The following is a 144179-nucleotide window of genomic DNA, read 5'->3' on the forward strand; positions in this document are numbered from 1 at the left end:
CTGACATCAGACTCGGACTTTTCTTTAACTGAATTTTAATGTACGTATAGTTATGCGTTTTCTTTCCTGCATTGGCTAGAGGTAAAGTGGGAGGGATGAGATCTCATTTACATATTTAACCTTGCCGCATTTTTGCGCCTGTCTCAAGTCAGGAGCCTCTGACCTTTACACACACAGAAACAAACAAGTATTAGACAAAATCTGGTGAGAATAACAAATATAACATCAAAACTAAATACATACAGAGAAACGAACTTGAATATAACAGTGACCATATTCATAACTTGGTACAAGACATTTTTTAAAAAGATCTTATTGATGATGTCAATCCTTTCATTTAAGTAACAGACTTTAGACTCTATCATAAATATATTTCCAGATATTTCAGTGTTTTTGTAGTACTAAAGACGTTTTGTTCTAACTATTGAATTCCTAATGTTTCATAAAGTCCATTTTCAATGTGTTAAGATTTTGTTTAGAAAATTGTCATACTCTAATATTCCTGTGAATAAACCTATCATAGATGCCAGGACTAAATTTAGTATATACGTCAAACGCGCGGTTCGTCTACAAAAGATTCATCAGTGACGCTCGAATCCCAAAAAGTTAAAAAGGCCAAATAAAGTAAGAATTTGAAATGCACTGAGAACCAAAATTCCTAAACGTTTTGCCAAATACAGCTAAGGTAATCTATGCCTGAGGTAGAACAGTCGTAGTAGTTCAAAAAATTCAAAATTTGTAAACAGTAAATTTATCAATGATTGTTCCTAAAAATGTTTCTTGTAGCTTTTTTTTAAAGATGTAAAACACCTTGAATAGTGTTTTGTTTCAGGATTTCTATATTGTTGTCAATTTGACGAATATGGAATTTTCCATTCGAAAGTTTCATTTTTTTGTAGTCACCATGACTCTATTGAAATTGTATTATTATTTTTTTATTCTCGTTTGTTTTAATCATTGTATTTTTTTCCCCTAAATATTTCCTCCCATTTAATTTGACATTTTGGAGACACATAACTTTTAAACAGGTCGGGTTCAATTACTTTTATTGGTATGCATAATTAAGCATAATTTTCAGGTATCTTGTAAAGGGTAAGCGAGTATCTTATATTTAGACAAAATGCATTCAAAAATGATTGTTTAAATGTGTTCTCTGTTGTCTCATTTACACTCATATCACATCTTTCTATATCTTTTAAATATCAGAATACGCTAATTGAACATTGTTTGATATAATATTCGGCATCAAAATGGATATAACTGTATTGTTTTTAAAACTTGGCTTTCGTAAAGCTTGAATTTACAGTCGATTTATTTTTACTGTTATACACGTTTTGTATATTATGACATTTGCCTTTTAATGAATATCTGGGTTAAATGAGCTAAGGCTCCGTGTTGAAGGCCGTACTTTAACCTATAATGGTTTACTTTTTAAATTGTTATTTGTATGGAGAGTTGTCTCATTGGCACTCACACCACATCTTCCTATATCTAAAACACTAAGCATGAAATAATCAGCGAAACTGTTACATTATTTTAGTTTAAACATCCTTTATTTATAGTGTATTGGAAAACAAGTTATTACAACCTAAAATAATCCCTTTCCACTCTGCGGATGCGACTGCTGCCATGTAGAGGCATTACCCTGCTCTACTTTAAATCTACAAGGGTATCTTTAACGTGCAAGAGATATTACTCTCTCTAAACACGGGTCAGCCATTTATCGTCCCCCTTCGTCGGACTATCATATTTCTCAAGACCATACTCGCGAAGGGTTTCATGAGAGAGCCGAAAATTAAGTTATTGGAATTTTCTACCTAAAACAGGCATTGAACCATGAACCTTTGTGTTTGTTGTCCGATGTTCTAACCACTTCACCACGACGCTCATCACTATACGCTTCTTAACAATATGACTTCTTATATACATACCCTGATGTCAAACATAAACACTTTAATACTTTTCAGAATGGTTTGAATATTGACAAAAAGTAGATTTTGAAGCTGACTTTCTTGGGGTTTTACAACATAGAAATGTCCTAAATAGTTTCGTATTTATAACATCACTTTTCTTTAAAAGTGTTTTAATGTGGTGAATGAAACCATACCAAGTGTTATGTTATCATAATGTGACCATTATAGATAACGACAAATCGTCTTTTCACTAAATAATCGGGTATTTTTATTTCAAAATTACATAGGGGTAATTCCATTGCCTGTATACAGTTAAATATACATATTAAGTGAAAGGTTGCAATCATGATCATCATGAGCATTTTACTAACATCAAAGTATTATGTTGCCTTATCTTGACGAAGGTAAGTTCAACCGACATACACATCGTTCGTGACGTAGAGTTGAAATCAGTCCATATCAAAGTACCTAAATATCATCCCCCGTTAATCATTAATTGGAGTGGGTGTCATTACATCAACCACGACTAACTCCGTACTTACTGCTTGACATGGATAAAGCGAGAAAAGCTGACATGAAATCATACGGTTCTATTTTTAATTCGGTAATGTATTTTCTTTAAACAAAAAAAACCCCAACCAAATAACTATTTCAGTTTGACCTGCTTTGATATTCTAACTGTCCTTGATGTTTTACTAAATAGCATTTTTGTTCGCTGTAGAGATTCCGCATATCTCCAACTTATCGAAATTCCCTTGGGGACTTACTGTGCACCACTTATTGCAGACCTATTTCTGTATTGTGATAACTCATCATGAGTAAATATAAATCAACATGCGAACATTTTTTACGTTCAGGTATTTCACATCAGATATTTTATTGTGATATCTTTACAAAGCACAAAAATGTCGGCATTCGCAATAAAAAGTAATCAAACCTTTAAACATACTTATTTGGAAAGGATTTAGTTACGATACTGTTGTTAAGTCATTACGGATTGCATATTTTGGCATAAATATTGATTCACTCATACGGTCTTTGCATCGGAAATGAACATATCAGATCTGTTCATTGTGTCTTTTTATGTCGGGATGTATAAGTACCCGGCCACGTCCACTTGTATATTTTGTCTATCTGATGAGTTAAGCCTTTTTCAACTGATTTTTATAGTTCGTTCTTATGTTGTACTGTAATAGCACTGTCCCAGGTTAGGGGGAGGGTTGGGATCCCGCGAACATGTTTAATCCCGCCACATTATTTATGTATGTGCCTGTCCCAAGTCAGGAGCCTGTAATTCAGTGGTTGTCGTTTTATTATGTGTTACATATTTGTTTTTCGTTCATTTTTTTTTTGTTTTTTTTTTGGTGTTTTTTTTTACTTAAATAAGGCCGTTAGTTTTCTCGGTTGAATTGTTTTACATTGTCTTATCGGGGCCTTTTATAGCTAACTATGCGGCATGGGCTTTGCTCATTGTTGAAGGCCATACGGTGACCTATAGTTGTTAATATTTGTGTCATTTTGGTCTTTTATGGATAATTGTCTCATTGGCAATCATACCACATCTTCTTTTTTATATTTACCGGTATTTCTCCGGGCTTTACGTAAGTGTAAGTGAAAATTTTACCATTTGCAGCATTACAAAGAAGGACTTGTAATGTCATTGTATACTTTTTTAGTCGAAATTTATTCGTCAAAGGCCACATATTGGTCATGCAATTAGACATGATTCAGTCACATATATCTTCTTGCATCAAACCATTCATTGTTGTTTGACCACCAGGTCATCTTCTTTATTTATTAGATACATTACCAATGGTGCTATAACTTTACTAACACACCTTGTTGGAGAATTTTTGAGACAAGGAGAGCATTGTCTAAGTTATTCATATTGTCAGCTTCAATATACATGTAGTAGTTACCAGTCATTGCTCTGCTTGGACCTGTATTAGATGTCTTTGTACCGCCCTATAAAACAAACACAGGCTTGTATCAATAAAATTGTAAAACAAATTAGTTTTAAACGGAACACGATTACCGATTTCACAGTCTTTCGAGAAAAGTAAAATTTTCAATAGCATTCAGTGACATATATGGAAACTTGTTATAGGACAACTGTTGGAGTTAAGCATGACACTGTTCTGTGTAAGATGCGGGAAAAAAGTCAATAGGAGATGCTCCATTTGTAAATAAACAGCTGCGCCATGAGCGCATGATACGCCCGACGTCTTGTGTGGAAGTTTTATGCAATAATCATAAATAGTTTCTGAGAAAGTTTTAAGCAATAACCATATATTGTTTTTGAGACACGGCGGGACACGTGAAACCCCCAACCCTGTTTTTTTTTTTACAAAAAACTAAATATCACTAAAATAAAATTTTGAATCAAAACCAAAAAGTATACATATCTTCAGATTAATATAACAAAGAAGTGTGTAAAGTTTTAAGCAATAATCATAAATTATTTTTGAGATACGGCGCGACATGTAAAAAAAACCTCCCCTGTTTAACAAAATACTCAATAACTCCAAAATAAAGTTTTAAATCATCACCAAAAAGTATACAGATCTTTAGATTAATATAACAAAGAAATGTGTAAAGTTTTAAGCAATAATCATAAATTGTTTTTGAGATACGGCACAACATGTAAAACCCCTCACCCCCTTTTTTACAAAATACTCAATAACTCAAAAATGAAATTTTGAATCATCACCAAAAAGTATACAGATCTTATCTTTATTTCAAATGAAATACAATTAATCAAGAATGTAGACGTGTTTGATGCATAACCTCACATATTTGTTTATTGCCGATTACGACAAACAACACTTTGTTTCTAAATACTACGTATTAATATAGAAAATGATTCAATTGATTATAAAATCTCCAATTTCCATCGCATTTTTTTCCCTCACTTTTCTTGTAATGACGACAACAATTTATCACTCCTATGGCCATTGAGGCGTTTGTGGAAAGGCTGCTTTGACTCACCAACATATTGGAGGCCACAAACCGAACATTCTAGTATGTAAACAACATTCATACTTTTGCAGGTAACATTGCAAAATATCTTATAGTTGTTTTCGGTTGCCTTACTGTGAAATGTTGATGAATGCTGCATCTGTAGGCAGCATTTGCAGCGTTTTTCTTCACACGAACGACATTCTCCAGAAGTACTTCTATTATCAGACACTTCAGCCCGCACCAGCAGGTTCCGCAGACTACTAGGTTGCCTAAAAGCTATCATTGGAGGCTCGGGAAAAATCTTGGATAGTTTGGAATTCTTTTCAACTGATTTCCAATGCTCACGAATGACACCAAAGCTGTTTTTGAGAGATGGGTGGAAAGTAAGAACACATGGAGTCCTTTTATTTTAATTTTTAACTTTGTATTCCAATAGTTCACTCCTTGGAATTGATTCCGCTTTCTGAAAGCTTTTTTTGATATTTCTGTGTTTGTAGCCCCTTTTCTTCAAGCGAGTTTCAAGTTGACGTAGTTGTCTTTTAGTTGTTTCTGTGTTGGAACATATTCGCTTGACTCTAAGTGCCTGACTGTATGGAATACTCTTGGTAAGATGAGCAGGATGGCAACTTTTAGGGGACAAATATTGATGAGTGTCAGTGGGTTTAGAATATAAATCTGTAGATATGATGCCCTCTGTGAGCGAACTTGAAGTATCGAGGAAGGCGATTTTGGATTTAGACTTCTCATGAGTAAATTTGATACTAGGATGTATGTTGTTGGCATGAGTGATAAAAGTATCTAAATCCTCGTCGCTTTTATTCCATTTCATATCCACATCATCTATAAATCTAAACCAGGAAAGCGGTTTTTCGATGGAAGTTTCAAGGAGTTGTTTCTCTAATTTGCCCATAAATATGTTGGCATATGACGGAGCCATTTTGGTGCCCATGGCAGTTCCATTTACTTGCAAATAATGATCTCCATCAAAAGTGAAGTTGTTTTTCTTAAGTACCAGCGTGAGCATTTTGACCAGGCATTCGGTAGGTGGATATTTCACTGGTCTGGAATCCCAAACTTCTTTACATGCATCGATGCCATCTGCATGTGGAATATTAGTGTAGAGGGAGGTGACATCCATGAAAACAAGAGTCGTGTCGTAGGGGAGTGGATTTAAGGCCTGCATTTTTCTTAGATAATCGGTTGTATCTTTGATGTGAGATGGTAAGTCTTCAACATGTTGACGAAGATGGAAGTCAACAAATTCCGATATTTTTTCCGTTGGATGACCGTTCGCTGAAACTATAGGTCTTCCTGGGTTATTGGCCTTATGAATTTTAGGTAAAAGATAAAATCTGCCCGGTTTTGGATTTTCTGGTTTCAAATATTCAAGAGTTTTGTCATCGATGAAACCATCGTCATGCATTTCTACCAAACTATCAGTAATTTCTCTGCTAAAAGATGTGGTAGGATCAGAGTCTAGTTTTTGGTAGAACCTTGCATCGCCAAGTTGTCGTTCAGCCTCTTGAATATAGGCAGATTTATCCATGACAACCACTGCACTGCCTTTGTCTGCAGGTTTAATGACGATATTGTTGTTAGATCGTAAGTTTTTTAGTGCAGTCACATCTCACATCAAAGATACAACCGATTATCTAAGAAAAATGCAGGCCTTAAATCCACTCCCCTCCGACACGACTCTTGTTTCCATGGATGTCACCTCCCTCTACACTAATATTCCACATGCAGATGGCATCGATGCATGTAAAGAAGTTTGGGATTCCAGACCAGTGAAATATCCACCTACCGAATGCCTGGTCAAAATGCTCACGCTGGTACTTAAGAAAAACAACTTCACTTTTGATGGAGATCATTATTTGCAAGTAAATGGAACTGCCATGGGCACCAAAATGGCTCCGTCATATGCCAACATATTTATGGGCAAATTAGAGAAACAACTCCTTGAAACTTCCATCGAAAAACCGCTTTCCTGGTTTAGATTTATAGATGATGTGGATATGAAATGGAATAAAAGCGACGAGGATTTAGATACTTTTATCACTCATGCCAACAACATACATCCTAGTATCAAATTTACTCATGAGAAGTCTAAATCCAAAATCGCCTTCCTCGATACTTCAAGTTCGCTCACAGAGGGCATCATATCTACAGATTTATATTCTAAACCCACTGACACTCATCAATATTTGTCCCCTAAAAGTTGCCATCCTGCTCATCTTACCAAGAGTATTCCATACAGTCAGGCACTTAGAGTCAAGCGAATATGTTCCAACACAGAAACAACTAAAAGACAACTACGTCAACTTGAAACTCGCTTGAAGAAAAGGGGCTACAAACACAGAAATATCAAAAAAAGCTTTCAGAAAGCGGAATCAATTCCAAGGAGTGAACTATTGGAATACAAAGTTAAAAATAAAAATAAAAGGACTCCATGTGTTCTTACTTACCACCCATCTCTCAAAAACAGCTTTGGTGTCATTCGTGAGCATTGGAAATCAGTTGAAAAGAATTCCAAACTATCCAAGATTTTTCCCGAGCCTCCAATGATAGCTTTTAGGCAACCTAGTAGTCTGCGGAACCTGCTGGTGCGGGCTGAAGTGTCTGATAATAGAAGTTCTTCTGGAGAATGTCGTTCGTGTGAAGAAAAACGCTGCAAATGCTGCCTACAGATGCAGCATTCATCAACATTTCACAGTAAGGCAACCGAAAACAACTATAAGATATTTTGCAATGTTACCTGCAAAAGTATGAATGTTGTTTACATACTAGAATGTTCGGTTTGTGGCCTCCAATATGTTGGTGAGTCAAAGCAGCCTTTCCACAAACGCCTCAATGGCCATAGGAGTGATATCTCTAAGAAGCCACTTCTCCCAGTTTCTCAGCACTTCAGACAGTCGGGTCACAAACCTGATGACTTTAACCGCATGAAAATTCTAGTGATTGAACAGAATATTCACTGGAGTGATGCCCAGCGACAGGCTCGGGAAAGCTTTTGGATAAAGGAACTTAATGTACATCATCCAAACGGCATCAATAAGAAATACTAGCGTTTTTGTTTTTTCACTCATTTTTATTGTTAATATACACAGTCACGTATATTGATTTATAGTGTTTTGTTTATATTATGATATTCAGGCTTTTGGATTAAAAATCAATCGACCAAAACTTACCTGTATTATTACTGATCTATTTTTACACCTTATACATTATGTATCAGTATTGTTAAAACTTGTGACACTTGAAGAAGGCCATTTGTTGAGCCGAAATATTTGTCAGCACGATTTAATAACAACATTTTCGTATTATAACATCTTATATCAGTACCGTTGTGCAAATCTTTAGACTGATATAATTTTTTCCTTATCTGCATAGTATCGCCTATTCTAGACGATCCGGTACATAGTAAATTTGCTGGTTGGTCGTTTTTATAGACTTTTATATATATATATATATATATATATATATATATATATATATATATATATATATATATATAACATCTTCATGCCTTATATATCATGTACTGTAGTACGCCGCTAGATTAAAACTGACGAGGAAAGGTAACACACGGCCAGCGAAAGCTCTTTTTTTGAGAGCCCAGGTGGTCGTGTGGTCTAGCGGGACGGCTGCAGTTCAGGCGATTTGGTGTCACGATATCACAGTAAAAACATAGTGTTATCTATTTAATTTAGTTTTACCCGCTTGGCTACTGTTCGTGACAGGAAATCAGCCAGAAAATACAGCGGACTAAAATAAGATGTGATTATATAACTCGCTGAGTTTTTAAATTTTATTATTCTAATCGAACACGGAAATTGTTGTTGTAATTCAGTGAATACTCGCAAATGAAAACTGTATGTTAATAATAAGGTACCTGGTCCATTATATTACTATGTTGTCATTACCCCTATCCGTTTACACGTATGTTCATATCACGTTACGTCATGACAAATATTTACATGGTTTGTAGAGAATAAACATCAGCGAAAATTCTGTTAATCGCTGAAAGGTAAACTTAACTTAGTCATCTTAATTCTTTGGCGCCTAGTGTTATTGACTACAAGCGGAACATTGGACATGATTCATGGCTGTAAGTCTTTCTCATGTTTATACATTAATTATTTTTCACAAATCCTATTCTTTATTTAACAGTCAGCTCAATGTTATCGAGATAGGTAAATCCCCGAGCTCATGCAGATGTCAATGTAGCCATTGCAGATCAGTTGAGTATACAACATAATAATTCCATCGATGGTGAACACAAGGGTGCACACGCTGAAATTTTGGCCTTCTTTATATACCATTGATATGATTTTGACAGTCCTAAATATAAAGCTTTTACTATAACTATCACACAAACATAACATGATCCAAGAAAATGGTGTAACGGTCAGATAAACAACACAGGAAATACATGTACACCTAACAATCATCCCATACACATAATATGGTAACCTATTGCTTATAGTTTCTGAGAAACAGACGTAACAGAGTAAACTTAACATTGACCAATGAACCATGAAAATGAGGTATAGGTCAGATGAAGCATGTCATGCAGACAAGAATACTTTACAATCCATTTATGCATGACATCTAGTTGCTTATAGTGTCTAAGAAAAAAACAAACTTAACTATGAAAACATAACATTGACCAACGAACCACCAAAATGAGGCCAGGGTCAGATGATACATGCCTGACAGACGAATACAGCTTATAATCCTTCCATACAAAAATATAGCTGATTTATTGCTTATAGCTGAAGAAAAACATACCAAAACACTAAAACTAAACATTGAGCAATGAACCGTGAAAATGAGGTTACGATTAAAAAAAAACCTGCGAGACTGACATGTATGTCATTAAATATTTCCATACACCAATTTAAGTTTGCCTATTGCATACAGTTTTTGATAAAAAAAAGAAGAGAAAAACGTAATAGCGTAATTTTGACCACTGAACCAGACCTAGACCTATCGCTTATATAATATGAGATATAGACTTGACCACCAAAACTTAACCTTGTTCACTGATCCATGAAATGAGGTCGAGGTCAAGTGAAAACTGTCTGACGGGCATGAGGACCTAGCAAGGTACGCACATACCAAATGTAGTTATCCTGTTACTCATAAAAAGAGAGAAACTAACATTATAAAAATAAATAGTCACTGAACCATTCAAATGAGGTCAAGGACAATGGACATGTGACTGGCGGAAACCTCGTAACATAAGGCATCTATATACCAGGTATGAAGCATCCAGGTCTTATACCTTCTAAGATATAAAGTTTTTACGAAGTTAGTAAACACCGCCGCCGCCGCCAGATCACTATCCCTATACATGTGGAGCCTTCTGTAATTATAGTCGCATGCTCGCCAAAAATTACTCACCAAGATTTATGTATTATATCGAAGTAGTATATTATGGTACGTTTGACTGATGATCCTAATATATCTTAAGGTACCAAAGGTTAACAACATTGCAATAGATACATCTGACCATAAGTTACATTTTCTTAACCAGATTTCACATATGATTCAAGTTAATTCAGTGTCCATAATGAAATTGTCTCTATAAAATAAAATCACCTATCAAACGGCAATAAAGAGTTAATGGTGGTTAGTGATGTCTTCAAGCTGAATCCATTAGATTTATGTCAGATGTATATGATTTTATTATTAGTTAGTATTGGCTTTGGACTGACTTCCAGTAAGTGCGAGTACATTAAGATCTGTACTTTGAGTCTTATATGGTTTTGATAGTTGTTTTCACTTTGCATCGTTCTGATGAGTTAAGCCATTTTCAACTGATGGTTATAGTTTGGCCTTATGACGGTGTTCTGCTACACCATTCACAGTCCGTGAGTATTGTCATTGAAGGGTTGTGATAACATTATATACGTGTCTGTTCCAAGTGAGGAACCTTGAATTGAGTTGAGTGGAATAAATGTTTTAAATATTTTTTTCCTATTTTTTTTCCTTTTGTTAATTTTTTTGTACAGTTTGTAAAGTGGAAAGGGATTCAGTTGTAAAACTTGTTTCCCAATCCACTAAAAATAAATTTGTTTAAACTAAATACAGTTTGTATGTGTGTTGTGTTGTTGTATCATTGTCTCAGGTTTAGGGGGAATATTACAAGTTGGCTAATATGTTTAACCCCGCCACATTCTGTATGTGTCGGTCAAAGTCAGGATATATATATATTATATAAGTAAGAAGATGTGGTATGAGTACCAATGAGACAACTTTCCGTCCAAGCTACAATGAGTAAAAGGTAAAAGTAATGCCTTCAACATTGAGCCCTGACTCACATCGAACAGAAAGCTATAAAGAGCCCCAAAATGACTAGACTAAGTGTAAAATAATTCAAACAGGAAACTAACGGAATAATCTTTGTAAAAAACCTAGAAACGCAAAACCCATCAAAAACGACAACCACTAAACAATAGATTCCCCACTTTTAACAAGTGCATACAAATGCAACGGGATCAAAGCTTTAAACTTGCGCCAACCTACACCCTAAACTGCAATAGTAGTATGTAATAGTAAAAGTTCAATGATAAGTTAATATTGATATTAAAAGACCTCCGAACAAAAAGGGGTGTTGAGATCCCCGAGCCCGAAGGGCGAGGTGATTTGAACAGCCTTTTTTGCGAGGAGGTCTTTTAATGTCAATATTAACTTAACTATTGAACTTTTACTGACTTACAAACCGTCAAAAATATAAAAAAAGTACATAAAAAGAATTTGCAGAAACCTAATTCCCCTGAACTGGACGAGTCTAAATATGTTCAACTTAAATGATAGTTAAACAGTACTCAGACTGATATATACAATTAACAGTTACCAAATTGAAATGATAACGGACCGATTTTATGGCATTACATCATATAATTATTTATTTATGATTAAAAAAAATGGCATCTTAATAACACCAAATGATAGTTTTACAAAATTAGGGGGAAAATTTATACTTTTTTAGCCAACTTTTCAAAATAACGATTTCTTATTTAATAAATCAGTCAATCAAAACCCCATACAAACCTCATTTATAACTGACCAATGAATAGTATGCCCAACAACTTTATGATATATATATATACTTGATGCTTTTGATCTGTCAGTAATCATGAAATAGATTCGTAAATATCAGATCTTAGAAAACAGTAAGTAAACTCATCCAACAATTAGATATAGCTTGTTTCAGAACTTCTAATCAGACAGACCTAGATGCATAATGTCCTTCACAATATTCATCCGGTAAATGTTCCTTTTGTTTCTGATTTGGTAATTTGGCAATTTGGTAAAATGCAAAATAATTAGTTTTGTCTATTCAGTCCAATTTAGTAATAGATCTTGCTTTATTTGTGTTCCTTTTAAATAAAAACTATGCATACAAACTGCAATGAATAAAACCGTATTAAACTAGGTTTCACTGGCCCGATCAAAACGTGTGAGGTGAGATAATCGCAAGTTCAATGCATTATATATGAAAACAAACTCTTTAATTTAGTCGTCCGTTATTCCCTTTCCATTTCTAAATTAGGCAAAAACACATGAAAAAACTTTAATTTTTCTTAGTTTTATCCTTGCCTGACAAAAACAATCATATGTTATAAATCGTATTAAAACAGCAGATAAGAACCATAGTAAAAAATATTTAAAACTTTTTAATAAGCAGTCAGTTATGTGATAAACGGAAGAGACCCCCCCCCCCCAAATAAAAAAAAACCACCATAAAAATATATATGGAAATAGTAAATTATAGCATTTTACAAGATCTTGTCTTTGTGTGCTAAGTTCTAGTACAGAGAAATCAATTAAGTTGATTAACGGAGCGACACAATTTTTGAAGTCGGGTAAAGTGAAAACAAAAAATGTTATGTTCCAAATTGGCTCAAATGATTTAGACACAAAAGAAGCAGAAGAAGTACTATTAGAAATAGAGAAATTGGTAGATGAAACTAAGAAAATATTACCGAAATCAACACTTGTGATAGGCGAATTGCTTCCAAGATACTATAAAGATCACAGACTATCACTAAAATATGAAAAAAAGAGAGCTGTTTATAAGAGTATTGTTAAAGAATTTTGTAATGAGAAATCTATTGAATTTGTTACATATGCTAATTTAAAGTTTATTGATTTCTATGATGGGGTACATGCTAGTGAGACTGGTGTTAAAATTATGGTATCAAACATGAAAAAGGTTCTTAATACCTTATTAGGTATAAAAATTGAAGGTGACGTTTCAGAGAATGACAATCATAGGGGTAAATATTATAGTAACCATGGCAATGGAAATAGAAATTTTAATAACAGGTTTATAGATAGGAGACAATATAAAGATAAAACTCAAGATGTAAGATATCAAAGGTATCCATACAATGATGACACACAGCTGTCATGGCAGGGTAGTCATTATAGTTACAACAATGAGACGTCACAAAACGTGAATAACAATTATAGATACAACAATCACACAACACAAGCTAACAGCAGGGATAACATGTTATCACTTATAGAATGTATGTTAAAAGAAATGAAAAACACATAGTTCTTTGTTTTGAACTACATGTAATTGAAAAAGCTAAATGATATTCTAAACAATTGATATATATATAGCAAAAAACAGGTGTTTATTGTTGTTATATTTTTTATTTTTGTTTTTGTTTTTGTTCAGTATTGTTTTTAATTGGGTGATTTTCAATATTACCCTCTATAAAAAATCTTTGAAATCAGGGATGTAAAATTTTGCATCAATGTTGGAAAGATATGTTTAATCTAATTGTTTTAAAGAAAAAATACAGTTCAGTATAGTTAATCATTTTTTAATTTTATTAGCTTAATGAAAAATATCTTGTATGATATATGAGAAATAAGAATTGGTCATTTTCTGATTCATAACAAAAATAAAATTAGCTTTAAAAGTTATTAGAAACAACCATAAGATACACACTTGTGTATCAATTATTTTTGTTATTTAATAAGAGACTTAAAAGATATTTATTTATTCAAACATTTCTATTATCTGTAAAAGAAATTAATATAAGATTTGATTATATTGTATGGAAGTGAAAGGCTTGCAAAAACTAAAATTTACAAAGAGTAAGTCTAGAGTTATCTTTCTTTGTATGCAATACATTTGTATCTTGCATTGCAATGTGAGTATAAATGTATATATATATATCATGTATATATAGGATATATACAATTTAAAAGTTTACAAGTGTAAATTACTTGAATTTTAAGTACTTATATGGTTTATTATAAGAATAATGAAAAATTTACAATATTATAATTTTTATCTCAAGATGAAGTTAGCTCAGACCAAAATAATGGAGTTTATATATATATAAAATTTATGGTATCTAGGAAAGAACAGCTTTCTATTTCATCATGGAATGTTCATGGCCTTGGGGACAAGATAGATGATCCATTCTTTTTAAATTATATTAAAAGTGATATTAATATTTTATTAGAAACCTGGAAAGGAAAATGTGAGGAATTCAAAGTAAAGGGATTTCACTTAATTTCAAAATGTCGTAAAAAGATAAAAGGGTCGAGACGATATAGTGGGGGTATAATAATTTACATTAGAAAAGAATATATGAAGGGAATTAGTTATTTAAAGGATGCTTCACTATCAGAAAATAGACTTTGGTTGAAGGTGGATAAATATTTTTTCGGTTTATCAGACGACATTTATATATGTGCTTCTTATATTCCTCCAGTTTCATCTACACATTTTGAAAATGACTTTATTATGCTTGACCATGAGTTAAGCACTCTATCTAGTAGAGGTAAGATATTGGTTATAGGAGATTTAAACTCCAGAACAGGAGAATTACCAGATTATATCAAAAATGATTCTTTACAGATAAATAATTTTGATGGTTCAGATTTACTACCACCAGACTATGCCATTGATATAGAAAACAAGAGAATTAACCAAGATAAAGTTTTAAATACACATGGTAAGAATCTTTTGGATCTCTGCTTGTCCTCAGGGCTACGTATAGTAAACGGAAGGTTATTAGGAGACTCGTTAGGTTATTATACTTATATGTCTAAAAATGGTTTTAGCACTGTTGATTATGCTTTAGTGAGTGAGAGTCTTCTGTCCTCAGTTCAATATTTTAAGACAAATGACTTTACATATCTCTCAGATCATGCTAAAATTGATTTATTTTTAAAATGTTCAATTAATGAGAACACTGAGTTTAAATTAGATAATTATAAATGGAAGAGTATTAATACTTATAAATGGACAGAACAATCAAAGAACTTGGTGATTAATGCTCTATCCACTGATTATATCAGAGAAGAAATTATTAGTCTGGAAATACTTGATATTAATAAAACTCAAGATGGTGTTGATGAAGCAGTTGAAAAGCTAACAGATATTTTGCAAAATATTTCTGAGATGGCATGTAAGAAATTTTTTGGAAGTAACAAAAAAAAGAAAAAGAAAAAAAGACACCTTGGTCAGATAATGTAATTTATGAAACAAAAAGAGAGATTAATTCCATTGGTAATACAATAAAAAATAACCCTATTAATAATCATTTAAAACAAAAATATTTTTTTCTTTGTAAAAATCTTTAAAAGATGGTAAAGCTAAAGAAAATAGAATATAAAGAAAAATTATTTGCTTCACTGTCGGGTAATAGTGGTAAAAGTCCAAAAGAATATTGGAACATTCTAAAATCATTTGTAAAAAAGAGAACAGATGAAAATGATGATATCCCTGAAATATTAAAAGAAGAAGACAAACTGATCAAACACTTTATAGATCAAGGAAATCCAACTTAAATTAATACTACCTTCCAAAGGGAAATAGAAAAAAAAACTTAAGAATATAGAAAATAATATTATAGAAAATTAAGAAACAGATAAACCATTCAGTTTCTCTGAAATAAAAAAAGTTATAAATGGACTAAAATTAGGGAAAGTTGCTGGCCCTGATAGAATTATAAATGAAGTTATAAAATACTCTAACCCATTTATGATTAAAAATTATGTAAAAATATTTAATCTTATTCTACTAACAGGGAAATACCCTAAAACATGGAGGAACTCATTTTTAGTGCCATTACATAAATCTGGAGATAAAAATGATCCCAATAACTACAGAGGAGTCTCTATGATTAATTGTCTTGCAAAAATATTTAATGCAACTCTAAACAATAGGCTTACTAAAATTATAGATGAACAATTGAGTAACAGTCAATTTGGTTTTAGAGAGAACCACAGAACTGCAGATAGCATTTTTATATTAAAATCTCTAATAAATAAGTATTTACATAAAAACAAAAAGAAATTTTATGCTTGTTTTGTAGATTTAAGAAAGGCATTTGACTCTGTATGGAGAGATGCTCTTTTGTACAAACTTTATAATATGGGGGTAGGAAAGAAACTTTTTAACATTATAAAACATCAATATGATGACACTGGGTCTTCAATTAAATACAAAAACATGGTTACTGATATGTTTAATATTACAAGAGGAGTAAAACAAGGTGATTCACTGAGTCCTACTTAATTTAATATATTCATTAATGACATCACAGAGGTCTTTGAAAATGACTTGTGTTATCCTCTAAAAATTATAGACTCAAAACTAAGTTGTCTGCTTTTTGCAGATGACTTGTTAATTTTTTCAGAAACTAAAACAGGGCTACAGAATAGTCTCAACAATTTAGCTCTATACTGTGATAAATGGCAGATAGAATTGAATATTAAAAAGACAAAATCTATGATATTTAATAGGACATGCTCTAAACTAGAAAAATCATTTTTAAATTTTAAAAACAGTAACATTGATAATGTATCAGAATACTCATTTTTAGGCTTATTAATTAAATGCAATGGCAACATGTCTCATAGTACTAAAGAACTTGTCAAAAAAGCCCAAAAAGCATTATTTGGGTTGAAAGCTTACACAAAGTCTTTGAAAAATTTACCAGTCAAAGTTGCATGCCACCTCTTTGATTCCCTCATAAAACCAATAATGATATACAACTCTGAAGTTACATATTTAGACACATATATATCTCTTTTTAGAGCAAAAAATAGAGCTTTAAATTCTGGAAAAGAAGTAGATATTTTAAGTTTTGCAGAAAAAAGTCCAATTGAAAAATTACACTTGCATTTTTGTAAATTTTTACTAGGAACTAGAAAGAATGCATCTAATCTTGCAACTAGAGCTGAATTGGGGAGACTTCCTATATAATTTAATATTAAAACACAAACTTTATTATATTTAAAGAGATTTGAATGCTGTAAGTTAAATCCTCTTTTGAAAGAAGCTTACACGCTTAGTAAAAACTTAGACTCAGAAGGAGTATACTCCTGGTTTACATATGTAAAAAATATTTTAAGTGAACTTAATTTAGATATAGCACAAATTCAACAAAATACTAGTACAGACAAAAAAATAAATAATTCATTTAAAGTTTATATAAAAACAAGCTCTAAAAACTACTTTGAAAATTTGATACATGATAAGATGCAAAACATTGATGAAAAAAGTAAACTTTATTTATATAAGAATCTTAAACAAAATTTACGTTTTGAAGACTATTTAAGAACATCAAACTTTACATATAAAAAATTAATAACAAAACTAAGAATTAGTGACCATAATTTAAATATAGAAAAAGGCAGACATACTAATATTCCTAGAGAGCAGAGATTATGCCTTAAATGTAAAACATTAGAAAACGAAAAACATTTTATATTAGATTGTAAATTAAATATGGAACTAAGAAATATCTTTTTTAACAATTTGGATTTTAATTTTTCTGTTAAAGATTTATCTGATGAAGAAAAGTTGATTTTTATACTCAATCCATCAACACCATCACAAGTAAATAAATTGGGGTCCTACATCAAAAGGTCATTAGAACTGAGGACAGGGGACACTGGAATATTTACTGTAAATGAATGATTGTGTATATATATATATGTGAAATATAGTTATATTGTTTATTATTTTGTATGTCACAAACTTAATGTTTAAAGTTTACATGGCAATAAATATTTTGAATTTGAAATATAAAAAAAAGACCGAATGTTAACTCTAAATATTTTTATTTATCTGTGTCTTTGGGTTGCTTTCGCATTAATGTATACCTTTATCTCCATTTATTTCAAACCAAATTATTCGCTTCGGTATAGAAGGATTGACATCTCTGGAGCTCCCCCGTCCGACGGTATACCCTTGCTAAATAGGTGCGTTCGTTTGGCTTATTGGATATATAAATACGCAGCTTTGTCCGATCAAAATATAATATGAATGCACATCCAATGCCTGGCGAAGTAAGAATTTCATGCTATCTATACCTTAAAAAAACTTAAGAGGGAAAGACGATCTACGCACGAGTTGAATGATTGAAATGTGTAAACAACAAGGTCAGCTAAATCTGTTTAAATAAGTCGCATGGCTGATTTTAAGAACATTTTTTGTGACTTTTGCTAGAAAGTCAATTTTATAAGATGAAAAAAAATATATAACAAAACCGACCAGCAAGACAATACAAAAAAAAAAAAAAAAATGAAACGCCCAAAATAAGTTGAATCTTTTTATAATTTGTTGTCAACCTTTTTTATCATTTTTTTTTTGCTTTTGTGACAACTATGATACCAGTCTGAGATACAAATAAACTTGAAAGAGAAAATTTTGTCACCTAGAGGAGACAGTCGTCAGTGTACGCTTCAATATATGAGTTATTGCCACTCAATGCAGATTGTTTTTCTGTTCTGGTCCCCTCCCCTATTAGTTTTCATGAATATTATACAATGTAATCCCTAATGTGTACTACGACAACGTTTTTTAATGTTAAAACAAATGCAAAGAGAAAAATGATGGAAGAAATGTTAAGATTTACGTATAAAAATTCAAATTTCAATAACAATGAAGTATATAAAAATTGGAAAACTGTTTGAGACTATAATCAATTGAGAACAAACGATTTCACATCACTAAATGAAGCTGATTAATTTATTGTTCCTTTGTGTCCAGTGGCAAATATGTCATGCATATGATAGATGCAAAGTTAATCAATATGAAGCAAATGCTTACAAATTTAGAGTGGCACTTTTTACAATAAGGCAATGCGTTCGCTAGAGGTAAAACGTATGCCGTACACGTGTAATAGAATATATTTGAACCACAATGATGGAACTCTGAAGTTAAGCTATTAGCCCTCCTTCCCTCTTTTTTCTCCACGATAGACGAATGCCATAAACAAAACGGCATGAATTTACAATCAATAACGGCCACTATAAGTAAATGCGATATGGACTTTTTTTTTTATAAATAAATTCCTATTGCAGCCAACATCTCCCGGTTCGGGACAGGTTATTTTTTCCACTTACAAACCTGCTCGTGCATTTTTCATTGTTATTCAACGCAAAAATGCACGACATTGCTTAGGTAGGGTATTTTATCATATGATTTGTTTCATATGCGTTCTTCTCTCTAACATGGAAGAGTGCACAGTGTGTATATCAACTGATTGTATTTCTTATATTTAATGCGTTTCCCTCGGTTTTAGTTTGTTACCCCGATTTTGTTTTTTGACCATGGATTTATGAGTTTTGAACAACGTTATACTACTGTTGCCTTTATTTATTGTACGCGTTTTTGACTTTGACACAACTTTTTCGAATTTTGGGTCCTAAATGCTCTTCAGCTTTGTACTTGTTTACCTATTTTGATCTGAGCGTCACTGATGAGTCTTATGTAGACGAAACATGCGTCTGGCGTATTAAATTATAATCCTGGTAAACTTTGATAACTATTTGGACAGTACACATTGACTAAATTAGTTACAGAACACTTGTTTGATCTAATAAAATTAACTCATAAAACATCGCATAACACACGACTATATCATGTATATACATTGTATTCTAATGCTGTCTTCGGATCTGCGTATTACTAACAAAGATATTTGCATTATGGTTATCTAAACGTTTTATTAACTTGAAAAATGAAATGAACGAAGTTGTTGTTTAATTTAGTTTGTTGTAATAAGAATGTTGTTTATTATTTTTATTCTTTCACTTATTTACTTTCGTAGACTTCGTCACCTTTGTTAACGTTTTGCTGTACAGAAACTATTTACAAAAAAATATTGTGTTTTTGAACATATATTCATAAATTACTGGTTGATTTATCTCAAACACAATGAACAAACAGAATTGAAAATATACATAAAAACAGAAAACTATTATTCAAAGCAGACAGTACATGTACATCTATCATTTAAGTATTAAAACGTGGGTGTTGTTCCATAACTTATTTATAAAACACAATTTAAATATCCAACATCCTATTTCTGTAAAGACAAAAAAAGTAGATATGAACAATAAACAGCTGAAAGATAGGTAATACAATATTATCAATGATTATTGTGGAAGAAATGCGCAACATCTGTAATTGTACCTTATCGTTGAAAGCGTCGGGCGAACAAGTTTAAAGTTACTCAGGAAATAACCGAGTCGACATGTTGGTCTCAGTTTGTCAAGATACACCATATTCCCACTACCATCAGGACCACTTGGTGTATTACTATCGTAACAATTCATCTTATGTTGTTGTGAAGACTCAGGGGTGCAGCACGAATATGTGTATCTGTATTTTCTGGGTAGCTGACGATTTAAGTGGAAGTGTTTAATGAATCCATTATGTGGACATGATACGAACTGACGATCTAGATAAACAACATTACCATTTCCATCGACGTCCCAAGGAGTGTTCAGTGTTTCCGAATTACATCTAAAATTCCGAGGAAGATTGCAACAGCTTACATCATATCTCACATGACTGCCTGCATCATTCCGAACCAAGTGGAATGACCTCATAGCTGTTAATCCACAATCGGGACTTTGACGATCGAGATAAACTGTGTTCCCGTTCCCATCTATAGTGTTCCATGTTTTGATATTGTGGCAACTCCCATAATAATTGCGCCTTTTCCGGTTTAAACTAGCAGAATTGTGATTGAATTTTACAAGAAATGCTGGTTTTGGTTTGTCGATCTTTTTGACGTTGTCCAATTGCGCATTTGCGCAAATGACTATGGCCCCAATCAACAGAATTCTGAGAGTGACCATTTTTGTTCTAGTAATTGCAGGCATGTATCTAAAAAAATAAAATGTATGGTTTAGTTCGTCGTGCCTAATTTGTACTTTGTTTGGTTTAAAAAGTTCGAAAAAAACAAAATGTAAAAAAATACCGCATAAAAAAGCTTTATTGGCCAGATAATACAAGCCAAACTCTTGTTCCTGAAGTTTGCCCAAAGGAGCTGCAATCTCAAGTATAATAAATTAATTTACGATAAAAATATGTAGCATATCGTTATACATGTACAAGGCCAATTTCAATTATGATATATTGCAAACTGTAATTTAAAACCAATTTTAATATTCAGAAAAGAAAAGTAAAATATTTGTGTCTTATATCTCTTTATGTTTAAGTGTTCTTGAAAGTAAATCGAGATATTCGCTTCGGAAACACTGAATTTATAAAGTATTGTCATGTAATGCTATTTGCCGTGTAGAAGTATACGGTATAGATTTGCTGTTAAATAATTTCATGGATTGATAGACTCGTGTTGTAAGAGCATTATATATTTTGTAGATGAAAACTGAAAATGAATTGCTACATGTCAATCGATTTTTGTAATACAATTACTTCGCATTCTGGTAATACAGATACACATATATTACCAATAAAGCAAAAAAGTTCACGGATCCATAACCAGCATGAATTAAAAATGATTAATCTGTAGATCAGAATAATCTTAACCTAGAGTAGCACATGAAGTCAACCCCGATTTGTAGAGGGGTTCATGTTGCTCTATAATTAGTTTTTTCTACATTTTAAACTGTTGTTTGTCTTTTCGGTGTTTTTTTAACACGGCGTTGTTAGTTTGTCTTCAATTTATGTGTTTGGTCTTTACTTTTTATCTTTAACATCTCTCAAACCTAATGGTAACAACTGACAAGTAAAATTTCACATACAAAGTTAATAGTATAAAAAGAATGATTTAATTTGACTAAACGTTACTTACCATTACATAGACGAAAATGAAATTCACACAAGGTTTTTTCTTGTTAGCTGATTTATATTGCAACTCAAGGACAAACATTTGCGCATCACCCTAGAAAAAAATCTACGTTTAAACGTTTACAACAAAAGCGTATTTAAAAAGAGTGTAATTTCCGTTCTTCAAATATCACATTTTCCGACACGAAATATATTGTTCGTTCTACATGTTTATGTGGCTTTATATAACGTTATTCGCAGATTTAAAAAAAATGACAAATTTCAAAACCATTGAATTTGGGAAATAATGCCGTATCATTTTTTTCTTTGTTTATTTTTTATTTCAAGACTTACGTAAGGCATGCGAAATCAAAACTCATACTATTTTAAAATGCATCGATCGGACTACAAAAATGAAGAGGAAAAGGGCTAAATTATATCGTGGAAACGTTCTATTTCCTATGAATAATAATAATAGTTCTATATGTATTTTGGGTTATCCCTACATTTCCCTTTATTCATATAATAAAAAGATATAAATTGAATAAGGAATGTTTTTGTAAGTTACGTTAAACGTCCAAAACTTACTGAACACGGAACATCAAAAAGTCAAGTTACTAAAAAGTCAAGTTACTTCAGGCCCAACCTTATTATAGACAATCAAATCCCATATCGACTGTTATCTATACAGGGTGCTGCCAGGAACAAAAGACAAACATCGTAAACGTCAAATTATGACCTGACTTGTGCGAATGTATGTTTGAATTACTCGATGATGGTTTATACGAAATACCTTTATTATTTTAGGCAAGCTCACAACAACGAGAACAACGAAACGATAACACAATTCAAAATATGTTGGTATACATGTATTATGTTATGTATTAGGGTTGAATTCTGTTCGAGGTCGGGGCTATTCCAGGTAAGGGTGTAAGGTCTGACCCGTAATGCTGTTTTTGATGTTTTTAGTATGAAAGTGCTTATGGAGAATAAAGACGTGTTTTTGTAATGATGTCTTGTCCAGTTATTTAGTCCCCGTAAAAGGCAAGAACATCTCATGGTGGAGGACTTCAAATGAATAAATTTGTTTTGTAAACCGCTTTTGACAATTTCTTTCAATTTTATACTGTGTAACTGAAATATTTTTGTGAATTACCACGAGGATTGATTTGCGTGCACTGAAGCGTGACACTACATGTAGGCGGCACGCACATGGTTTTTACACAGAGACAATTTTTATTTCCTTTGGTTGTTGAAACTTTTGTTCCCGAATGAGTCTTATTTCTAAGGCCGAGAAAAATCTCACCAACTTAAGTCCGAGGTAAGAAATTGTGGGAACTTTGAAAAATATACCTGTCGTTTTATCTGACAGTAAGGGAAGGTATTGAAAGGATCAGACTGTAGATAAACACCCTGAACGGAAAATTGTATGGTGGATACATCCCGGCACGACAGTACAACAGAATTTATAATGGTTGAAAGAAAAAGCTGTGAAGACATTTCAGGACTTAGGGCAGATACACATTACTCTTTTTATATGGTTGGGCACCTGTGACTTAACATTCAAGACTGGTAAATATATTTTTTTGAAATCATCTGATTTTCAGGTGGTAACAGATCTTTGCCAGGATTTACGGGATATCTACACCTTAATGCACAAGTTCCCAACAGTGCAACTTATTTTTCTTCAAGTTCCGTTTCATTCTATTTACTGCTGGAACAAGTTTCATAACCACCCTGATCCCGACCAGTTCTTAAAGAAGGACGATACTCTACATGAGCAGTTATTAGAAGTGAATAAGTACATCATCACTTTAAACGAATTTTTAGGACAAAACTCACCGGATTTCAATTTGGACATTTTGGCATCCAGAAAGTGGCACTACGATCTGCAAACGAGTTATAGTACATCGTTCGCTCTGTACTTGGATGGGATTCATCCGTCACCTACACTAGCGAAGCTTTGGCTTCTCATACTTTGTTTAAGGCTTAATAAAGATTGTAATTAAAACATTTACCTAACTGATTGGTATGTTTTTCACAGATTTTCAGTTTTGTATGTGAGAATTTATCTCGCTGCTCTTTGTATTGATACATGAACATGGTTGTATGTAATGTGGTTCAGTGTATTGGAAAATTAACTCGCTACACAAGGCATTAAACAAAGCGTAATACATTTAGACTGAAGTATACATATAAAAGCGTAATATCATTCTAGCTCGCTAGACCAACAACTGTTGATTTTTGCTCTTTATATTAAAATGGCATCTTATGAATGTGTATGTGGAATTTACTCGCTACATGTATAGGGTAATCCTGATCACTGGTAACATAATTTTGTAAATGACTTCAAATCAACTCTCGGCAATTTTTTCTGATGACGAGTACGACAGTGAGGTCGAATTTGGATTGATATCAATTAAGTCGCCTGAAACCCCACTACTGCCTTAACCCGTTTCTATATCACTATTGTCCTAGTACTCTGACGATTCCCTAGAATTTGAACTTGAACAACCAAACTCTGTTCTATCAGACGATTTTTTGTCGCTAAATCAGCTTCGGGAGCCAGATATTAATTATTTACTTACTCCGTCCCCAAAACTACCTTTGAACTTTTCAACATGTAATTCAAATCTTGCCATTTCAGACACGATGGAAAAACTAGCAAACTGTCGGAAATTTGGCGGCCATCCCCATGAAAATGCTGCATTATTTATTGCTGAGTTTGAATCATATGCAACCCTACATAACATTTCACCACTGGACGACAACCGCATAATAGCGGCGCTTCATTTACATTTGACTGGTCCAGCATTAACCTGGTTTAATTCACTATCGTCTGAAAATAAGGCATCATGGGAAGCTATAGTACATTTGTTCACAGATAAATATGTTGATTTAGACTGGCAAAATCCTACAGTTATGCTTGATAGTGAAATCTTTGAAAACATGTCTTTATCGTCAGGCCAGTCAATTGATGATTTTTATTGCCAACTTGTGGAAAAAGCAAATACATTGAAAAAACCTGATCACGAAATTTTAGTTAAATTCATTAAAGGGTTACCCGAACAACTAGCATTTTTTGTAAGAGCCGGTCATCAAAGAGACAGTCCATCGGCATTAGCAGCCGCTAAAATGGGCGAAGCTTATGGGTATAGGAAGGCTGAGCTACAAGTAGCTGCGGCAAGTAAACAGGCAAAACCTAGTGATAAACGTTACTCCGAGTGCGCCTCCTTACAGTCACAAATGGACACTCTCACTAAGGCAGTCCAAAATTTAACTGCATCTAAAACTGATGAAAGTACAAAACAAAACAGACGTACCGATCGATTTGCTTATAGTCGTCAGCAGGCAACTAACCCCCTCAGGCAACAAACAGTCGTCAGCAGGCAAGCAACCCCCCTCAGGCAACCAACAGTCGTCAGCAGGCAACCTACCTCCCTCAGGCATCAAACAATCTTTGTTTCAATTGTAATTCGCCAAATCATATTAAACGTTATTGCAACTGGAACGGACAAGGAGTTAGCAGTTCCGATATCACATGTCAGTTGTGTGACCAAAGTGGTCATTCAGCGGTTAATTGTAAGAGACTTTCGGGAAACTGAACAGTCCCGGGGGACACCAGGCACGGTCTTTCGGGAGGACTGATATAGGTGCCAGATGTCGTAGTCGTTCGCCTTCTAGGTCATTTATTAACAATGTTCAATCTGAACATTTTCAAACTTCCGATGATGAAATGCAGTGTTCTACATCAAATATGGAAAGCCGGAATAAGTTTATTTATTTGCCTGTACAGATTTTGAATTTGAAAATTGCAGCCCTAGTAGATACGGGAAGCTCAATAAATGTAATTTCACAACAATTAAATCAATACCTGAAACTCACAATTCATGAGTAAATTCAACTAGTGAGAAAATTGTTTTAGCTAATAACCAATCTGTTAACATTATTTGTGTTTCACGAATTAAAATACAAATTCCACAAGGAAAACATTGGATTTTAGTACATGTATTTTCACAAACATCACATCCGTTATTATTAGGCACAGACTATTTGGTCTCGAAGAAAATAATGCTAGATTTTTCAAAGTTGACCGTATGTTCCCGTTTCTGTAAAGTGAAAAATCAAAAGCGTTTGTCAGTTTTGCCAAATTCTGAGATGATAGTATGTGCAAAGTTCATAATGATATTTTACATGGTATGCAAGGAATATGCACGAACCATAATTATTTGTTTAAATTAGGTTTTGTGACAGCGAAATCGGTAGTTTCTGTAAATAAAGATAAACTGGTGCCTGTCAAACTGTTTAATTCTACAAATGAAATAGTTGATAGTCCAAGGGGTCAGATTGTTGCGAAATTTGAGATACTTGACAATGACTCTGATTTAATAGCTACATGTATAGGAAATAGAGAAAATCCAGAGGTTACTAATGTACAGTTTTCGACCGAAAAGTGTGAAGATGGGGAACTTAGTGGGACAAAATTTTTCTCCTATTTTGATATTCCAAAACATTTATATGAGTCTGAACGAGGACAATTGAAAGGGCTTTTAAAATCGCATGACAACATATTTGTAACAGACGAAAATCCTGCTTTAGGTTTCATGGACGTAGTGCAACACAAGATTATACTAAAACCGGATTTCAAGCCAAAATATCAGCGATCGTATCGCCTTACCCCAGATAAAAAACAAGTACTTCGGGATCATCTCGATCAATTGCTAAAACAAGGAATAATTTCCCCGGTTTGTGAAACCGAAGATATACCCATCACAAGTCCCATAGTGTTAGTCTCAAAAAGAGCCAAGGAGTCCCGAAATAGCCAAAATAGCGATTTCAATCAGTCTTCAAACAGTCTCTCTCAGTTCAAATTTTGTTGCGATTTCCGTTATTTAAATTCTCAGTTTCAGCAGTTTTTTATGGACTACCAGAATTACAGGATTTAACAGAGTCTTTCTCAAACAGGACCCCGAATTTCATAACTCATATCAATTTAAGTTCAGGATTTTTTCAGATGCCTATTTCTCCAGACATCCAACGATATACCGCATTCAACACTTGTTACGGTACATATACATTTCTCCGCCTACCAATGGGTTTAAGGTCATCGCCAGGATCATTTCAACTTTTAATGGACAAAGTGTTCCATGGGTTAACATTCAATTCTTGTCTGTTTTATTTAGATGACGTTTTAATAACATCAGAAACCTTTGAGCAACACCTTAGTGATTTACATGAGGTATTTAATCATTTACAAGCCGCTGGCCTAAAATTGGGCCCTACGAAATGTCATTTTGCACAGAAATCTTGTTTGTTTCTTGGCCACCTTATTTCTAAAGACGGTATACAACCACCGCCTGATCGAATTACAGCAGTTCAAGAATATCCGTCACCCCGATCAGTACGTGAACTAGGTCTGTTGAACTGGTTCAAGAAATTTATTCCAAATTTTAGCGCTGAAATAGAACCTTTAACCAAACTTCTTCGGAAAAACGCCAAATTTCGTTGGACATCAGAACAAGAAAATGCATTTACCAAGTTGAAATCTTTATTGACAAATTCTCCTATCTTAGCATTTCCAAATTTTCATACTGAGTTTTATTTAGCAGTGGATACCAGTTCTAAAGGTATAGGATACATGTTGTACCAGTATCAGGAGACAGCTAGCGATAGTAAGGAGGTCAGTGTAATTCGTTTTGGTTCTAAGTCATTAAGCAAATGGCAAAGATCGTACGGACCTACAAAATTAGAATTACTAGAGATGGTAACAGCTATTTTAGATTGTGCAATATATTTGAGGGGTCGTAAATTTATTGTCGAGTGCGACCACCAGGCCCTTCGGCCTATATTTCAAAAACAACTTAAAGGGGCCATATATGAACGCTGGGTAGCAATATAGCAACAGTTCAATTTTGAACTACGATATAAACCGGCAAAAGATATGCAGGTTGCAGACGCTTTATCTCGGTCATCTCGATTGACTAGTTGTGAAGGTATTGATAGTCCTGTTTAAGAGGACCAATTTTTTCTGTACGTTCCCGAACATGTTGGTGATATACAATTTGAAGGAAAGCGTGTTAAATTTCAGAATTTTATGGATTCTAAAAGTACTGATTTTCAAGAACACAATCTTCCGGAAGTTAACAACGTTATGCAAAGTCACGACTCCATTAGGAATTAAAACATTTTAAGCGCAGTAAACAATTTCAAAACAAACAATTAGATTTTGGATATGACGCTGATACAGAAGATTACGATGTAGCAGATCAAACAATTTACAAAATAAAAAGTCAATTACCAGATTACATAAAATATCAACAATTCACGGACAAATGTGACTATGAAGACCGTAATATAACAGCAGATACAGGACACCGTGATATACCGGAAAATATTGACACTAAAAATCAGTCAGAATCAGTCGATCACAAACAAGTGCTTAAAATCAGGATACAGAAATTTCTACGGACAAGAAAGATCATTCAAATTTTACAACGTTAAATACCGATGGTGACGAAACCCAAACTAATCTTAGTACAGAAACGGCTACAAGTGAGAACAATACGCAAGTTAAATTCACTGGTTCAATTGAAATTTTTAGACATGGTGATTTTAGTAAGGACACTTTTCAAAAACTGCAAGTGCGGGACCCATACTTTGGACCTTTTATATCATATTTTGAACAGAATAAATTACCCTCTTCACAGAAAGCTGCTAGAAAACTTCTACTCGAAACTCAAAACTATGACATGGTGGATGGATTGCTTTTTCATACTCGTACAGCAAAGTGTAAACGGACAAAACTTTTCACTTCGTATCAACTAGCGTTACCAGAGGTCGCTATTAAAACCGTTTTTCGATTGTACCATGACTCACCGTTAGGTGGACACGGTGGCATTCAACATACAGCGGACATGTTAAAAGAACATTATTATTTCCCGAAATTATTACAGAGTGTGACGGATTATGTTAGAAGTTGAACATGTTAAAACAAAAGCAAGTATCGTCGCTTTTAAGACACCTAAAGTGCCTTTTCAGGTTTGGCAAATGGACCTATACGGACCTGTACCAGTGTCAGCAAAAGGAAACTCTTATACATTTACAGCCGTCGATGCGTTCACAAAATTTTTAGTTGCAGAGCCTATACCGAACAAAGATGAGTTGACAGTTGCGGAAGTCTTGTTTAAACTTGTATCTCAATATGGAGTTTGCGATACTATGATCAGTGACCGTGGTTCGGAAGCCACCGCTCGTGCAATTAAGGAAGTGTGTCGATTACTGGAGATACATCAGCAATACACACCGAGTTTTACTCACCACTGTCTTGGTTTGTGTGAAAGAACGCATAGAACGTTTGCAGAACTCATGACGCCTTACATTCAACAGGGAAAACATTGGGAGGATATGGTACCATCTATTTTATTTTCATTAAATTCAACTGCCAATGACAGTGTAAAATAATCACCTTTTGAAATTCTTTACGGCAGTCGTCCTAAATTTCCTGTGTCGGGACACGTTCGTGATTTGAATTTAGCGTCAATCCCAAAAGATTATCATGACTATCTTAAACAATTTTCCGAAAGATTAGATATTATTCGGAATGAAGTAAAGGATCACGCACTAAAGTCGCAAACAGCAATGATGGAACGCGCTAATCAAAAAGTTCATAACTTAACATTAAGACTTGGCGACTGTGTATACATGAGTAAAGACCCGACAGGTCCAGGACATAAATTTAAATTCAAATTTGCAGGACCATATGTTGTTGAAAATTGTGAAAGTCCACACTTATATACAGTAAAAGACCAGACTACATCTAAAATTTTCCCGTCAATCCATATTAACAGACTAAAGCCGGCATATGTTCGCAAACCTAATCAGTGTAACTATTTCATAGATCCAGTTATTACAAATGTCAATCTGTTCACAGTAGAACACAATTTACTATCAGATGAACATTCGGAACACAGTGAGAACGATAGTCCATGCATTGATCTTGTTTCATCCGAAAATGAATTATCCAATGTCCCGTATGTAAGCACATCAGAAAATAATTTACCCGTGCGACGTTCTAAAAGGACACACAGAAAACCCATGCGTTTCCATAACACTAATTTTACGACACCTGAATCGTCCACAGATAGTCATATCAAAGACAATGTTTAAATCAAACGTATACTTGCTTGTAAAATAGTGAACGGAACACATAAATATTTAGTTCATCTTTGTGGCGAACCTGCACAGAACGCACGTTGGATGGATATTTCTGATCTCAACGTTAAAGCCAAAGAGATTATTAGTAAAAGGCCCCCGCCTATAATAAATTAAGTGTATTATAGCTTGGGCGTGTGGAAATTATTCCGCCGCTTACAATGAAATAAATGATCAAAGTAGCGTCTGCTCCTAACTGCATAAGCGTGTGGGATTTTCACCGCCGTTAATTCAGAAGTATCCAGAGATAAAGTTTGCTTAACAAAGTAATGTAAGAAAAAGAAAAGAAAAGAATCACCAGCATCATCTCTGTTGCACCTGATATTTGTGTGAGGTTTATCTCGCCGTCATTCGTATTCTTGTATAGATGTCCAACAATTTGATAAACTTTGAACTGTTAACTGAAGCACTTTATTAATGTTAATCGTTTGTTCAAATTTATTGCATTTCATTATATTTTTGGTTGACTTGGAATAGCCCATTTTTTTAATAAGTGTGCATAAATTCATGCAAGATTTGCATATCAGTTTTCACTATTTGCACATAACTGATTTTCATCAAATTTGTTCATGATAACGGAAATCATTTGATAGCGTGTACATTTGATACAGTAGAATGAATGTTCATGTGGAATATTGTCAGTAGCGGTGTGATAGATATCATAAATTACCGTTTCAAGAGGTGTTGCTTTTCTGAAACAAGTTTCATTAACTATAAATACGGATCCACGAGTATGTGAGAGAGAGAGTAGGGGGGAGGGGGTGGGGGTATGAGAGTGTGAGAGAAACAGTTATGGTGGATGAAACCTATTGTGGAAAGCTCATTTTCAATAAGAGGTAGCGGTCTCTGTTGGTTCCTTATTGATGTATAATAAACAGCTACAGTCATGACAACATTGTTTCACTCATATATATGCTATTTTACAAATAATTGTATTGTGATTTCATAACGTTATCAAATTTTACTAGAGCATATGAGTAAGATGTGAGATTGTAGAGCAAAGAGTTCAAACGTATTTCAATAAGATTTTTGCATATGGAGTCGTATTGTACTGGAGATTCTTTTTTTATTAATTGATATTGACATAGTATTATGGTTTGAACTGAATTCAACCTGTGGAAAAAAATTATCCAAATTTTTGCTAAGCGGGGGGATGTTATGTATTAGGGTTGAATTCTGTTCGAGGTCGGGGCTATTCCAGGTAAGGGTGTAAGGTCTGACCTGTAATGCTGTTTTTGATGTTTTTAGTATGAACGTGCTTATGGAGAATAAAGACGTGTTTTTGTAATGATGTCTTGTCCAGTTATTTAGTCCCCGTAAAAGGCAAGAACATCTCAATTAATCCCAACAGTCGATAACACACGAAGACAGTAACAGTAAATCCGATTTACCATCTTCATGTTGAAAAAACAAGACGTAGAATGATGACAGTATTATGAAGCTTTTATTGTTTAGTGAAACAAACTTGGGAATGTTCTTAAAACAATAGAGTTCCCTAGCAAATTGTGTCCTAGCTCGCTAAATTATATCACATAACATTAATTAAACGGTTTTTTCCCGAATTACCGAAAAATCCTTTCGCCCCTCTAGCATGTTTTCTTCAAGTTACGTTCCCGACTCTCTTTAAAAAAAATATAATACAAGCAAAAACAAGTATACACGCAAATTAACTTCGCGCCGATGAAATTATAGTCTAGCTATTAAAATAGTTATGAAGAACATCCAGTTTTTCAAGCGAGTTAAATTCGTTTGTTTGATAAAAAACTAAGATTACTTATAGTTATACATATTCATTTGCAATATTATTATGCACTTTTGTTGTTGTTGTTGTTTGTTTTTGATTTTTTCATTCTAATGTTCGTCCTTGACATCATAAACTACAATCTTATTTCCTGACCTGGACGTAGCTTATTTTCCGATTAGTAAGCCGATATGATCCGTTCGTACTAATTTTCCGATTAGGAAGCCGATATGATCCGTTCGTACTAATTTTGACATTCATCATGTGATTTACCACAATATTAAATCTTATTTTTTCAACAATGCATTTTTTCAATGATTACAAATAATTTCATATTTCATATCACTTATAACAGAATTTCATCGACCGTGCAAAAAAATGATCTTAATACCTAATGGAAATAGTTATAGCACGTCGTCCTTCGGTTGATGTTTACATTTTGGATATTATACATATCAGCTGGCTAGTCTGTTATCGAGCAAACAAGTTTTTGTAAAACTCGAAATCAATCAGGCTTTACAAATTAAGACCGCACCAACCCCTCAACCCTTAATTAATATCCAACTTCGAGAAAATAGACGCACACTTAGTACATGTTGTATGCGTATGTTTCTGATATCGGATTTATTAAAAAAAAATATAATTAAAAGTATTAAATTTAATTCAAAAACCCAAGTACCTAAACATTACGAATTTGGAAATCGTACACTCAACAACAGTTTGAATCAACTTAGATGCTTAATTTCTTTAAAAAAAATATTGTATGATCTTAACAGAGTCAATATAATTTCACACTCATCTTGTAGCAGTGGTGCTAAGCGTGAACGTTCGGAGACGTAAAACTATACTGAATAGATGATATATATTAGAAAAGGATTATATGTTAAAATTCTTTAAGCAACGGTTCTATTGTTTTTTTTTATGTTTTTTTAAATCAATGTTACGTGATGGTTTTGTCGATTTTCTTAAAAATCCACCATTCTAAGGAAATATTGGGTAAATATGTCGTTTTTAATTGGTTTGATTGATTAATACATACATGTCAAATGTTTTCGCTGCCACATCTTGAAGCAGAAACTTTACATAGAAATATATATGTAGATCAACATTTACTTTCAGCAACTTCATATTATATCGATTGTCGAAACCACGCTTGAAGATCTCTCGAAAGTATATATAGGTTTACTAAAGAGTCCAACTGCCGCGTGCTTGATTCAGGTGATAATTAAATATCAAAATAAGGAAATTTATTCTGATTGCCAATGATACAACTATCAACAAGAGACTAAAGCGCGTGCAGCTATATACATGTCATCGTACGGTTTCAACAATCATAAGCAAACATTACACCATACAGTTAGCCGTACGAGGCCCTAGCAAGACAAATGTGAAACAATGTAAGACTAGTGTAAACTTCAAAAACAAATGTCCTGATTTATGAAAAAAGTATACATCCAAAGTTTTATTTGCCTAAATGGAGGTTCTAACAAAAACCTTTCACCATTTGAGGTGAGCTCGCGATGTCGAGAACACCGAAATGGTAAATATACAGTTTTAGAAATTTGCTCATATTTATTCACATTCAATAAATGTTGGTATATCTATACTAATTACAACCGGTCGATTCTACTGTGCTCACAAAACGTTACGGTTTGCATGTTGAAGCAACATCCAGGTATTTCTATCATATTCTTAATGGCAATAAAAGACATAATCACACCAATTACAAAGAATTTAATGAAGCATTTATTGTATTGTGTCTTATTATATGAAAGCAATTTTTCAAACATAAACATTTTTATCAGAAGTACTTCAATAATATAAGTAAATATAAGTAAGCATGCATAATAGGCATTTTGAATAGATTGAATCTTCATCTAGGTAAATATTTTATTATTATAAGTTCAAGGTTTAAATATTTTTCTTTAAAAGTATAATATTTTCACGGTAACCTTCATTTTAAAATAAAAAGGAAAATTGTTTTTTTTTTAATACCTCCCTAGCTTCCTAATCTGCTTTAAAAAGAATAACCCTATCAAATATAACACAGTATCAATATTCTAAATCAAGGAGTTATATTTTCAAAGTTCAGCAGCATCAGTATTTCACTTCGGGTTGTTAAGATCATAAGGTCTTGTGGATGCATGAGGATATCATTGGTTACGAATATACGCACAACATCTATAATTGTAGCTTATTATACGACGACCTCGACGGACAAGTCTAAAGCTATTCAGGAAGTATCCAAGGTGACATGTCACTTGGTGTCTATCAAGATATCTAAAATTTCCACCACCATCAGAATTAGATGGTGTACTGTGGAACGTGCATCTCATGTTTGCCCGCTCCGACCCATTTGGTGTACAGCACGAATATGTATACCTGTACATGTCGAGAAATCCATTGCGGTTCAGGTGGAACTGCTTTAAAAATCCGTTATAGGGACAGGCTACTTGATGACGATCCAAATATATCACGTTGCCTTTTCCATCCAAATTGAAATTGGTGTGTCGTGATGCGGTTGTACATCTGAGATCACGAGGTAGACTGCAACAACTTAAATCATATCTGACCTGGTTTCCGGCTCCGTTTCGTACCAAATGAAATGATCTCATAGCTGTTAGCCCACAGTTTGGGCTCTGACGGTCCAAATATACAGTATTGCCGCCTCCATCGACGGTAAATAGTGTGCTTACGGAAGTGCAGTGTCCGTAGTAGTCACGTTTACGGCGAAGAAGCCTATCTGAGCCTACAGACTTAGGATCAGAATTCGTTTCCGTTTGCTTGTGTATATGCACTTTTCTGTCATTTTCAGCGTGTATAACAAGAAAAGCTGAGACAAGCAACACCATCTTTAGAACAGCCATCTTCGATACCAATTGTCAAGTTTCTAAAATGAAAAATATATTCTGTTAAAACTAGAATCTTTCAATAACTGTTCATTAAATTTTTATAGGTGGTTTTATTATTTAGATTATGTTTTTACTAATATCACATAAAAAATCACAAAATATAAAATGATCATCTTCATGACATACGGTTTGGATATATATGTATAAGAACATCTTCACAAACATACCCTCGAATCAAACGTTTCAATCCCAAATTCACCCAAAAGGTCGTTCCGCACCTCGAGCATGTTTTTCTTTCAATATATGTCCCCGACGCTCATTCCAAAATATATCATACAAACAAGAATAAGTACACATGCAGTTAAAATTCACACCAAGGAAAATATAGTTTATTGAAATAGTTATGATAGAATGTAAAATGCAATAAATTCTAATTATACTTAATAAGCTATGTAAGATTACACACACACGTCCATTGTTCACACGTTTTCTATATTTGTGCTTGTTAAAATGAATAAGAAAAAAACATTATAGACTGTTTGCGTCTGAAGCGCTTTCCTTGACTAACATTTATCAAGAGTGAACTGGTCAATTGGAACTTTTAAAAATCAAGTACCAAAACAAAAGATGAGCTATAACAATATTGCTATTTCCAAGCAATTTTAAAAAGGACCATCAATTAATAGGAACTCTAATTATAACGCTGAATGAATCAATCATAAAAAAGGGAACTTACCATCAAAGCTGAAGATCTGACAATTTACAAAAAGTATTTACTAAGCAGACGAATTTATAGGACTGTTCAAGGACGTTATTACATATTTACATGTTTAAAATTGACCATTGACATATTTGAATATTCATGATTATTGATCAAATACAAAAAAATATTCATATGATTACTAGTAGGAATGCATATTCATTTGTAATATCCTTATGCACTTATACATTTTATTTTGGCTTTTGTCACTCTGAAGTTTACATTTGACATCAAGAAGTGAAGAAGTAAACAAAAATTAAAAAAACGCTCAATCTTCTTTCCCGACCGGAACGTAGCTGAATTTCCGTTTAGAAAGCCGTTATGATCCGTTTATACTAATTTTAGTACCAGGAATGTTATTTTCCACAATGGTAAATCTTAATTTGTTTACCAATGCATTTTTTTGGAATAATTTAAATTATTTTCATATATCATATCACTTAAAAGAATTTCATTGACCGCGAAAAAAGTCGGTAATAACTATAGCACGTCGTCCTTGTACGGGGAGCCAAATGGGACAAATTCAATTCTGTCATAACAAAATCATTTTTGTCTTACAAAACTAATTGATGCAGACTTGTTTTATGAGAACTTCAATATTATAATGTCAAAACTTATTTTTTTAGACAAAATTCATTTTTTGTAGACAAAATTCATTTTTTGTAGACAAAATTCATTTTATTAGACAATAGACAAAACTCATTTATTAGACAATAGACAAAATTCATTTTATTAGACAATAGACAAAATTCATTTTATTAGACAATAGACAAAATTCATTTTATTAGACAATAGACAAAACTCATTTATTAGACAATAGACAAAATTCATTTTATTAGACAATAGACAAAATTCATTTTATTAGACAATAGACAAAATTCATTTTATTAGACAATAGACAAAATTCATTTTAGTAGACAATAGACAAAATTCATGTTTTGTATACAAAATTTATTTTTGTAGACAAATAATCATTTTTTCATGCTCATTGTTGAAGGCCATATGGTGACCTATAATTGTTAGTTTCTGTGTCATGTGTTCCCTTGCGGAGAGTTGTCTCATTAGCAATCATACCACATCATCTTTTTTATAAACAATAAAAAAATATATAATCTGATCTCTCATCAAGTAAAATGAATATTCCGCCTGAAAAAAAATCCTACAGCGCTCCCCTCTCCTTCCCTTCTCGTCTTCACATAGAAAATCAAGTCCTACAGGGATACTCTCATTATACCCAAAGTGAAACCACTACATTGAGTGGCTAGCAGTTGGTATAAGTCTTTAGTTGTCTCTTTTAACTGTCCCTTTGGTATCTTTCGCCCCTCCTTTAACTCCTTTAAACTAACTCTGAAAAACTCTGAAATTAGAATAATTATTCTGAAAAAGGAAAGTCAAATGAGAAACAATTCATTGAAATGAGTTAGAGTGAACTCATTCTTTAAGGATTCTGTATTGTGACAAATTCAAAACAATTTGTATTGCATAATTAAAATAAACCGTCCAATGAATTACTAAAAGCATTGGAAGTACATATAAAGACCACACCAACTATTAACATCCAACTTCCAGAAAATAGACCTACACTTAGTACATGTTGTATGTGCATGTTTTTGTATTCGGTTTTGGAAAGTTTTATATCCAAATTAAGAATTAACTTGAATATAAAAGCCAAAGTAGCTAAACATCACGACTTTGGTAGTCGAAAATTCAACATCATTTTGACTTAAATGCTCAGCTTCTTCTTCTTCTTCTTTCTTTCTTTCTTTCTGTCTTTCTGTCTGTCTGTCTTTCATTCTTTTTTAAATAATTTGATCTTAATAGAGTCATTATCCGTTCAGACCCGTCATGAGATGTGGTGATAACAATGAAAATTTATATCACTTCTTTTTTGTATGTCCTATTTATGGGAATATAAGAATCAAACTAATAGTATCTAATAATCTAAAATGGTTACCAGAGAAGACGCCACATAATTTGAACACATTAACCTCCGGTGATTCGTCATTAATGATGCAAATGAAAGAAGTAAAAAAAAATATATGAATTTATTAAAGAATGAGAGAGATTACTAATTAAATAATATAGCACACTAAATATACTATTTTATATATACACATGGAAAAATATATTGCAACACAAAATTGAAATCTAAATTAAAACACACTCTTTATTTTTTGGTGATATAATTTGTTGAAGTAGAACTTAGTCTAGTAAAACATTATTAAACATCACCTGAGTTTATTCAACAAATATCGACTCGATAAGTTCTAATCTGCACATGCAGCTACTGTACTCGTACGCAGTAAAAAAGATATGTTTATCCTCATTGTTTTCAACACTTTAAATAACCAAGTTCATAAAGTTATGTGATTGACACCTTGTGATTGGTTATCCACAACTTATAACTGCAGCAAGATGGCAGATAATCAGCATGAGAGGAGCAGGTGACAATTGCATATATTGTTTGTCATCACCATTCCACTATAAGTCGTTTTGAGAATAAAAATCAGTCAACAAACGATGTAAAATACCTTCCGAGTACAAGAAGACCCCCTATAGTCCAGTCGATTTGTGTAAATTTTTGAAAAAAATTGCTCAGATTGCGGTAAAAGCATAGTAATAGCATATGTCATGGGCAACATTTTAATCTATGGACCCACTCTGAATGTCGAAAATGGCGGGAGAGGCGGCCATTTTAAAATGGCGGCCGTTTGATCTCTACAAATTTATAAAAAAAATCATGAAAATAATATTAGAGAAGATATTGATATGAAAAAATATAAAACAACACGTTTAATAATTTAATGCGTCCGAAGCGCTTTTCTGGATTTACCTTCATCAGGAACCTGGTGAATATAGTCCGGCGGCTACAAGCATATTTCAGACGAATTGTACACATCCTGCTACAAGCATGAAATTTGGCATAGACCTTCCTCAATTATTACTCTTTTATTTCAGATAGGGAGGCATTTGAAAAAAATGTCTCACTTCCGGTAAAATCCAAAATGGCGGAAATCATACTTAAATCAGCCCTATATTGAAGGCTAGTATGTGAAAAGGTGTTATTAATATGCTACTAACATAATATTTGGTACCAACCTTTGTTATATACTACTTTTGGATAATTTATATGATATAGATAAGATGTCTTTAAAAATCCTACTTCCTGTATAATCCAACATGGCGGATATAATACTAAAATAAGCTTATTTTTAGGGAGGGTAATTGAAATGTGTTTTAATGTATTGCTACTATCATTACATTGTGCAGCTACCTTTTTTTGTGCTTCTCATGGATACAATGTACAAGACATATCTCTTTGAAAACCTTACTTCCGGTATATCCAAAATGGCGGACATAAAAATATCAATTTTCCATTTTAATATTCAACTTTTTCAAAATGTGAAGAAAATGATTTTAATGTCTTATCATTAAACTATTGGTTTCAAGTTATCATCAAAACCATTAATTTTATTCTGTTGTAAATTTTTAAATAACATGCACTTCCGGTAAAAAAAGCCCAATATGTTGTAAAATTCAAAAATGAGTCCTCAATCCACATGATCCATATCTTTGATTTAGAGTTTTAGATGGATCGGTTAAAACAAAATAAAATTACTGAAGTACTAAAACATTTTTCAAAGTACTACTATTTTGCAAAAAATGCATGTTTATTCACAGTCACCACCACATGCAAACAACGCAGTGCACGAGAACATCAACAACGCCACATCCTCTGTATCTGTATCTGTATATGTATGAATACATTGCCGCTACCAATTCTGGCTTTAATATAACGGTTTGAGAGAGCGCCGCCGATTTATTGACGAGGCGTTAGAGCAGATTTGACGCTCTCTACGCTTGATGCGTGCACTACAGTGTCGTCTTGCTAATTCGACGCGATCACTGTCTTTACAAAAAACGAGTTTGAGTATTGTGGTGTTTTGCTCAGTGGAATGTCAAAACACTTAGAGTGATTCTTTACTTGCTTTTCCATAATATTTGTTGAGTGGTATTCTTCGAACTTATTGGCAGTTATGTTTCTCTTAGGACGTACTTTTTGAGAAATTCGTCTGATTCAATAGCGGGAATCAGCCCCTAAACCACTTTGTACATAAATATCAACTTCTAGCTTGTTCGTCTTGCAATTGTCTGGAGGTCTTGTAGCTCCAGTTGGGCAAGCATATTGGAGACACACCCTTCCTTTCTTGACTTGTAATCTATGGCGATGAATTATTTTTTTGCAATCTTGTGGGCAGTATTTCAAGTTTCTTCTTTGAAAGCCTAGTGTTGGATTTGCTTTCTTTGCCACGTTTAATAAGTAGGTGGGCCATTTAAGGTCTTCCGAAATTTGTAAGCCTGTGCACGGGTTTTGCTTGACTTGTTGTAGTATGTGTCCATTTAAACTGAATTCATGGTTTGGCTTCTGATGCTAAGGATGTAGCTTTTTTTGGCATTGAACCGCATTCCCCAGTACATCCACAATGTGCAAGCTACTGAAATGATGAGGCTTTAGAAAGAGTTATTTAAAAGTGATCCTCTTTGTCCCTTCGCCATCCATTAGCGCCTGAACTGGGTAGCATAAGAGCCAATTCCAAGCTCTTCCTCCTGAACACCTGCCTTAGTATATTGCACGTTTTACATGCTGGAAAAGACTAGACCAGGTTGAGGAAATACAAATGTACCCTCAATCAGTCTTCCCTTTTGCGCAAATAGTCATTTTCTTGATTCGTTAACCATGTTAACCCCATCTGAAAAGTTTGTGTGATCTTGCAGTTAAACCTCGGTGATTTAGGCTGATCAATCATCTCTTTTATGTTAAAGTCGCATCTTCAAATGCCATCAATGTCTCCTACGCAGTCTGTTTTTCCTTTTCGAGCAATTAGAGAACCATATCACAACTGGTAAAGACATGCATCACAATATATAACTGTGTGTAATCACTCATTGCCAGGTGCATTTGAAAGGTCATTGATATATTTTTCCAAAGCTTTTTGCCCTCCCAAACACAATCCATCGTTCGTCTACCCCTGTCCCGGAATAGCGAAACAGTAATGACAGCATCATCAGTAACGACTATTTGAGTTATGACTCGTGCAAGTTCGTGTTTCATTGCATCAGACTTATGCACCATGATTCTATTAATGTCAGCCTCTTAATGTAAACAGGGTGATAAACTTGAAATCCATCTCGAGTTAGATAAAATAGAATATCCTGATCATTTCTTATAAGAAGCAAGTGCTACATTTAGGCAAAAGGGAATACACAGACGAATCAAGAGTCAAAACAAGATGACAACAATAAGAAAGAACTTTTAAGTTTTCATTCGCAACAGCTTGCGCAATAGATTTTGAGGAAAAGGTAGTTGTAGCAACAATTGCTCGGGATCTTCTGTGTTATCCACCACATGATGATGTTTCATGCTTAGCATCATGTTCACATGAAGGGGCTGACACTTGAATCAAGATGCATGTGTCTGATGCAGTGAAACACATACTTAACTGAGTCATGACTCCAACAGTCGATACTGATGTTGCTGTCGTTGCTGTTTCGCTTTTCAGTGACATAGGAGTAGACAAACTTTGGCTTGCATTTGGAAATGGGAAAAGCTTAAGATATATTTCTACCCATGACCATTCAAATACACTAGGCATTGAGATATTACACGTTTGCTGGAAAGGGAACTGCGTTGGTGACATGGATGGTGTTTAAAGATGTCTCTATCATTTAGAATGATGATTGATCAGCGAAAATCACCAGCTATGGATTTAACAATGTCATTGAAAGAACGATACATGGTTTTGTTGTTATATCGAACAAACTTATCAGATGGGGTTAACGAAGCAAGAAAAAATGACTTTTGGAAGAGGAAATACTTGAGGCTATTCCCACGACTCGGCCTAGTCTTTTTCAGCAAGTAAAACGTGCAATATACCATGGCGGGTGCGAATGAGTAACAAGATTGGTATTGGTTCATATGCTAACTAGTCCATCGCTTATGAATGGCGAAGGGAAAAATATGATCTATGCGAACCCTTTTGGACAACTCTTTGTGAGGCCTCTTCACCTTATCAGAAGCTTGTACATTATAGATGTAAGAAACAATATCACGATCTTTGTAAATTTGAAAAATAATCTCTCCGATTGTGAATAAACATATATTTGCGGCCATAAATAAGTCATTCTAAAGATGTTTATGAACTTTAGTGATTTTATTTTGTTTTAATCTATCTATCCAAAACTCTACATCAAAGGAATGGATAGAGGACTCATCTTTGTAATTTACGCCATATTGGTTTTTTTACCGGAAGTGTTAACTTCATATTTAAACATATAAAGCTGAATATAATGAGTGGTTTTGAGGATGACTTAAAACCAAAAGTTTAATGACCAGGTAAAAAAACAACCTTTTATTTACATTTTGAAAAATGTTGAATATTAGAATGAAAAATATTTCTATGTCCGCCATATTGGATATCACCGGAAGTAAGGGTTTTAAAGACATATGTATCCATGAGAAGCACCAAAGAAAGGTTCCTGCAAAATATAATCATAGTAGCAATACTTTAAAATACATTTCAATTACCCTCCCTAAAAATAAGCTTATTTTAGTACAATGTCAGCCATGCTGGATTTTACCGGAAGTAGGGTTTTTGAAGACATTTAATCTATATCATATATCCGAAAGTAGTACAAACCTTTCAACTATTATGATAGCAGTATGTTAATAACACCTTTTCACATACTAGCCTTCGATATTGGGCTAATTTAAGTATGATGTCCGCCATTTTGGATTTTACCGGAAGTGAGACATTTTTTTCAAATGCCTCCCTATCTGAAATAAAAGATAAATAGTTGAGGAAGGTCTATGCCAAATTCCATGCTTGTAGCAGGATGTGCACAATTTTTCACAAAGCCGCCGTACCAATAGAATAACAGTGCTGATTCCAATTGTCTGGTTGAACAACATTTTTGGAAATATTACCCATATTGAAAGGTGGCCATCTTGAAAAATCTTGAAATTTTTACGCCAAAATAGGTAGCCATTATTCGATAAAAATAAAAAAAAAGCATTATATGTACGTTGACAAAAATATACAAATTTAATTGTTTAAGCTATTTAAACAGGAAAAAAAGCGAGCTTATCCCCCTCCCCCTCTCGAGTTTTTCTTCTGTTTTGCAGCGGGTACAATTAACTTTATATTTTCCGACAATGTTCTTTTATTGTTTTTATCCAAAAGTTCACACCCAACACTTGAAACTTGAGTTGTAAAAAAACTGAATCATGGTCTTTAATGCTTAAAAGTTATCGACATATACAGTTAAAACGCGGACCAAGAAAAGGATATCAAAATGATCTATTACGCTAAAAGCAATATTCATACTACCGCTTGTTCAACATAGAATAACAGGAGAAATTTATTTTACAAGTACACCTAAAGCAAGAAAAGATTTGTATACCTGTCATTTATAAAAGTTGGCTGATTATAGGATAATTTGTTTTGTTGATAATGGGGAAGATTGTACATTGTACGTATAAAGTACTTTTAAATGTCAATTGAATTTTTTGAATTCTGTCACGTTGTAATACTAGAAATATTTACATGTAATCAATAGAATTTTTAAATGTTCTGTAACATATATGTGAATAATTATGATAATTATTAACTTTCTTTTTATGCAAAATTTGTTGAAAAAGTACAATGCCTAGTGTTTATATGAAACAACTTTCAAAAACCTTAACTGCAGACATAATGAGTTTCATATCTGGAAGTATAATATAAGAACATCATCTACTCAAATGATCTCAATTGACGCTAAAAATATCTCACAATAAATGAAATGTGCATGTTTTGTCAAACCACAATCTGTCTATCATATTCTATCACAATGTCCTCCACATGTACACAGAGTAGAACAACTTAATACTGCCTTTACACATTTGCATTTCCTTGGTAACCATTTGAGCTGTCAATTACTCCTTTGATGCAAATAACGAAGATATTGGGTCATGAATTGGTTTTCCTTTCGCTCAATTTGAAACAGTTGAATGAAGGCTATGACACTGCAGAAGCATTCCAGAATCACAAGGCAATATGGCACAAATCCTGTCAAAAAAAAATTCAGACCTCAAAATATTTCATCAGTAAAAGTGAAAACATACAAATGATATTGAAGATAAGTTGTCAATTGAAAAAAACAATGAGAAACCAGACACTAGCTGTAAAGTGGTACTGAATCAACACAAAAACAATGACAGCAATGTATTTTTTTCTGTGGTGATGTATCTGAAGATCTCTATAATACATCAACATTTTCAAATCGGCAAAAATAAGGCATGACTGTGCATCTGTACTACAAGACATATTCTCTTATCAAAAGTAAGTGCTGAAGATTCAAATCACTAGTATCCTGCTTGATGATTGATAAAACTTGACAACATAGCAAATAGGCAGACACAGAAAGAAAGCCTGAAATCTTTTATCATTGGATTTGTGCTTCCAAAAAAATAAAATACATTTACGGCACACGGTCTGAAAGAGATATTGTACCAATCTCCAAGCTTGCAGATCACGCTAAATTCTACAGTAAACGCTTTGCACAATTTGCAGTTATCATGGAAGGAAAAACTGATACAATGCATCTAACAAACTTGAAATGTATCTGCCATGGGATATCTGCATGCCTACAAGCAAGGTAAATTAGTTCTCTTGATTTTCAACGAAGGTATTCGTGAAGCTCTGAAACGGACCTCATAATAAAAGGGTAAAATGAAGGCATCACCATAGTCATAGCAGGCAAAATATGTATTCTAGATACTTAGAAAAGCTTAACCGGGACACTCAATAATAGCTGTTAACACGAATTAGTTCCACAGACATAAGTTTTCTTAGTAAGAATGATTCAGGATGGCCAAACATCGAGACACAGTCCTGTAATATGCTTGAGTGACAAACAACACTTACCATCTCTCAGCAATAATAGTTCAATTGTGCTACTCGTCGTCGAAAGGATAAAACTGCAACTTATCAGTCCTCCGATAGAGAGTAAGATGTCTCAAATATTTTGAACTGATTCAATTTGAATGTTACATTGAATGTCCCTGCCTTTTTATAGTAGCAAGCATAGCGCTTAAAAAACGTTTCTAGTTACTTTGACTATGGAGAGGCCTTCACCATCACGACTATAAAACATGGCCTGTTTCAGAACTTCCCCAACATATTTGTTGAAAATCCGGAGAAAGACGCGACCTTTCATGTATGCTTGCATATTACCTATTGCAGCTAGTATTCAATTTTTCAAAAGTGTTGTATTAATTATTCCCCCAATGACAACTCATATTTACTAAGAACGTTTACTGTACAATCTACCGATATCAGCAATTTCAAATAATGAAAAATTATCTGTTCCAAACTGTGAGCTGTCACTATTTTCTTCATTTTGGCAAGCCCCATCCATATTCTTGACTTTCTTTCTGTGTCTCCAATTCTGTCTAATTGCTTTGTCATACAGTTTTTACAATCAGTTAGCATGGTATCTGCTCCTGAAATTTTAATCTCCAGCACTGAGTCTTGCTAAAAGAACAACAGTGGTTAGTAGTTCAAGTGACAGTCACATACTCTATTGTCGATCATAATTGTCAATGCTTCATGATGATGGTCAGATACCCCATCACAAAGAAAGAAAAAAAAAACCTGCAATCATTGTTCTTGTTGATTCATCACAATAGTTATCAAAGGTACCAGGATTATAATTTAGTACATCAGACGCGCGTTTCGTCTACATAAGACTCATCAGTGACGCTCATATCAAAATATTAATAAAGCCAAACAAGAACAAAGTTGAAGAGCATTGAGGATCCAAAATTCCAAAAAGTTGTGCCAAATACGGCTAAGGTAATCTATGCCTGGGATAAAAAAAAATCACAATTGTGACTGGTTCTGTTACTGGTATTTCAATCAGTGGCTCATCTTAGACTTTTTTCGTTCCTGAAAAAATATATTTTGATCTCTAGATATGCTTTGACAGGGTTTGCACCTTTTGCCTTGTGATTCTGGAGTGTTTCTCCCATTACATGTCCTTCATCAACATGGAACAATTGTATGCTTTCAAAAAATGACTGATTACCAGCGCAAATGTCCATGGCTGCTCTTTTTGTATTTGCTTTGCATAGCAAAATCATCACGTGTCCTCTCTTGGCGTTACAGAATTCTTTCCAGTCTATTTGCTTATTAGTTTTTTCAGCTCCGGTGATTTCAATACCTACGTATTTTTCATTTTCAACATAGAGTGGTCATAACTTATATTGTATATATACGCATTTTTTTGTGGAAAAAAGTAATTATGCCTTACATTCTAAACTGCAAGAACAAGAATTTACGTATTTCTTTAGATACACTTATTTTGTCGACATATGCATGCCTTATTTGAGAACTTGGTGAATATATTCTTTATGAATAGCAACAGTAAAAAAAAATGATTAGCAATACTAGTTGTAAATGTATAAAAATACTTGGTACAAATTCAAATAACAATTAAGGATAGCGAATAACGATATATAGGAAATTTACGTTTTCAAAATGGCCACCATTGAAGATGGCCACTAATACTTCAATAGTCCTCAGTTGATAGTCTTTATCATTAAAATATACAAAAGTTTAATAATTTTTATTAATTTTTTGGAAACAATTTCAACATAGCCGCCCAGAGCCGCCATTTTTATTTTCTGAATTGGGTCAATAGCTATAAATGTTAGTTATGACCTCAACTAACACTCTGCAAAGTTTGATGCTTTTACTAAAATCTGAACTATTGTTTCACAAATCGCCTGGACTAGTCAAGTCGATTTGTGCAGATTTTTGACAAAATTGCTCTGATTGTGGTAAAAGCATGAAATTTGGCATATAGTAATAATATATATCATGGACAACATTTTAAGCTATCGACCCACTCTGAAAGTCGAAAATGGCGGGAGAGGCGGCCATTTGATCTCTACAAAGTTATAAAAAAAATCATGAAAATGATATTAGAGAAGATATTGATATGAAACCTGGTTAATAGAATAACAGTGCTGATTCCAATTGTCTGGTTGAACAACATTTTTGAAAATACTACCCATATTGAAAGGTGGCCACCTTGAAAAATCTTGACATTTTTACGCCCAAATAGGTAGCCATTATTCGATAAAAAAAAATGCATTATATGTACATTGACAAAAATATACAAATTTAATTGTTTGAGCTATATAAACAGGACAAAAAGCTAGCCTATCTCCCTCCCCCTCTCGAGTTTTTCTTCTGTTTTGTAGCGGGTAAACATAACTTTATATTTTCCGACAATGTACTTGTATTGTTTTTATCCAAAAGTTCACACCCAACACTTGAAACTTGAGTTGTTAAAATCTGAATTATGGTCTTAAATACTTAAAAGTAATGGACATAGTTAAAACGCGGACCACGAAAAGGATATTAAAATGATCTATTACGCTAAAAGCAATATTCATACTACCGCTTGTTTTACATAGAATAACAGGAGTAATTTATTTTGCAAGTACACCTAAACCAAGAAAAGATTTTTATACCTGTCATTTATAAAAGTTGGCTGATTATAGGATAATTTGTTTTGTTGATAAAGGGGAAGGTGGTACATTGTACCTATAAAGTACTTTTAAATGTCAATTGAATTTTTTGAATTTTGTCACGTTGTACTACTAGAAATATTTACATGCATGTAATCAATAGAATTTTTAAATGTTCTGTAACATATGTGTGAATAATTATGATAATTATTAACTTCCTTTGTCTGCAAAATTTGTTTGAAAAGTGCAATGCCTAGTGTTCATATGAAACAACTTTCAAAAACCTTGACTGCAGACATAATGCAGGGCCGTAACTAGCCTCTTTAAATTGTGAGGCAAAATATATCGCCGAGCGGAGCGAGGCAAAAAAAAATTTGGCGAGGGCTCAAGGTCCCCAGAAGCTCTGAGAAAAATAACGCAAAATCGTGCATTCTGAGCGTTTCCCGCACTCTTTCTGACATTGAAACGCAATTAATTTTTTAGCTTTTTTTCAACAATATTCTGGTCTGAAAGCAAAAACATAGATTCATTGTAATTTAAGACTTTGAGGTTTTATGGACAACATTAAAAGACCGATATGTAGGACAAAGCAAAATTCGTAATTCTCAAAATCATTAATACCGGATCCGTCTGTCTGTTTTAGTCTTGTATTGTGCTTAGACTTTGGTGATATTTTTATGACTAGATTGAAATATAGTGACAGTACAGTATTATGCTTTAAATACTAGTACTGCTTAAGTCGACACTAGGGACCATCTTGACCCTGTTTTACGGTATTAATGATTCTTTTATTTTATGAAGACCCTCCAGCAACTTTGACCAATTGATTGATCATTAGTATTTTTTTATGCATTGACTTTGTGTGCGATTAGGTTTCGTGTATATTTACTCCATATTCCTTTGTTTTCTGTAAAAGGGTCTGAACATGACTTAATGCAAGTTTAACCCATCAGTGGAAATGGTCATATGGCAATACATTACTGCTTTTTTTCAAATAATATGATACCGGAAAATTGGTGACCTCACTTTAATTTAAACCATGTCAGATATCTATTTTTATCAACGAAAAGAAACCAGTTGTGAATTCTTTGATATCAAATTCAATTCTCCATGCAGAAACGACATTTTTTTTCTGTGTCTTGTATATTCTTAAAACATTTTCTCGCACAATATCTGGACATCGGTGGGCATGCAACATTGCAAAACCGCACGCTTACAAATGAAAATCAACACTCAGACTATTGTCATAAAGTAGGACAATAAATGAGCAAAAGACAAACCCGGGACACAGAAGTTCAAACAATAGACTGTCAACTATGAAAACTCAAAGTAAAAAAGAAACATGGATCACGAAAAACATGCAGGGGCGACACAGAGAGCGAAGAGAACTTGCTTCTTGTTAAACACTTTCTGTGAAAACAATTTGATATTAAGACAATCTTTTGTTTCATTTTTTTTTTTTTTTTTTTAATTTCTAACATGAGGCATTTGCCTCATTTGCCTCAATGTAGTTACGGCCCTGTAATGAGTTTCATATCTGGAAGTATTGTTATAAGAACATCAACTGCTTAAAGGATCTCAATTGACGCTAAAAATATCTCACAATAAATGAAATGTACATGTTTTGTCAAACCACAATTTGTCTATCATATTCTATCACAATGTCTTCCACATGTACACATAGTAGTACAACTTAATACTGCCTTTACACATTTGCATTTCCTTGGTAACCGTGTTCACTTTGAATAATTAGTTAAATGCTTGCTGCAGGAAGATATTATATAGTTATATGGTACATGCATTACAGATGACAAGGACTGTCATCCGAGGACTTCATATATTGATTGTTTGGAAGCCATCTTGAATGATGTCCGTTTTAAAAACATGAATTTCCAATATATCATTATTCGCTATTTCTATTAATTCACTGTTTGCACTCATACTATTTTCTTAACTTATATCGGATATTCACAAACTGAAAGTGGTCAGATAAGGCATGCACATTTTAACCAAATAAAGATATCAATATCAGAATTACTGTTACTTACACGTTTGCCTAAGTATAACAAAAATTACGTATATATGATATATTGTATGTGATATCTTATCAAGACAACATGCTGAGTTTGTAAAGTCGTAAATAATTTGATAACCCTAAGTAAACAATATTATAAATATATGACACTGTAGCATGCTAGGTTCCGCGGCATGAATACGAGTTGTATAAACCATGGAAGTATTATATTGACAGGGTCAATATAATACTTCCATGTATAAACTGACTTTATTTCCGAAAGACATACAATTCGATTTTACCGAATATCAAACCGTGCATACAAAATAAAAAGTCGAAAAAGGACAAATATGAGATCATGATTACCAAACATATATATATCTTTCGACGTAAACCCGAATATGAGACAGCGTAGAATTTGAATATACATACACAAACACAAACTCATTGCAACATTTTGCTTTTTCATTCCACATCTTCTATTTTTATATGTAGACCTAACGTATAAATTCTTTTACATGCATGTCAATTGAATTTTTCAACTGTTGAACTTGAATTGAACAGGAAATGTATGCATGACCTTACGTAGTTTTAAAACAGATGTTGTCTCCGGTTGTAGTAACTTGTAACTTCATGGTTTTTTTTTTTTGGTTTTTTTTTTATCATATTCTGTTAAAATAATATTGCATGTGATTAATGACCGTTTTTGTGTTGGTTTTTTTTTGTGTTTAAAAATGATTTGACCATTTGACATCTGATGATCTCAAGTACAATTATTAGTTATTTGATTTTTTGGCAGACAAAAATAAAAAATAAAAAACATAGATTGTAAAAGATCGAAAAAAATTCGGCATCATATAACTTTTTTTTTTTATATCAGAGAATAAAAGAAATATTTCAAAGAAGTCGGGTTTTTGTTTGGCTAGAGACTGTTTTCATTTACACAAAACCTACTCGATACTACATGTAGCAAAGCAATAAGAATTGAACTGCCTACAGAAAAAAAGGGGGGGGGTGTTGAGATATAAAAAAAAATGTTAACCCTGCCGCATTTTTTAGCATGACCCATCTCAGGAACCTCTGGCCTTTGTTACTCTTGTATGATTTTTAATTTTAGTTTCTTGTGTAAATTTCGGAGTTATAAAGTATGACGTCCATTATCACTGAACTAGTATAAAAATTGAGAATGGAAATGGGGAAATTTTGTGTCAACAACCTGACTAAATAAAAAACAACAGCAGAGGGTCACCAACAGGTCTTCAATGTAGCGAGAATATATACATTTTGTTTAGGGGCCAGATGAAGCACGCCTCCGGGTGCGGGAGTTTCTCACTGCATTGAAGACCCATTGGTGGCATTCAACTGTTGTCTGCTTCGGGTTGTTGTCTCTTTGACACATTCCCCATTCCCGTTCTCAATTCTATTTAACTCTAAACTTGAAAAGGTTTATTTGTTATAGACTTTAATAGACTATATCTTTTTTTGTTTAATTTACTACAAAAGTGGAACAATGTATTTCTCATTTTTCATCGACAAAATCAAGGAATAAACAACCACATGGTGTTATATATAATTCTAACATGACGTCCTTCAAACGCTTTGAGTACACACCCGTGGTAAAATATGAATATATTGCCAGTGCTGTTCCGATTGTACTCCCACGTCATACGCTTTTTTATGAATGAGATACCCGACGTCATAAAACAATGACGTTAGAATGTAAGCATTTTACGGGAAAATACACGCTTGTGAATCCGAAAATCATCACAAGGAAACATACACAAATGATGCTAAAATGTGGCAAAAGCCCTTTATTGTACATCATATAAGACATATAAATAAATTATCATTCAAATTCATCCAAAACTGTCTAAATACATTATTTTAAATAGTTTAAGCATGTCACTAATGCAGTTTGCTCCGTTCTTTTACGCTAGTTTATTAGTGCGTTTATTTATGGGAACGGCAAATATTTGCCTACACCTAGAGCGCTTCGATCCAAAAGAATTGCCGTATGTGTCCTATCAGAATCGAAATAATTCATGGGGGCTTGAATATATCTAGATTTTACCACGGGTTGTCCCTTTATGCCGATATTTTACCCCTCGCTATCGCTCAGGGGTAAAATATTTGTCATAAAGGGCCAACCCGTGGTAAAATCACGATATATTCAAGCCCCCATGAATTATTTCTTAAATATACATTATGTATCTTACCAGATGGTACTCCCTTAGCGGCGGTAAATACATTTAAAACCGTTCATAAACCAACAAACTAATTTACGTTTCTTTCCCTAGTACAGATTTACCCTTGTGACATGCTTTTTAGCCGGGAATGTTTCTTACGTAAAACATGTTTAAAATTACGTTGAAGAACTTATTAACTGTTGCCAAATCACAGGCCCCTCTTCATTTATCTAGCATTAGACTTATAAATTCTTGCCGTAGCTCTATTCATCTGAGATCTAATATACTTTGTGTGAATCTGTGTGCAAGGTCAAATGGACATAAACAGAATGTAAAATGTTATCTCATTCCGTTCCAGCCTTCAAGGTGCTTGAATAAAAAAGCTGGTCAAAACAAGCTTGACCAGGGTTCAAAGAAATATCTGTGGTATCTAGTTATAAGCACATTTGTTGTTGGAGCATGTATGCTGTCCACCGTTGGATATTCAAAGGTGAAGAGAAGACTTAAAGGAATAGAAAATGTTACAGATGAAAATACTAGGAAAATGAAACATTTTTTCCGATACAAAGGAGTTGTTCTGCCACAGTTTACTGAAAATATTGTACATAAATTTGAAAGTTTTGAAGTCCGACCTGATGATGTATGGGTTGTCTCATTTCCAAGATCAGGTACTATTAAAATTATTCAGTGTGGCTTTCTTTTGACTTTAACCCAGTCTTTTCATGACCCTCTGCAGAATAACTGTTTTAACTGAACTGGTCAATTTTGTCTGCAAAACAAAATCTTCATGACTCAATCATTCTTGAAACACAAGAAAACATCATTACATTCTAGCTGCAAAACTGTAGCTCTTCGGTCCTTATGGTTTGCAAAAAGTAAAAAAAATCTCCAAGGATCTAAGAGCTATTGTTCTGCATCTAACATTTTATATTTGAATTTCAACATGTTCGTTGAAACATACATTTGCTTTGTTAGTTTTACTATTCAATGCTTTTAGAATTATATACATGTATATTTGTATGCATGCACATTATAATGATTATGTGTTTAAACAAAATATACATGTAAGTTAAATAACTACAAATCATACCTGCCAACTTTTCAAAATGACCATGGGGGTTTTGCGTGCAAGATGGCTGTCATAGTCTTAACAATCCTTCAAGGGGGCCTGCAAATACATTTTAATGTTGTTTTTTGGCTTCTTCATACTTTTATAAGCCTAAAGTCATTGTAAAATTAATTGTTTTGTTTAAATGGTGGACAAAATTGCTCTTTCAAAATTTCAATTTGGGAGCCTCCATGGGAGAAATCCCCCGCAAATAGTGACAGTTGGCAGGTATGACAAATGTATAAATTCCATATTGACAAAATGACAAATGTGTCTAGAAAATTTCTGTGGAAGTGTTCAATTTTTGAAATTTGAGTTAAAAGAAATGAGAAGTTGAAAAGCAATGAGCATGATACATTGTAAGTACCGAAATGTAAATATGTAGTACACCATGTTAAACATGATCATGATGATGTACACACAAAGCGATTTCAGTCAACTATTATGATCTTGATTATCATGATTATTGTATTCATCCTTTAAATTTAAAATTTTACAAACTGAAGTGACCATTACATAATATTTTTCTTTCTCTAAGGAACGACATGGACACAAGAAATAGTATATTTGATAAATTCAAACATGGATATAGAAAAAGCCAAAACGGTTTCTATTGATGACAGATTTCCATATTTGGAATACCTCACACCAGGACTTGATGCTATATCTAGTTTACCATCACCAAGATTGATCAAGACACATTTACCATTGAAATTGTTACCTAAAGATATCAAAAAAGCTAAGGTAAATAAATGTACTTTAAAACCTGTCTCTAAACGTGCTAATGGATGTACAGTAGTTGTCGTTTGTTTATGTTATATATACGTGTTTCTCGTTTCTCGTTTTGTTTATATAGATTAGACCGTTGGTTTTCCCGTTTGAATGGTTTTACACTAGTAATTTTGGGGCCCTTTATAGCTTGTTGTTCGGTGTGAGCCAAGGCTCCGTGTTGAAGGCCGTACTTTAACCTATAATGGTTTAATTTTTAAATTGTTATTTGGATGGAGAGTTGTCTCATTGGCACTCACACCACATCTTCCTATATCTACTAACTAATGGATCTTTTTAAAGACTTCATGATTTTTATATGATTTGCATATAAGGTAATAAGTTGATATGATTGGTCGAGAGGACTTCTGGTAGTTGATCTTGACGATGTTTATTTCTCAATAGACAAGCTTGACCAAACTCCTTTTCGTTACCAATGTAAACAAGATGGCGGTGACAATAACACAGATGTTTACAACATTTATTTTCACCATGTTCACTGCACGTTTATCGTTAAATAAAAAACAACAACATGTGTATGATTACATGGATTACAGGAGTTTTTATAGTTTATTTTATATCAAAAAGCAAATTTCATGGAGTACATATTTTTGCCTTAACCAACAAACAAATCCATGCGCCAGGCCTATTAAATGACACAAGTATACAATTTACATATGATAGACATGATAGAGGCTATGAGTGAGGACAAATATATTCCTTATTTCCAATTTTAAAGAATTATAAGGATTAAACACATGGTCATGAATGGTCAATATGTCAAAATAGTAATAATACAATATTTAATATATATATATGGAAACCTTACCAAATAAACTAATGAAAACAAGAAACATGAAACCATATGTCATATTGTATGATGGCTGTTTTTTTAGGAGGTTTAATATGTGGTATTATTGACTTATGGAAAACTGATATTCAATTCATTGAGGCATTTAAAAGACGAAGTAAATCAGTTTAAAAAAAAATCAACTAACCATTAATTCTAAACTTAAAGACTTAGGGGAGTTACCTGGTATGAATATCTGCATCTAACTAACAAAGATGAACTATTACATTTAAGAGGACATACAAATTTATCTTACCTCCTATACATTTCTAGGAATGTGATTAGTAAAAAGCGACCTCGTGGATACCGTGTATATTTTATATTAGGTTAGTAGGGAGGCGGGGCTTATTTCATACACAGTTAGTAGTGGAGTTACGTTCCTTTATATTCCATATAAGGTAGTAGGGAGGCGGGGCTTATTTCATACACGGTTAGTAGTGGTGTTACGTCCCTTTAGATAAACAAAACAGTACTGAGAACAAATCTTAAAGGTTTCAACAGATGAAGAAATTGATGATTAAGATTGAAATAAATTCATAAAACACATTTAAATCTAACAAGTTGTCATTGTTGACATCTGTTTTTGTAGGATCAATGGAGTAATTTCTTAATCGTGTTAATGCTAACTGTATTGAAGACTTGCTCATTTTGATAGATCAGTGGTTTAAATTTTACACGTTAAGATAGTCGGTAAGATAAATTCGTTACATAGTGGGCTAGTGACGTAATACGGTATATATGGGGTCACTAGCACACTATGTAACTAATAGTATCTATAGTCAACACAGTTATTGTCTTATCCTTTATTATCGGTGAAAACAATGTTTTTGATTACAATCATTTATCAAAATCAATTGTGTATCAAATGTTTTACCACAACTGTACACTTTAAATTATATGACATTTACCAAGGTGAAAATGCTGTTTTATTAAGAATTCAATTCATATGAGATAATACCAATATGGAATAAATATGAATATGTATATCATGTATAAATGCAATGAATGTTTATAATTTGTAGGTGATATACGTAGCCAGAAATCCAAAAGATACAGCAGTATCATACTACCACTTCTGTAAGCTACTGAAGACATTCACAGGAGAATTTGATTTCTTCCTCAAGTTATTTGTCAATCATAAAGGTATGATCTATAATCAGTGATTTCCCTAGTTATAAGGGGAATGGGCCCAGGGCCCATGCAATTCGGAATTAAAGTTTGTGAAATGTTGAATTTTGGGAAAATACTAGTTCATTTATACAGATGACATACATGACATACAACACCATCTATAATATCATGAATATATATACATCATTACAAAAAAAAAAAAAATTCTGTGCAAGCTTTTATTTATTGTATTTGCTGTCATTGCAAAAACAGTAAACAAAATATTCTTCGAACACTTTTGACAAGCACTTGTAAATTGATTGTAAAGTTTCTTCATAGTAAATGAAAAAAGTACTACCATGACTACACAATATACCATGTATACCATTATAAACAAGTGTAGTGTCTTGGCTTTAGGTATACACAACATTGTATCATCATATCCATCTTCATTACTTGAACAAAGATCAGTATGAATAAGTTGTTCAATAATATTTTGATTTTAATAAAATGTTTTAAATTGAATCATACTTACACAGTTTCCTAAGGGACATAACTCTTGCATATTTTGAACTATGCTTTTCTTCATTGCAGTGGGATATGCTCCATGGTGGCAGCATGTGCTAGATTTTTGGAATATCAAAGATGATCCAAATGTTTTGTTTATAACCTATGAAGACATGTGTGAGGTAAGGTGAAAGTTGGTGCAAATGTTTTGTTTATGATCCAGAGATTACTTTTCATGATTTTTATTTCCTATAAACATGATAAAAGCCTGGTCGTCAGAATTTTTACAGACACAATATGATTTCTTGTATTCTCAGCACACGAATGATTTTATTTTATAATAGTTATCATGTGAGAAGTAGAAATGCATTTATGAAGATACAGAGCTTCTGTACAAGACTCATTCCTATGTGCATCATTACCAGCAATCACCACTTAATTGTGGTGCTCCTTAACCATTGCATTTTAAGCACTACCATTGGATTGAGAGCAGCAAATTTTGAGTTCTTACGAAAAAAAGTTTGGACAGTATTTATAATTTTTCTTAATCAGTAAATTTTTTATACTATTTTACACATATCCCTAGTACTGCAGAACGTCGATATAGTGACGACCTGTTTAACTTTACTCTACTGGCGGTCGTCGATATATTGATAACTTCCCGTAGTCTCATTCATTGCCGGTGGTCGCTATATTGACTTTCTATACAAAGTAAAGGTTTCAAGTTCTAGCCAATCAAATCATGCAGCTATTCTTATTTTTAGTCAATATTACGTCAGAAGAAGGATTTCCCCGTAGAAAGATGTTTTCATTGGTTGCTTCCAGCATTCCATTCTAAAATTATTTTGATGACAAAATTGACCAAGTAGTTTGTTTACATTTGAGTTTGAAACAATGGAAGTCGTTAAAGAAGTAGCGGACAGAATAGTCCGAGATAACTCTGACGTCCGACGGCTGTTTTGCCAGACAAGCCATCGGACGTCAGAGTAATCTAGGACTACGGACAGAGATGCGTTTTATAGCAAGTAGACCCTAAAAATGGTGATTGTGTTGAAGAAATAATTCTAAATGATGATTGTAATAAAGGATTTTTATGTTTTGATGAGGATGATCTAGAAAATGATGAAAAAATAGCGACGTTTAACATGTGGAAACCTGGATATACGTCGTCTCGCTTTTGAAGCTGTAAAGAAGTTAAAACTCTGCCGTTGGACAAAATCCAGTGATGATTGATTTCTTTAGTTTGATTATTGATTAAAATTTCATAAATAAATTAGATGAAGAAACAAACGGATACACTATAAACTTTTTTTTCGTCGGAAAGGACAATTACATTGAAACCACACTTGTGGTTCATATTCAAATTACCAGGGTTGACACGAAGTCATGTTTCACGAAATAATGAAAATATAATATTGAAACAGCTATTTGACTTTTAATTGCTAATTAAGATTAAAGATAAACAAATATGTTTAATTATCAAATAAATAAAAACATAATTTTTCTACTTTTATTTGATTAATCTAAATAATTTCATAATCCACTGTCACTTATTTTACACTATGAAATTCTGCATTCAATTCTGAAAAACAAATACGTTCAATGTTATTTTCTAAAATGTTAAGAAATTAAAAAAATTAACAAAACAATAACATGGTGTAAAACTGATAAATTTCTGGAAAACAACTCAGCGCAGTGAGATGCAGAGGCTAATTAGCATCATGGCACTGGAGTGAACTGATAAACTATTTATAGCTAACAGTAATAGGGTTAATTGTTGTGCTCTTTCAACATTTCAATTTTAGCACCACCCTTGAATTTCAAGCAGAACACAAGCAAATAGAGAATGTATGTTGTGCATCAATATGAAATGTCTGTTTGGTTTTTATGCTCCATTTATGGGCATTATGTTTTCTGGTCTGTGCATCTGTCCCACTTCAGATTAAAGTTTTTGGTCGAGGTTGTTTTTGATGGAGTTCAGTTGAAGTCCAATCAACTTGTAAACTTAGTACAAATGATCCTTATGATATGATCTTTCTAATTTTAATGTCAAATGAGAGATTCCCCCCCCCCCCCCCATTTTCACAGTCCACTGAACATAAAAAATGATAGTGCGGATGCAGCATCCGTGTACTGGGGACACATTCTTGTTTCATTATCAGATATAGAAGGCATTGTTTACAAGATGATAATTTGACAAATAAACATAGAAAAATTAAGAGTCCACTTTATAATTTACATTTGTTTTATATTTTTAGGATATGGAAGGCAACATTAGAAAGATTGCTGATTTTTTGGGCAAGACCCTCTCAGACAAAGATGTCAAGTATATAGAACATCATTGTAGCTTTGATAACATGAAGAATAATGCACAAGTCAACTATGAATGGATGAGACATCTAGGTGTATGGGATAACAAGGATAAGGATAATTCACATATCAGAAAAGGTAAGGAATATTTGTTATTTTTTCTAAATACTAAGGATTTTCTTGTGCCAGGCATAGATTACCTTAGCCATATTTGACACAACAATTTGGAATTTTGGGTTCTCAATGCTTTTCAACTTTGTTCAGGTTTTGGTTTACCAACTATTTTGATCTGAGCATCACTGATGAGTTTTTTGTAGATGAAGCGCAAGTCTGGCAATTCAAATTTACCTTTGATAACTATTTACTCTAGGTTATGATACATTTCCTTGCTTACATTGCAATTATTGGGTTATTTTGGTTGTAGTTTAATTTTGGTTTATTTGGTGCCTCCAATGAAAGTGCCAAATTTAAACACACGAAAATAAAGCAAACACTAAAAATTAAAACGCCAAAATCGCGTACATGTATGACAATGTTGTAATGTAAGCTGTTGGGGAAAATATTTTTTATGTTATTCAACCTTCCATATATTTCCTACAATTTTATACATAGCCATATCTGCAAATAAATATCGGGTATAATTTGACAACAACACTATATAATTTTTATACGTCCGTCAAAATTTTGACGGGACGTATTATGGTATACACATGACTGGTGTCTGTCCGTCCGTCTGTCTGTCTGTCCGTCTGTCTGTCCATCTGTCTGTCTGTCTGTCTGTCCGGCCTAAACATGTCGCACCGTAACTTGAAGACGACTTATCCAAATTTCATGAAACTTAATATAGTTGTTTCTTATGATGGTCAAATGATCTGTATACTTTTTGGTGAAAATTAGATTTAAACTTTTTGATTTACGGCAAAAATTTAATAATTGGGGTTCTTTGATATGCCGAATCTAACTGTGTATGTAGATTCTTAATTTTTGGTCCTGTTTTCAAGTTAGTCTACATTAAGGTCCAAAGGGTCCAAAATTAAACTTAGTTTGATTTTGACAGAAATTGAATCGGTTGGGTTCTTTGATATGCTGAATCTAAAAATGTACTTAGATTTTTTATTTTTGGCCCAGTTTTCAAGTTGGTCCAAATTGGGGTCCAAAATCAAACTTTGTTTGATTTCATCAAAAATTGGATAAATGGGGTTTTTTGATAGGCCAAATCTAACTGTGTATGAAGAATCTTAATTTTTGGTCCTGTTTTCAAATTGGTCTACATTAAAGTCCAAAGGGTCCAAAATTAAACTTAGTTTGATTTTAACAAAAATTGAATTCTTGGAGTTCTTTGAAATGCTGAATCCAAATATGTACTTAGATTTTTGATTATGAGCCCAGTTTTCAAGTTGGTCCAAGTCAGGATTCAAAATTATTATATTAAGTATTGTGCAATAGCAAGAAATTTTCAATTGCACAGTATTCAGCAATAGCAAGAAATCTTCAATTGTACAGTATTGTGCAATAGCAAGAAATTTTCAGTTGCGCAGTATTGTTCAATATAAGAAATCTTCAATTAACAGTATTGCACAATAGCAAGAAATATCTAATTGCAAAATATTGTGCAATAGCAAGAAATCTATTAGAGTTATCTTTCTTTGTCCAGAATATATTTTTGTGCAATAGCAAGATATTTTCAATATTTTTTGAAAATTTGAGTTATCTTTCTTTGCCCAGTATAGGAGTTGAATCAACTTGAATCATTGTTTTATACAATATACAATGTATTTTCACTTTTACTACCAACTGATAAATTAAAACAATCTTTACCATTCAGTGATAACAAGCACTGTTTTTTACATTTTAATATTTTATGATGTAATTAAATGAGCAGTTATTGTTGCAAACTCCATTAGAAATTTGAATTGAGATCAGTTTTGGAATAAGGGAAAAGGGGATGTGAAAACAAAATTGGTGGGGGGGGGGGGGGGGGGGTCAACTTTTCTCATTTCAGATTTTATAAATAAAAAGAAAATTTCTTCAATTTTTTTTTGAGAGGATTAATATTCAACAGCATAGTGAATTGCTCAAAGGCAAACATGTTTTTTTAAGTTCATTAGACCACATTCATTCTGTGTCAGAAACCTATGCTGTGTCAACTATTTAATTACAATCCAAATTCTAAGCTGAAAGCTGAATCCAGCTTGAATGTTGTGTCCATACTTTCCCCAATCATTCAGGGTTCAACCTCTGCGGTCGTATGAAGCTGCGCATCTGGTTTCACATGTCACACTGTATCTCAAAAACGATTCTTGATTATGGCTTAAAACTTTAAACACTTCTTAGTTATATTCATCTTAATATCTGTATACTTTTTGGTGATGATTCAAATTTTTTGGAGTTAATGAGTATTTTGTAAAAAAGGCGGAGTTTTTTTTTACATGTCACACCATATCTCAAAATTGATTTATGATTGTTGCTACAAACTCTACACATGTATTTGTTATATTAATCTTTTTGAGTGATTGAGTATTTTGTAAAAAAGGGGGAGTTTTTTTTTTACATGTTGTGCCGTATCTCTATTACAATTTATGATTATTGCTTACAACTTTACATACTTTGTTATATTGATCTAAAGATCTGTATATTTTTTGGTGATGATTCAAAATTTTATTTTTGAGTTATTGAGTATTTTGTTTAACAGGGGAGTTATTTTTTGCATGTCGCGCCGTATCTCAAAATAATTTATGATTATTGCTTAAAACTTTACACACCTCTTTGTTATATTAATCTAAAGATCTGTATATTTTTTGGTTTTGATTCAAAATTTTATTTAAGTGATATTTAGTTTTTTGTAAAAAAAAAACCCAGGGTGGGGGGTTTCCTGCCGTGTCTCAAAAACTATATATGGTTATTGCTTAAAACTTTCTCAGAAACTATTGATGATTATTGCATATAACTTCCACATAAGACGTCAAACTATTTATGATTATTGCATATAACTTCCACATAAGATGTCGGGCGTATCATGCGCTCATGGCGCAGCTGTTTATTTACTTATTTGTCAATTTTCTGAAATTATTAAGAAAACTCAACATGAACTTTTATTCACACATGTCATAAATATGCCAGGCTATTGCTGATTAGACGCCCTTATTGTCAATTAGAATACCAAACCTTCTTGTAATCCTTTATATTTAATTAATTAAAATGTCCAAGGCATAAGGATTAAAATTTAAATCTTTGATCGTCAGTAGATTATTGAAATTAATTTCATATGATATTTGTTAAAAATAAAAATAAAAGTGATTTGAATGTTTAAGATCTTATTTCAAATTTTTTTTTACAGCTTTGAACCACAATATAGGGAATTATTTGCTATTGCATCCATATTCGATTCCTTTATCAAGTTAACTTTGTCGTGTTTCTAGTTTCAGAAATGCAATGATATTTTTTCCCTATAAACTGCTGAATAAATGCAAACATGAATGAGCTTACTCACTACTGTTGTTCCAAAATTAATCATATCAATTGGACGAAGCACCAAAATTACACACACCAAAATAAAACACATGCCTTTTGACAGAAAAATGCCAAATTATTCCGACGCCAAAATTTTGCAATTTACAGTAATAGGTGCATATCTTATTGTCAACCAGTCTGAATGTGAAATAGTTCTTATTGCACCACAGGTAAAATATCACGTTGTGATTGGTTTAACGCCTTCACATGGTGACCCCCTATTAGACCGTAGGGGTTAGTAAATTTCATAGGGGTTCATGAAGCGTTAATCATGTTAAGGGTTACATCATCTATTAATGTTGTTCTGTTTCATCATTTTTTTTTCAACAAAAAGCAGCACAAAAGTCCAGCGTGTGATAAAAATTGTTATATGGTTAACTACTAACCCCCTACAGATTTTACTTACCCTCTATGGATCCCTAGGGGGTCAGTAGTGAACCATATCGTCGCTGTTATGCAGAAACCACGTATCTAAGGTTTTGATAATTTTTCACCAGGCATTAAAAACTGAAATCTTTTAATCGATTATTTAGAATTAAATATGTATGTTCAACTGTATGCCAAAATATCTTATCTTCTAACCAATCAATTACCAAGACGAGCAAATATTTCTGAACCTATATTGTTTTGTCAAAGCTTTTCATTATTTTAAAGCTATATTAGCTTTGAAAACCTGAAATTGATAAAACTGTACCTGTTATAATATAATCTGCCGTGCCATGTGTTTTCTTTTGAGATACGATATTTTCGCACCAAAAAATGTCTCACCAATCCGACTACACTTTTTCGTCTCGTGTCAGAATTCGAGTTAATGATTGGTTAGAAGATCAGATATTTTCGCATACAGTGGATCATACCTATCTAATCTTAAATAATCGATAAAAAGATTTCCGCAAAAAATTGAGATACGAGGTTTTTGCATAACAGCGACGATATAATTTATAATATATAATCAGTGAGTTTCATGTAGTGACATCATTATTTTTACTGAACCAGATGTACTTTTATACAATAAAAAATAAAAGTAGGTATTGAAACTTCAAGAATACAAGAAGATGATCATGATGATGTGGTAAACATTGCTTATTACTAAGGTACGTGGTTGAATCTTTTTGATACTTGAAATATCTAAATTATTTTTTTTCATTTCAGGAAAGATTGGTGAATGGAGGCTTTACTTTAATAAAGAAACAAACTATCAGATCAACAGAATGGTGGCTCATAAACTGAATGCTAGTGGACTCACCTTCAAATATGACAAAGATGGAGCAGAATCGACTGATCAGGGAGATGAGAAACAAACTGCTAAAGATTCAACTTGACATCAGGGTCAGCATAGATAAATTGTTGTCAATCATTTAGACATTCTGGTCCCGCCGAGAAGTGTTGAACATGTGTTTGGTGAAGTGGAGTTAAGAAAAGTCAGACGAAAGGGCCATTTCCAGCAACTTTTATAGAATAAATTATTTGTTTTAATTTTTTTGTGTATTTTTTTGTGTATTTGCCATAATAAGTATAGCTTTATCTGAATTTTTCTATTGCTAAATAGCTGAAATTTAGGTACTGGATGCAATTTGGGTGTACCATTAATAAGTCCATTATATGTTACCACCTATTCTATGTTTTTGTCACCATGAATCATACAAAAGTAATTTACTTTGTGGTATGAAAACATTTATTCAACATTCGTAATCACGATCTAAATGATTCAAAGTCTTGAAAAGGAGGAGTAAAATGTTATGGGGCAATCAATACTATGGCAAATCATACATAAGTCACTTTGTTTGTTTGAACATTTTGAATGGATTTACATTTGTCATTTCGGGCATTTTATAGCTGACAATGCAGTATGAGTTTTGGTCATTACAGTGACCTATTTATTATTGCAAACTTAAATGTCATTTAGTCTCCGGTGGAGAGTTGTCATCAGTAATCATACTACATATTTTAATTTTTTATAAAAAAAAGACAAAAAGACATATAATACCATTACCAAAAGAGAAAACATAAACAATACTGTGGATTCATTTATTTTCGTGGGTATTAATTTTCATGGATTTCAGAAAACTTGCCTATTCGTGGATATGTGATTTCGTGGTGTGACAAATTCTGCAAGCAACCTGATAGAAACTGTGTAATTCGTTTAATTTTTAAATTCGTGGTTCATCTGTAGCCACGATAACCACAGACATTGGTATCGAACAAATACTAATGAATCCACAGTAGTCCACAAAACAATGGACTAAAAACTGAAAATTGAGCAAGGCAACCGATTATTCCTTGTTATTTGGGATCTGAAATTAAAATGGTGGAAAGAAATATACAGACCATTCTTGCATTAATTTGACTGTTTTCATAACCTGATACAGGTATTAGGATATTGAGAAATAAGGCATATTTCAAAAACTATAGCTAGGAAGTCCATATTAACATGATCATGATTACGACATATACCCCAAGCTCGTTTTACAGCAAAGAAACTTTGCACTGGTTTGGAAATTCATATGACCATATCCAACAAGTATGAGGTTGCAGTCTGTTCACGTTTTTTGGTACTCAGATTTGGAAATCAGCCAATCAAAGTACATTTGTACTGGATGTAGGTGTTTAGAGCAAGCAATTTGAGTAAAGTTTTTTTGGCCAAAATGCCTAGTTTCATTGGTACTTCGTTAAGTTGTTCAAAAAAATATCTTTTAAAAATAGACCCCTATGCATTCTTCTAAAGCCAGATTGGATTTTTCTTCAGAACCAATATGCAATAAGTATGTATTAAGTAAATAAACACTGCAGATAAGGTAAAAAAAAGGAATGAAAATGATTAAATAAAAAATCATCATGTAAGGACACTTACCCCTATAAGTAGTCTGACAAGTTGTGTTGTATCGGCAAGTAGATCTAAAACAAAATAGAGGGGGCGAAAGATACCACAGTGATATTCAAACTCATAGATAGAAAATAACTGACAAGCAATGGCTAAAAAAAACAACAGAAACAGAAGTCCGGGTCCAATGTCAGAATAGGTAACAAAAGGAACTATATGAGAAGATAATAACCCGTATCATGCCAACAACTAGTTTTATAATGAATGTGTTTTTTCCAATGCAAATACCCAATGACTGAATGAATATTAAGAATAAAAAAAAATTCCGGAGTTGGGTAAAAATGCTTTTCATTAACGCCAAGACGTGTACTCATACGAATGGGTTTACTTCTAGATTCGTAGGCATAACCCGTTCAATTCGTCAAGGATGCCCAATAGCCCCGATGTTATATATCCTGCAAGCAGAACCACTTGCAGCTTCAATTAGAAACAATCCTAATATAGAAGGAATAAAACTTCCTACTAGAACGGGGGACTATATTGAAACAAAGCTAAATATGTTTGCTGACGATACTCAACTCTTTAATAAAAGTGAGAAGTCTATCGAAGAAACATTTAACACTTTAAAACTGTACGAAAATGCTTCGGGGGCTAAAATGAATATGGATAAGACTGTTGGCATGTATTTAGGCAAGTGGCGAAATAAAAAACCAAAATTTAACAAAATTAAATGGTCTAAGCGTCCTGTGAAAGCATTAGGGGTACAACATGGATACGGGATAGACTTAGATCAAATTTGGTTAGAAAAAATAAATAAGATAAAAAGCTGTATGGAAGTTTGGAAATCAAGAGATCTCACATTTACGGGAAAAGTTTTAATTATTAAATCCTTTGTACTGTCTGTCATTGGATACGAAATTGAAATTAGAGGTATCCCGGAGATATACGAAAAACAAATAAATAATATTATATGGTCCTTTATATGGGATGGGAAAACAAACCAAATCGCTAGAACAGTGTGCTGTTTACCGAAAGAAAAAGGGGGGATAGGAATGATAAACTTAAGGGACTTTATTAAATCAAAACAGGTGAAAAGTATGTACAGTATTGTCAACTCAAAAACACAAAAATGGAATGCAATAGGAAAATACTGGTTAACGTCACTAGACAAAAAATATGATACAGATTTTTTTATATGTTCTTGTTCGGACACTACTTGTTTTAGGCAAATACAAATGTCCAAATATTATAAAGAACTTTTAATTTCCTGGTCTGACTTACAGAAAATCCAAACATCGGTCACGAAAGAGGACCTTTTAAAAGAAAATATATTCGGCAATTTTAAATTTAAGTTCAAGGGACATGCATTATATTATGCAAATTTTGCCTCCAGTGGAAAAAATAAAAATAAAAGATATATGGGACTTAAACAATAAATCCTTTAAAACTTCTTTTGATATTTTTAACCGTCTTAAAGATAGAAGGAATTGGATTGCACAATATAGCCGCATCAAATCTTCGTTAACACATCTACAAATTGACGTTTTAAAAACAGACTCTAGCATGCAAAGTCACTCTGATAGACCTATAAAAATAATAAATTCTTGTCAATTTATAAAAAATGGAGTTGTCGTTGATGCCAAAAAATTATGCCTTAAAGATATTAGATACTTCTATGAGAATAAAACAGCTCCAAAAAGCCAGTTTAAGTGGAATTTACATTTTGGGAATGAGCTACCATGGGAATACATTTGGGAAACCTTGAATAAGAATTTAGCTAACAGGAAAACTAAACAACTTCAATGGAAGTTACTACATAATATAATTTACACTGAAGAAAAATTACAAAAAATGAATCGCTCAAACGGGAAGTGTCACTTTTGCAATGATAAAGAATCACTTTTTCATCTTTTTATTTATTGTAAACTGGTGGAAGACGTTTGGCGGGAAATTTTTGAGAAAATATGGGAATTTTGTTCACAATTAAATATTGAAAAATTACAAAAATCGGAAACAAGTATAATATTTGGGGTCATTAATGCAGATGCATCTTATACCCAAATTTTAGATACGGTACTTCTAATCACGAAATGGGATATCTGGAAAACTAGAAATATCGCAAAATATCAAAATAAAGGGATAAGTAAAGCGTTGATTTTAAATATGATAAAACAAGAAATGCAATTTTTGCTCAATTATTTTAAACCGAATACGAAAAACGAAGCCTTTTCTATTATGTGTGACATTTTTTGTATATAAATATATATTTTGTGTGGTCAGGTCAGTGCAATGACCTCTTTGATACTGATTGAATAATAATATGTATACTGCTCTCAACTCCCTACATGTAATTTCTATTGTGTATGTAATTCAGGTTTATCATCTAATTGTAACAAGACATGTTGTATCAACAGGTTCATTTTATAAACAAATATTTACTCACCATATCTTTGAAACAAAACCTTTTTGGAAATCAAATATCATTACATAATCCATTTTTTTATGAATGAACTACTGTAACACATCCCTTTAACAAATCGCACGTGGTAAATGATCACATGACCAGAATTTAAATGTAATTGAAATTAACATAACAAAAGACCTGATGTACGGTAACTTTGAAACTGCTTAATAAATACAGGTAGCTTTTGTGAGAAATAAATAAAGATACAAATAAAATTGAGAATGGAAATGGGGAATGTAACATACTTTATTTAAAAAAATTATATATGGTGAGAGGTAAAGATTATATAGATCGATAATGATTGCAGGTACATGTACATTTGTACAATGACAGATAATATTTTTAAAGGTTGATGTTAAAGTCATATGAAACGAGTGAGTGGTGAAAAATAATGTTTTTCCAATTCTTGAACCAATGCATGTATATATCACAAACTAAGTCCTCTGTGCACGATTTTATCATTATTTACGCAAATATATCGTATAATCGTCAATTTTTTTTCTCTCTGTCTGTTATGATTTAACAAATATGGCTTATCATTAAATGCCGTGTTTTGAAGCCGAAGTTTACCGATTGTCACCTTATAGTAAATAAATAACAAAAAGCATGGGTATTGAGCACGTGTTTAACATGTAAAATCAGATAATTGTTTATTTTAATGACAGATTCATGCGTATTGCGATCACCGGATTTTTACGAGGAGGGTTACGCTCAGGTCACTATGCATACGGAAAATATGTCGGCGAATTGCTTCCTGGAAGCAAGCAATTAAAAATAAGTAAACTTCTTCTAAATGTGGACAAATTAAAGAATTTTCCTCAGAAAAAAGTATATGTACAAAAGTTTTATAATGAAAACTATCCATTTAGTTATAAAAAACAGATGCATATTTTTTTTTTAATTTGAGGTTTCATATGACTTTAATAATTTATAGTGGGAGTTTTTTTTTCTCATTTGCTTTTTCCCCGACAAATGAGACTGTAACAATTCGGGCCCCCTTAGTTGCTCCCCTGGGCAACTGAGGGTTGATGTAACAGGCGATTGTTAATAAAATATGTTTTATATTAGAAAAATAAAAAAATAAAAAATAATAAAAAAAAAATAATATGCAATCTTTAATGATCCGACAACGTTAACAGTGTCGTAACTATATCTTTTCCTAATAAGTCTCTTCTAAGGGTTGGTAGCTTTTAAGGTGAATGCCGACATTGTTGTGTTTTGTAAAGAATATTACCATAAAATAGTGGATGTGAAATACCTGTACTTATAAGATGTCTGCATGCTGATATATTTACGAAGGATGTCCTTTTACAGATGATAAAACTTAGTTAAAGAGGGAAGCTACAAAAGGGACAGTCAAACTCATAAATCGAAATTAAACTGACAACGCCATGGCTTAAAATGAAAAAGACAAACAGACAAACAATAGTACACATGACACAACATAGAACACTAAAGAATAAACAACACGAACCCCACCAAAAAACTAGGGGTGATCTCAGGTGCTCCGGAAGGGTAAGCAGATCCTGCTCCACATTTAATGTTTTAACTAGTTTATTATATCGAAAACACTGGTGTAATAATTTTTAAGTGATACAGACATTTCTTTCGTTGAAATCAAATACGTTGTAACATACACGAGTGAATCGAACAAGTTGAGATATATGAACACCCATAAGATGGCGACAAGAAAACATCACAATCTTAACATGGATAATTAACAACTCCTTTAGCCATGCTTATAATTTTTTTTATGCTATCAAATACATGTATTGAAATTTTATTACATTCAACTCGAGAAACATTTGATCTCTAACCAATTGCAAGCAGCTGGATGAAGATGTGAAGTTGTCGAAACAAGTATAATGACAAAAAAAACCTTACTCCAAAGAAAATCAAAACTGAAAGTTCTTTATCATGATGAAAGTCAAAGTTAAAGGGAATACAAAGGGTGTAGGAAATAGTTTTGAGACCTCTATAAGTCACATTTTGTTGTCTTCGCTTATAATCTTTACGTACACACTATTTTCACCTTTCAATTGTAGATTTCTATCCGTAAAATGCAATCGATATTTCTTAATAGATTGTAACATATAAACATTATACATAAATATGACAATGATAAACCAATATAGGAGATTTTCTTGACTTGTCTTCAGTATGGACGAAGGACTAAAAGTGCCAGTTCGACATTCAAAGGATACTTCAAACGAATCCGCATAAATGACAATGATACCATGATCTTTCAATGTCAATGGCATTTGACTGACGATTAGATCAGGTATAGATACAATTGTTTTCATATAACTAACACGACGGGTGCCACATGTGGAGCAGGATCTGCTTACCCTGCCGGAGCACCTGAGATCACCACCAGTTTTTGTTGGGGTTCGTGTTGCTAAGTCTCTAGTTTTTTATGTTGTGTCTTCTGTACTATTATTTTTCTGTTTCTGTTTTTTTTTTAGCCATGGTGTTGTCAGTTTGTTTCAATCTATGAGTTTGACTGTCACTCTGGTATCCTTCGTCTTTTCTAGCCATAATTCATCGCTGAAGATTGACAAAAGATAGAGTCGTGTTTTATGCCAGGGATTATATTAAAGAAAACGAAAATTACAATAGCATGTAAGAGTCAAATAGATTTCTATTTAATTTTCTTTACATTTATTTTTTGAACATTTTTAGTATTAAATTCTTTTACACCTTCATTTAATATTATTTTTCATTGTGAAATTTTCAGTATCGAGCCGGCTAGCCTACTGGTGGCCGGTTGAATATTAGATATCGAATACCGTTTCGGTTGCAAACCTCGTATACATGTCTTGTAAATCTGACTTTGTGTCCTACATTCGTTTTTAATGCTTTTGGTGCATAAGTAGGTCTAAACGAATTGTATAAATGAGAATACATGTCAAATGGTACTTGAATTCTTTTTACCATTTATTTGACATCGTTTCTTACATTGAGAATGCCCAGTGGGATTCTTGTTGCTTAGTCTTTAGTTTTCTATGTTGTGTCTTGATTACTATTATATTTCTGTTTGTCTTATCGTTTTAGCCATTGCGGTGTCAGTTAATTTTCGATGTATGAGTTTTACTGTCCCTATGGCATCTTTGCCCCTCTTTCGAGTGAACTACAGATTTTCAGTTATTTTAACATTTTCATTCATATACAGCTCTCGCTGTGTTTACTGTTTTTGTTATTTAAAGGATAACAGAAGTGCTACAAAACCAGGTTCAACACACCACTTTTATTCCCCTTTAAAAGTGTCCTGTACCAAGTCAGGAAGATGGCAATTGTTATATTATTGTTCGTTTCTGTGTGTTGTATTTTAACGTTGAGTCGTTTGTGTTTTCTCTTATTTTTGAGATATTTAGATTAGACGTGGCACGGTACTTGTCTATCCCCAATTCATGTATTTGGTTTTGGTGTTATATTTGTTATTTTCGTGGTGTTTTGTCTGATGCTTGGTCCGTTTCTCTGTGTGTTGCGTTTCGGTGTTCTGTCGTTGTTCTCCTCTTATATTTGATGCGTTTCCCTCGGTTTTGGTTTGTTACCCCGATTTTGTTTTTTGTCCATGGATTAATGAGTTTTGAACAGCGGTATACTACTGTTGCCTTTATTTACTAGTCATAATTCTTATACTAGTATGATTTGCATATCTGAAAATACTTGCGTTATTTAGAATGTTTTCCCACTTTCCCTTAAAAAATCTTTAATGAGATTGGCGCATTATCCTCAGTGGAAAACTTGACGTCATACTTCGAAGACTTTTATTCAGTTTGTTGAGTTAATCGCTTCAGTTTACACATCAATAACCATAAGAAAGAATGTATTTAAATTGATAATTATGTTATGTTTAAATGTATAACCAGCCAGGTATATCAACCCATAAATAATATTTATGTATATGTGTATTTGTAATCGAGGTGAAATGTGAGGGTGAATGTCAACTCCATTCAGGATAATTATTTAACCAGGTTGCAAAGGTACGTACGTAACCCAAATATTTTCACTTGATGAAATTCTTTTATGGATAATGGTTTTATTACGAGAGGTGGTTTCACAAATACGACCTCATCGAAGGAGAGACATCTTCTAGTTTGAAAGACCCTTTATGATCTGTTATTGTGCCAATGATTTTGCTGATGTTTACATTGACAACGCCACGTTTACCCTTAGCTTCTGACGACAATTTTCAATCTGAAGCGAGTAGCATGACATGAAAAGGAAATAATTCCAATATGGTGTTATTCACCTGCTCTGAGGTCACAACCGTGGTAAAATATGAATATATTGATACGTCAGCTGATCGTCAATGTCATTTATTGTTTGGGCTGTTCCAAACGCACTGCAACGTCGTTTGCTTGATATTGATGAGTTATCCTAGAATCACATGGTGTGATAGACGTCATTGAACGATGTTATAAGAATAAAAGCATTTACCAAAAAAGCAAGAACTTGAAACTGAAAGTCGTAAAAACCTTGAAATATAAATGAACGATGATCAGAATTTGCTGAAAGCCCATGTTCTTGAATAAAGTAAGATCATCATCAACTTAGTCCAAAACTGTCTGAGTATGTCACCACTAATCATTTAAGCAGGTTACCCATTCAGTTTTCGTCGTATTTTACGTCAATACTAATTGTGTATTAAATTATGGGAACTGCAAACATTTACCTTCACCAAAATAGACATAATTCACAGGGACCTGCATTTTTACTGATTTTGCCTCGAGTTTACCCTTTATGTTCTTTTATTGAAATAGAGACACAGTAAGTCACATTAAATTATTAATAATGTTGTGTTTTTTTTTTATATATATAGCGCGTTTTCATGACATTCAGTTCAAAACAGTATTTTTTTCACTTGTTGATAATAATAAAAACAAATAACATACTTCATTTAGTGCTATGGAATTATTGACCTCATCAGATTACTCCAATCATGTTTCTTGCTAATTGTACAACCAATCACAACAACCAATAGGTAGCCAAAACCACCAGCTGCATTAAGATAGATCTTTAACTCTTCTACAGTATACAATTATTGTCTGTAGTCAATATCAAGTAAAAAAACAATATATTCAAAAACTTCAAAAATAATACATGGCTATAAATTGAATTAAAAAATTTCCTGTCCATTTCTTGCTTTTTTGTTTGCAATTTCATGAATACCATTCAAAGAAATAAAGGAATTTATATATGTCTCACTGATATGGTCATAAATATAAATTGCATATTATATATAATTATTCACAAACAATTATTTTTTTTCCGAAATACTTGCGGATTAATTTTTTTAAGCCTGTATCTGTTATGAGTTCATTTACAACCTTGCTGGGTCGACACCACTGCTGATAGAAGTTTTCTCCCCGAAGGAATCACAAGCCCAGTAGTAAACTCTTCTGTGGTGACTTAAATTTTCGCAGATATGGTCAATAATCTATAATACTAAAATCACGAGGTCCAACTTGTCAGCCGTCATCGGGTAAAAAAGGCAAATCAAAGAATTCAACTTTATATAAAGCTAATATAGGACAATGGTGTAGATTAAAAATTACACCACTCCAGACCCTTTTGTTTCCACATAATAAATATTGCCAATAATTAAGAAGTTCCGGGTCGAATCCGACACCGATACCAATATTATATTCACCTGCTACCTATTACCTTATTTGTACGTTCCGCATTTGACAGGCGCACCACCAAATGGTGTAATTAGGATTTTACTATATACACGGGTCATAAGCACAAGGTTGACACTACTATATTCAACCATTGTCAAATTGTTCCTTATTGTAGTATTTAAAAAGTAAGACTTTCTAAGATAACAATAGGAATACTAAAAATCTGGATTTAAAATAAGGCATATAGGTATAGTTTTCCATTTGTTAGCGGGCATGACGTAAAACAGCGAATCAAAGAATTGAACTGTATTAAATATAGGACAATGCTGTTGATTAAAAAATACTCCATTTCAGGACCTTTTGTTTTCTAAATAATTAATATAACCAATAATTGATAAGTTCCAGATCGACGGGTTCAAACAGAAAGATTTGAAAGCAGAGAAAACTGTATATCTTATAATCAGCATGACTTTATCAGATGACAATACCAATACTAAAATAAGGCTTACGTATTGTTATATACTTTAATTCAGTCTCGGACCCGCGAAATCACGGGTGTATTCTAGTATATATTAAATATATAAACTAACTGTTTACAAACCATTGCAACTTACAAAATGCTTCACATTAAAAAAAATAGACAACCTTACATGTATTGGACAAAACCTTTCAATATTGGAGGAATTCCATGCGCTCCAACTGCTTTAATTGGACATTCTGAATTATATCGACATGTTTTAATTGTATCTATTATAAGGAGTTTATTACGTATCTTATATAGACTAACTCCGACAGGCGTTTGGCGTACAGCATTTAAAGAGTGGTATCTATGAGGAATTTATTTACACGAACTATTTTTTTTTACTTTTTACTTCAACAATGTCGATGTCAAGTTTCATTCCTAGGAACTTTACTGCTGGTGGATAATTTGGTAGTATAATACATGATAAATAAAAAATAGATACAAAGAACAAACCGACAAGGACGTTTACCTGTATCTTATTGGCAACATTGAGCATGTTGAGCATATTGTTGAATTTAGAGGTAGATTGTTTTGAGCAAATTGTCAACAATCCTATGGGAATAAATTGTGCGCCTTTCCTCGCCGACCTCTCATTGTTTTCATTTGAGTCAAAGTTCCTTCAGACACTTGCCTCAAACAAGCAGGCCAAAGAAAACAGATAATTCAATTTCACATTCTAATAGATTGATGATGTTCTTTCTATTTGCAGTCTAAACTTTTCTCATTCTTATCATTCAAATATCCGGTAGTGCTGTAGGATTTAATAATGTCCCCAATGAAAAAGTGTCCACCGGACATTATTTCCTATTAAATACGGTCTCGGGACACGATTTACTTATTTATATGTGTCCTGGACACATTTATGTCCATGAAAGTGGACATAATTAAATACAGTGATAAGATGTTCACCTGGACATTTTTTCACAAGACATCTTTGTCCTCCTGGACTTTTTTTATTTATATCTGTATATATTTAATAATGTCCACCATGAAATAATGTCCTCTATTTCATAATATTCTGTAGTCAAGTGGACACTATTTCATTGATATTGCTATGACAATCTGTCCACTTAGGGGACAATAATCCATGGCAGTGGACATTATTGAATACTTAAATTCTAGGAAATAGTGTCCATGTGGACACAATATCCCAGGACACTATTTTGCCTTACAGTGCAAAGTGTATTATTAACCGAGAATTACCTCCTAAACATGTCTACCACTTTTGACTCCGAAAAAAACATATTTTTACTGTGAATACCTTGTTTATTCCATAAGCACTGTTATTTTTCCTTTTTCCAAATGTGGTAAATTATTCTATCTTGATACAATGTATTTACTGCAACCGATGTGTTACTAGTATTCCAATATTTAAAAAAAACTATTCCTATTTGCAGAAGGTGGTATTGCAACTGCAAAATATTCTTCAGAGAACTGAATCCTGACCAAAATAATATTAATTGCAGAAAAAATAAAATACTTTTATCTCGAACCATAAATTAGTTTTATTTCTGACATCAGACTCAGACATACTTTGGACTGAGTTTTACTGTGCCTATTGCTACGTGTTTCTTTATCGTACATTAGCTAGAGGTATAGGATCCAGAGGAGAGTTGAGATCTCTCAAAACATGTTTATCCCCAGTGCAATTTTGCATGTGTCACACTTAAGGAGCGTCTGGCCTTGTTATTCTTGTTTTTTTAAATTTTATTTCATTGATATGTTTTGGAGATTAGTGTTACGTCAATTTTCACTGAACTAGTAGACAATTTGTTTTAGGTGCCAGCTAAGGACCACCTTCGGTTGCGGGATTTTCTCGCTGCGTTGAAGATCCGTCAGTTGCCTTCGGCTGCTGTTTGTTGTGTGTTAGGGTTGTCTGTTTGACTTATTCTCTATTATATAAATATTTATGCCGAAAGTTTTGCTTTCATCATTGTTGAAGTTTTTTTCTGTAAAGGTGTAATACCACCAAATCATGGTATGTCACATCCGGTTGAATACGAAAGTAGGTCGAAAAAAATATTCCCTTGAATTTGACCTTTGTAGGTAATTAATCCTATATTTTATTGCAGTAAAACTATTTCTGTGTCATAAACATATATCTTGGGTATTTCAAAACACCATTTTTTTTATTTGTGATTTCTATAGAATTTTTTTTAAGGTTACATGGTGACTAAACCTTGTGCACAGATAGAATAAGGGGAGAAATTTGATTGGTTAACTTCCAATGATGGTTATTTTTTTTATATGCAATGAAAAGTTATGTGAAAATTTTTCTATAGAACTGGACAGGATAAAACTTTACTCATGCCAAGTATTTCTTTATTTGAAACAAAGATAAATTCTGCACCATTTTTTGAAAAGTGCAAATTTAACAAAGACTAATAGGGGAAAATCAATGGTGGTATTACACCTAGATATTGCACAATTAAGTTTTTAATGAGCATTTGATATCGAATGATGACATTCTGTTCTATTATGTTCGTATGCTTATAAAAAAAACCCACATCATACACCGGGCAAAACAGAGAGTACATACTGTAAAAAGATTTCGAATAATATATAATAGCCGTTTGTTAAGTGGTGCATTTATGTTGTTAACAGTTGTTTTTTTAAATATTACTCGCCTAGTGTATTTGGAACATTTAACATAAAATCGTTTTGATACATGCAGTTTGGCTATAATGTTTAAAAAAAAGGATATGGTAACATATACCTTTTTATCATGATCTTATTATTGCTTTATTGTTAGTTATTTTTTACAATGCTCAAACTACTAGCATTTACAAGCCATCTCTAGACCTTACAAATTAGGGAGATTTACATGTCGCTGTTGATTGCATTTACAGTCGTAACAATTATTTTATTATCTTTAAATCAAAGTAAAACAGGAACTAAAAAAACATTATCTGAAAACACTTAAATGCTTTATAACCAAAATAAGTAATTGCCTTCTTAATGTACTTTCACTTTTCACTTGATTATATAGTTTATATCATCAAATACAGATTATGATTTTTGCTAGCACTTGCACGAACACTAGTTTCTTTACAAAGTTTTTATACAAGTCACGAAAGAAATTTTGTGGAATTATTCATTTTAAAGTAGATCCGAATATTGAAGAAAAGATATATATCATATTCTCAAACTAACAAACTAACACATAATTTCTTTTTAGCTCACCTGGCCAAAAGGGCCAAGTGAGTTTTTCTCATCACGTTGCGTCCGTCGTCCGTCCGTCGTCGTCGTCGTCGTCTGTTAACTTTTACAAACATCTTCTCCTCTGAAACAAATGGGCCAAATTAAACCAAACTTGGCTACAACCATCATTAGGGTATCTAGTTTAAACCAACTAGATGACCGCCATGGCTGTAAATAGAACATAGGGGTAAAATGCAGTTTTTGGATTATAATTAAAAAAATCAAAGCATAAAGAGCAAATCCGACAGGAATAAAATTGTTTATCAGGTCAAGATCTATCTGCCCTAAAATTTTCAGATGAATCGGACAGCCCGTTGTTGGGTTGCTGCCCTTAAATTGGTAATTTTAATGAAATTTTACTGTTTCTGGTTATTATATTGAATATTACTATAAATAGAGATAAAGTGTAAACAGCAATAATTTTCAGCAAAGTAAGATGTACAAATAAGTCAACATGACCAAAATGGTCAGTTGACCCCTTAAGGAATTATTGTCCTTTATGGTAAATTTTTAACCATTTTTCGTAAATCTTAGTAATCTGTTACACAAATCTTCTCCTCTGAAACTACTAGGCCAAATTAATCCAAACTTGACCATAATCATCTTTGGGGTATTTTGTTTAAAAAATGTGTCCGGTGACTGGGCCATTGAACCAAGTTGGCTGCCATGGCTAAAAATAGAACATAGGAATAAAATGCAGTTTTTGGCTTATAACTAAAAAATCAAAGCATTTAGAAAAAATTTGACATTGTAAAAATTGTTGATCAGGTCAAGATCTATCTGCCCTGATATTTTCAGATGAATCGGACAACCCTTTGTTGGATTGCTCCCCCTGAATTGTTTTTTTTAAGGAAATTTTGGTTATCTTGAATATTATTATAGACAAAGATAAACGATAATCAGCAATAATATTCAGAAAAGTAAGATTTACAAATAAGTCAGCATAAACGAACTTGTCAATTGACCCCCTTAGGAGTTATTGTTCTTTCTAGTCAATTTTTAACAATTTTCATATAATTTATAATTTTTTACTACCATTTTCCACTGAAACTACTGGGCCAAGTTCATTATAGATAGAGATAAATGTAAGCAGCAGGAATGTTCAGTAAAGTAGGATGTACAAACACATCACCATCACAAAAACACAATTTTATCATGAATCCATCTGCTTCCTTTGTTTAATATTCATATAGACCAAGGTGAGCGACACAGGCTCTTTAGAGCCTCTAGTTTTTATTTGCAATATACACCAGCTCTACCTTTTTATAGTAAAATGATTATATGGAATTTTCCATATTTTATAGACTTTAGATTGCTATAGCTACATTTACAAGAAAGCAGTTATTTACACAACATATAATGACTTGATTTTGATAAGAACTTTGCAAAATCTTTGCAAATCTTCACATAAACATAAAAAAATAAAAAGTGAATTGATAGTTTGCCATCATTTCGGCACAGAACCAGGAATGGCATGATGACATCTGCGTTTTCTATATGAAAATACGGAGATAAGATCTGTATAGCATTACCAGTCAGACAACTATATACCACATACCAAAGATATCGACCGCGACCAAATAATACAGGTCAATCGATAAGTAAACTGATAACAATATAAAGGGCAATATGATCAAACTAACAGTAAAGATGACAGTTATTGAAATAGCCCAAGTCCAGTATTAGTTCAGTATTTGAACACAATCTTAATCAATGGCCCTTTTATTATACCCCACGCAACGGGTTGCGGAGGGTATAATGTTTTTGACCCGTCCGTCTGTCCGTCAGTCCGTAAGTCCGTCCATCAGTTCAGTTTTTTTGTCATCGCAACTCCTCTCAAACCACACAACAGAATTTCTAGAAACATTTTTAGATAATAAGGACATAATATGTAGATGTGCATATCGACAGAAAATTACGATTCATTTTTTTCTAGGAGTTGCGCCCCTTTGAACTTATTTGCTTAAAAGTACTACTGCAACAGTTCGTCATCGCAACTTCTCTAAACAATACAACAGAATTTCATGAAATTTTTTGATAATAAGGACATACTATGTAGATGTGCATATCGAAAGGAAATTTTGAATTAATTTTTTTCTAGGAGATATGCTCTTTTGAACTTTTGTGCTCCAATGTACTTTTGCAACAGTTTGTCATCGCAACTCCTCTGAAACCACACAACAGAATTTTATGAAACTTTGTAGATTATAAGGACATTCTATGTAGATGTGCATATTGACAGGAAATTATGATTTTTTTTCTTATACAATTTTCTTTTCTTATAATTATTGTATTTCTCCAATGACAATTGTGGGGACTTGGGGTATGTGATCATGAGCGTGCTCACTAAGGTTCTTTAAATATAGTTATTGACTAGTATATATTCATCTTCTTTTCTTATTCTTATAATAACTTAAAATAAGAAATAAAAAAGAATGTATATTTTTCAGAATCAGTCTTCTAATTGAATAATGGAAAACAAAAAGACTAGTCAGAGTAGTAATGAAAATAATAGGAGAACCATATCTGAAGAAGAAGAAAATTATGTCAGGATGTGTTTGTTGCTGACTGGAATCTCCCCTCGTGCAGTACGAGTTTTGTTTGACAGTGAATTCCATCCGTCCTGCTTAAGTGCATCTATAAAGAAAGATTACAACACATTAAAAGACTTAAACAAGAAGAGAATAATTAACCAATCACAATGGAACCTTCTGTTTCCACGAAATGGTAAGTGTACAATTAAACAGCGTCAATGCAAAAATGTCTTAGTTCAATAAGATAATGCAAGGTCGGAACAAAGATAGTTGTTAAAGGACATCATCACATCCTAAATATCTTTAGTAAATAAAGGAAACAGAGGTATAAAGCTGTTCAAAAAAAACATAAATGAATCGAGAGAAAACAAATACAGGTAACAAATTTAAACCATGGGAAACTAAAACATGTCAGCTTTCATTAATAAAAAAGACAATTAAACAAATTATAAAGTGACTTAAACTTGTTTCACAATATTATCAGAAAAACCAAAGATAACAAATAATGAATCTTGTCAGGTTGAAACTTAAATGTAAACTGTTCCATTATTCTGCATTGATTTGTTAATGCATGTTATTCGCAGTGAATTGGATCTTATATTTTGTTTTAATCGAAAATCATTTTAAAACATATTTTTATATACTTTGAAACCCTTCGAAAGATGTATACTGTTATATATTTCAAAAGTGTAGGATTTTCGGAGACAATGTGTTATGAGCACAATCGTGTTGCAAACAGTATAAATTGAAAATTTCATGACATATTACAGATAACTCAATTAGAAATGTCAGTTTTCTTGTGCCAATATCTAAACAGCCATAATTTCAGCAAAGACATTTATATGGTTATTTCTGTTTTAGTGTTCAACCAAATATATGTTGTGGACTCTGCAACATTATACGATAAAAGCACAATCTGAAACTAAATTTATTAATACTAGAACACACTCGTGATATCGCCGGTCCGTGATTGAATTAAAGTATATAACTATGCGTAAGCCTTATTTTAGTATTGGTATTATCATCTGATCAAGTCATGCCGATTATAAGATACACAGTTTTCTCCGCTTTCAAATCTTTCTGTTTTAACCTGGCGACCTGGAACTTATCAATTATTGGTAATATTAATTATTTGGAAAACCAAAGGTCCTGGAATAGAGTTTTTGTTAATTAACAGCATTTTCCTATATAGGTTATAAAGTTGAATTCTTTGATGCGCACTTTTACATCATGCCCGCTAACAAATGGAAAACTGTACCTATACGCCTTATTCAAAGTCAAATTTTTAGTATTCGTATTGTTATCTTAGAAAGTCTTACTGATAAAAATACTACAAAAGGGAACAATTTGACAATGATTGCATTTAGTAGTGTCAACCCTGTGATTATGACCCGTGTATAAAGCTAAATCCTAAATACACCGATTGGTGGTGCGCCTGTCAGATATTAAAGATTCAATTAAGGTTATAGGTAACAGGTGAATATACTATTGGTATCGGTATCGGATTCGACCCGGAACTTATTAAGTATTAGCAATTTTAATTATGTGGAAACAAAAGGGTCTGGATTGGTTTAATTATAATCTACACTATTGTCCTATATTAGCTATATATAAAGTTGAATTCTTTGATTTGTCGTTTTTACCCGATGACAGCTGACAAATTGGACCTCGTTTTGTGAGTATTACAGTCGGAAACCAGGTTGAAATAGAACAAAAGAATCGAAGCTCTTTGTTAGAGAAGGCGATAAATGTTTACTGTATTGTTTACTATAGAAACAAAAGTTTTAAAAGTTAATAGAAACAAACAAAATTGTAATTTTCTTCTCAATTACGAGGTGTTTTATTTTAAAAACACAATTTGTATAAGTTTTCAATTGATCTAGAACATAGTTAAGTAGAACAATTAGATATCAAGTCGACGACATGGGTATCTTTCAAGTTGGATGACGAAAATGCATAACCTGCGATTTTTTTGAAAAAATTACCATGGACGGAAAACATATCAATATATTAGTTCAGTAATTTTCGTGTCTGCCCTTCCATTATGTGACTGAAGAAAAAAATCCAAAAAATGGGTAACAATTGTATCAAAAAGAGAAAATCGAGTGCACCTTTTTATGTAAGGACATGTTTGAGTTGAGTATTTTGTCTTGATATCGTACAAAGTAAGAATATTTCATTCATCGTCTCGCTTCAGATTTTATCATTTTTATATATTAAAGCTACAGGTTGACTTTATAACAAAAAAAAACAGTACTAAAAGATGAAATATATGGGTCAAGTAAAAGACCAATCTAATGAGTCACAAAAACAGAGAAGGTGTGTTCGAATAGCTTTTTTTTTTTAATGAAAGTACTTGACGACAGTCTTTCAAGTTTGATGATGAAAATGCATATCTTCGAAAAATTCTATTTTTTTGTGTGTGATAACTAAGGTTTATGGTCTTCATACACTAAAAAAATCTAGTCTGCCCTTCCACGAAATATTTAATTAGAATTTTTTCAAATGTTAATGAATTTTCGAAAATTCCACCTGACAACCGATCAGACAAAAGTTTTAAGTTGAATTAAAACAGACAAGATTATTAACTGATGCCCATTAGCTAGTTGATACATTTGTCTTTTTAAATACAACTGACATATAAGGATCGTAATGGTGCAATGTGGATAAAGTTATCGGTTTTCAAGAGCAAAATTGGTAGCACATCATCCCTACAATGGCTTCCATTTCTACGATTGTGAAAATGAACTGGCGTAATAAGGAGATAATTTTGACGAAGTAGAATCTGACTGTATTATAGATGCATAATTTGCATCTTCATAATTCTAAAAAGGGCACCAAATTATGCATTTAAAAGATAAAATGATAACAAAAATGCAAATCTGTTGAATTTCTATGTCTGCATTAAGACAAAGCAGTATCAGTTCTACTGTCTATTATATGTTTTATATTTGTTTAGCAAATTTATCATTACTAACTTTATCTATTTAAAAATATTGTCACTATATGCATTATTTCTCACTCATGACTATACGTTGATTATTCAATCCTATTTCCTGACAAAAACATAGTGATACACTTTTTGTGACGTTTAACAACAGCTGTGTAATTCCTTCATTCTAACATTAAAAAAATATTTTATGCGCATGTTGGCCTCAAATTTGCTACCTTTGTTTTTATAGCTAAATCAACATAAAGCCATTGTTTTAAATTCATCACTTTAGATTATATAATTATTTGAGTTCGTTTATGAGACTTACCTGTACCAGGTATTAACATTTATTAGTGAATTTATAAAATTACCAGTTTGTCTCCAAACTCCGCTTATAATTGCATTGAATAAGGTAAAACTTAATGCGCATTGCAATAATGCTGTGAAAGATTGAATTGTTTGTATGCCCCTCCAACTACTTTCCGGTACGTTTTTCCATCGTTCCATTAGTCGAGTAGTTTGTTTGTACAGTTTCATAATTTAGTGTTCGATTAAAGAATTTTACCATAAAGGTGTGGTCACATCAAAACAAAACTTGGTAGAAATTATCATTATGATGTGAAACTTTAAAAACATATGTCAAATTAAGGTCCCAGCTTTACTGTTCACAGATAAACATAGAGTGCAAGAGGGACATTGTATCCATGTATAATGCTTATTAGTTATCGTTCTGTTATCTATTTTGGTCAAGTTGAACCAGTTATTTATCTATCTGTTTGTCTATCAGCTATGAAGATGTTTATGTTGTTCGCAAATTAATTACCAGGCACGACATCTCGGTATATACAGGTTACAATTCTGTAAATAGTTATCAAAGGTACCAGGATTATAATTTGGTACGCCAGACTCGCGTTTCGTCTACATATAAGACTCGTAAATATAGACAATACAATTTATCATAGGAACAACCATTGCGGCTAAAACACTGACACTTTTACTATGAAGTTTCGTAAAAATTATATCCCAGAAAAGAAAGTTCATATGCACTACTATTTTAAATGCCCCGATCTTGTTATACTAAAATTTTGTACTACCCCAACCTTTACTCTTTGCCTGCCTCGGAATTCATTTTCACCGCCAAGCTGTGTTTTAATATTGGTAACAGTCCCAAGTAATGTATCTATGGAATGAAACATATAGATCATATCTGGGAACCAGTTTGTCAACAAATCAAATTATTAATGAATATTATATACCTTCCCAAGAGGTGTGGTTTGAGAAATAGATGAACTTACAAAGTACAACCTACAGTTTGAATTGTGTAGTATTTGCACATTGTTATTTGAATGTTCTTTTTAATTGATGTTCACAGGTGATCCAGATTCAAACATGTTTGATGTAACTTTGATGATCACATTGCTAATAAATCTTACAAAATTAAACCATTACGATACGTTGCCAGTGATTACAGATACAACACGAGCAGCTGATTTGGGGAGGATAAAATACTATAGGAACCATATATCACATAATACAAATGGAAAGATAGATTGCTCTTTGTTTACAACTTCATGGGAGGATATCATGCAGGTATGAAAAAATTGGACCATTAAACACAGTTAAACAGTCAAGTTTAAATGTTTGTATTATTGAACATAACTTTTTATTAATTTTCCACGTTTCCCTATTCGTCAACTTTTATATTGAATAATAACTATTTGCTCTCAGCCTCAATATGCATGTCCGATTTTAGCCTATAACAAGCAGCAATTAATAAATCGAGATACTCAGTTTATATTTGAACTGCTGAACTGATAGTATTTGGGTAACAAGGAAAAAAAATAATCGAACAAATACAATTACAAAAAAAGAAGGACGAAATACCAACGGGACAGTCAAACTCATAAATCTAAACAAACTGACAACGCTATGGCTAAAAATGAAAAAGACAAACAGAAAAACAATACTAGTAGTACACATGACACAACATAGAAAACTAAAGAATAAACAACACGAACCAAGCAGATCCTGCTCCACATGTGGCACCCGTCGTGTTGCTTATGTGATTACAAATAATTGATTCGTACTTTCCTGTTTGCATTTACGCGATTATAAATGATTGTTGCACGTTTAAAATCCTATGAGTCGCATATGATCTGAAGAAGAAAAAATCCCCACAAGATTTTTTAATGTTTAAAGTCATAAGAAACCTCAAATAAAAAAAATTAATGCAAATGTTTTTAATAACTCAATGGATAGTTTTCATTATAAAACTTATGTACATATACTTTTTTCTGAAGAAAATTCTTTAATTTATTCATATTTAGAAGAAGTGTACTTTATTTTAATTGCTTCCTTCCAGCAAGCAATTCCCCCGACATATTTTCCGTATGCAAAGTGACCTCAGTGTGACCCATCTCGTAAAAATCCGGTGGTCACAATACGCATGAATGTCCTTAAAATAAACTATTATCTGAATTTACATGTTAAACACGTGCTCTCTTTCCATGCTTTTTTGTTTATTTTTTGTCGATTGTTGACAAACAGGTGACCAACATTAAACCTCGGCTTTAAAACACGAACTTTAATTACCTGCCATATTTTCACAACAACACTGACCGATTAAAAAATAAAAATTGACGATTATACGAAATATACACGAAAAATGATAAATTACGTGCACAGAAGACTAAGTTTATGATGTTTGTACTCCTCATACTAACTCCATTGATTATTTTATATTAAAAAAATATCAGTAACATAGAGACCTAATGAGTAACTTTTTGATTATTGGTTAAAAATTATGATATTTATAGTCAGAGTTCGTATATGTCATACATTAACATACTTGAAGAAAAAAAATATATATAAGTAAAAAGGATTTTTTAAGAATTATTTTCTTAAGATTTATAGAAGTCAAACTGACTATAGTAGGCGATGTCATAGAGTAACTACTTTACATGATCGTAAACATTTCTATGTAATACCCCTTGAAATATTTTCAAAATATGTGATTGAAATGTCCGCGATTGTTTGAAATGACAAATTTTGAGAAACGATCTTTCAGTGATTCAATATAGATTATGAACGGCTTTTTAATACGTTTCTAATTAATTCTGATAGTCAATACGTTTTTACCAAATCAAAAAAAGTAAGACGAACATCCGTTTCGTGCTAGGATTTCAGCAAAAATCAAAATTATTCTGTAGATTAAACAAAGCTAAGTCATATTGTCTGCAGATACAATACAAAATGTTATAATGTTTTCTTTAAAACACAATAGATGCCAAATAAGATGTATACTTAAACATAATTGAGAACTACGAAAGTTACCAAGAACATAATACATATTGTCGTGAATTCTCATAAGGTTAACAAATCTATTTTGTATTCTTCACTGGACTTTATTCAATTTATTATCGAATGAACCTATTAAAATCCCGTAAAAGGAATATGAAACTTCAAACTAAATCAAAGTACACGGATGCCCCACTTGCGTTATCATTTTCCATGTTCATTGGACCGTGAAATTGGGTAAAAAATCTAATTTGGCCTTAAAAGTAAAAAAACTCAACCAAAAGGAAACATGTGTACTAAGTTTCAAGTTGATTGGACTTTCACTTCATCGAAAACTACCGTGACCAAAAACTTAAACCTGAAACTTACACTTTTAATGTCTATGTTCAGTCGACCATGAAAATGGGGTCAGAAGTTTAATTTTGTTTTAAAATAAGAAAGATCATATCATAAGGAACATGTATACTAAATATCAAGTTGATTGGACTTCAGCTTCATCAAAAACTACCTTGACCAAAACCTTTAACCTGAAGAGGGACAAACTTACGGACAGACGAACGAACGAACAGACGGACGAATAGACGGAAGGACACACAGACCAGAAAACATAATACCCCTCTACTATTGTAGGTGGTGCATACAAATATTTGATGCATATGTTGTTTTTTTTATAACGAAATGACTAGTTGTGATTATAAAACTTATGTTCATATACTTTTTCTGAGAGAAATTCTTAAATGCGTAATTTTTTTTTAGAAATTTTATTTCTTTTAATTGTTTGCTTCGAGCTACAAAGCAAACTATTCGCCGACATATTTTCCGTAAGCTTCCCTCGGCGTGACCTTTCTCGTAACTATACGGTGATCGCAATACGCAAATGCGAAGGGGAAAACCAAACGTAATCATTGCTCTGTCATCAAAATAAACTATATCTAATTGTACATGTATGTTTTACACGTGCTTACCTGAATATCCATGCTTTTATCTTGATTGTTGACAAAGGGGACAATCGGTAAACTTCGGATTCAAAATACGACCTTTTATTAGAAGTTAAATTTTCACAACAACACTGACCGATTTAAATATTTTTTTAGGATTATACGATATGGATGCGTTACAAATGATGAAATTGTGCACAGAAGATTGAGTTTATGACATATGTTACATTGGTTCAAGAATTGAATTTACATTTTTTTTTCACCTGTCACTCATTTTATATGAATTAAGGTAGCAATCCACAGTTAGGTGTGTAGTTTCGCATTTTGGCCCCTGTGAATTTTTCAAATATAAGAGTGTGCAATAAAATTCATTTTTGGATAGTTGAGTATTAAAATAGCCTTCGTATTGTGTTTGTATGAACATCAAGATCATATAATGTATATAATATAGGCTGTTTTCTGTATGACAGTCCGTATTTGTATGTCCATACCATACGTTGGTCCGACAATTATTGTAATGTTTTTTTCCAACTTTTTGTGGCACGAACTTTGTGATTAGATTTTACGAAAAAATGAGGCGAAAGCACCCATTTTTATTTGATCATTAGGACGATTTATGAAAACAGTTTCTGAAAAGGTATCACTCAAAGGCATTGATAATCTAGTTTGGTCCATATTTTGGGGGATATGTGACGTTTACCCCCTTTTGCAATATTTTATAGTAAATAAATGCAGATTGTTGCCATGGATACACAGAAAATGAATTATTTTTCACCCTTTAAGTTTTGAAAATTAAATCTATTGAAGATACTGATTACATACATATGCACATGTTCAACACAAACAGTTAGGTTAGTGTATTAGAAATCCAGGAATAGAAGATGATAAAACATTTTGTGGCTCATTTTTAATTCTATTTTCAAACTGTGGAGTGCTACCTTAAGACTTCAACGTCTATACTTGATCACTCAGACAGATTACAAATATGTAACGTGTTGTGGGGGTATGTCCATTAGAAACAATTAAACAATAACAGACAGTTTAAAACTAAATTTAAACAAACTGATTAGCAATTGCAGTAAATAACCCTGGTTTCATTTCTGTCCTGACATGAATTATCATTGATATGGTCAAACTGTTTGAATTTTTGATGAAATACTGAGGCTACTTCAGAAAAAGATTACCTTGCTGTATTTTTGGCAAAACTTTTATAGGAGTTTTTGGCCTCAATGCTCTTCGACATCGTACTCTATTTAGCCTTTATAACTTTTTGGGATTTGAGTGTAACTTATGTGTCCTTTGAAGACGAAACGCGGGTGTGGCGGAAATACAAAATATAATCCTGTCATCTATGATGAGTTTATTTTCGTAGTTCTGTTTGATTTCGTAATTGTAGATACAACATATAAATAATGTATATCATTTTGCTCATAACTTGTATAATACTGATTTATATGCAGGTCGAATCAAGGCATTTTTTTGGTGATTATGCGGTATGGAGTTGGCTCATTGTTGAAGGCCGTACGGTCACCTATAGCTGTTAATTTCTATGTGATTTTGTCTCATGTGGAGAGTTGTTGCACTGGCAACTATTCCACGGCGTCTTTTTTATATAGTACATTAGCAACCCAACTACACAACAACAAAAGTTAAATTATGATCACATAATCATGTAAAAATGTTATTTCATTTAAAACGTTAGAAGTATTGATACTAAACGTTTTACATAGTTTTATGGAATAAATAACAATTTTGATTAAAAAAAAGAAAGTTGATTTTACGGCCGATACTTTAATACCCCCAGCTACCATACCGTATTTTAACATTATTACTGTTAATGTACGTATCTTACGATTATTAGGATAACGTCATGATTTTCAAGAATTATTTTGTCCTTGTTTTTGCCATTTTTTCTTTTTCATATTTTTTCTATATGATTCGTGTACAATTCAACTATGAAAACTAGGAACATACACCTTAAATATGAACGTTACCAGGAAGGTGTGGTCACCTTACAACTGAGTACAAACTTTTTTTGACTTGTAAAATGAAGGTTTTAAATCAGATTTCAATGTTCACTTCACAAAGCCAAAACAAGTTTAGAAGTCCTTTGGATTAAAGTACCATGTAATAATATTCAGAAATAGCTCATTTTTCTGAACTTTTGATTATTACAGGCTGTAGGAAGACTAGGTGGCAGAAATATGTTTGAAGAATGCAAAGAGTTAAAGACAAAAACATTGGAGCAGTCAACTGTTCCTTGGAACATTAGAGGTAAGAATAAAAAGAAAATAGGTAACAAGATGAACTTATAACAATGTTAGCCCTTTCAATCGTACCTTAGACACAACAAATCAACTTACGGTATGACTTGAGACAAATGAAACAAAACAGCTTATTTAGACCAAACATCAATATATTTGAGTATATATTGTAATGAATCTCTAGACTACACATAGGTTTGTTTATCTTTCACAAAAATGTTTGTAAACCGTCATTAATAGGTCAGATATTGGTCATGTTCTATGGTTTGGCAATGAGGGTGAGTTAACAAGTGTTATTTTGTAACATTTTCTCAGCATGTAATAAAGAAGTACTTAGTAGTTTAATAAACTATTCCAATACACAACAAACCAGCCAATTTCAAAACTGGCATACTATTGTACTCGATTGTACTGATATGTCTTTGTATGTTGGAATATCTTCGTGTTCGTTAAAACCAGGTTTAATCCGCCATTCTCTACATAAGAAAAAAGTAAGAAATATGACAGTTGTTTGATGCGTTTGAGCTTTTAATTTGGGATTTGCTTAGGGACGTTTTGTTCAGATGTTTCCTCAGATGTTCAGTATTTTTGTTATTATACTTTTTACTCTTAATTCTTTTACAAAACACAATGAACAAACAAAAACAGTATTAGTTGAAACTTAACAAAATAAAAAAGTTTTTTTTCAACTATTTGATAACTGAAAGCCTTATTAAACCTATTCTGACAAAGTGTGAAGTCCAACTACTCTTGATTAGCGCATGCTTCTGCTTACGTCTCGAAGAAATTCATAATTATTTTGAAGGTATGTTTCAAACAGTTGATCGACACTAAAAAATAGATTAATTCATAAAAAATATAAAGGCAATTACTAAAATAGTACAATATGAATTTAGTGCCACATCTTAAGGATGAATTTAAAAGAAAGTCGAAAGACATCTAATGGTCATTCAAAGCCATAAGTCGTTAATAAACTGTCAACACCTTGGTTAAGAAAGACACAAATAAAAAAAAGTACACAAAACACATCAAAAACCCTGACTGACTACCACGAAACCCTACAAAATCTAGGAAGATCTCATTTGCTCCGCAAGGCTAACCTAATCTTACTTCACATGTATGTGGCACCCAACGAATTGCTCATGCAAGATCAAACTCGGTGACAAAACTTATTTGATACGTTACATTCATGGTAAATGGAACGACATCTGTGACATTAAATGGGAAAAGTTTCAATTTTGTTTCTTGACATTCTTTTTGTTGTTTTATTTCTCTCTAGTTGACGTATTCACATCATCTACTATGATCATGATTATTTATATAGAAAGGAAGGCATATATTTAAACATAGAACATCCTCAAGGGTATTGGGTTGTTTGCTCTCATGTAAATTCCGTCCTTTTTTCTTTTTAATATTTTTGTATACTTAGTATGCTTCTATTTCATATGCATATTCGTATGTTTTTTAGATTGTTTTGTTATGATGTTCCTCGAAAACAAAAACGAACATTTTTTTTTTAAAGTTTAGAAACACTTTAATTATTTGAGTACAAAAGACAGGCGAAAGATACCAAGAGGACATTCAAACTCATAGTTCGAAATTATCCTGACAGCGCAGAAGTACAATAGTACATAAAACACAACATAGAAAACAAAAGAAACGAAATCCTACCAAAAACTGAGGGATGATCGCCGGTGCTTCTGGATGTGATATTCGTCGTGTTCCTCGTGGAAAGGCAAACTCGGTAGGAATGACTACAACACTTAGAGCTCTTTGTTTAATACTTCCTTGTGAGTAGCGCCACCATCTATCATGGAAATCATAATATGAAATACAAGCCCTGGAATATCGTATCAACAGATACATAAAATATGTTCTTCTCTGCAAATCGACCTAGTTTAACGATTGTCATTCTCAATCGGAACAAAGAAGAACAACTCTAATAAACGTTTTCTGTTTGTGGAAACCTCGACGGCATAATACTGCTACGCTTTCATGTTTGCATAAGCAACAGAGGAATGTTCCTTTAGTTATGAAAAGTCAGTAGTAATCACCACAATACAAACTTTATTTAAAGCTTGTTTAATTAATTACTTTTGAGAGTCGAGTACCTGCAGTACATACATCATATTTCTGGTAATTAATATTATAGAATAGAGGTTATATCTTTATATTTCAGTTCAAATAAGTCAGATATTGGAAGCATGGAGGACGGATAATTCAAACTTTGTTCAAACCAGAGCTGCAAGACATGTTTTTGAATGCATAAAGGAAAACAGTTGTGTGACAATTACTGCTAGTTCTGGTGTTGGGAAGACAGCAACTCTACGACATGTGGCTTTACAAATGGCAGATGATGGGTATAATGTATTGCTTGTAACCAGTCCACATGATATTATAAAATTTCACAATCCAAAGGAAAAAACACTCTTTGTTCTTGATGACTTTTGTGGAACTTATTCCATAAATCAATCTGACCTTGACAATTTGGAATCAATCATTGGGCGTATTGAAGAATTGATTTCAAACAAAATGACAAAAATCATTGTGGCATGTCGGCTACAAATATATCAGGATGCAAAATTTGAATTTTTGCCTATTTTCAAGACTTGTGTGTGTAACTTGCTATCAGAGGATTTCTGTTTATCACACATAGAAAAACGATTATTGGCAGAATTCTATCTTGAATCAAAAGCTTCAGAGGTTATTCAGTACTCGGATTTATATGATTGTTTTCCCCTTCTCTGTAAATTATATAACGATAAACCTGATCTCAGTATTACAGAATTCTTCAGGAATCCATTTTCAGTTTATAAAGAAGAGATTGACAAGTTACAAAAAAACGGACACGGGAAATATTGTGCTTTGGCCTTGTGTGTCATTTTCAATAACAGACTAGAGGAGGAATGGTTTACAGATGAGATAAATAAAGAAAAAAGAAAAACGATAAAGAACACATGTGAGGCATGTAAACTGGACAGAGGTACTTCTCGAATTATCTTACTAGATGAAATAAAGCATCTTGAACATACGTTTATGAAGAAAGATAAAAATGTATATAAAACTAAACATGATAAAATATTTGACTTCCTGGCATATTATTTTGGACAAACTATTATTCATTGTTTGATCAAGAATGCAGACAGTCTGGTTATTAGGGAAAGATTTGTATTAGAAAGAAGAGATAACACGGACCAGTTTGTCACTATTGTACCACCTAAATACCACCAAATATTCATACAGAGAATAATAGATGATTTGGCCAAAGGAAAAGTACGGCATGTGTTACTGAACATCAATTTCGAGATACCAGAGTTTAGACAGAGATTCCTGTGTCATTTGAATACACTTGATACTGCATTCCAGAGACAATTAGCACTGACCTGTGATAATTTTTACAAAGATACTACACTTTTACAATGTTGTCAATATAATGATATTCCTTTAATACAGTGGTGTATGTATCATGGTGTTGATGTTAACCAATGTAACAGTGCTGGCGGGAGTCCCTTGTTTGTATCATCAATAACAGGTCATTCAGAAATAGTAAATATATTACTGAAAAATGGTGCAGATATTAATACATGTACTGGTAAAGGAATATCTTCTTTGTATATTGGTTGTCAGAAAAATCATATAGAGGTAGTAGAGATGTTACTGGAAAACAAGGCAGACATTAATAAGTGTATGGATAACGGAGCAACTCCTGTGTTTACTGCTTGTGAAAATAATCATATACAAATAGTTTAATTGTTACTGGATAGCAAGGCAGACTGTACTAAGTGTATTTCTGACGGAACATCTCCTTTACTTAAAGTTTGTGAAAATAATTATATAGAGATAGCAAAGTTATTACTAGAAAACAAGGCATGCATTAATAAGTGTGCGGATGACGGCAGATCTGCTTTGTATGTTGCTTGTAAACAAAGTCATATTGATATGTTAAAGGTATTAATCGATAAAAAGGCAGACATTAATAAGTGTGCGAATGATGGATCATCACCTTTGTTTGTTGCTTGTGCAAATAATCATATAGAGATAGTAAAGGTATTACTGGACAACAAGGCAGACATTAATAATAGCAGGTTTGATGGAACATCTCCTTTATATATTGCTTGTCAAGAGAATCATTTAGAGATAGTCAGGGTATTACTTGAAAGCAAAATAGACTTGATTTCAGTTCTATTTAATAAGGCAGACGTTAATCTGTGTATGCATGATGGGAGTTCTCCTTTGTTTATTGCTTGTCAATATAATCATATAGAGACAGTACAGGTTTTACTGGACAACAAAGCAGACATTGATAAGTGTATGATTAGCGGAGCAACACCTTTGTGTATTGCTTGTCAACATAATCATATAGAGATAGTAAAGTTATTACTAGACAACAAAGCAGACATTGGTAAGAGTATGGAAGACGGTAGATCGCCTTTGTGGATTGCATGTCAAAATGATCGTATAGAGATAGTAAAGTTATTACTGGACAACAACGCAGACATTGATAACACTACGGTTGATGGAGCAACTCCTTTGTTTATTGCTTGTCAAGTGAGTTTTTTAGATACAGTAAAGGTATTACTGGATAACAATGTAGACATTGATAATTGTATGAATGACGAACCATCTTATTCTTATATTGTTTGTACAAAAACTCTTATAGAGATTGTAAAGTTATTACTTAAATACAAGGCAGACATTAATAAGTGTCTGATAGATGGAACAACTCCTTTGTTTATTGCTTGCAACGAAAATCACATAGAGATAGTAAAGGTATTACTGGACAACAATGCAGACATTAATAAAAGCAGGTTTGATGGAGAATCTCCTTTATATATTGCTTGTCAAGAGAATCGTTTAGAGATAGTCAGGTTATTACTTGACACCAAAATAGACCGGAATACAGTTGTGTATGCCAGATGCGCAGACGTTAATCTGTGTGTGAATAATGGATCATCTCCTTTGTATATTGCCTGTCAGAATAATAATACAGAGATTGTTAAAGTTTTACTGGATAATAAGGCAGACATAAATAAGTGTTTGCATGATGGGAGATCTCCTTTGTACATTGCTTGTCAATATGATAATATAGAGACAGTACAGGTTTTACTGGACAACAAAGCAGACATTGATAAGTGTAGGAATAGCGGAGCAACACCTTTGTGTATTGCTTGTCAACATAATCATATAGAGACAGTACATGTTTTACTAGACAACAAAGCAGACATTGATAAGAGTATGAAAGACGGTAGATCGCCTTTGTGTATTGCATGTCAAAATGATCGTATAGATATAGTGCATGTATTACTAGAAAACAAAGCAGACATTGATAAGAGTATGAATGACGGTAGATCGCCTTTGTGTATTGCATGTCAAAATGATCGTATAGATATAGTGCATGTATTACTAGAAAACAAAGCAGACATTGATAAGAGTATGAATGACGGTAGATCGCCTTTGTGTATTGCATGTCAAAATGATCGTATAGATATAGTGCATGTATTACTAGAAAACAAAGCAGACATTGATAAGAGTATGAAAGACGGTAGATCGCCTTTGTGTATTGCATGTCAAAATGATCGTATAGATATAGTGCATGTATTACTAGAAAACAAAGCAGACATTGATAAGAGTATGAATGACGGTAGATCGCCTTTATGTATTGCAAGTCAACATAATCATATAGAGATAGTAAAGTTATTACTGGATTACAAGGCAGACATTAATAAGTGTACACGTAAGGGATTATCGCCTTTAAGTATTGCTTGTCAAAAGAATCATTTAGGGATAGTCAGGGTATTACTAGACAAAACATCAGAAAGGGTTACAATTTTGTACGCCAGACGCGCTTTTAACCAGGCAGACATTGACCAGTGTACGGATAATGGATCATCTCCTTTGTTTATTGCCTGTGGAATGAATCATATAGAAATAGTAAAGATATTACTGGACAACAAGGCAGATATTAATAAGTGTAAAGATGATGGAAAATCCCCTTTGTATATTGCCTGTAAGAATAATAATACAGAGATTGTTAAAGTTTTACTGGATAACAAGGCAGACATAAATAAGTGTATGAATGTTGGGAATTCTCCTTTGTTTATTGCGTGTTCAAAAAATCATATAGATATAGTAAAGGTATTATTGGATAACAAGGCGGACATCAATAAGAGTACAAAGTATGGGTTAACTCCTGCGTGTATTGCCAGTTGCCAGAATCATATAGAGATAGTAAGAATGCTGTTAAAGACTGGAGAAAATCATTCCACTTTTGTGCCATTAAATGTATATATGGATGAGCCTCTAGATTAAAACAATCAGACTAAGCTACTGTATCATTGTTCAATTTTCAGTTTTCCTACAAGAAGTTAAAAAATGTAGAATCATACACATTTTATTCATTGTAGGTATAATTTACGTTACTAGATGGTGAACGCGTTGATTTTCCACAATACTTAAAATGATAATCTACATTTGCAATAACGATATTGAATCATAGTATTGATTTTTCACGGACAGCACAGTGAAACTCTGCCTTAATGGTAGAGTAAAAACAACGTAGGAATCATAGTTTTGGATGAACAAAGGGAATAATTTGAATATTGTCATTGAGACATTAACACAACGACACTAATATCAAGGAATCAATGGATTTTAGCCCATATGATACGCTTGTAGAAATAAACTGCACGACGTATATATGTTACGTTTTCTGATTGATTGATGACAATTTGTTTTGTAGTCTTGCTAGGAGCAAGTTGTAATATATGACGAAAGCAGCTTTTTCACACCGGTTATCTAATTTGTGAAGTACAATAAGCATACGGATGGGTATGCAGTCGCGAATACTAACAGTGCAATAATTTATTCAATAATGCTTTTTTAAAATTTGATTACGTTTTTGATGACAAAATATAGGTCAAATTGAGTATTCATTATTATCACTTTTACCATTCAGGAGTGTGTGACCTAGATATATTAGAAAATGCGTTAAATGTAGTTTCTGTGCAATAACTTATCAACCTGATTTATCAGTCCATTGGTTTACTTTTTTCACTTGTTTTTACAGAAACTAGATAGAGAAAATTTGTTATAACATAAATGTTCTAGATAATAAGATATATGAATAAGTCAATGTAGATTACACATTCAATATAACTCTTATAGGATTTATTGCCATTTAAAGATGATTTTACCCATCAAAGCAAAAACCTTGGTAGACAGAAATTGTAAGTAGCACAATTTTCAGCAAAGTATGATCTACAAATAAATCAACATAGCCAAAATCATATGTGGTTCTTATTTATGTCATTGCCATTGAAAGATGGTTTGAACTCATTTTTGCGTTTTTGGTAGAAACCATAATTATAAATAAATTTAATTGTGAGCAATTGTAATTGGCAAATATATTAGTCACAATAAGTCAAAACGCCTGAAATTGCATCTTAATTGAGTTATTGCCCCTTAATAACATATACCGGTACCACATATTTGTTATGGATTTTAAGCAGAACTATCATAATAATAGAGTTACATTATGAGTTAAAAAATGTTCAAGAACATATGATCTTCAAATAAGTCAAACAACCTGGTTGATATCGTTAATTTAGACATAAGATGAGTTATTGTCCTTTATCCATTTTTGCGTAATTTGCATACAAAACAGTTAAAGAAGAACAGTTAAAAGCAGAAATGGCTAACAAAATAACATCTACAGGTAGGGCCAAAATTACAATCGACTCCTTAAGTGATTTATTTCTCCTCAATGAAGATTTTTGTCTCACCAACAATTAAAGTCGCTGAATGCGAGGTACTGGAAAAACAACCCGGCGGGGAAAACAACCCAGCGGCAGCGACGTACAATATTTGTATAAAGCTCAATATTACAGAAGTTAAAAAAAAAAACAACAGGATGCTTCATACCTTGTTTGTAAATACCTGATATTACGAAGTTTCAAAACAGAGAGTCCCTAATCAAATGGCGAAATCAAAAGGTCAATTACATCAAACGAATGGATAACAACTCTCATATTCCTGTCATATTCCTGACTTGGTATAAGGCATTTTCTTATGTCGAAAATGTTTGATTAAACATGGTTTTACAGCGCTAAGCCTCTCACTTGTATCAGAGTTGCATCAAATTCCATTATATTGACAACGATGTGTGAACAAATTACACATACAAAATAGTTAAAAATATCAAAATTAGGGGTACAGCAGTCAACATTGTGTAATAATCCTAATCACTATAAAAACAAACGAATATGTAACAAAAGAAACACAAAAAAGGGATATAGACATAGTAAATAAGCAAAAATTAAAGACAAGAATACATAAATTTACCATAGCACAATAATACATTGACGGGATACTTAAGTAGAGAGGCACGTCATATATATCAAAGAAAGACAAAAAGGCATATATATAGACAAAGCACACTAGAAAAAAAAGAAAGACAATAGCACATTAACGGGATATCCATTATATAAGCACAGAGATACGTCATGTGTATCAAAGAAACCCCGAAATGCATAAAGACAAAGCACATTGGCAAAAATGAAAGACAAGAATACAAAAACTAGTATAGAACAATAACACAATGACGGGATGTATAAGTACAGAGTCACGTCAAATGAGTATCACAATAAATAGACTAGACAGTAAAAGTAATAGTCATAAAGACAAATAGAAGAATATATAACATATTATTAAGACGTAGTCAAGTCCGTTTTTCAGAAGCTATTATCAATAGATCAACTAGATTTGGATATAAAATGTTTATAAGGTATACATGTCCCATAATCTGACCGTGGTCGCAGTTTTATGCATCATCTGACAATGTTAAGTGTTTGTGTTTTGGTCTATTTCTCAGATACTATAAGCAATAGTGTCACTATATATTTGATGTATGGAATGATTGTAAAGAGTATATGTCAGACTTGAAGGTTTTATCTTGTCTCGACCTCGTTTTCATGGTTCATTGGACAATTTTTATATTTTTTGTTTTTTCTCTCAGATACTGAAAGCAACACTATCACATGTATATTGAATAATTGTAAGATTTACATGTGTGTCTGGTAGCGGTCTATATGACCATGACCCGATTTTCATGGTTCATTGGTCAATGTTAAGTTTTCATGATTTTGCAGGTATATCGGATACTATAAGCAACATGTCTATAGATATAGAAAGATGAAGTGTGAGTGCCAGTGAGACAACTCTCCATCCAAATAATTTATAAAAGTAAACCATTATAGGTCAATGTACGGCCATCAACACGGAGCCTTGGCTCACACCGAATAACAAGCTTTAAAGGGCCCCAAATTTACTAGTGCAAAACCATTCAAACGGGAAAACCAACGGTCTAATCTATATAAAACTAGAGGCTCTAAAGAGCCTGTGTCGCTCACCTTGGTCTATGTGAATACTTAACAAAGGATACAGATGGATTCATAACAAAATTGTGTTTTTGTGATGGTGGTATGTTTGTAGATCTTACTTTACTGAACATTCTTGCTGCTTGCAATTATCTCTATAATGAACTTGGCCCAGTAGTTACAGTAGATAATGTAAGTGAAAATTTTACAAATTTCAAATTGTTAAAAAAACCATTTAACTTCATATCAGATTGCTCTAAATGCTTTGGTTTTTGAGTTATAAGCCAAAAACTGATTTTACCCCTATGTTCTATTTTTAGCCATGGTGGCCATCTTGGTTGGTTGTCCGGGTCACCGGACACAATTTTTAAACTAGATACCGCAATGATAATTGTGATTAAGTTTGGAATAATAGTTTCAGAGGAGAAGATTTTTGTTAAAGATAACTAAGATTTACGGAAAATGGTTAAAAAATTGAATATATAAAGGGCAATAACTCCTAATGTGGACAACTGACCATTTCGAGAAACGAGAAACACGTATAAATTACATAAACAAACGACAATTACTGTACATCAGATTTCTGACATAGGACAGGTGCAAACATTTGCAGCGGGATTAAACGTTTAAATGGTTTCAAACCTTCTCCCTTTTTGTCTGAAACAATAGCATAACATCACAACACACTATACTTATATTTGAATTGTGGCGGCCACTATGGATATTTTTAAATGGTTCCATATCCAAAAATGTTTATCATCATTATTACTCACAATCTATAATGTTTCATGCTTTGACCATAAAGTGATCAATTGTGTCAAAATATTGAACTAAGCCGCCGGACTATTATTGTATTGAATGATTGTAATGTCTACTTGCACACGATTACTACACGTTCACCACAATCTAATATAAATTCAGATCGTGGTGAGATCGCTGTATGAGCGGCATGAAAATGTATTTTTTTGTTCTTTTCACTATGCTACTACTTCCTCATTACGCTTCTACGACGTTCCTTCTACAATTACACCACGTTCTCACCACGCTTATTCTGTAACCTCTATACGACTATCACGATCTAACTACGCTCATCAGGTTCCTACGAATTATATATAAAAAGCGCCCCCCCCCTTTTAGGTCAGTCAGTGCCCCCCTCCCCCCTTAGGAAAAGTTCTGGATCCGCCACTGAAAGCCTTAGTATTTCAAAAAAAGTTTTGTAAGCAGTTACTATAAATATGACCATAACGATGATAATTCATGTCAGTTGACTAGCTACTGGGCTGGTGATACGTACCCTCGGGAAATTTAAACTTCACCAGCAGTGAAATAGGTTGTAAATAAACTCATCATAGATACCAAGATTATATTTCATAGGCGGATCCAGGGGGGCCCGGGGGGCCCGCCCCCCCCCCTTTTCGTGGGAAAAAATGGTTACTTGTATAGGGAATCACTGAAGCATGACTGGAGCGGCCCCCCTTAGGAAAAGTTCTGGATCCGCCGCTGTATTTTTGTAATGAAGGCATTGATATCCTCTAACAGAAGATAAACGGTTAATGCATGATCCATTGATGACATTTATTAAATATTTCAACCTCCTTGACTGAATTGCAATATATTGATATATTTGACATTTCAAAAAGAGTATCCTCATAATGTCAGTTCCCGTCTATGTATATATACCTTTTTCTCTCCAGGGAATTGATTAATGATAGTCTGTATAATGGCGGTGCGCCTTACAGATGGAGCATTTACAGGATACACGAACAGTTCTAAATATGTTCATGTCAATCCCCATTCCTGTCAGGTTCCTTACAATCTGGGTTTGTTCTTCCAAATCAAATATGATTGAAAATTCGTTAAAAACTGTTTTAAGACTGAATATTAAGCATCCTGTGTTTATGTTACATATAAGATTGACACATTCTAGGCGAACTTTCATTCATCACAAGTTTTGTTTGTTTAAATTTAAGTCACAGACGGGAAGTGTTACTAGTGTAAGGACCTGCAGCAGTAATCCTTCCCATGGACGATTTATGAGGGTTCTAAAGGCTTTTGTTGGTACATTTTGTCTTGGCACTGTTATAGTGGGACTATTAGCGTCTTCCAAAATTAAGAGACGTCTTGCGGGTATTGAGAACGTTGAAGATAGTGCTTGGAATCCTATCAAACACTACATACAGTTTAAAGGAGTTGTTCTTCCACAGTTTACTGAAAACAATGCTCACAAATTTGAGAATTTTGAAGTTAGACCAGATGATGTTTGGGTTATTTCATTTCCAAGATCAGGTACTGTGAATAGAGTGTAATTTTCAGGTAAACATGGCTTTGTATGTATACATGAGGGCAAAAATGGGGTACCTTCATGACGTTTTAAAACGGTACAAATTCTTGCCGAATGACATTAACGGTAATTTTTAGTGCATGACAATAAAATGTCAATGTACACTTTCTTAGATGTTATCATGGTTATCATGGTTATAAAATTAAAATCAGCTGAAATTTACGAAGTATGCTATTTTTCCCAAAAATAAAAGTAACGATAATTATTTGAGACACCTGACAAATCACAAGAAGGATATTTTGATGAATCACAGTAAAAATATAACGATTTGTCGATAACGGTAGCCAAAAAATTACTGTTTGACGCCTGACGTTAAAGGGCATTTCCACCCTCATACATCATGGTAAACTTTGACATCACAATAGTGATTGGATAGGGGCAGATTTTCATAATGGAGGAAAAAATGGTGTGAAAATTACAGGAAAACATAATTAAAACAGAGCAGTTGCTTGGAAACATGCATAGGATTTCCCATACTTTCATACTATTTCAACCTCATTCCAAAATGCCACTTATCCAATATGGCCAAACTTACAGTGAAGAGCCCTATTAAAAAAAATGACTTCACAATTAAAAAGTGATTGTTGTTTGATGGCATACAGTTATTTGGAGCAGTTCTTAGGTCATTCAGAGACAAAATTCAACTAAATACCAAAAGTGTAAATATGTTTATCATCTGTTTATTACATCCCATTACTTGCAGCATGAAAATGTGACCATTTAGCACATTTATATATAAACTATATGATTTTGCAGGAGTGGTGAATGACCTGGAAAATTGAAGCTTCATTCGAACAACCTTATATTTAAAATATTCCCAAGTGAATAACCCTTGTTGTACATTGTTGTAGCTCAATGATCGCAATTACTTGTAACTCCCTGTCAATTAATGTTAGATAAACAAATACATATTGCAACTGCCAGGATAGAAGCCAATCAAGTCATGCAAGTGAAGACAAAACAAGATCAAACAAGGCATGGAAATTCATCTAGTGTCTGATATCTCTGACATGTTAATTTGACAGAACATGCAAAAATGATAGACAAAAAATTTGGAAATAGTTTTCTAATGTAAGTCATTATAAGTGTTTTAACAAACATGACAAAGTTTGTATTTTGTTTGTTTTGTACAAATGTATGTAAACTTAATGGTGTCATGTTTTTTTCTTCTGTAGTTTCACATTTAAAGTCTGACTGCCTGTCATTCAGCATGCTAAAATACAGTGTGTACAGTAGATGAGACAATTTTATTTACAAAATTAAACATACATGTTTATATGAACAAACTGAGCCTACTCACTCACTCACTCTCTGAAGGTATATGTACATCTAAATGAAGGTATATAATGTACATCTAACTGCTAAAAAATGAAAAGAGTCCCATAGAAATCGACCTTAATATGCTAGTGCATGTAAATGGTTTTTTTCAACTGAAATACAATCATGACGACAATTTCCATGATTGTATTTCAGTTGAAAAAAATCCATTTACGTCACAATGTAGGTAAATAGATGTATTAATATAATTTATCATGTTTATTTGTATCAGACACAGATCATATTATTATAAATAATTGAGATCAAGTTATTAATTTTACATTTTGCAGAAACAGAATGGATACAGGAAATAGTATTTTTGATAAATTCAAACATGGATTTAGAAAAAGCTAAAACTGTTTCTATTGATGACAGATTTCCGTACCTTGAATATCCCACCCCAGGACTTGATGCTATAACTACTATTCCATCCCCCAGAATGATCAAGACACACTTACCATTAAAACTATTACCAGAGGAAATTAGGAAATCAAAGGTTAACATATTTACATATGTACTATTTTTTTTTAATTTTTTAATATGACGATGTTTAAACTGAAAGTACAGGAGTCTATTTCCCAAAATTTCTTAAGACTAAGCTAAATTAAGATTGATCATAAGTCATGAACAATTCAGTATACTTACGATCAATCTTTGTCGTAAGTTTTTTTGTGAAATGGACTCCTGAAGTACACATTGCTACATGTTTCTCTAATTCTTTTTTTTGGGCCCATTGTTTAAAGGAATTTGATTGCATGGGTAAGATATTAGGATTTATCTAAATGTGCCAATAGGTGTTAGAGAAATTGACAATTCAACATCTGTATAACTCGACTAATAAAGAAGAAATGTGGAAAGCATGCACTCAAAAGGGATTTTCCTTGATCAAAATGAAAATTTATTGGATAATCATTAGTGAAACAAATTCTTACAAAGTTGTTCATGGATTATCAGATTTATACAATCTTGATAGTTGAATTATTGAATTTTAACTATCTCAATAAAACCTAGATTCCACTAGTACTAAATTGTTATGTATACGTAAGAATCTATATTTAAATGTTTCTTCATTGTTTTGTACATTATGCTTGCTTACATGTAGTTTGCATGTAGGGACTCCTAATTAAATCTTTGAATAAATTTTGATGGCATAGAACAATGTAGAAGGCAAAATGGTTATCTTCACATATTTTACAGTGTCAAGGTTATCCTGATTTTTACACCATGTTTAAAAATAACATCGAAAGTTCATTGTCTTCAGAACTACAATATGCATCCTGTTTACCTCTGCTGTCTGTTCACTATATATTATTATGAATTGAAAATGCTGAAAATTTTTATATTTTTTTTTTATTTCAATTTTAGGTGATATATGTTGCCAGGAATCCTAAAGACACTGTGGTTTCTAATTATCATTTCTGTAAGCAGCTGAAGACCTTTGACAAGAACTTTAACTCATTTGTGAAAGCTTTTATCAGGAATAAAGGTATGGTCAGTTAAACTTAAAAAAATAGATTTCACTAAACATGTTTTAAAGAGGGGGATAGGACCTTTATCTGGACTCCTGGATAGTGTGTTTTTTATTCAGGATTTTGGGATTGACCCTTTCGGGATCCAGGAATACTTTTTTTTCGATTTTCAGGATTTTATTTTTTTTTAAATTCAGGACCTCAGGATTACATGTTTTTAAGCCCAGGATTTCCGGATCAGGACCCTCCTACCCTCTCCCTTGAAAGAAGTACATACATCATGTACATAAATAAAACCACTAATTCCTAGCCTGCAATATATGTTTTTTACTTTAACTTATCGACTTGTTGGAGTCAATATTTGCAACTTTTTAATTTAGGTCAAATATTTCTTGTCTAACACTAATTGACTTATTGAAGTCATAAATGGGCCTAAATTAAAGGGAGAAAAATCTTTGAATCTACAAATTAATAAGACCTCTATGAGCATGATGAGTCAAAAGCAGATTTAGAATTATCATGATTATTTATGTTTGAGCTCTGACTGTTATTCTGATCTTTGCTGAAACTCTAGCATATATTCCATTGCATATTAGAGCTCTCTGGAACACAGAAACTTTGTTGTAAAAAAACAGGTACTTCCAATTTGAGCAACCAAACAAATATGCTCTCAGGTTTTTTTCCCCATAATTTTTAGGCATCAACTATTCATCCTTTACAATATGAGATATGTGTAACTCTTGTATAAGCTTTCCCTAATCCTAAAATTGTAAGACCACAACCCTACCAGTCTATCACACTCAATCATCCATTCAAAATATTTCCAGGAAAACACTGATCTGTTAAAATTATTTTATACTCCTATCATATTTATCAGTAAAACAATTTTATAATTTTACTCAAAAGATGAATAAATTTTTATATTAAATATTTTGTATTTATTTTGTATTTATTAAGAGAAAAAAATATATCGTATTAATGTTGGTTTTTTTTCCATTTAAGTTGGATATGCCCCATGGTGGCAGCATGTACTGGAATTCTGGAAAATTAGAGATGATCCAAATATTCTGTTTATAACCTATGAAGACTTATGTGAGGTAATTATGTATAAGGGCACAGATACACCAAATGGTATGTTTATAAAATGAAATGTGTAAGCTAAGGGGAGTGAACAAATTAAAGTACTTTTACATTGAACCTATGACATCAAGCATATATTTATTCCAAATGTAATATCTATACATGTAGGTAACAAATACTTTTATCAACAATTCATACTCAATGCCATAATAAAAAAACACACAATAATCAATCAATATTCCTAATTATATTGAGCAGACTGACATCTTTGCTGTCTACCCTAAAGTTAACATAGAATAGAAATCAATTGAAAGTTGCCCCATACAAGCCCAGCAACTTTATCATATGTTAAATTATGTTTGACCTATAATGGTTTACTATTATAAATTGTTACTTGGATGGAGAGTTGTGTCATTGGCACTCATACCACATCTTACTATGTCTATTTTAAGAAAAACACAAATACAGGTATTATTGGTTTTTCTTTTTTCAGGACATGGAAGGCAGTATAAGGAAGATAGCACAGTTCCTTAACAAAGAATTGACAAATAATGATCTTAACACTTTATTAAGTCATTGTAGTCCAGAAAACATGAAAAACAATAAACAAGTCAGCTATAAATGGCATCTTGGAGAAGAAGATAATGAACAATCTGATATCATGAAAGGTAAACATTTGTTTATACAGCAAGATTGGGATTTATTATGAATTCTAATATGACGTCCTTATAACGCTTTGATAACAAAGCCGTGTTCTAATGAGCACAAAAAATATGTTTGACACATGCGCACAGACTTACTGTTTATATTAACGTTATTTCCATCGTTTCCTTTTAAATATTTACATTTAAGCAGCTAACATAAACTTTTATTATATATTTTTATCAAACAACATATATATTTGCCCTGCTCATAGTTTTTAAACTTATCAAATATGAAATGTAATATACAGACTCCTCAGGGAGGACACTGGAACAGCCAAACATTCTTACGGTATTTTCGTACGCTTCGACCTATAAATGTATTGTATTTGTCATATTAGAATCGAAATAATTCCTTCATGTCATGCTCTATGCTCATTTTAACATGGGTAGGCATATTTGACCACATTTTAACGCTCAGTGTAAAATATCGACAAATATAATGCCTACCCATGTTAAAATGAGCATAGAGCATGACATAAAGGAATTATTTCTTAAATATATTTTTGTCAACTTTTGATATTCCTTGAATGATAGTTGTCAGCTTGATCTTAGTTATTCAGTGACAGATCCAGAAAAAGATCAATGCATTTGAATGGGGACATTTATTTAGAACCGGGTCCCTTTCTCCTGGATTAAAACCCTCTTTAAAAGTCTGCACCTGTTATTGAAATTTATCACACTGGCTACAATGAATTGCTGTGATTTCAATGTGAAATAAACTCGATATTTCACTCAGGGACTCTGATGTCATACAATTGCATCAAATTTAACTAACTCATGCGCTACCTACATTTGTGATTTCATGTGTTGTTTGGTCAACTTTCATTCGTTAAATATTTTTCTGTATTTGAATTCTTTGATTAGTAATTCTATAACTAAGTGAGTCTTAAATAATGTCATAGTTACAGGGGAACCTACTGAAATCAATTGTTGAAATGTTTATACTCATTTGTGCACCATACATGTATCCTGAAAAGTGATATTTCTAAAAGTTTACACAGCCAAAAATATAATACGGTTGAGAGTATATATAAACAAACAGGCTTTTTTGAACACTCAAAAAGGTCAAAGATTAATTTTTTCTTGACTAAGACGTATAACCTTAGTACTTACGGTGGTACCTAACATCTTGATTAAAATTAATTTGGCTTGTTCAATTTTCATAAAATTTGACAAAATATTTACTTTGACCCTTTGAAAAAAATAAAAAAATGAACCAATCACTTTCTCAGAAAAAAATGGTTGGATATATAGCAGTTTTAACAAACACTAACTTTGATCAGTGAGAAGCTTAATATTTTCTTTGCAATACAACGTGATTGAAATGTTTTATTGAAACGTTTAGCTGATTTTTCAGAGTTATCTCCCTGTCATCAGTGTCATGCCTGTAGTGTTAGGTACCACCTTTACAAATAGATTTGAACAGAAAGTAAAACTGTACTTGTGAAAGTTATATACAAAAAAGTTTGATAATGTTATAGATCATACTCTGTCTTGAGAACTTTTTCGTGTAGAAAACATGACTACCGGTAATTATTATATCAGCCAATGAACTTTCAGCCTTCAAATTTTAAAAGGTGTGTATCATTACAATAAACCATAAAGATACCGAAAGGTATATTTGCTTTAACAAAAGTAGAAAGTATTGTCCGATAATTGTAAGTACAAAAGCATGGACACAGGTCTGGATATGTGTTTCAATTGAATTAGAAATGATTAGTTTTTTGATAGTATAATTACTCTTTCATGTTGGTTTTTGTTTTATTCCAGATGGAGTTGGTGACTGGAGAAAATATTTTGATGATGAACCAAACTATCAAATAAATAAACTTGTTGCACATAAACTTGCTAATAGTGGACTTTCCTTTAAATATGACAAGAAAGATAAAAAGGACAGATGAAGTAATTATGTAATAAATGGTTAGAGATCAGAGATGCTGGGAATGCTACATCAACAGATAGATGATCCTATAGAAAGGGTCCAATAGAATTATCCAGGATTGAAATTGCGTGCTGTGTGATCAAATTATGATATGATTAAGAAGACGGAAGTTCCACCAAGTTTGTGGTTTTCAGAAATAAATTGTGCTATAAATCAGTTTTGTATTATTTGGTAGTGTTTGTTTTGGGTATTCTTAAGAATTTCATGTTGTATGTAATTTTTTCCCCTTTTTAGCTCACCTGGCCCAAAGGACCAAGTGAGCTTTTCTCATCACTTGGCGTCCGTCGTTCGTCGTTGTTGTTAACTTTTTACATTTTGAACTTCTTCTAGAGAACCACTGAATGAAATGAAATCAAACATGGCATGAATGTTCCCTATGAGGTGCTGACCAAGTGTTGTTACTTTGTAGCCTATCCATCATCCAAGATGGCCGCCAGCGGGGGACTTAGTTTAACATAGGACCCTAAGGGAAATGCATACAAATGACTTCTTTTAGAGAACCACTAAATGGAATGAAACCAAACATGGCATGAATGTTCCTTATGAGGTGCTGACCAAGTGTTGTTACTTTGTAGCCGATCCAACATCCAAGATGGCCGCCAGCATAGGGACGTAGTTTAACATAGGACCCTATGAGAAATGCATACAAATGACTTCTTTTAGAGAACCACTGAATGGAATAAAACAAAACATAGCATGAATGTTCCTTATGAGGTGCTGACCAAGTGTTTTTACTTTGTAACCGATCCATTATCCAAGATAGCTGCCAGCGGGGGACTTAGTTTAACATAGGACCCTACGGGAAATACTTACAAATGTCTTCTTTTAGTGAAACACTGAATGGAATGAAACCAAACATAGCATGAATGTTCTTAATGAGATACTGACCAAGTGTTGTTACTTTGTCGCCATTGCAACATCCAAGATGGCCGCCAGTGGGGGGACTTAGTTTAACATAGGACACTATGGGAAATGCATACAGAAGTCTTCTTCGAAAGAACCACTGAATTGAATGAAATCAAACATAGCATGAATGTTCCTTTCCTTATGAGGTGCTGGCCAAGTGTTGTTACTTTTAGCCAAATTTTATATTTTTTTATATGATTTCAAAAACCCAAGTAGAATCAAGTGAGCGATACAGGCTCTTGAGAGCCTCTAGTTTATAGATATTTTCAATATAGAAATAATATAACGAGATGTGGTCTGACTGCTGATAAGACGACTTTCCACCAGAGAATATATAACATAGAAATTAGCAACTAAAGGTTGTTCTCCTACCTTCAACAATGAGCAAAGCACATACAGCATAGCAAGCTATAAAGGCCGGAAATGACAACGTAAAATAAAGCTGATGAGAAAACTAAAGGTCACTTTTTTAGTTATGAACTTTTATGAATATAAATAAAACCAGATGTGGTATGATTGCCAATAAGATAACTATCTACCAGAGACCAAATGACATTAATGTAGTTCACTGTACGACCTTGTTTGGTTGTTTGTGCTTTTCTGTTGACGTTATAAAAGGAACAGCAAACACAGTGCTGTTTATCTGCTTTTAAATGTGTCAAGTGAATTGAAAGATTTCCTATCCTGAATATAAACACAATATTTTACTTTTATTACATCATTCTCTAAATAAATTATCCAAAATGTAAATCACCTTTATATGTATACAAAACTTAAAGTCTTTTTGCCCTTTTTGCTCTTGTTAATTTAAAGGTTTTATACCCTATTTTGAAAAATGTGGATCATAACACTTGCATCCTTCTAACCAAGATGAGAATATTGTTTGTCCAAGTTACCTCAAAAAGCATACGTGCCAACCTTTCAAAATGCCCATGGGGGTTTTAAAAGTGCAAGATGGCTGTGATAGTCCTACAAAACCTGAAAAAGGGCCTCACGTTAATTTTAAGGATGTTTATTTGCTTCTTAATACTTTAATAATCCTATAACCATGGTAAAATTTATTGTTTTGTATTAAATTGCCGACAAAATTGATCTTTCAAAATTTAAATTTTGGAGCATCCATGGGGGAAACCCCACAAATAGTGACAGTTGGCAGGTATGAAAAAGTGTCTGTGTAGCGGTGATATGAAGAAATCGACTACTGCTGCATCTTAATAAACATGATGATGACAGAATAGTGTTAAATGTACAGTGGCAAATATTTAATGCATATCAGACGAGAAGTTTGATAATGTGATTCGAGTATGAACTCTGCCTTGTACTAGAAACATGTAAAATAGCAAAAATATAAGGAATATTCAAAACTGAAAGTCCCTTATCATACACAACAAACAAATGGCAAACAACTATCATATTCCTGACTTGGTACATGTACAGGACTTTCCTTTGGTAAAAGGTACTGGATTAAGCCAGGTTTTATAGCTAGCTAAACCGCACACTTGTATGACAGTCGCAAAAATTCCACTATATTTACAACAAAACAAACAGACATTATAGGTAAAAATGTAAAAAAAAAATTGTACAGCAGTCCCCAATGTGTGGTTAGAGTGTAACATACAATGTATGAGTCAAATTTTTAATGTGCTATAAATTCACCACTAAAAAAGTTTGTAGGAAGAGCTATCACTATTTCCGGAAATGGCATTCTGGCTCTGAACCGAGATCTTACTGCTTTTAGTCCTAAGCGGAGAAGCAACACGTACCAATTTGCAAGTCTTTTGTTTGATCGTGTTTCAACCAACTGTTGATGTAAAAGAATGAACAACAGCTTTTATATCATAAAGATAGAGAGTAACCTCCCTTTGTATAGGTCTGAAGTGTTTTACCAGTTTCTTTAGAAAATTTTGTTGTTCTTTTTTTTATTTCTCCTATCATCTTAAACTATACTGAACCAAAATCCTAATAAAATGAAAATTAAATTTGAGTGAACTTGTATATCATGACCAAGTTACAAAACCATCGTTTGATGTGTTTTTTCATTTGATTTTGCCATTTGATTAGGGATTTAATTTCCGTTTTGAATTTTCCTCCAAGTTCAGTATTTTTGTGATTTTACTTTAAAAATAGTTTTACTTTTAAATTTATGTCAACGTTTTCGTCTTTCAAAATTGTATTTTTTGCTTCTGGCAGACATTTTTCTATCCTTAATTACTGAGATATCATTTATCAAAAGCATATGTCATATTTTTCAAGTACATAAAATAGACTGAAATGACCTGCCTACGGACTATGTCTGTCGATCTGTAATTAAAATAGCATTCTAGGACAAGGTTTCAAATGTAGCTTTTGCAAATATATAATCTGTGATCTTTTAGTTTTCTTTTTATAATTAAAGAGGCCTCTTATGGGGTATCCAAGTAATCACATAATCATATTTTTTTTGCCAATATCATCACATAATCATTAATTACTTTTTATAAACAAGTTAATCTAAAATACAGTCCTACAAGTATCAAATAAGATCAAATAATAATGAAATATTTGATTTGTTCATCAAATAATTACTAAAAAACGGAAAGGTAATCAATTAATCTAAAACCCCACAAGGAGGCTCATTAAATCTAAATAAATAGGTGAAGATTTTCTCTAGTTATGCTCCCTTTTTATAAAAGGCATCGTGAGAACAAAAAAGTGAGACAGATTTAACGCAAAAGGCAGGAACTTGCGTAGAAATATGTTGTCAATCAATGAATGAAGAAACAAAATTACTTCAATGAATTAAGACGACTGATTTATGACATACTGAAATTTAAGAGGGCGCGCCATAATTAGGGAAGATAATTCGGTTTAGGAAACTGTGGTTAGACACACTATGACGGAATTAATTGGTCGTCTGTATAATAGTTCCAAATTAAATCCCGTGTATGATGATAATAAATGTATTCTGATAGCTTATTTTGCTATGGGGCTGTCATATTAATTTCCGACTCTTATTTCAACATATGATATACTAAAATAAAGAATCAGTAATGGTCTTCCGTATAGCCGGAAACAAGTCTTGTTTACTTTAACAAAGAAAACAGACAGAAAGGTTATAAAAATTGCAATTTATTTTGAGTAGTTTCTACAGAAGTCTAATAGAATGGTTACCTTATCCTCAATTCGATTTCATGGTTGTTTATTTTCTTCTGTTGTTCTTGATTGTTGTTAATAACATCGACTAAAAGCCTCCGCCAGAAAGTAGTTACAGCAAATTGCTTCTGCCTCGCAGTCAGCGTATTAGTTAACTAGGATGCGCTAGACGAATTATACAATGTTTTTCTTAAGTCAATGAGAAACAAGAGACGTTGTCTATACGTCAATGAGAGAACAACACAACACAAATTTCCCAGAAAACACTGAAACATCTAGAGGTAAGCAGAGTACACGGTCCTCTTAATTTTTATTGATTGTCGAATTGTATTTAGAACTGCTTGATATTGTTTGAATGCTCTGAGCTGCATTAACTTTTTCTGTTGTTTTTCTTGGTTGTGAATACAAAATGCACATCTATAGTTAGTTATAAAAGACACATACAATCCCTAACATATAAAGACTTCTGTATTTTGGAAGAGAGATCGACAATGGTAGTAAAAAGATCAACTGTATTGCCTTATAAAAGATCGACAATTGAAGCAAGCACTTCAACTATAGTAAAAGATCGACATTTAAAAAAAAAAAACAGGTCGGAAACTGTAGTACAAAAGATCGGCGATTGCACATAGTAAAAAAAGGTCGACAAATGTATATAGTAAACAATGTCAGCTATTAATTTTTGTAGTAAAATGATCAACAATTGTAGTACAAAGATCAGCAATTAGGTTTGTAAAAAAGATCGGCAACCGGACAATATCTTCGACTGTTATGATAGGCAAATTGATTTTCAAGTACTAATTGTGCTTTTTATTGATTTTGAATTCAATCTTATCTTGTATTCTGTATCACCTTAAGTGCGGGGCTAAATTCTTTAATCTTCTTTAAATATGTTTCTACCCGTTTTTCTGTTAACCCAATCCAGGCCATATTATGCGGACCTAAGCTGATATAACGCGTCTTTCCATTAATTTCAGAAGTAAAAACTTCAAGATTTTTGGAGATAAAATGATTATTTCTGTCATTAAAGTACACAAAAAAGGCCAAAATGAAACCTGGAAAACAAAAGTAAGTATCGATAGGTATCTTACAATTGTTTAATATTTAATAGGTGTTGGAATGTTATTTTCTGTCACGTTTTAATGTTAAGGGAACGACCATTTAACTTCCAAAAGGGAGGGGGAGATGTTTTGGGTTTTATTTCTAAAAAAAATTATTCTGGTCAAGCAGATGAAATAAAAATTATTCTGAATGCAAATTCCCCCATTATGCATACCTTAGTTATACATGTAGTGTAACATTTTGAAAACAATCATCTGGTTGATCGCGTTAAAAACTAAATAAATTTGTTCGCGAAAAAAAAATCAGACTAAGAAAAAACTATCCCCCTTCCCACTTGCTCTCTTGGTAAAATTAATTAAGTTAAATTGAGCTTTACGTTTTAAATATTGAAACTTTCTAAGCCTATCACTTTTCATTTCAAATATTGTTTACTTGAAACCATTACGACAATTTCAAGGTTTTTTATACACCTTCTCAAGTATAAAACGAATTAAATATTTGATTCAAATTGAAAGAAACATCAATCATACGGAATCAACTGATAGTTACATGGATTAAACGACCATTTGAAATAAGGCGAACTCGATCATGTAATCATTGGATTTTAAAGTAATAAACAAGTTAGCGTCTTGCTTGAAAACAAATCATCAAAAGAACAATATCATAAAAGACAATCTTCATGAAAAAACTCATAAATCATCTTGGTATAACGTTGTTTCTGACTTATCTAAACCACTGTTTAAATAAGATGTCAATAAAATTTCTAAAATAATATGTAGTAGACCGCTAGGTGCATGCCAAAATATTCTTCACGAAGTTTAATCTTTCATTCCGACACCTAATTTGAGAGACGTAAGTCGCAAAAGAAAATGTGTTTTCTTGTGACCTCGTGATCTCAAAATAGATTAAAAATAATGTGAACATAGAACTAATAACCCACTTTGGAGAAATAGACCACTTTCGAGTTCATCCGTCACCGTCAAAAACTCGTCAATTATGCGCGCCTTTATGACGTGAATCGCCTGTATCCCTGCACTATTTACGTTCATCAAGCGTCTTAGTGATCATCATTGTGCAGGATAAACTACAAATAATGGTTGTTCTGTAGGTACTTAATGACAATTCCCTAATGACAGCAGTGCTGATTGTCAATTTTGAGAATTTAACTTGCTGTATAATTCGTTCAATATAGAATTATAGTTTTCAAACCACTCGATCAACATTGAAACGGAAGTGACGACGCCCCTAAACGCACAAATGACGTTCACTAAAACCAGAGTTTTTGACGGAAATGCATCGAACTCGGAAGTTGTCTATTGTGTTCGCGCAGGGTAACACCAAAAGTATTCTGATAAAAAATATATTTAAAGTCGATGCATTGGCGGTTACTTGTATAATCGCTTAAGAATCGGGTCTACTGAATTAACTCTCGCATTGCTTATTGGAAATATGAACATTAAAGTTAAAGTGACTTAAACTTGATGATCACAAGGTTCCGGTGTTATCTAATATAAGTTCTCTGGTGGGGGTTAGAACTGATATCGTCTGTAAGAGTGATATATTATAATGTTAATATTATAAAATTGAGAATGGAAATGGGGAATGTGCCAAAGAGACAACAACCCGATCATAGAGCAGACAACAACAGAAGGTCACCAACAGGTCTTCAATGCAACGAGAAATTCCCGCACCCGGAGGCGTCCTTCAGCTGGCCCCTAAACAAATATATACTACTAGTAGTTCAGTGATAATGAACGCCATACTAAACTCCAAATTGTACATAAGAAACTCAAAGTTAAAATAATACAAGACTAACTAAGGCCAGAGCCTCCTGACTTAGGACAGGCGCAAAAATGCGGCGGGGTTAAACATGTTTGTGAGATCTTACCCCCACTATACCTCTAGCAAATGCAGAAAAGTAGACGCATAACAATACGCATATTAAAATTCAGTTCAAGAGAAGTCCGAGTCTGATGTCAGAAGATGTAACCAAAGAAAATAAACAAAATGACAATAATACATAAATAACATCAGACTACTAGCAGTTAACAGACATGCCAGCTCCAGGCTTCAATTAAACTGATTGAAACATCATGTCTTCATCATATGAATAGAGGCACAATCCTTACCGTGAGGGGTTTAGTATCATACCATCATAACATATATGAGAGGAACATAACCCGTGTCATGCCAACAACTGGTTTATTAATAATAAACTGTGTTTAGTTCCGATGCAAAGACCCTTTAAGTGAATCAATATTAACGACCAAAATATGCAATCTTTAATGACCTGACAACAGTATCGTAACTATATCCCTTCTTAATAAGTCTATTTAAAGGTTTTGTTAGCTTCTGAGGTGAATACTGACATGTTTGTGCTTTATAAAGAATATTTCTATAATTATAATGGATGTGAAATACCTGAACGAATAAGAAGTCTGTATGTCGAGCTATATTTACGAATGATGTCCTTATACCGATGATAAAATTTAGTAAATGTTTTACTAGTTTGTGATATCGAAAACCCTGGTGTAATAATTTTTCAGTAATACATTAATTTCTCGTTAAAATCTAAAACATTGTTACATACACGAGCGAATCGTACAGGTTGAGATATATAAACACCGTAAGATGGTGAAAAGGGAACGTCACCATCCAAAAATGGATAATTAATGATAGGAAATTAGAAATTATCTCTTTTATCATTAATTTTAGTATCAAGCTTTCCGTTAATGATATAGATATCAAGATCGAGGAAAGGGCAGTGGTAATTGTTAGTATTAGCTTTATTAAAGAAAGTTCAACAGAATAGATTTATTTAGTATACATACTGAAGTCGTAATTATTGAGAGCCAAAATATCATCCAAATATCTAAAAGTATTATTAAACTTGTGTATCAGATGTTGTTTCGATGGGTCTTTGGTGATTTTTGTCATAAATTGTAACTCATAGCAATACAAAAACACATATGTCACTTAAATATGTATTCTACATATGTCACTTAAATAAATGATCTACTTAATATTTAGTTACTTACTCATTTATCTGTTAATAGAAATAGCATTTGAAATGATCTTTTTCTACTATTTTAGTAACGATTTTGTCACAAAGATATATTGAAAGTTTATTTAACTGCATGGAGGCTAGAATATCTATAAGAATGCAATATGTCCTTCAAAGACATTTTTTTTATAATTATCTGACTTTCTTTTATATATCCTGGTCAATAGAAGCTTATTAAAAAAAATAATGCTGCTGGCCAGTATAAAGTTCACTAATATTTCTTAAATAAATCAAATCATTCTGGTTTTTTTTATTTTTATTTCTTAACATTTGCTGATTTTTTTTAGTATGTGTTTATATGAGAATAATAGACATAAATTATATATATTATACTTGGTCGTGAAAGGAATCTATATTCAATAGAAGATGCATGGTTTAATTAAATTCCGGGTTCGAACACCTATTATTCTACATCTGGAAATCTTTAAGGCATCTTGTTGACAAACCACCATATTTCAAAGTATGTCTCGACATTAAGTTCATTCATAATTTAATTCGTTTTTGGCATGTTTTTTCTTCAATTTCAATTTCAATTTCAAATTAACAAAACAAAATCGTTTCTCTTTTAATATCTCTGCCAAATATCAATAGTACACAAATATACTATAATTCACCTCTACATTTTTTTTCTTTTATGTTTTATTCTTTTAAGATGTCTGAAAAGGCCAATATTCGGATATTTTGAATAACACGAGGTTTGAGGTTATTTTAATGATACAGCAACCCTACTATATAAACCGCCACAAAAAACACACAGACGAATTCACAGGTTTGACCTTAAAAGAGTAGATGTACCACATAACATATACAGCACTCAATCTGCACATTCACCCTATGCATTCTGGTTAATATCTTCAAAAGCGTACAACAAAACGTTGTACGTCGCAAACAAGGTGCCAAACAATTGGACTTCAACCAATGACATGATGCTATTTTTATTTTTGCATACGAACAATGAAATTATACAAAAAATAAGATAAAAAAAAAGAAATTCTACTGTTTTTTGTACTTTACATTTTGGTTAAAACTGTATAATTTATTTACATGTTCAGATGCTTATTGAGAACAGCTATAGGAATCTGTTCTCGGATACTTTCAAGAGTAGTACATTGAACTGCAGCTACTGGAATAATGTTCCATTGTAAGATTGTTCTTGGGTACAATGAGTACTTGCATGAGTCTTTGGTTTGTATGGGTCTAAAAGAATACATATGTAAATGTTGTCGTGTTCTAGTATCGAATTGTATGAGTAGATCTGTCGGGTATATGGCTTCACGATGGTGTATGATTTTGTAGGAGAAGATGGTTCGTGTTCATATTCGCCTTTTCTCAAGAGTTGTCTAATTTAACATTTGCAGCATTTCAGTGACTGAGCTAGCGTTGCGTGTGTACCTTGCTGCTCTGCGCTGGACCATCTCAAGTTGGTGTGTTTGTGATTTGGTAATGGGGTCCACAGACGCAGATGCTGTATTCTAGATTTGGTCTGACTAGTGCTATGTATGCTTTTTCTTTAACTGTTTTTGAATTTACCTTTAAATGTCTTTTAATGAAGTTTATTTAAGAATTGAATGCTCTTTTTTGTAAATTTATTGGGGTGTAAAAGCGTTGACCGAAGTACATATGTATGAAGCGCGGAAGCGCTTCATACTTAAAATGTGCGCACGGTCAACGCTTTTACAACCCTATAAAGTTACAAAAAAAGCATTCAATACTTATAATTACATTTTTACCTATAGGATCATGAAAACACGCCTTTTATCAAGTTTTTATTTTATTTACCTTTGCACTTTATTGTGGAACCTCGTGTCATCATGAATGAGAAGTTTTATTGAGTGATACAACTGCTTAAGGAATAACACATGATGTGCAGTTAGCCAATCAGAATATCGTATTGTAATGAAACATACATCTAATGTAATTGTTTAGCTGTTTTGTGGCTGCAGATGTTTTTAACATGTTTGTTCTATTTTAGGTCAGTTTTTATAGTTATGCTCAGATATTTTGTGGATGTTTCTTTTTGCAGTACATGTTGGTGGAGAGTAAAGTCAAATTTTAATGGATTTTTCTTGATTATTATCTAAAGGACTGAACACTTGTCTGGATGGAATGACATGAGCCAGTCTTTCTCCCATTTTGCTGCTGATGTTAGGTCGTCTTGCAGTTTTTGTGTGTCTTCTTTGTTTCGTATTTTTTTTTTATAAATTATACTGTCATCTGCAAGTAATCTTAGGGTACTGTGTTTGATGTATTAATTAAAGTCATTTATATACACAAGGAACAGGATAGAACTTGAAACTGTTCGTTAGGAACACCAGATGTAAATTTAGTTTGTCGGATTCAACACCATCAAAAATGACTGTTTGTGTGCGAGATGTGAGGAAATCTTGTACCCATTTTAACGTTTTGTCTTTTGTGGGGAACTTTGTCAATTGATTTGGCTACGTCCATCATAATTATGTCAGTTTGAATGTGATTGTTGTTGGGTTTCACATGATCTGGATGCTCGAAATCCGTGTTGAAGGTCGTACAAGATTTTGTTATTCTCTAGGTGGTCCATCATACTACTGGTTATAATGTGTTCCGTGATCTTGAATGCATGTGAGTGATATGGGTCTATAGTTTTTTGCGTTGTTTTTATCACCTTTTTTAAATACAGGACAGACATTTGTGTGTTTCCATTCTTTTGGGATTTTTCATGTGTCTAGTGATTTTTGATAGATGTAGGTGATTGCAGTTGAAATGTCACTACTAAGTTCTTTAAGTAATGTTCCGCAAATTTGATCTGGACCAGTTGCTTCATTATGATTTATCATGTCTAGTAATTCTATTCCACCCTTCTTGAAAATGGTGGTGTTGTTATTTGATTTTGCCATTTGATTAGGGATTTTCCTATTGAATTTTCCACGGAGTTCAGTATTTTTGTGATTTTACATTTTTACCAGTAAGTTTACCATTTTTTCTAATTGCAGCAAGGCCTATATTTTTCATTTTTCATACTGTTGATATATGTGAACAAGTTCTTAGGTTGTCATATGGTTCTTCTACTGGTACATGTAGGTCAAATATCTTGTTTTCGATGTAATTCCAGTCAGCATTACGCATTTCTTTTTGTAATGTTCTCTTTTAAGTATTTGTATTTTGTCATTTGACCTGGACTGTTTTTTCTCTTTTTATGTAGTTTTTTTAACTTTGTTTATCATGATTTTTAAGTTGTTATCAACCCAGGGTAGATTTTTCTTGTTTGTGATTGTTTTATGGAGGTGTTTTATCTTTGTTAAATTGGTGCTGTAGTGTATCAAAGGTGTGAGTTCGAATCCCGCTGAGGGACGAACAAAAAATTGTCAGTAGAAAATCTAACTCTAACACTGTTTGGAGTAATTTTCAGACTTATATAAATATTTGTATTAGCCATGTATCTCTATCACTCTGAGATCCAGTGGGCATATATATTGCATGGTTTGTCACTTGTTTAGACTTGTTTGTATGATATACTATTTCTAGTGACTGTATAATGAAATGCATCATGATCCCATATTATATATAAAAATTGTTGAGTTAGATTACTGACAAATGAAAAATACATGGTGTATAAAAATAATAATATAACATCTACACACGCTTAAAAAAACACGTGTCTCATGTCTATCTCTAGATTAGCTTTCCGTGACAAGGTAACACTACGACTATTGAAGTTATATTTTTAATATAGCGGATGTGGTCGAGTGGTCTAGAGCGCTGGACATGAGGCTAAGCGATTGGTGCTGTAGTGTATCAAAGGTGTGAGTTCGAATCCCGCTGAGGGACGAACAAAAAATTGTCAGTAGAAAATCTAACTCTAACACTGTTTGGAGTAATTTTCAGACTTATATAAATATTTGTATTAGCCATGTATCTCTATCACTCTAAGATCCAGTGGGCATATATATTGCATGGTTTGTCACTTGTTTAGACTTGTTTGTATGATATACTTTTTTCTAGTGACTGTATAATGAAATGCATCATGATCCCATATTATATATAAAAATTGTTGAGTTAGATTACTGACAAATGAAAAATACATGGTGTATAAAAATAATAATATAACATCTACACACGCTTAAAAAACACGTGTCTCATGTCTATCTCTAGATTAGCTTTCCGTGACAAGGTAACACTACGACTATTGAAGTTATATTTTTAATATAGCGGATGTGGTCGAGTGGTCTAGAGCGCTGGACATGAGGCTAAGCGATTGGTGCTGTAGTGTATCAAAGGTGTGAGTTCGAATTCCGCTGAGGGACGAACAAAAAATTGTCAGTAGAAAATCTAACTCTAACACTGTTTGGAGTAATTTTCAGACTTATATATATATATATATATATATTCATAACATTGTTGGGTTGATGTTTAGACGAGTTGTATATATATATATATATATACATCACATATAGAGTGATCACGACCTTATTTAGAAAAACGCTGCGATTTGTGATATGACCGCGGTAAACATGGTAAATACGTCTGAGATCGGAAAAGAGCTGTCCTGTCGGCGATACTACGAAATGTCCACCTTAAATAAGCGCGGATCTACTTTTTTTTATCATATTCTAAAAAGATGCCCGAATATACATAAAACATATTATTTATTGACCCTTTTTGCGTTGATGTCTATGATTCATTTGGAATTTGTTCAAAGGTTTTGTGTTTTTATCATGGTTTGGCAAGTGATTTTGTAAGAAGAGGCTACTTTTGTGATCTTTCCGAGTCTCAGTTTCTTGTTTACAAATGTTTCTGTTCCAAGGTCGAATTAGAAAACTTAAAACCAGAATTAAACTTTCGATTCATGAGCAGCTGATCACAAATGAAAAAAGGAAATTAACTTTAAAGTACCGAGGATTTAAAAAAAATCATTCGAAGTTAGTCGGAATTGCATCACGTTATAAAAGAAATTATCTTAAGTAGTCTGGATTTAGAAACATTTAAAAGATCTTAAAACACTTTCGGAACTGCATCTTGTGATCAAAGATATTAAACTTCCTAATAAAACTAATAAAACAGTAGATGTCTTGGTAAAAACAAAATCTTTAAAGCGAAAAATCAACTTTCATTCCATATAACTCGTAAATCAACCGATTTTGATATTTGTCTAATACTGCAATATAAATACGTTGTCAATAATTTCGCTGTTTGTATGTTACTAGGCACTGCAGTGTTTTAGCCTATATTGGATTGGAATGCTATCAAAACACGTTTAAAGATGAAGAAGTATGGAAGACGTTTATCGGCTTATAGTAAAAGATGGTCTCGCGAGTCACGGGGAGTCTTGAGTTGTTTGTAACACGAGTTGATACGAAAAGATGGTATTAGTTTACTTAATTTGAACTTCAAATATAAAGCAACCGATGTTTATAACATTTAAAGTTTAGGGCAACAAAAATATAGCTTTTCCCATCTGTATTCTACAATTAACAGGAGAATCCAAAGCTGATAATTGATCGATAAATATTAACGTGAATTAAAAGTAACGACAAGGGCGAGGCAATATTTATACAAAAAAGAATAATGTGACGATGTACAAAAAATACACAAATATCTCCAGAAAATCAAACCCCAACTATAAAATCGGTACATATATAATATTCTATTACGGTTGCCACTAGAAGAGCTGAGATTGCTTATCCTTTTAGATTATTTAAGCCCTCTTTTTTAAAACTTTTTTGTAGGGCTCGTTTTGATAAATTTTTGGTTTTCCACTATCATGACGACAAAATTTGAAAAGCTAACCATGGTCACCAAATCATCTGTTTTAATTGACAAATATTCTATAGAAATCATTGTGTACTAAAGGGACGCTTTGATTCAAACCATACGGAAGCGCGACAAAGGGTGACGATGATAATTATGACGATGACGAAAACACGACGACAACGAAGATGATGGCGATGATGATGAGACGAAGACAACGATTGATGCTCAATTAACCAACACGCTGAGACAGATGGAATCATATTTATCGTGTTCGAAAACGAGGTAAACTTTTGTGCAGGATTAAGACATGCTATCGTGTAAACCGAACACATTATTCCGAGTCCGCGAGTCCGCGCCGACAACCCCCGCCCCTCCTAAATTATTGAACACTATCATTCTGCATTGATTTTGCCATTTGATTAGCGAAGGTACTTTCCATTTCAATTTACCGCGGAGTTCAGTATTTTTGTGATTTTACTTCCCCCTCCTGATATCCAATATTTTCATCGTCTACACCGTGTAGAACGCCACATGCGGGATGTCGGTTATGTTTGACACGGGGTGGCAATTTCGAAGCGAAGAAAAACTATCAAAGTAAGTTCAAGTATAAAAATTTCTTTTTTCAGAATTCTTAGTACCATATAATGTATTGCAAGGAAGAAACCAAAACATAATCTATTTCCTGCAAGCAGAAGCAAAATCACATGCATGAAATGTTTGCCAATTGACCTACAAAAATCAATATCATTCTTTTAAATAATCGCACTACATACAATTTAATGTGACAATGGCAATCAAATTTATTTTATTTTTTTTATTTTTATTTACAATATTTATATAGCGCATTATCTAATTAAAACTACTCTAAGCGCTTAACATAAAACCATCAATGCAGTTAAAAAAAAAGAAAAAAAAAGGTGTTAAACATTAAAACAATCAATGCAATAAGAATGAAATAAAATTTTGAAACACATAAAAAAAAAGAAAAAAAAAAAGGAACAGAAAAGTTAAAAAATAAATAATCATATTTAAACTTAGACCACATGAACATTCAATTTCTCGAGTCAATAATTTAGTGAAGACTTAGTCATTGCTCCCGAGAGACAAACTCCCACTTCCAGTAGATATAGAACAGTTTTTCACTTTTCCCAATCCTTTACGGTTATTTATTTGTGTTTTGTTTCAAAATAGACTCATTCTCGACATAAACAAAGAAGGATCTGAAACAAACAAACTGCAATTTTCTTCTCAATTACGAGGTGTTTTATTTCAAAAACACCATTTGCATAAGTTTTCAATTTATCTAGTACATAGTTAAGCAGAACAATTAGATATCAAGTCGACGACATGGGTATCTTTCAAGTTGGATGACAAAAATGCATAACCTCCGATTTTTTTGAAAAAATTACCACGGACGGAAAAGATTTCAATCTATTAGTTCAGTAATTTTCGTGTCTGCCCTTCCATTATGTGACTGAGAAAAATTCCAAAAAATAGGTAACAATTGTATCGAAAAGAGAAAATCGAGTGCACCTTTTTATGTTAGGGCGTGTTTGAGTTGAGTATTTAGTCTTGATATCGTTCAAAGTAAGAATATTTCATACATCGTCTCGCTTCAGATTCTATCATTTTTATATATTAAAGCTACAGGTTGACTTTATAACACAAAAAAATAACAGTACTAAAAGATGAAATATATGGGTCAAGTGAAATACCTATCTAATGAGTCACAAAAACAGGGAAGGTGTGTTCGAATAGCTATTTTTTTACTGAAAGTACTTGACGACAGTCTTACAAGTTGGATGATGAAAATGCATATCTTCGAAAAATTCTAATTTTTTGTGTGTGATAACTAGGGTTTATAGTCTTCAACCACTAAAAAAATCTAGTCTGCCCTTCCACGAAATATTTAATTAGATTTTTTTTAAATGTTTATGATTTTTCGAAAATTCCACCTAACAACCGATTAGACAATAGTTTTAAGTTGAATCAATGCAGACAAGATCATTAACTGATGCTCATTAGCTAGTTGATACATTTGTCTTTTAAAATATGACTGACATATAAGGATCGTATTGGTGCAATGTGGATAAATTTATCGGTTTCCAAGAGCAAAATTGGTAGCGCGTCATCGCTACAATGGCTTCCATTTTTACGATTGTGAAAATGAACTGGTGTAATGGGGAGATAAATTTGACGAAGTAGGATCCTGACTGTTAAATCAGCAAATTAAGTAATTTGAACTTGCTTTTAACCATTATCATGATTATGAACATACAATTTTTCAATTTTATTCAACACGATTACTTTGTCCCCGGTCCTATTTATTTTAAACATCTCCTTTAATATATCATAACATTACATGCATGTGTCATAACAATTTGTACTTTTGATTAGCTGGCAACCAGTTGTGCATTCCAGAGTCAACATGTCCAATAACACATAAAGAGATTGGCGGGACGGTTAATTTTGTCGCTTTGAACAAGACAGGTCAGTAAAATCGTTAATTCCTGACTAACACTGAGATATTGTTGAATGTTCATAACGTTATAACGCAAACCTTTGCGATATAACGCAAACCTAGGTTATATATAATGCAAATATCTTGATTTCAATTATTCATTAAGTTTTGTATATATGTCCGTCTGTCGTTCATTTCGAATGTGATTCACTAGTAGATAAAAAAAGAAACGTACATACAAGGCCAAGTCATTATAAAAAATATGCATAGGAATGATGGAATACTTGAAGTGAAATTATACATTAATTAAGACTGATTTGCGCATCAGAAAAGTATATAATTTAACAAGAAAATAGATATAGTTTAGTATATAGTCATAATTAAATTGAAAGATAAAAAATAATGTCATACAATTGTGAAACCTCCGAGTCAAATAGACAAAATGATCTTTCTGCTTTAAAATGAATTATTAATAAGCAAACATTTTTTTTAAATCTCAGAATATGATCAAGATTCTTTGATAGAAAGTCATTGAATTTTCATTTCAATCTAATGAAGTATTTCAAAGATGCTTGGATAGCAATTTGAACAGAGAGAACATAGTTTTGTTAATAAAACATCTTCATTCTATACATCTATTGCCAAAGGGTAGCTTGTTTGAATCTAACCTACTTTACACAGTTCTCAAACGAGTTCTTACTTTGGAAGTATATTTATATTCGTTTATAGCTATATTAGCATTGTTGATTTTTTTCTTCGGTATGACCTCAATTTACTCAATTTTCTTTGTAATATATATACTAGTAGTAACATGAATATCGTTTTTGGGGGCCTTTATAGTTTGTTGTTCAGTGTGAGCCAATGCTCCGTGTTGAAGACCGTACTATGGCCTGTGATGGTTTACTTTTACGAATAGTGACTTAGATGGAGAATTTTCTTATTGGCACTCATACCACATCATCTTATATTATTCTGCGCATTATTAGTCAATGATATGATCTAATTAATCAAGCATTTTACTTTGCAATGACTACAAAGGTGATAAATTTTAATATATACAGCTTCCTCCATTAATAACTAGTTTCCTTTGAATTTTAAATAAGAAATAAGATAAAAACAAATGTTTGCGTTATAACGCAAAGATAGGAAGAAAAATAAAAAAAAAAATGTGTGGCGCTGATACGCTTCCGTACCTTCGTCTGTTTTTTTTTCTTATAATTTTTCAAGGCGAAACGAATCAACGGAACTGTACATGGACTTTAAATATAAAGAATGGAGATTTGTCATGTTTATAAGTATAAGATGGTAAAGAATTAAAAAAACATTGCACACATAATTAAAGGATAATGGCCCATCTAGACCCTCATTTAATTATGTATACAAACGGTGTTCGGTATTTAATAGTGAAGATTATTAAAATCTAACACAGCTTAAGTGACGCCATTTTGCACCCGGCTGCTCAATTTTTATCCAAAATATTTATTGAATTATGTATTTTGTGTTTCAAATATTTTTTAACCATTGTTCTAGTGTTGTTGTTCACTGTTTTTAAATATATTATTTATTTACTTTGTACATGATCGTTCTCCATAACTGATAACAGTCTTATCCTTTAATTACCATTATTGAATATCTATATATAAATATATGATGTATTATAATTATATGACCGTCCTATGACAACGACCTTGGATCGTAAACAAATCATATCCTGACATCTACCCGACACTTACTTACAGTAATAGGAAGTAAAATTGTCAGACATATTGAATTTTATACCAGAATGGCGTTTTCGCTGTCTTTTAAACGAGGACAAGCTCCTGCTACATGTAATTTTTGTGAAAAAGAAACTAAAATTAAATGGAAATGCATTAATTGCGACGTTCTTATGTGCGCTAAATGCAAGGACAAAATTCATGCCAAATTAAAAAATAACAAAGAGCACAAAGTTATCGATATAAAAGAAGTCGGACTTAAACTTGAAACACCTGATTTTAGCGATTTGAAATGTGAAAGTCATCGCGATCAGTCTTGTGTTTTGTTTTGCACAACGTGCCAAATGTTAGTTTGTACATCATGCATTACAAAATTCCATAATGGCCATGGCTTTGTAGAAATTATCGAGGGCTATGAACTCAACATGGAAAAAATAAGAAATGAACACAAAAAAGCAATGGAAATAATCGATGAATTGACGAAAGGAAAGAGAGAAATGAGTCACATTCGCAAAGAAGACACCGAAAAATATAAAGAGCTTAAAAAGAAAATTGAGGCTCGGGAAATTTATTTGAAGAATGCCGTAGAAAAGTTTGTTAAAGAATTAAAAGAGGATTTAATTAGAAAATGGAGGGAATTTCAGAAGGATGAAATTAACCATATCGACAAAGTCGTAGATAACTTACAGGAACTCAGTTTAAAAGCGGAAGATATACTCCAGTCCAATGTCGCCGAAAAAGTATTCAATGAATCCGCAAAATTGGCTATAGCTGTAAGTAAATCTAAAATCAGACCCGGTACTATATCATTTCTCCCAGGGCAAATGTCCCCCTATAACGTGGGATCGTTGCAAGTTGTGTCTTATGCCATCGACGTACGTATTGTTAAACAATTCCAAACTGATATTTCTAGAGTGTTTCACCTATCGTCATGTCCTGGTAATTCTCTATGGATAAGTGATGACAAAGTGTTACAGAAAGTTAAACCAGTAGAATATAAACTGACAGTAGAATCAACATTTGACATTGATCTCTGTGGAATGTTTGGTACTCCGACTGGTGACCTTCTTGTGATCCCGATTAATAAATCAGTACTGAAACAAATCAGTGGAAAAACAGGAGAACTTACTGATTCTATTTATAATTTGTCTCCGTTATATCCTACTTCCGTACATGTGACTATAGATGGTAAGGTCGTAGTGGGAGTCAAAAGTGGAGGACCAGCATGGCCGGTAACAGGCAGACGAGCTATCATTGTGATGAACCAGAAAGGCGAACATGATATAAGTTATGAACATGACAAAAACAACATCCGTATATTTACATATGTTAGGAGTATAACAAGTACCGATAACGGGAATATCTGTGTAGTGGATAAGCTAGCTAAGGATGGGAGAGGTACAGTTGTGGTGCTAAATAGGGATGGAGATATCCTACAGATCTACACCGGTCATCATGAGGTCAATATTGAGGACAAACCGTTCCAACCAGTAAACATTGTTACAACACCGTCTGACAATATTATTGTAAAAGTATTGAGCAGTGATATCTTTCACATACTGAATAACTGTGGCCAACTGATAACGCATTATAACGTCGGTGACTTAGGAATAACAATGTCATATTCACTTTGCTTTACAAGGAACGTGGACCAATTGTATATTGGATGTTCCCAAACGAACGGTGGTTCCGGAAAGATACATGTATACGAAGTGAAAATTTCTGGGTGTTAGACAATCCGTGGAAAAGTATAAACAATTACTAGAATTAACTTCGAACATTTCTGAGAGCTTGCCAACTTGAATGTTATTTTTGTTCTTTTTCAATGTCTTTTATTGATAATTGTTTACATTTTGTATTTTAACAAACGGGATGATCTTCGGGAAACATTGTAAATATAAAAAATTGTTAGAACAATACTAGAAGAACAAAATTGTAGATAAAGAAATTTTATCAAGTATTTTTAATTTTTGCACTTTATCAACAGTAGTTACATGTGCAGTTTCTTTATTTTCATTTAAAACAAAACAAACGTAGTTGTGTTTACGATTAGACAGTATAGCAAAAACAATACAAACATAAATCTCAGTTGCGATCGATTTAAGCTACTACATATATTATTGTATTATAACAATAGTAGTCAAAATAATTTTAATTATAATAGTCGTTTTAATAAGATATGTTGTGTTGTTGTATACTTATACATGTACATTATATACAGAGATTGATCAAGTGGTTTTTTTTTTGCTTTAAGTGCGGTGGCAAATACTTCATGCAAATGCAGGATGACATTAAGTACTTGGAACAGTTCCTCTTTATATTGATTTGGATGTCAGATTAAACAATGGACTTTTATACACTTTGAAAGTATGTGTTAAGATAATTATTTGATGTTGCTGTAATTATATGATTTCTTTGTTCTGTACATCATTCTTTTCTGTAATCAGTACATTTGTCTATTATCTGTACATGTTTCATTTCTCCAATCTGTTATTCTCTATTTTGTATTTTTTGGCTTGTTTGTTTTTTATTGGAAAGAAAGGAGGGGTATTATTCTCTATTCTGTTAAGTCATAAAACACGTTTTTTGTCTCTGTTAGATATAACAGCCTGAAGTAATAAATAGTCGGCCGACTTATAGAATTTAATACTAAAAAAAATGTAATTTTTCCTATAACTATCATCGTAAGGCATATTTGGCGACATGAACTACCTATTTGTAAGTAAAGCATCATACGAATTATTTCATGTGACTGGTTTTCGTGCAGGGACATATATGATCGTCATGTCACAAGACAAAATGACCTTGAATTGTAACCAATATATGTCCTTACTGTTACGGCCAGAAATCGCCTTTAAATTGTAGCCAAAAAAAGACACAAATCAATAATAAAATTTAACAATATCTAATATACAAAAGATTACAAAAAGTTTTACACAAATATTACTGTCAACTTAACTGTCAAAATATGAGTCCAATCTGTATCCGGAAATCTTTCGGAATCCAATCTGAATATTACGTTCACTACTGAGGTCACAACCCAGTATGATGTTGTTTGTAGAATAAAAGTGTCAATTCAAATGTTGTGAATACTAATGTCTATCAATGTCTTTGTCCAAGTTTAATAATGAGAGTTTAACTTTAGTGTCTGTATATATAGTGTTGTCATGGAAAATTCTAGAACACTCTATAATGGAACATTGTGGAAAATCCTGGAAAGTTACAACGGAAGTTTCTGGAATAACGTAGAAGTTTAAATTACGCATCTTTTATCAGGATCATTCTAGAAAGTTCCAATCATTCTGTGATTGTTCCAGTGATTCATAAACTGCACAGTTATAAGATTATTTGGTAAACAACTATCAGGCCATACAACACAAATTAGGCCAACATAAATAAACATAATAATTACAATATCATAACACCTCCCCCCTTAAAAGAAGTTTTAGTGTAACAAAAACTTATCATGAACAATATGAACAAAAATACATAATATATACAAAGTGATTTAATAAGCTCTAGATAAAGCATCAGCTATTACATTATCTTTACCCTTAATATGTTTTACAATTACATCATATTCCTGTAACAATAAACTCCACCTAGTCAACCTCTGATTCTTGTTTCTCATTTTATGCATGAAGGTGAGAGGATTATGATCAGTATTAACAAGAATAGGATATACAGTGGGATTCAAATATACATCAAAATGTTGAAGTGCTGACAACATTGCAAAACACTCTTTTTCAATAGTTGAATAATTTTTCTGATGTTTATCTAATTTCTTAGAAAAATATGATATAGGTTTTTCAACATTATCATCTGTCTCTTGATATAAAACAGCTCCTATTCCTACATCGCTTGCATCAACGGCAAGTTTAAATTGTTTTTCAAAGTCTGGAGTAATCAGAACTGGACTATTAATTAAAAGTGATTTGCTATTTTCAAAAGCTTTTTGACAATTTTCACTCCAGATAAATTTAGAATCTTTCCGTAAAAGATGAGTCAATGGTTGAACAACAGTAGCAAAATTTGAACAAAATTTTCTGTAAAATCCAGTCATGCCTAAATATCTCATAAGTTGTTTTCTATTTGTAGGAGGTGGAAATTTGGAAATAGCTCCCACTTTAGCCATAATAGGTTTTACTTGACCTTGGCCAACTGTATGCCCTAAATAATCAACAGTGGCCTGACAAAATTCACTTTTACCAAGATTAACAGTCAAATTTGATTTTGACAATCTATCAAAAGTATCATACAAATGTTTTAAATGCTGTTCCCAGCTATCACTACATACAATAAGATCATCAATATAAGCATAACAACAGTCTAAATCTTTTATAACATTATTGATCATTCTTTGAAATGTAGCTGGTGCACTTTTCATGCCAAACGGCATTACAGTATATTGAAATAAGCCATCTGGTGTAACAAAAGCTGATATTTCACGAGCTCTCTGTGTCAATGGAACTTGCCAATAACCTTTCAATAAATCAAATTTACTCACAAATTTGGCTTGACCAATATTGTCAATACAATCGTCTATCCTTGGAATCGGATAGGAATCAGATTTTGAGACTGAATTTACTTTTCTGAAATCAGTCACGAAACGATAGGTTTTATCTGGTTTTGGCACAAGGAGACAAGGAGAGCTCCATTCACTGTTACTCGGCTCAATAATATCATTGTCAAACATATATTTAATTTCTTTTCTCATAACTTCAAGTTTGAGTGGATTGAGCCGGTAAGGATGTTGGTTAATTGGAGAAGCATCTCCTACATCAACATCATGACAAACAGAAGTGGTTTTGTTTGGCACATCTGGAAAAAGATTTTTAAAAGAAAATACCAAAGTTGTTATTTCTTCTCTACGATCAAAAGACAGATGTGCAACTTTTGAGTCTAAATTTGACAAAATTTCTGAATTTTTCAATCTAACTGTCTCTTCCATAGATTTAGAACTAAAAGGTTGTTCAATTACATCTGGTTTGTCATGATTGTTCTCAAATTGAACCATGCCTAAAGTGGCAACTGGTTTACTATCACATACATTAGTACGCTCAAAATATGGTTTTAACATATTAATATGACACACTCTATTTTGTTTGCGCCGACCTGGAGTTTTTACAATATAATTCAAATCATTAATTTTACTCTCTATTGTATAAGGACCACAATATTTAGCCTGTAAAGGATGTCCAGGGACTGGCAGAAATACAAGTACCTTATCACCAGGCTCAAAAATTCTGTCCCTGGCATCTTTATCATACCATATTTTCATCTTGTTCTGTACATTTTTTAAGTTTTTCTGAGCAATTTGACAAGCAGTAAACAATTTTTCTTTAAATCTAGATACATAGTCTAAAAGATTCAAGTCAGTATGTTCAGTAAGCCACTTTTCCTTAATCAATTTTAACGGTCCCCTTACAGTATGACCAAATACCAACTCAAAGGGACTAAATCCAAGGGATTCTTGAACAGCCTCTCGAACCGCAAAAAGTAGAAAGTGAACTCCATCATCCCAGTCTCTGTCAAATTGAAGACAAAAAGTTCTAATCATGTTCTTCAATGTTTGATGAAAACGTTCTAAGGCACCTTGAGATTCTGGATGATAAGCACTTGATCTGTACTGAGCAATCCCTAACTGGTATACGACTTGCTGAAATAAACCTGACATGAAATTTGATCCCTGGTCGGACTGTATAGACTTAGGAAGTCCTACTAATGTGAAAAATTTGATCAAAGCTTTGACGATAGTAGGTGTCTTGATATTTCTGAGCGGAATAGCTTCAGGAAAGCGGGTAGATGTACACATGATCGTCAATAAATACGCATTTCCAGTCTTGGTCTTTGGTAAAGGTCCAACGCAGTCAATTAGAACTCTGCTGAAAGGTTCGTCAAAGGCTGGAATAGGCAGAAGAGGTGCTGGTGGTATTTTCTGGTTAGGCTTACCAACAACCTGGCATATATGGCATGATTTGCAGTATTCTGCAACATCGTTTCTAAGTCTGGGCCAGTAGAAATGTTGCAATATTTTTAGGCAAGTCTTCCTTATACCTAAGTGTCCAGCCAAGGGGGTGTCATGGGCAAGACCAATAATTTCTTGCCTATAAACTTTAGGCACCACCACTTGGTACACCACTCTCCATTCCTCCTCTGGGGTAGCATCAGGAGGCCTCCACTTCCTCATTAAAATGCCGTCTTGATGGTAATAGCATTCGGCCACTTTGTCTGCTTCCTCCTGTGGTTGAGCTCTCTGGCTGAGCTGAAGAACCTCAGGGTCTTTATGTTGTTCTTCAAATAAATTCTTTCGGTCTAATGAATGGCTGGTAACGTCTGGCCATGGCATAATAACATTCTTGTTAACACTAGGTGGTTTTGTAATGGCCTTTTCTGAGCTACCAGGACCTTCAATGTCAGCTATAAAAGTGTCAGAAAGGTCCATGTAATCAAACTTGTCTTCTTGCAAAATCTCATTTTGTTGTTTTCTAGCCATCGCCCTAGTAACAACACAAGCTGGATACAATTCAGCATCATCTTCAGGTGATTTAAAATCCACCACCGGTTCACTGGTAACAATTGGTTCAGCAACCACTTTGTTCCTAGCTAGATCATTTCCTAGCAATAATGTAACACCCTCAACAGGGAGATTAGGACGAACACCCACAACAACTGGTCCAGTTATCAAATCTGACTTCAGATAAATTCGATGGAGAGGAACATCTATACAACCTAACTCTACACCTTGTAACAAAACGGAGGCACCAACAGAAGTCTTCTCAGACAAAGGCAACACACCTTCTAACAATAAAGACTGAGAAGCTCCAGTGTCCCGTAAAATCTTAATAGGCTGAAGAGTGGTATCATCAACAATAGAAACAAACCCATCAGACATAAAGGGTTTATATTCCTCCATGTAATCACAAAAACTGGACTTAAAAGCCTGACTCGCAGGACATTCCAATGTACTGGTAATATAAGGTGTCGTACACGCACTGGTCTTAGGCTTATTATCTCGTTCATTCTTCTTTTGGAGTCTAAAACAATCAGCCATCAGGTGACCATTCTTCTTACAATAAGCACAAATCAGTGACTTCTTCTCAAAAATATCAAATTTTGGACTAGACATATTATAACTGGACTGACTCTTATTCTGTGCAACAGGCTTACTATCAGTACGCTCAGTGCTTTGATTTTTGTAATTTCCACTGGAAGTATTAACATTTTGACCCTTGAAACTTCTTTTATGTGAAAGAGTATAATTATCTGATATAACAGCTGCATCATGTATTGACTCAATAGTTTTGTCGTCTAAATGTGTTTTTAATTCTGAATGAACACATTGTTTGAACTCTTCTAATAACATCAATTGTCTTAGGTTATCAAAATTGTTATCTGTTTTCTTTGAAGTAAGCCATTTATCAAATAGATCTTCTTTTTCCCGAGCAAATTCCACATAGGTTTGCGAATCAAACTTTTTATAGGATCTAAATTTCTGTCTATATGCTTCTGGTACTAGCTCATAGGCTTTCAAAACTTCCTGTTTCACCGTGTCATAATTAGAACTTTTTTCTGATGGAAGTGCAGCGTATATTTCAGCGGCCTTACCCTCAAAAACACTTTGCAGCATGGTAGTCCAATACGGCATTGGCCATTTCAAATTATTAGCAATTTTCTCAAACTGTGGAAAATATTTATCGACTGTTTTTTTCACAAAATTTTGGAACCAAACGTATATTTTTTGCTGCATCAAAATAATCTGATTTTGACTGGACTTTAGTGTTGCTTTCTTCTTTGACCATTTCAATTTTCAGTTTTTCCATCTCTAGCCTTTCCCTCATTTCAAGTTCTGCCTGTTTTAATTTAAGTTCATCTTGTTTTAATTTGAATTCATCTTCTTTTTCTTTTTCTTGTTTATCCATTTCCAATCTTTCCTTCATTTCCAGTTCTTTTAATCTATGTTCATGTTCTAATTCAAGCTGTTTTAATTTAAAGGCGTCAACATTTTCGACCTTAAGTTCAAGAGCCTCTTCACCTAAAATTTCTGCGTCAACTAGTTTGTCTATAACCAAATTTTTTATAATTTGTTTTCTCATAGATACTTTAAAAACTAATTTCAGTTGTTTAGCTAGCAACACTAATTCCTCTTTCTTTAAATTATCAAAACTCTCCAGGTCTGGCGTTTTCAAAAATTTACCAGCATCAAATGCCATTTTGTAGAATTTTGTTGGCTAGTTATAATAAAAATATTAAACAAATTTTGAATAGAATATGTTCAGTCTCCCGGACGAGCCCCCAATTTCTGTTACGGCCAGAAATCGCCTTTAAATTGTAGCCAACAAAAGACACAAATCAATAATAAAATTTAACAATATCTAATATACAAAAGATTACAAAAAGTTTTACACAAATATTACTGTCAACTTAACTGTCAAAATATGAGTCCAATCTGTATCCGGAAATCTTTCGGAATCCAATCTGAATATTACGTTCACTACTGAGGTCACAACCCAGTATGATGTTGTTTGTAGAATAAAAGTGTCAATTAAATGTTGTGAATACTAATGTCTATCAATGTCTATGTCCAAGTTTAATGATGAGAGTTTAACTTTAGTGTCTGTATATATAGTGTTGTCATGGAAAATTCTAGAACACTCTATAATGGAACATTGTGGAAAATCCTGGAAAGTTACAACGGAAGTTTCTGGAATAACGTAGAAGTTTAAATTACGCATCTTTTATCAGGATCATTCTAGAAAGTTCCAATCATTCTGTGATTGTTCCAGTGATTCATAAACTGCACAGTTATAAGATTATTTGGTAAACAACTATCAGGCCATACAACACAAATTAGGCCAACATAAATAAACATAATAATTACAATATCATAACATTACATCTACCCGACAATGTTAGTTGACACTTATAGGAACTGAAATAGGCAGGTACATTTTCTTGAATTTTATACCAGAATGGCGTTTTCTCAGTCCATTAAACGATGACAGGCTCCTGCTACATGTTATTTTTGTGAAGAAGAAACTAAAATTAAATGGAAATGCATAATTTGTGACGTTCTTATGTGCTCTAAATTTAACGACAACATTCATGCTAAATTAAAAAATAGTAAAGAGCACAAAGTCATCGATATAAAGGAAGTCGGAATTTACCGTGAATAACCCGATTTTAGCGATCTGAAATGTGAAAGTCATCCCGATCAGTCTTCCGTTTTGTTTTGTAAAACGTGCCAGAGGTTAGTCTGTACATCATGCATAACAAAATTCCATAATGGCCATGCGTTTGTAGAAATTAGTGAGGGTTATGAACTCAAATTGACAAAATTAAGAAATGAACTCAAATAGTAAAGGAAATAATCGATGAATTGACAAAGGGAGAGAGAGAAATGAGTCACATTCACATCGAAGACAACAAAACATACAAAGAGCTTGTAACGAAAATTGAGGCTCGAGAAATATATTTAAAGAATGCCGTTGAAAAGTTTGTAGAAGAATTAAAAGGGGAATTAATTAGAAAATGGAGCGAATTCCAGGAGGAAGAAAATAGCCATTTCGAGAAAATCGTAAATAACTTGCAGGAACTGAGTTTAAAAGCGGAAGATATAATGCGATGCAAGGTCACGGAAAATGTATTCAATGAATCCGAAAAATTGGCTATGCCGTAAGTAAAGCTAAATTCAGTTCCGGTACTATATCATTTCTCCCAGGGCAAATGTCCCCGTATAACGTTGGTTCATTGCTACTTGTGTCTAATGCCGTTGACATTCGTATCGTTAAACAATTTTGTACTGATATTGCTTGCGTGTTTTATTTGCCGCTATGTCCCGACAATTCCCTATGGATAAGTGACGCAGAAGTGTTACAGAAAGTTAAACCAGTAGAACATAAACTGCCAGTAGAATCAACATTTAACATTAAAGTCTATGGAATGGCGGTTACTCCGACTGGTGACCTGCTTCTAGCATCAGTTTGGTCAGTACTGAAACAAATCAGTGGTAAAACAGGAAAACTTACTGTTTCTATTTATAGCACGAACACTTTGTTTCCTAGTTCCGTACATGTGACCAAAGATGATAAAGTCAAAAGTGGAGGAAAACCATGGCCGGTCTCGGGCAGACGAGCTATCATTGTGATGAATCAGCAAGGAGAACATGCATAAAACTATCTATGAACATGACAAAAACAACATCCGAATATTTTCATATGTTAGGAGTATTACAAATACAGATAACGGGCATATCTGTGTAGTGGATGAGTTATCTGAAGATCGTAGAGGTACAGTTGTGGTACTAAATAGGGACGGAGATATTCTTCAGATCTACACCGGTCATCATGAGGTCAACAATGAGAACAAGCCGTTCAAACCAGTGAACATTGTTACCACGCCATCTGACAATATTATTGTGGTAGATTTGGAAACTTATGTCTTTCACATTCTGAATAACTGTGGCAACCTGATTACGCATTATAACGTCGGTGATATAGGAATAGGAATGCCCTATTCACTTTGCTTCACACGGAACGAGGGACAACTTTATTTTGGAAGTAACGAAGAAGTAGGAAGTTCAGATAAAGGAAAGTTAAACGAAGTGAAAATTTCTGGGTTTTAGAGACAATAAATGAAAAAAAAAATATACATTAACTTTAATTTGCTTCGAACATTGTCGAGAGCTTGCTAACTTTAAATTTCAATTTCTTGTTCAATGTCTTTTATTGATGATGATTCATATTCTTTACTTTAACAAACTGGATGGTCTAGGAAAAACTGAAATAAATAGATATGGATCGCAATTAAAATTGAAAAATCTTTGAATGATCAATGGATCAATAGAATACAATTGTAGATAATTATATAGAAATAGAAATGTTGTCAAGTATTTGTAATATGTGTGGTTATTTTATCCAGTGTCAGTTTATAAATTTCTAAATAAAAAAATAGATTTATTATTTGACAATATGGCAAAAAAAAAAAAAAAAAAAACACTCGAAGATGGCTTTATACAGAAAATAAGAGTGAAATTATTATTGATTATAGAAATTTTAACATGATATTTTGGGTTATTATTTTGGTATCTCCTATAAATTGATTTTGGTTTTAAGTGCAGTCGCAAATATTTCATGCAAATATATGATGACAAAGTTAAAACGAGTACTTAGATAAGTTACACTTTGTATTATTTTTGGGTATTAGATCAAACGATGGACTTTTATACACATTGAAAATGAACATAACTTTATTTAATGTGTTTGTTTGTTTGTGTGTACCTTGACCTATTGATTGTGTCATCATTTTGAAAAATACATGGTTGATTTGGGGAAAGGATAAACGTCTATGTGGCAGCAAACTAACAACACAAAATCAAAAGACAACAAGAGCTCATATGTTAACTTATGTGAACAACTTACTCATAACAAGCGCACGTAAAATGTACATGTTTTTTGTTTGTTTTCATATTATCTACAGTTTCCGATGTAATAGAAGTACAGCGAGCGCGTTGTCGACGACCGAGCGGCTGCCAACATTTACCGTGCAACAATGTATAAACCGTTCAAATTTTTAAATGTTTGTACTAACGACAAAATGCAGGTCAATAGATATAAGAAGATGTGGTATGAGTGCCAATCAGACAACTCTACATCCAAGTCAAAATTTGTACATGTAAACCATTATAGGTCAAGGAGCGGCCTTCGGTATTGACGATGTTACTTTTAACCGTTCAGGAATTAAGGTGCTTAATGTAATGGAAAATAGTTATTTTTGTCGTTTTCGTTCAATACATTTTAAACCATTTTACCAATATATTCAAGTTATGACATATTGATACTGATTAAGGTCAAGTTAAATATTGACGATTTTCACTTTTACCGTTTAGGAGTTGTGGTAGATTGGAAAATATGTATACAATTTGCCTTTAAAATATAAAACATCCAGTTTGGTCTCAAATTGACAGGTCATTCCTTGTTATCAGATAGTATATATCCAGAAGAATAATTTCCCATGAGTTTGCTGAACCTCGTACACTGATACTCAATGGCTCAAGCAAGAATACAAAAAATAACAAGAATTTAGTATCTTAGGGGTATTACTGTGAGCTTTGGCAATACGTTTTGTCCTTTTTAGCTCACCTGGCCCGAAGGGCCAAGTGAGCTTTTCTCGTCACTTGGCGTCCGTAGTCCGTCGTCGTCGTTAACTTTTTTACATTTTGAACTACTAGAGAACCACTGAATGGAATAAAACCAAACATAGCATGAATGTACCTTATGAGGTGCTGACCAAGTGTTGTTACTTTGTAGCCGATCAATTTTCCAAGATGGCCGCCAGTGGATGACTTAGTTTAACAAAGGACCCTATGGGAAATACATACAAATGTCTTCTTTTTGAAAACCACTTGATGGAATTAAACCAAACATAGTATGAATGTTCCTTATGAGGTGCTGGCCAAGTGTTGTTACTTTGTAGCCGATCCATCATCCAAGATGGCCGCCATAGAGGGACTTAGTTTAACATAGGACCCTATGGGAAATACATACAAATGTTTTCTTTCAGATAACCACTGAATGGAATGAAACCAAACATAGCATGAATGTTACTTAAGAGGTGCTGACCAAGTGTTGTTACTTTGTAGCCGATCAATCATCCAAGACGGCCGCCATAGAGGGACTTAGTTTAACATAGGATCCTACGGGAAATGCATACAAATGTCTTCTTTTAGAAAACCACTTGATGGAATGAAACTAAACATAGCATGAATGTTCCTTATGAGGTGCTGACCAAGTGTTGTTACTTTGTAGCCGATCCATCTTCCAAGATGGCCGCCAGGTGGGACCTAGTTTAACATATGACCCTATGGGAAATACATACAAATGTCTTCTTTTAGAGAACCACTGAATGGAAAGAAACCAAACATAGCATGAATATTACTTAAGAGGTGCTGATCAAGTGTTGTTACTTTGTAGCCGATCAATCATCCGAGACGGCCGCCAGTGGGGGACTTAGTTTAACATAGGACCCTACGGGAAATACATACAAATGTCTTCTTTTAGAAAACCACTTGATGGAATGAAACCAAACATCGCATGAATGTTCCTTATGAGGAGCTGACCAAGTGTTGTTACTCTGTAGCCGATCCATCTTCCAAGATGGCCGCCACCGGGCGACTTAGTTTAACATATGACCCTATGGGAAATACATACAAATGTCTTCTTTTAGAGAACAACTAAATGGAATGATACCAAACATAGCATGAATGTACCTTATGAGGTGCTGACCAAGTGTTGTTACTTTGTAGCCGATCATTTTGCCAAGATGGTCGCCAGCGGGGGAATTAGTTTAACATAGGACCTAATGGGAAATACATACAAATGTCTTCTTTTAAAGAACCACTGAATGGAATGAAATCAAACATAACATGAATGTTCCTTATAAGGTGCTGACCAAGTGTTGTTACTTTGTAGCCGATTCATCATCCAAGATGGCCGCCAGCGGGGGACTTAGTTTAACATAGGGAAATACATACACATGTCTTCTTTTAGAGAACCACAGAATGGAATGCAATATTAAACTTTTGACCTCAATCATTAATTAAGTACCTGTTGTGATTTTTATCTGTTTTCAAAAACCCAAGTATAGTCAGGTGAGCGACATAGGCTCTTGAGAGCCTCTAGTTGGTTTTATCAACTCTACACCTTCAATTTTTCTATAAGTGTACGTTTTGGAATTTCAAATATATAATTGGTCTCGAGCATCACGGAAGAGACATTTATTTAATTGTCGAATTGTGCATCTGGTGCAGTATCATTGGTACCACTTTTATTATTCTAAATGAATTTGTATCATTCATTATTTAAGAAAAATATAGGGTAAATCATTAAAGAAAGAGAAAAATAAAAATTAATTAGTAATTTGTAGATTTTTATAAAATATGTATTTTTTTTATTAAAGTTGCTACATACACATTATTATCACTGGATAAAATATTAAATGAAAGCTAATGTTCTCCCTTATCGCCACTAAAATGAATCTATTCAAAGAACCGAAGCATTCGTAGACCATAAAAGACTTGAAAGTAATTAAAATAGAATTTTGGGAAGGGTAAACTTCCCATATAGATTTGTTTCACTTACAGAGCCGGAAAAAAGTGTTCTATCTATATATATAGCATTAACCAGGCGCGTAGCTACGTTTACGTCAAAACGCCCGGGCGTACACTTGAATTTTGGTAAAAAAAAATATTTTTATCTCAATTAATTAAAAAGATCTGATTTTAAAGCACATCAGTCTTGTAAATCTTTCTTCAATAGCTTGCAATTGCGAATAAAAGTAACGAAATTTACTTTTTATCAAATGGAACCCTATCATATATTTCTTCATTTTCTGTTAGTCAAAGTCTGAATCTACTGGGAATTCTTCTTACTTTTCTTTTGTTTAAAGCAATGTAAAATCATCTGAGATTCGATATGTGCTTTGAATTTAAGCCGAGCATGTGGCATTTATGACGTGTAGAAAAGAAATAGTGAATCTATATTTTGTCGGCGGCGTCAACGTTTAGGTTCAATATGTGGTAAAAGTGTTTTTAATATCAACCATTTGGTCAAACCTTCATGAAATTTTACGAAAGTTGGCAGAAGTTTTTTTTATTCTCAAAAGAGTACCCAGAGCATAATGATGAGTTCATATTCTTAATTTCCCCGTAATTAAATAAAAAGGAATTTCTTTTTGCAGTTAACAAGTAGATATACAGTCTGTGGTTAAAGTTTGTTACACTTCAATTACTTTATCAAATCTCCATCAAATTTTATGAAACATTGGCAAAAGCTTTTTGTCGAGCCTTCGACTTTAGTCGAAAAAGCGAGACATAGCGATCATACAATTCCGTCGGCGTCGTCGTCGGTGTCGTTGGCGGCGTCCACAAATATTCATTCTGTGGTTAAAGTTTTTGAAATTTTAATAACTTTCTTGAAATATTCTGGATTTCTACCAAACTTGGACAGAAGCTTGTTTATGTTCATAAGATAGTATCCAGGAGTAAATTTTGTAAAAATAAAATTCCATTTTTTCCGTATTTTACTTATAAATGGACTTAGTTTTTCTGCCAGGAACCATTACATTCACTCTGTGGTTAAAGTTTTTAAAATTTTAATAACTTTCTTGAAATATCCTGGAATTGTACCGAACTTGGCCAGAAGCTTGTTTATGATCAGAAGATAGTATCCAGAAGTAAATTTTGTAAAAATAAAATTCCATTTTTCTGTATTTTACTTATAAATGGACTTAGTTTTTTTCTGCCAGGAAACATTACATTCACTCTGTGGTTAAAGTTTTTAAAATTTTAATAACTTTCTTAAACTATCCTGGAATTGTACGAAACTTGGCCAGAAGCTTGTTTATGATCAGAAAATAGTATCCAGAAGTAAATTTTGTAAAAATAAAATTCCATTTTACCCGTATTTTCGTATAAATGGACTTGTAAATAAGTAGTTTTTCTTCCAGTTTACATTATACATACAGTCTGCAGTTAAAGTTTTTAATAAAACATTTTTAAGATTCTTAAACTAGCCTGGATTTTTACCAAACTTGGACATAAGCTTCTGACAATCAAAAGATAGTATCAAGAGGAATAATTTTATTGATTTTTTTCATCATTTTTGTTGAGTGTGTGATTAACAGCAAAAGTAGCCGAGACACTACTAGGTTCCGCGGAACCCTTACAAATTTTTTGTGATTTATGTCTAAAGCAACATTTTGAGAATATTTTTTTTTCATTTTTCAATTGTCATACGGACTTATATTTTAGCAATTAACAGAACCCTTTTCGAATTTTCATAATTCACCTAAACATCTATGCAAATTAATCATTTCATATCCATTAACGAAATTTGCATAAAAAGGGGTTTTGGTCGAGTTATTGCGTTGTCGAGTTATTGCGTTACCACACGGTTCCTTTTAACCATATTTCAAAGTAACTGGTTTGAATATTTTCTCTTAACACCAATGACCAATAGATTCCAGATCAACACAATGAATACATTAAACATAAAAGATTGAAAAAATAGTCTCTAAAGTATATACATGTATTGATAAGTTTTTAATGACAGAAATGCCCCCCCCCCTTCCTCGAACCGGCCGTGTTATCATCTGGATCCGATTGGGGCTCTTAAAGTGAAACCCCTCGCTGAGGTTGGGGTTTACACTTAAAAATTGCCTAGCTACGCCACTGTTAACTTTAAACTTTTTTTCACAAGTTTTTAATTACATATTTCTATATAATCAAAATGTTATTCAGCGCTACACACATATAACTGTTGAAAGCTTATAATCCCAAATTTATATTGCTGTTACAAAATTTGGCAAATAATTTTATATTCATTAAATTCATTTTGCAAAGCCCTAATTCCTTGATAAGCTTTGGCTATACTTTTTAAAATTTTTGAATATGTTTTGGAATTAAATCTTTAAAAAAAATAAAAATAAAAAAATTTCTGGACGCCAAATAAATGAAGTACGAAGTTGAAGTACACTGAGGTCCCAAAATTGATTAAGGTTTTACAAATACAACTAAGGTAATATATTCCCGAAGTAGAAAATCCTTGAAGTTTCGAAAAAATTCAAAGTTTTGTCAAACAATTTATAAATGACCATGCATATTAATAATCATAATTCACGTCCATGCACACATGACATACTAAAAACCATAATCGCCGCATATGTAGGACATGACTTAGAGAAAAAATAATATTTTTCAAATTATTCCTGCAGAGAACTCCCATCAACGTCATCTTCAATCCCAAATCGAATAATCCTGGTGAGAATTTTTATTTGTCGTAAATGAGTTTATGATAGAACATTCCAACAGAAAGAACAAAAACTGATATAGTGTCATAAAATTGATCAAACTTTATATCCCTATCAATCATAACAGATATAAACGCCAAAAGATGTAAAAACAAATACCAAACATGTCAAACGCAGCGAAAGTCATAATATAAAAGAGATCATGGAAGGGTCAGAGTTTATCTCGTGTCTCCATTGTCGATTGATTTTATGAAATTATTTTCTCTACGGTTTAACCTCTGAAGGATCCGTCTGACACTGTCTTCTAACACCATAATGTCAGTGTAGGATTGAATGTGTTCGTCATAGGAAATTATAGATTTAATATGACTGACTCAAAGAATCACACATTTCGATCATAGAACTGAAAACAAAATATTTATATATATATATATATATATATATATATATATATATATATATATCTGCTTATCGGAGCTTATTGCCTGTTTGTTCTTTTTGTCATGCAGGCATTATAACTCCTTGCGACACATGATCACATACATGTATGCCCACCCCAAACAATAAAAAAAACACCTCCAAAGGCGACTGTTTTCTTTGGAATATCCCGATATAAGTATAAGCAATTATTGACTCGTGATACTATTATAATAAGGGAGCTACCACTTGATTTTTTTAGGGGGAGAGGGAGGCTAGGATGAAATTCGAAAAAAGTAGGACAGAAGTTTAGAGTGAAAAAAGGCAGGATGACGATTTATGTAAAAAAAATTCATGATGAACTTATAAAATATAAGACAGGCCAGGACCGAATAGATTGAATAAAGCAGGACAGTTATTACAACTAAAAAAAAAGCAGGACAATATTTTTCATCCATGAGCCCCCCCCCCCCCCCCCCTAAAAATCAAATGTTTCCGGGGGAAATAGGTCCAAATGTGCTTTCCAACAAGATTGAAATTAATGAAAGAAACTGTGTGGTATCTTCTTTGTTATTATATATGTTAAACCCAAAACAGATAAAAGAACAGATGTGTCAGTGTAAGTTATCACAGAATGAATTATTGTATTATATATATATATATATATTGATTTATCTAGTTTCATTGCAGTATGCATCATTCATATCTTTAGGATTTAACTTTCGTTTTGAGATACATGTTCCTGTGTGATGCCCGCTAAAAACTGCAGTTTGGTGTGTCATTAGCAGCTAAGGGATCTACCATTTGATTTTTATGGGGGGGCTAGGATGAAAAAATTTGTCCTGCATTTTTTTTAGCTGTAATCTCTGTCCTGCCTTTTTATTTTTCACTCTGTTCGGTCCTGCCTTTTTTTTTTTTAGTTTATCCTGACTTTTTTTTACCTACATTGTCGTCCTGACTTTTTTTTTTATGCAAGTGTCTCATCCTGCCTTTTTTTTTTACTCAAAACTCCTAGCTGTCCTGCCTATTTTTTTCAAATTTCATCCTAGCCCCCCCATAAAAATCAAATGGTATCTCCCTAAATGTAGTCAAAACACAAAATCATCCAAAAAGATGAAAATTGATGAAAATGATAAAACAAAGAGCGAAAAATGAAAGTACACAATATATATCGAGGTCTGAAATTTATTCATCTTCTGATATTATAATTTCTGTTTCAAGAATAACTACCATTCATGTAACGTGAGGGTACCCAAATTGCAACTAGTTTGACAGTTTAACACCTGCATGTACCTTTTGAAATATGGAATCATAAAAAATAAGGTTTGAACTGATCTCCAAACGACCCGGCGATGACTCTGTATGGAGGAGTTACTGTACTCAAATTGCTTCCATGCTTAATTTAACGTTATTAAAAGTCGTCTAACAAATGTTGTGTTTCATTTCTTAAAATATTTTAAACAATTTAACATATTAAAAGTCCATGCGTACTATTTATTTTTAAAGAAATTGATGAGTGTAAAATATTTTATTTGCTCATTTATAAAAGATGGTGACGTTTCCGTAGATTAAACTTTCCCCAGTAAATGCTTCATCTGTTATTATAATATACTGTGAACTTTTCAAATGTATATATATATTTGTATATAATAATAGTTACCAATGTTTTAAGACGTGTATAATGTCAAATCATAAAAAAACACCAAATTGTTTAGTCTCAAAGAAAACTTGGAAGATTTCCGTAGCTATTTTTGTTGAATAGGTGCAATTTGAAGTACTTGGTGCATTTTGGGCACTGTGCGTTCTCACATTAGTTACCTTGTTGAAAAAGAAATTACCACATTATTTTTTTCTATTTTGTCGAAAGGGTATATTTTCTTTCTTTTTCACAACCATGCTAGAATTTCAAAACAACACAAATCACAACAATTCATGATTTAAGGTGCTAAATGTCTATATGATATTAGCAGTATAGGAAAAATGACAGGTCTTGACGCATGGCGGTAAATAACATTACGGTACCATCGATCAAAGACACTAGTCGTAGCACAAACTACGAAAAAAATACACACAATAAAATAATACTGTTTATTCTCTGCACATTGTAAATTCATTACGGGGTACACGTGTTGGCATTTGTATTGTAATGAAAATCCGCGATAACTATAATAACACACACTATATCTGTCCGTCCTGACACCACAAATATATTTGTTTGTTCGACTTATCAATTAACAGATATAACTATTTGTCTTGAGTCAGTAATTATTTTTGCGTTTTCAATATAGCAGAGAATTATAATCAAATTACCTTGGAATTATACATATTTTTTCAACGCATCGTTTGTCTGCAAGCTTTTCGACCACTCGTATTTCATTAGTATTTGGAAAAATATTTTTAAAGATGGATGGATAAATGTAAAACGTAAATACAACATGCAGATGAAGAAACAAAACATTTTGAAATGATGTAAATTTAATTTCTGTACCTTGTACATGTTGCACTAGACCCATATTTTTTACGCGTTTTATGTACTCGCCATATAACGGTACTTAGTTGTGTCTGTATATATGTCGCGAAGCTTTCGTTTCCTGACATAAACAAAAAT

The 144179-nt window shown here is 32.8% G+C and overlaps 5 protein-coding genes and 1 long non-coding RNA gene across 6 annotated transcripts; 5 read left to right on the forward strand and 1 right to left on the reverse strand.

Annotated features, from left to right (window-relative positions):
• Nucleotides 1-20030: 20030 nt before the first annotated feature.
• Nucleotides 20031-22253, reverse strand: LOC139491796 (uncharacterized). The gene is made up of 2 exons (XR_011656643.1): nucleotides 21974-22253; nucleotides 20031-21042 (listed from the first exon to the last, which is right to left on the reverse strand). It is a non-coding gene; the product is annotated as an uncharacterized lncRNA (long non-coding RNA).
• A 29130-nt stretch (nucleotides 22254-51383) lies between these two features.
• Nucleotides 51384-62929, forward strand: LOC139491797 (sulfotransferase 4A1-like). Its single transcript, XM_071279669.1, has 6 exons — nucleotides 51384-51958; nucleotides 52937-53142; nucleotides 55039-55159; nucleotides 55721-55815; nucleotides 57892-58081; nucleotides 62606-62929. Exons 1-6 carry the CDS (start codon nucleotides 51457-51459, stop codon nucleotides 62773-62775), a joined length of 1284 nt encoding a protein of 427 aa, XP_071135770.1. The 5' UTR covers nucleotides 51384-51456; the 3' UTR covers nucleotides 62776-62929.
• Nucleotides 62930-78545: 15616 nt separating this feature from the next.
• Nucleotides 78546-91809, forward strand: LOC139491798 (uncharacterized). Its single transcript, XM_071279670.1, has 4 exons — nucleotides 78546-78816; nucleotides 82928-83145; nucleotides 87968-88064; nucleotides 90234-91809. Exons 1-4 carry the CDS (start codon nucleotides 78561-78563, stop codon nucleotides 91802-91804), a joined length of 2142 nt encoding a protein of 713 aa, XP_071135771.1. The 5' UTR covers nucleotides 78546-78560; the 3' UTR covers nucleotides 91805-91809.
• Nucleotides 91810-91993: 184 nt separating this feature from the next.
• LOC139492947 (ankyrin-3-like) lies at nucleotides 91994-94363 on the forward strand. The gene has a single exon (XM_071281095.1). It carries the CDS (start codon nucleotides 91994-91996, stop codon nucleotides 94361-94363), a length of 2370 nt encoding a protein of 789 aa, XP_071137196.1.
• Nucleotides 94364-99184: 4821 nt separating this feature from the next.
• LOC139491799 (sulfotransferase 4A1-like) lies at nucleotides 99185-106437 on the forward strand. Its single transcript, XM_071279671.1, has 6 exons — nucleotides 99185-99714; nucleotides 101377-101582; nucleotides 102452-102572; nucleotides 103558-103652; nucleotides 104129-104303; nucleotides 106110-106437. Exons 1-6 carry the CDS (start codon nucleotides 99204-99206, stop codon nucleotides 106238-106240), a joined length of 1239 nt encoding a protein of 412 aa, XP_071135772.1. The 5' UTR covers nucleotides 99185-99203; the 3' UTR covers nucleotides 106241-106437.
• Nucleotides 106438-124389: 17952 nt separating this feature from the next.
• Nucleotides 124390-126583, forward strand: LOC139491800 (uncharacterized). Its single transcript, XM_071279672.1, has one exon. It carries the CDS (start codon nucleotides 124417-124419, stop codon nucleotides 126079-126081), a length of 1665 nt encoding a protein of 554 aa, XP_071135773.1. The 5' UTR covers nucleotides 124390-124416; the 3' UTR covers nucleotides 126082-126583.
• The last annotated feature ends 17596 nt before the right edge of the window (nucleotides 126584-144179 follow it).

This window comes from Mytilus edulis, chromosome 10 (genome assembly GCF_963676685.1).
Source record: "Mytilus edulis chromosome 10, xbMytEdul2.2, whole genome shotgun sequence".
In the NCBI taxonomy this organism is placed as follows: domain Eukaryota; kingdom Metazoa; phylum Mollusca; class Bivalvia; order Mytilida; family Mytilidae; genus Mytilus; species Mytilus edulis.

Coding starts and splice junctions, on each gene's coding strand:
- LOC139491800 (XM_071279672.1), top strand. CDS start 124,417: ATGGCGTTTTCGCTGTCTTTTAAACGAGGACAAGCTCCTGCTACATGT.
- LOC139491797 (XM_071279669.1), top strand. CDS start 51,457: ATGTTTAAAATTACGTTGAAGAACTTATTAACTGTTGCCAAATCACAG. Junction 51,959..52,936: donor TGTCTCATTTCCAAGATCAG/GTACTATTAAAA, acceptor TCTTTCTCTAAG/GAACGACATGGACACAAGAA. Junction 55,160..55,720: donor GTTATTTGTCAATCATAAAG/GTATGATCTATA, acceptor TCTTCATTGCAG/TGGGATATGCTCCATGGTGG.
- LOC139491798 (XM_071279670.1), top strand. CDS start 78,561: ATGGAAAACAAAAAGACTAGTCAGAGTAGTAATGAAAATAATAGGAGA. Junction 78,817..82,927: donor CCTTCTGTTTCCACGAAATG/GTAAGTGTACAA, acceptor TGATGTTCACAG/GTGATCCAGATTCAAACATG. Junction 83,146..87,967: donor CATGGGAGGATATCATGCAG/GTATGAAAAAAT, acceptor TGATTATTACAG/GCTGTAGGAAGACTAGGTGG.
- LOC139491799 (XM_071279671.1), top strand. CDS start 99,204: ATGTTCATGTCAATCCCCATTCCTGTCAGGTTCCTTACAATCTGGGTT. Junction 99,715..101,376: donor TATTTCATTTCCAAGATCAG/GTACTGTGAATA, acceptor TACATTTTGCAG/AAACAGAATGGATACAGGAA. Junction 102,573..103,557: donor AGCTTTTATCAGGAATAAAG/GTATGGTCAGTT, acceptor TTTCCATTTAAG/TTGGATATGCCCCATGGTGG.
- LOC139492947 (XM_071281095.1), top strand. CDS start 91,994: ATGTTAAAGGTATTAATCGATAAAAAGGCAGACATTAATAAGTGTGCG.